The following is a 133,913-nucleotide window of genomic DNA, read 5'->3' on the forward strand; positions in this document are numbered from 1 at the left end:
CCAGCGTGTTCCCAGGGGGGAGAAGGAGGAGTTGGGTGTAGGAGGGAACATTTGGGGGCATCTTCCAAGGATGAGAAGGCATTTAGCACGGAGAAAGGCAAGAGGCAGGCCCTCTGTGCGGATGGCCCAGCATGTGCCGAGGCTGAGAGGGAGGGAGACACAGAGTCCTAGTACAAGTGCTGAGCCTCTTCCAGACCTCACAGAGAGCCAGGCAGCACTGGGACGGGCCCTGGGGCTCAAGCTGTGACTCCACCCCCCTCCCCCCATGGCCTATCCTGCCTTGGGATTCTGCCCAGCAGGGGACAGCCCATTGACTGGCCCCAAGATGCCTGAAGAGCTGGGGGAGCGGGGCCATGGTAGACTTGTGAGTGTGAGCATGTGAGTGTCTGTGTGATTTCAGAGCAGCCACTTCCCACTTACAACCCCATTTTGCTGGCACCACCTGCCACCCCCCACCGCCCGCACGCCCATCCCCCTGTGCTGGGGCTGAGGAGGTTAGCATGTGGCACAGAGTAGAGGACCAGCGGTGGCTGTAGTGTGACCAGGGACTTCAGGGAGGAGCACCAGGAAGCCAGGGCTCCTGGCAAGTCGATTGTCAGCACCCAGGATGTGACCTTGGGTCTTATCAGAAGGCTTGCAGTGTGGGGAGTGCACACATTCCTTATGAGGACACAGGATGACTGTCCCCACCAGGCTGGAGGTGGAACACCAAGGTCAGCTGATAAGGTGAGGAACAGATGTGATGATGACACCATGCTGAAGCAGCCCCCTGGTCCCACTCCACCCTCTCTTGGAACGGTTTAGCCCCGTGAACATGTAAAGTCACAGACACGACGTCTGGACAAGAGTCTGTAATCTGTGAATGGGTGACTCCCCCTGAGTGTGTGTAACATCCGTGTGTGTGACACCTGAGAACTTGGGCTCAGGCTGTTGGAGTCAGCTGGTGTGTACACTGCTGTAGGCCCCAGGCATCGACTTGATCAATTTTCCTTCCCCAATCTTGGCTGCGTGGGTAGTGTGGCCCCTCCCTGAACCTTTTGGATTGTGGATGTTGGTGAAAAGCACTTAAGGTGGCTAACGCATTTGATGCATATGACATCTTTTATCTTCCCATCTCACTCCCTCCGTCACTCTGACTCCAAGAGTTCTTTTTTTTTTTTTTGAGAAAGATTAGCCCTGAGCTAACATCTGCCACCAATCCTCCTCTTTTTGCTGAGGAAGGCTGGCCCTGTGCTAACATCCGTGCCCATCTTCCTCCACTTTATATGTGGGACGCCTACCACAGCATGGCTTGCCAAGCGGTGCCATGTCCACACCCGGGATCCGAACCGGAGAACCCTGGGCCGCCAAAGTGGAACGTGCACATTTAACCGCTGCGACACTGGGCCGGCCCCTCCAAGAGTTCTTCAGTGCCCCCCAGAACCTCCAGTCCATGGGTGCTGGCTCCTTTCCACTGCCTCTCACCTCTGGCCTTGCCCAACCTGAGCCCCTTGAGAACTTTCTCAAGGCCCCGCCCCCCATCCTCTCTGCTTTGGTCACATTCACGGGGAAGAAACCCCGACCCTCAGCCCACTCTGGATTTGTACCCTTGACTGTGGATGTGCCTGCAGAGTCAAATGACCTCGCTGATCTTGCTTTAAATTTATGATCCCAAACCTCAAGCAGGCCCTCCTTCCTGCTGGCCATCCTTCTATCTTCCCTGGTCCGCTCACTCGCCCACCAGTGCTCCTGTATGGCAATTTCACACCTTCTCCTCAAGCCTCCACCGCATTCTCCTCCACCCTCGCTCTCAGCTGGGGACCATGCTTCCTCTTTCCTATGAAAATCAGAGGGAATTTCACCGCTCACTTGAGCTACCCACCCCCGGCCCACCCACTTGGCCCTCTCGCCTCTCACCGCAGATGAACGGTCCAAGCCCCTCTCGGAGGCCAGCCTCCACCCTGTGCACTGAGCCCATCCTCCTCGCTGTTCAAGGATGTGGCCCCAGCAAGTGCCCCTGCTCCCCTTTTTCTTCAGTGGATCATTTCCATCCACCTAAATCACCATTTATGGTGTTTAACACTGTCTTTTAAAAAATCTCTCAATTCCACTTGTTCCTCCAGTAACTGTCCTGTTTTTCCGTCTCCTTTTATGATAAAAGTCCTTACAGGAGTCATCTAAGCTCGTCTCTAATTCCTCTCCTCCCATTCTCTCTTGAGGCCACTCCAGTTCAGGCTTAACCCACCAGTCCGCGAAGGTGCCCTGGAAAAGGTTAACTGTGCTCCACGCTGGGGAACCCAGTGGTCAGTTCCGTCCTCTCTTCTTACTTGGCCTGGTGGCAACGTTGCCCACAACCAGTCAACCTGTCCTCCGTAAGCACTTTGGTCTCATGGTTTCTGGGTCCTCCCACTCGCCCCGTTTCCTCCCACTGTTGTGGCTGCTCCTTTTCAGCCTCTTTTCCTGGGTCCTCTTCACCTCCTGACTTTTTAGCATCCGAGCGGCCAGGGCTCAGGCCTTGGACCACTTCTCGATCTACCCCCATTTCCTGGATGGTCTGGTCCAGGCTCCTGGCTGTAAATCCTGTGGGGGCCAGCCTCCAAGATGGCCCAAAGGATACTGCGGAAATTACAGGGTGTGGCTTCCAAGGTCAGGTCATTAAAGACATCGTGGCTTCTGCCTGGCCCTCCCTTGGGTCACTTGCCAGACGCCACATTGCGAGGCCACTCAAAAAAGTCTGGAGACAGTCCACATGGCGAGAAACCGAGGCATCCTGCCAGCCATGCGAGTGAGCCACCTTGGAACTGGGTCCTCCAGCCCCAGTCGAGCCTTCAGAAGATGTCGGCCTCGGCTGACATCCTGACTGCAAACTCCTGAGGGACCCCGAGCCAGGCCACCCAACCAAACCACTTTTAGATTCCTAACCCACGGAGATGGTGCGAGATAACAAATGGTAATGGTTTTACGATGCTCAGTTTTGAAGTCATTTGTTACACAGCAATAGAAAGCCCATTCCAATGAGCAAATGTAGATTGAAACCCCACAAAGTTATGTCTCCAATCGGAACCTGTCCCTGAACTCTAGACCTGCATTTCTAGCTGCCTACTTTGCAGCCACACGTGGCAATCCAGAGGCAGCTCGCACTGAACGCGCCCCAAACTTACTTAGCTCCTGATCTTTGTCCTCAAATTTCTTCCTCCTGCAGGCTCCATCCTTCTAGTCGCTGGCCAAAAATCTCGGAGTTATATTTTTATTCCTCTTTCTCTCACATGCTGCCTCGAGTCTATCAGGAAATCCTGTTGGCTGTGACTTCCAAAGAAATTTGGACTCCATCCTGATTCAAGACTCCGTTGTCTCTCCCTTGGGTGTTAGCCTCGTCCCTGCTCTCTCTGACCCCATCCTTGTCCCTCTAGTCCTTACTCAGCGCGGCAATCAGACAATCTTTGTAAAACACAAGTCAGACCATCGTGACTGTGCCCGCAGCCCCCATGGCTCCTTTTTGACTAGGAGTGACAGCCACTACGGTGGCCGCAGACCCCTTCAGTTCTCTGAGCTCCCCCCTCACCTCCTCCTAGCCCACTGCTCCAGCCCCTCTGGCCTCCAGCTGCCCCTGACTCGTTCCTGACTCGGGGTCTTTTTGTCACTGCTCTGGCTTCCTGGAACGCTGTTCCCTCAGCTCTCCGCAGGGTCCTCCCTCAGGTCCTCCATGTCTTTGCTCTAACGTCACTTCTCCACGAGATCCTCCCTGCCACTGTCTAAACTGGGTTCCTTCCCTCCCTCAGGCTTCCTCTTCCCTCTCCTGCCTCATTTTTCTGCTTTGCCTGTGTCACCATTGACTTATTCATTAGTTCTTGTCTCCCCTCCTAGAACGTAAGTTCTTCCAAGGCAGGGGTCTTTGTTTTATTCACTGCTGAATCTCCAGAGCCCAGAACAGTGCCTGGCACAGAGGAGGCGCTCAACAAATCTTTGTAGAATGAATGAAAAGCTGATGTGAACCAGCACGGCTCCACGACACTACGGACTCGTGCTCCAGCTGTCTGGTATTGGAGGAGTGGGCTCGAACGGACCTCCGGAGCGGATGCTTCTGAAGGATGATGCCACGGGATGCAGGGTGGTGCCGCCAGGCTGCAGGATTTGGCCACCGTCTCAGGCGGGAATAGCAGGAGTGGGGAGTCTGCTGGGAGCACAGGTACCCCAGATTGCTTCTGGGCCTCCGAAGCCAGGTCACAGGCGTGGGTAGAGCCACTGGAGGTCCACTGATCGCCGACTCCCACTGAATGCTAACAACTCGCCAAGGCCGCACTAAATCGCCAGTGCTCCCAAGAGCCTCTGAGGTGGGCACCGTGACAAACCCTTTGCAGAGGAAGAAGCACGTCCAGTTACTCGGTCAAGTTCACACAAGCTGGCACGTGGTGATGCTGAGATTAGGATGCAGACAGTGGGGCTGAAGCTCCTGCAGTCTTATCCACGAAGCCGTACCACCTCTCGGTCACTGGGAAGGAGGGAGACATTCCATTCTGCCCCTCACAAGAGAGATGGGACCATGGGGACACAGGAGGCTGATCTGCCAACCCAGCCCCTTGATGACAGAGAGGCATGGAAGATCTGGGCACAGCTTGTGAATGACACAGTAGCCTACTTTGACTAGCAGTTCTGGGGGAAGTGTGTGTGTGTGTGTGTGAATTAAAAGACCTGGTAGGCTGGCTCCGTGGCCGAGTGGTTAAGTTCACGTGCTCTGCTTCAGCGGCCCAGGGTTTCGCTGGTTCGGATCCTGGGTGCAGACATGGCACCTCTCATCAGGCCACGCTGAGGCGACATCCCACGTGCCACAGCTGGAAGGACCCACAACTAAAATATACAACTATGTACCGAGGGGCTTTGGAGAGAAAAAGGAAAAATAAAATCTTTTTAAAAAAAAAAAAGATCTAAAAGACCTGGTAATGCCCTGGGGTCCACGAAGCTTTGCTGTGCGACCTCCCCTTGAAAAGGGCCTTCCTGCCTGGGCTGCAGTGTTGCTGGGACACGGTGGCAAGGAGTGGCTGCAGGGACTGAGCTCAGGGCAGTGCGATGCTGGGGCCCTGGGCCACTGGGCCACAGCCAAGATGCATTCGGGACATCTGTCAACACCTATGTGGTTTAGAGATACCTGGGCAGGGGGCTCTGTACCAGATGCCATTTCCTGCTGCTGAGGTGCCGGAATGTAACCACACGTGCTTGCCTCCTCAGGCTGAGATGTGGAGGCTTTTAGAGGAGGCTTTTAAGAAAAAAAATGTGGAATATTTATGCAATGGAATATTACACAGCAATAAGAAAGAACAGACTATTGTAAAAGTAGTCATAACTCTTACATGTAGCAACTTGGATGAATCTCACAGGCATGAACATCAGCGAAAGAAGCCAGACACAAAAGACAACATACTGGATGCTTCCGTTTTTATGAAGATTCAACTTATATGAATTTCTATGAAATATATCAGTTACAGACTGTCGGAGGAGATCACTGAGAGGATGCGGTCGCTGGTTGACCTGCAAGCTGGCCCAGGCAATCAGAGGCTCCTCACCCGCTCCCCTCTCCTTGGAGTGTGTGTTCTGTCCACTGCTCCCACATTAGGAGCTGTCTCAAGAACATAACCTTGAGAAAGTACGGTGCTGCGAAACCATCTGGACTGAATATGTGCCTGAACCCAGTTAAGGCCTCTATCTAAACGTTAAGAGTCTGGCGGGCAGGTGTGAAGATCTGCTCATCTCATGGGCACCTTGTAAGTTCCTTTGCGTATTAAAACTGCCACCTACCAAATGGGACAATGCGGATGACTGTGTCTTGCTGACAGAAGTCCTGATGGTTAAACTGATTCAACCATTTAGCTGTTGGTCCAACTGTTTCCCCTCAACCTCTATATCAAATGATTCCCTTCAGGAAACGGCAAGAGGCTGTTTGTATGGCTGGGTCACTGGTCAGCTGGGCCACCGGTCAAGAACTGGTCAGCAAGTGGGTGGCGGGGATGCCTGGGAGCCCTGGAGCCATCCAGGCAAGATGGAGCCTTGGGAGACAAGGGCTGCTAAGTCAGAGCTCAGCTCAGCCTCAAGCTGTGACAAGATCGAGCCTTCACAAATCAAGCCTGTCATCAGTTATTGGCCAGGGCTTGATCCCCCGGGGGCCTGGTGTAAATCCAACCAGGTCTGAGGAGGTGCCATGGCTCTGAATTTCCATCCTCTTGGCTAGTGTCCTCCCCCGCCCCCCGCAGTGGGTATAAGGCAGAAAGATGTTCATGGGTCCTTGCCACGTCATAGTAGAGGGCTTCTGCCCAGTAATAATATCACTCTTAGGGTTACAGGGCTTTAAAAAATATCCCCCTGTAGGATCTTGACCAATTTTGTAGCTAATTTAGCAATCTTATTTCAGGATTCCTTGCTTTTTCCCCCTTGACTATATATATATATATATATATATATATATATGTGTGTGTGTGTGTGTGTGTGTTAGTTTCTTGTATCCTCCTTCAAACTGGCTTTGTCATCTTGCTGACTCTGTCATCTCCCTCATTAAGGAAGCGTGCTCCTTCTCTCGTTGCATGGGGATTATTTTTAAGTTTTTAATTTTTTTTTAAAGATTGGCACCTGAGCTAACATCTGTTGCCAATCATTTTTTTTCTTCTTCTCCCCAAAGCCCCCCAGTACATAGTTGTATATTCTAGTTGTGGGTCCTTCTGGGTGTGCTACGTGGGACGCCGCCTCAGCATGGCCTGATGAGTGGTGCCATATCTGCGCCCAGGATCCAAACTGGCAAAACCCAGGGCTGCCGAAGTGGAGCGTGCGAACTTAACTACTCAGCCACGGGGCTGGCCCCTATTTTTAAGGTTTTAAATATTCTACCTACACAGTCTCTCTCTCTGTCTCTCTCTTGTTACATCAGGAATCATGGGCCTCCTAGAAAGGCCCCCCGGGGCTGACAGATGCCGAGGGCAGCAAGGCTGATGGGCACAAGTCCTGAGGGCCTGTCGGTGGCCAGGACAGTGATCACGGCTGGGAGCTCAGGCAGCCAGGCCTGGAGAGGGTAATGGGTGCTCCAGCCCATGGGTGGGGTGGAGGAAGGAGCTGAGGCCCAGGGCAGGGATAGTCCCATTGGTGAAGGGGGTGAGGTCTCAAGGGAGACCCCAGGAGGCCCTGGCTACAGGATGAGGGTGGGGTAGGAGTGGGAATTCAAATTCCAGATGCATCCCCAGGCCTGAAGGGAGTTGAGTGTTGGGCCCGTGGGGAGTACCTCCTCCCCCATAACTTGACTAACAAAGGGGAAGAGACTTCTCCAAGGCCATGGGATGGGTAGTGGCTCTTCCTGCCTCTCCCAAGTCTCTTTCTGCCCTTTGGAGTTAGACCAGGTACATCCTGGGAGGGGGTGCGGCCCCCTTCCAGTCCTGCCCCGGCCCTTATCACAGGGACCTTGACCTTGAGGCTGACACCAAGCAGACCTGGAACCTCCTCTGGGGTGGGGGGAGCTCAGAGCCAGCGAACCAAGGGAGGTGGGGTGATGTCAGATGGTAGCCCAGCTCAACTTGGAGCTGCTGGCCTCCTGCTCCCGTCTGATCCCCAGGGCCCACAGACACACGGGGAGCTGTGGCTCAGCTGCGGAGAAGTTTACTGCAGGGACCTGGAGAGGAGCTGCTGGAGGGTCTTCCCGAGGTCGGGTCCCGTCTCCAAGCTTGGGCCCGGCCAGGGCTGACGTGGGTTTCTGTGATCATGGGGAACGTCAGGCTGTGGGATGAGCAGGTCTGTCTTCTGGGAGCTGGGCTGCTGCAGGCACCGGGAGCTGAGTGCGTGGCACTGGGCAGGAAGGCCCTCCCTCCCCCATGCACCACTGCATGGAGGCCCAGGCACCTGGAGCAGCGCTGCCCCCTGGATGGCCTGGGCATCCTCCTGGATGACCTTCTCGTCCTCCTGGATCGCCCTCACTTCCTCCTTCAAGCTCTCATACAATGAATTGGGCTGGAACAAAGGGTTGCAGGGCCCAGAGGCGGGCAGCGGATAGAGCCAGACTGCCCCAGTGAGGCCCCAGCAGAGAGCTGGGCTGGGAGGCAAGGAGGCAGGAAAAGGAAAGAGGTGCTGGGCGAGGGTCTCACCAGACTTTGCAACTTCTCCCCCAGGGCCAGGTTGTCTGCCTGCGTAGTGCTCAGCGAGGCCCAGAGCCTAGGGTTGACAGAGAGACCCCTCAGCCCCCAGGCTCTGGTCCTAAGCAGCCCCTCCTCCCAACACACATGCCTCCTGCTTGAGCTGCGACCTGGCACAGCCACCTGGGGCTCGGGTTTCACCAAGAGCCAGGGCTTGTTGTCCTGGCAAAGTGACAGGCGGGGAAGAAATTGTTCTCCCCAGGTGACTCACAGCAGGGGACACAGACAGGGACAAATTGTGCTTTTTCTCTTCTTTAGCAAGAGAAGGGCAGGCTGTTTCATCGCGCCGTGCAGGCTTGCCTAGAAATCCTCAAAGGCAGCATCAGGCTAGCCCCCCCACCCTGGTGGGCGGCCGTGGGGGCCATGACAGGATTCTGTGTGATTCGTGTGCGGAACTAGCCCTGCCCGGGCGCTCTGGGCCAGCTGTGTATGAATGAAAGCGCTGACCGCTCAGACCCATGGTCTGATGTCCCATTTCCCCTCAAACAGGACCTCGGCCTCCAGGTGGGGATCGCTCCTGGAGGGGGGCAGGCGGCCGCGGGATTGTGCAGACCGCAGCTCCAGAGGCGGACATGCAGAGAGCAGACCCCCACACCCCTGGGGCTGGTCCCACTCACACAGGGGGAGGACACTGATGCTTGGGAGGGAAGGGACTTGCTGGCCAGTGAGGAGGTCATCCACAGTAGAACAGGCAGAAGGCAAGGGAAGGAGGGAAGGAGGGAGGAAAGAGGGCAGGAAGAAAGGCAAGTGAAGGAGCAGTCACTGCTGTCAAGCCACAGGCCCGGACCTCCATGGGGAAAGCCCTGTCCCCCGACCTGCGCCCACCTGCCCTGGCCTGGCTCACCTCATGCAATCATTCTGCAGTTGGTTGATTTCCTTCGCGGTCCGCTGGGGGCCCCAGTCTTCCTTACCCAGGAACTGGCCCTCTTGGATCTCCAAGTCCCTGGGGTGGGTGCTCAGTGAGCGTTGGACCAGAGGGTCTAGAGGCTGGGGGAAGGGTCTGGGGGGCAGCCGGAGGCCCAGGCCCCTTCAGTTCTGTGTAGGCCTCCCCTCTGCCCATCGCAGGGCTGAGTCCAGGCCCAGATCCGAGTGTTGATGGGGAGGAGAAGGCCCCTCCACCCCCCTCCCCTTCACATACTCGCACAGCCTTACTCCTCAGGGTCTTTGGGCTTGCGGGGCTCTGCGGTGCTCAGGAGTGTGAACAGGAAGCTGACAGTGGGTTCTGGTTGCAGATCCAGCTTCTGTTCTGAAGAAGGTGGCTTTGGCAGAGAAGAGGCTGTGGTGACTGAAGTGGCATGAGGCTGGCAGCCCAGGAGCCTGGGTCCTCCCACACCCTCCAGCAAGCCGGTGGGCTGAAATGGCTGGGAGTTCAGATCTCCACCCAGGCAGGGGAAGAGGAATTTCTCCAGCCCTCCTGCCACCCCGTCCTCTGCCTTGGGAGGTCCTGGTGCTTCCTGTCACCTCTGGGTCCAGCTCCCTGGAGACCTGAGGCTCTTCCGGGTTCTGTTCCTCAAAAGGCTGCACCACTGGCCTCTCCTCGGATTTGGAGTGGGCTCTTTGTCTGCCACGAAGAGACTGAGGGAGACAGCAACCCGGCTGGTGAACCATGCCCACCGCCCCTGCTGGGCTCCCCTCCTCAGCCTCGCCTGGCTTTCCTTCTCCTGCCTAAGAGCCTCCACCACCAGCTCTGTCCAGCAAACCAGATCTCTCAGAGTTACGGTTGTCAGGTTTAGCAAATAAAATAAATAAATAATAAGTAAAAATAAATGAAACCAAAACATAAAATAATATTTTATAATATTTTATATTATAAAATATAAAAATATAATAATATAAAATTTAAATAAATAAATAAAAATTTAAAAGTGAATAAATAAAAAGCAAATAGGGGCCAGCCTGGTGGCACAGTGGTTAGGTTCGCACGTTCTGCTTCTCGGCAGCCCGGGGTTTGCCCGTTTGGATCCCGGGTGCGGACATGGCACTGCTTGGCACGCCATGCTGTGGTAGGCATCCTACATATAAAGTAGAGGAAGATGGGCACGGATGTTAGCTCAGGGCCAGGCTTCCTCAGCAAAAAAGAGGAGGACTGGTAGTAGTTAGCTCAGGGCTAATCTTCCTCAAAAAAAAAATTAAAAAAATAAATAAAAATGAAATAAAAAATGATTTAGCAAATTCATTTGAGATGAATTTGAGTTTTGTGATGAAAAGCAAATACTTTTTAAAGTATAAGTATGTGCCATGCAATGTTTGAGATATACTAAAGCATGATTCACTGTTTATCTGAAATTCAGATTTTACTGGATGTCCTGTATGTCATCTGGCAACCCCACCAAAGCTACAGGCTAACAATATTTTATAAACGGAACCCCTGCAAATGCAAGGGGTGCGGGGGGTGGGGAGAAGGGCTGGCACTATTTAAAGGAATCCTATAGAAGCTCGTAAGAGACTGGAAAATCCCTCCCCTTTTTGGTGTAGAAATCAGCTATCAGTTGGCCGTTGAGAAGTAAATAGTGTGGCATTCACACACTATGGATGCGTGTTTCTGATCCACTTAATCTTCCACCGTCCTTGAACAAGCCTCTGCTCAGATCAGCCAGGAGCCTCACTTCCCACCATCATCCCAAACTGTCCCCAGTGCCACACCCCTGCCCATGCTGTTCACTCCACTCCCTTCCCTCCCCACTCTGTAACCTGAACTCGGCCCACTCTTCTCTGCTGAGCAAAGGTGCCTCCCCCGGGACTCCCGGGGACAAGTCTGCAGTGGAGCCGGGGCTGGGCTGCACCTGGGGAGGCATCCATTTCCGCGAGGTGGTGGGAGATGTCCCCCCGGGCAGGCTTGAAACAGCAGCTTCTCCCCAAGTCACCGAAAGTCTTAAGTCAACAGATGGACTTGTCACCAATTTTCCACTCTCAGATTTTTTAGAATCTTGTGCATCTGCTGGCCAAATGGTGCATGACAATCCAATTAGAGGACAAATAGTGACCTCGGACGTGTCCTTCTTCGTACCGAGCTCCACAGGGGCCTCTGACAGGTCTGTGGATTGAGGCAGGGATTCTGTGTAATGTGCTCTCTGTGTTATATCAGACCTTTCCAGATGGCCTGAAATATCACGCTTCCTGTCCACATGACGTAAACAGAATCCCGGTGGCCTGCAGTGCCCTGCAGAGGCCTGTAGCCCTGGGGACTCGCCAAGCTCCAGGTGGTACCGATGCTCGGAAGCAGGCAGTTCTGCCATTGCATAACAAGATCTACAAAACTAGCCAGCAGCTCGCCCCTGGTAATGTCGCTTTGGAAACCAGGCCTAAAGAAACGACTGCGAAGGAAATAACGTTAATTCACACAGAGGTCCACAGTAGCTGATTACACCAAGAAGAAAAACTGGAAGCAGCCTGAAGAGCCCAAATATAAGAAAAGCTAAGTAATTTATGAACACGAGAGAATACAATCCACTCGGCCGTTGATGGTCCCCAGTAAACCTCGGGCGACCAACCGCTGTCTGTGGGACAGGCCTTGGGCCAGCTCCTGAGAACACAGATGATCCTGGCCTGGGTCTGCCCAGGAGAAGCTCCTGGGGATGGGAGGCCCCAGGTTCGCAGGTGACCACAGTGCGGGAAGATGTGCCATACAGAGGCCTGCACAGGAAGCCCCAGCTGAGAGCAGGGAGCATGTAGGCGGCTCAGGAGCTCGAGAGAGACTCTAGTGAGGAGGCGCTGCCTGATCTTCAATGACAAGTGGAGTGTCTTGGCCAGAGAAGGGCAATCCAGAAGAGGGAAGTTTGGGCAGGACAGTGCCAAAGGGCATGGTGTGTTCGGGGGTGGGGGCTCCCGCTGGGACGCAGGGTGAGCTGGGTAAGTGTGAATACTCCTGGCAGATGTGTACAGCACCTGGGAGAGTGCAAAACACTCACCCTTGAAAACAATCCAAGGGCAATTCTGTAAGAGGGGTGGGTTAGCCCCACTTTTCATAAGAGAAAAATGAGGCTCAAAGACTCGCCTAAGGCCTCTGAGAAGAGGCAGAGCTGGGGCTCAGACCCGGCGCTATCTGAGTCCCCACCAGAGGGCTGTCAGAGTTTGAAAAGTTCATGAAAGGAAGGCAGCCTGCTGGAGGCCCGGATGTTGGGAGGACCACCTGGGCCTGGGGCCAGACCCTCATCTGAAGAGGGGGCGGGTCACCGGGGCCCAGGACACAGGCTGAGGGGGCAGGGGGCCCATGGACTGTCCTGTGGAAGAGGGGGGGTCAAGTGCACTCCCAGGGGCACGGGGGCAGGTGTGAGCCCGGTGGCCGGCCCCACTGCTCGTGTGTGCAGGGGTGGGACCAGAATGCCTGCTGCGGGAGGTAGGAGGCTCGTGCCTGAGCGCAGGCTCCTGAGGCCCCACTGCTCCCAGCTCCACCTGCTCCTCTCCCCCTGGGCACTCAGAAGCTCTCCGCCCCCTGCTCCTCCAGGAGGGGTGTGGGCTGCTGTGGACGGGAGGGGCACGGCCTGACCCGGCTGGAGGGAAACCACATCTATTCACCCATGATGCCCCTGGATGCTGGAGAGACAGACACAAATATGATTCCGCCTCCACCCTCCAGGGAGCTCAGACTACTGTACCAACGTGTGTGCAGAACAGACAGACTAGAGCTTAAAGGTACTGTGATGGAGGTCTGTGTGGGGTTCAGGGAGTCAAAAAGGAAGGAGTGGTCCGTTCTACCTGACAATAACTATTGTTCATTGAGCACTTATTATGTAGTAACCACTCATATTAGTTCATCTGACGCTAACCAAAACACTCTGAGGTAGGTACTGTTATTGTCCTCATTTTATAGATAAGGAAATCAAGGCACAGAAAGGCTAATTAACTTGCCTGGGGTCACACAGCCAGAAACTGGCAGTGCCAGGATTCAAACCCCATTGGACCCTGCAATCTGTGCTCTTACCCATGATGCTACCACTGCGGATGGGACAGGCAGGTAGGAAAGGCTGAGCAGAGGTGACGAATGAGGCAGAGCTGATTGATGCAGGACTCACCAGGTGAGACAGGAGTGGGGCGGAGCGGGCAGGAAGAGAGCAGTCTGAGCAAAGGCTCGGAGGCGTGGATCTTGTCGCAGCTCAGGGTCTGCCGTGGTTGTGGCCCTGGAGTCCTCACGAGCCCTGCCAAGGAGTCGGGACCAGCAGGGTTCTGGGTTGCAAACAAGAGAAAGTAATGGGCTGGTTTGAGCAGAAAAGGAGTTTATTGGAAGGGTACTGGGGAGTCACAGAACTCAGTGTACAGACTCAAAGGGCAGGAGGTGTTGGGACACTGGCTGCCAGCACCACACGAGGGCTCTGGCGCAGGAGCGAACCATAGTGTTCCAGGATGGCAAAGCCCCGGGGCACTGGACACGTGGGGCTGCCCGCTTGCTGAATCCTCAGTTGTCCTTCCCTCTTTCCTGGCCCTCGCTCCAGGTGGGAATTTGATTGGCTGAGGTCAGGTCAGGGGCCCACCTCCCCGTTGCCAGGATCAGGGGGAGCAAGTGTCTGCCCTCTGCAGGCCCACGGAGGGAAGTGGGGTCCTGCAGCCAGCCCACTTGTTCAGGTTGGCATGCTGGGTAGCCACATCCGATAACCATCCATTAGACCACCACATGGACAACAGGCAGTTACCAAAGGTTTTGTTTTTAAAAATTTATTGTGGCAAGGGGCCAACCGGGTGGCGCAGCGGTTAAGTGCGCATGTTCCACTTCAGCGGCCCAGGGTCCGGTTTGGATCCCAGGTGCAGACCTACACACGGCTTGTCAAGCCGGGCTGTGGCAGGCATCCACATAAAATAGAGGAAGATGGGCACAATGTTAGCTCAGGGCCAATCTTCTTCAGCAAAAAGAGGAGGATTGGCAGCAAATGTTAGCTCAGGGCTAATCTTCCTCAAAAAAAAAATTGTGGCAAAATGCATAAACTTTACTGCTTGGACCATTTTAAGTGTACAGCTCAGTGGCATTAAGCGCATTCACACTGCTGTGCAACCATCTCCACCATCCATGTCCAGAACATTTTCATCTTCCCAAACTGAAAGTCTGCACCCGTTAAACACTAACTCCTCATTCCCCCTCCCCCCGCCTCTGGCAGCTACCCTTCTACTTTCTATGAATTTGACTATTCTAGGAACCTCACAGAAATGCAGTCATACAATATTTGTCCTTTTGTGTCTGGCTCATTTTATTTAGCATACTGTCTTCAAGGTTCATCCACGTCGTAGCGTGTGTCAGAATTTCACTCCTTTTGAAGGCTGAATGATATTCCATGTATGGATATCCCGCATTTTGTGTATCTATTCATCCATCGATGGGCATTTGTTTCCACCTTTTGGCTACTGCGAATATGCTGGTATGAACACGAGTGTACAAATATCTCTTTGAGACGCTCCTTTCAATTCTTTTGCGTATTATACCCAGAAGCGGAATTATATCAGAGTTTTAAGCAGGGGAGAAACAGCATCATATTTTTTCTCTTAGGAAACTCATTCTGGCTGCAATGTGAATAGTTTGGAGAGGGGAGAGATTAAAGGGAATGAGACCCACTACGAGGCCGGGACAATTGTCCGGTGGCTGTGGGGACGGAGGGATGTTGAGGAGGTTGGGGCTGATGGGATGGGTGAGGGAGAGAGCAGAGCCGCAGATGACCTGGTTCCTGGCTTTTGTGAGTGTGTCAGCTGGCAGCGATGCCAGTGGCATAGGGAGCACAGGAAGAGGCGAGCAGGTGGGTGAGCTGAGTTCGAGATGACTTCTGAATGGAGATAGTTCGAGAAGACACTTCTAGATTCTGGTCTGAAGCTCAGGAGAGAGATATGGGTTGGAGATAAAGACTGACCCATCTTGAGCAAGGAGGCGGCCCAGAGAACCTGAGGCCGTCCAGGGAGAGCGAGCAGATTGGAAAGAGGGACCAGGACTGAACCTGGGTGTCCTGACATTTCAGCAGAAGCCAAGAAAGGGGGATCAGCAGTGCTATGGCCCCAAGAGCGCTCCAGCCCAGGCTGCAGAGGCCCAAGTCTGTAACATCAGGCATTAGGGGGTCACTGGTTACTTCTGCCCGAGCAGAAAACGGAGTGATGAAGGCACTTGGAGTAAATGAACAGAAGCGGAGAGCACCGTCTGAACATTCTTTCAAGGAGCTGAACCTTGAAAGGAGTAATGGTAGTAGCTAAAAACAGATGCCGGGCTTTTCTCGGTTAGGGTTAGGATGGTTGGTTTTTTTTTTTTTTTAAAAGATTTTATTTTATTTTATTTTTTCCCCCCTTTTTCTCCCCAAAGCCCCCCGGTACATAGTTGTATATTCTTCGTTGTGAGTCCTTCTAGTTGTGGCGTGTGGGACGCCGCCTCAGCGTGGCTCAATGAGCAGTGCCATGTCCACGCCCAGGATTCGAACCAATGAAACACTGGGCCGCCTGCAGCGAAGCACGCGAACTTAACCACTGGGCCACGGGGCAGGCCCAGTGTGGTTGTTTTAATGATAAAATGAACATAAGCCTGTCTAGGACTTGTAGGAAAATGAGGCACAAGGTCTCAGAGATGAGAGAACTGGGTCAAAAGCCGAAGCGGAGAGCTTGGCCTTGAAAAGCGAGGCCCACCCTCCTCTGGGTAGGGAAGGACATAGAAATGGGGAGGTGTGGGGAGAACTTAAAGGCCTTGATTTGTTCTAAGGACTAGGATGCAAGGACAAGTACAAAGAGGGTGAAACGGGAGACAGGTCTGTGCCACTTGCATGGAGTTGCGCGGATGTCCCTGGGCGTCCTCAGGCCGAGTGGAATTCCCGGGAATCTGCATCTTGGCCCAGCTCCCCAGTGGGCTCTGCGCCCACGGCTGGACCCAGGACAGGGGAGGGGGGTTAGGTTCCCAGGCACCAGGTGAAGCTCTTAGCAGCCTCACCCCGGACCCGACTTCTTTCCTCCTGGGACAGGAGGGGATGGCGCTCCCGAGGCCTCCTTTCCAGGCAGCCCTACCTTGGAGGAGTGGGTGCCAGACAGAAGAAACAGACACAGGGCAGGGTGCGGTGACCTGCGACAGGGCTACTGGAGGCCAGACTGGCAGCCCCCTGCACAGGACAACACTGGTGACACAGCCCAAAGAAGGCCTGGCTTCCTGGGCCCATATCTCGCCTCTGCCTTTGACCCAAGAAAAGAAACACAGTCTACGAACAGGCAGAAATCCTTTAATCAGGTTTACTTTAAAAAAGAAACTCTGATTTTTCCTTAAACTCCACAGTCTTAGTTTTTCAGAAACAGAGAGAAGTTTGCAGCGATGACATCGACTCCACATCATCCGGCTACTCTCGGTCCTGCAGCAGTAGGACTCTTCCAGGAGTTCCGCCCCGCCAGCCGGTGAGGACATGAATCGTTCAGGCGCGGTCCAGCTCAAGGGCATCTGGCGTGCCGGGCAAGGGGGGCTTGCTTGCGGGCTCTGACAAAGCGCGAAACCTTGAACAGGTAGCCTGGGACTCCCAGGCTTTGTAAAGAGTTTCATCGGCGCCCACGAGACCTGCGCCGTTTCAAGTCCCCTAACCGGCAAGCGCTCATCTTCCCTGACGTTCTCCGCTACCCAGCAGCCCTCCACACCCATCTTAGCCTCTATTTCCACGCCTGTGAACATCAAAAGGTGCCTGGGCACGGCGGAGGGCGTGGCTGGGCAGTCTCTGAAAGCACACCTTTGCCAGCATTGAGAAAAGAGAAATGGGACGGAGGGAAGCAGGGTTCCCTGGAGACAATGAAACGAGCCCCCCAGTTCAACTCCTAGCACTTCCCTCAGGCAGTGTCCTCATGTGGGAGGACATCACAGAAGCTAAAAGTTAAAACTGCTCTCAACCCCTGTCCCTTCTGCCACGTGAGAAAAGCTTCCTAGAACTTCATCAGCGTAGGTGCAAAATGCTTGTGGGAATAGGACCGTTCAGCCCATCAACCTTGCTTCTACAGCTGAGCAGACTCTGTGTAAGAAAAAGGGGTGAGTGATCCGGACTGTGCAGGTGTCTGGTCCAGACGCCCTGAGTCTCGGGTTCTGTGTGTCTGGAGCCTGCGGCACCTGGCGGCCACACCCTGAAATGAGCCCTCTTTGTCCCCAGCGGCCAGGGTTCCAGCAGCCTGGCATCTAACTAACCATCTCAACAGCAGAACACAAAACTAGAAAGAACAGCTTCCGTGGAGTAAAGGCTTACGGTCTGAGACCCAGCCAAGGCTCCAGTCCCTCCTTCAAAACTTAAAGATTCTAAAGGCTGAGTGCCCAGCTTCTGCCTCACAGACAGAACCGTCCCTGGTCCATGAATTCTCTCCTGCACCATCTACAGAGCCTAAGAGGAAACCCAGGCCTCTTTATAGAGATGGGCTCGTGGCTGGAAACCAAGCCACCGACAGAAGGCAATGAGGAGAGAGCCCGAGGCCGGCCAGGGCCCTCGGCGCCCGTTTCTGTTGGGCTGGTGCAGAGCAGCCACATCTCCCAACGAGAGCAGAGGCAGAGGCACTCTCTCACGCAGTCCCCAGCCCCTTCACCTCCTCTGGCTGCGAGACTCTGGGAGGCGGGAGGAGAGCACAGTGAGCCTCAACTAGAGACAGGACACCAGCAGGACACCAGGCAGGACCTGTTTCCTGAAGCAGAGATGGCTGCTGCCGCTGCACAAGCCTAAGGGGACGGGCCCCCATGTGTAGCAACAGCACATGCGCAGGTTACAAGGCCAGGGGAGGGGACCCCAAGTGTCTTCTCCACAGGGAGAGGGGACTATGTACAAGAGGAGGAAGGGACAGTGTGGCCAGGTACACCCCTATTTCATCTCATTCAACCAGGAGATCAAACTGTTCAGCAGCTTCAAATTCAGCATTCATGGCCGCGGCCCACTCATCCAGCTCCGATTTCTGGGGGAAGAAAAATGGGGGCCAGGTGAGTGGGGAGGGGCCACGTTGGCTGGAGCATCTCTACCCACATCCTACAGGATGTGCTGCCTTTCCCCAAAACAGCCAGAGTGGAGCCCCGGCCTGGCACACATCTGACGGGACAGTGGAGGAAGGCTCCTGCCCCTCACTCACCAGGATCTCTGCTGGCTTCTTCTTCTTGCGTTTCTCTTTTACGACTGGTGGAGAGATTCCCGGGAGAGTGGTGTCTGGGGCCCAGGGCTGCGCAGGGACCCTGGGGACCTCGGTTAACTTCGAACACACCACGGGCGAGACTCCAGACAAGTCCCCCACCTTCAGCAGCCCCTCGAAGCCAAAGCAGGAGTGGCGGCCCGGGGTGGAGGTGGCGCCGAGGGTCTCCAGCCGGCTGTAGGACCGCCGGACCTTCTTGGACATTTCTAGGTCTCTGGTGTCCAGGTCTTCCCCGGAGTTGGACTCGACGTTCAGGGGCTGCAGCACAGGTGTGGTGGTGGGCGTGCTGGGGACACTACATGTCTTGAAGAGGTCCTCCTTCGTAGGCTCCTTACTGGGAAGGTGGTTTTCTTTCTCCAAGAAAAAAGCAATCTGCACCAGGACAGAAGAGAAGACGCCTCCCTGTTACTTAGCTGCATTACCTGCTTCCAGAAAGGCCCGAGGAGACTCAGGGTGGCAAGGAAGACCCACAGGGCAAACACTTAAAAGGAAAAGAGGAGACGGGTCAGGTGACAGCAACTCAGACCCTGAGACAGATGTGGGGAGGGGAGAAAAGAACAACCAGTCATGGCTTCCGAGGGGTCCGATTTTGTGACACGAGACTTGCCACCACCCGCTGGTGCTGTCAGCTCTGTGTCCAAATGTGACTGGAGTCTAGCCACCCCTAACTGACACCGGCCCCCACTACATGCCACCCAGACGAGTTCTACAACCTCCTAATGCTCTTCCTGCTGTCAGCCTTGCCCTGTGCGGTCCGTCTGCCACACAGCTGGCGATGATTTTCCTAAAATGTCCGTCCTGTCCTTAAGTACTTATTGGTCACCTGCCCGGCTCCAGGCCCTGGTCTAGACACTGAGAGAACAGCAGGGAATAAAACAGAAAATCCTTGTCCCCGTGGAGCTGCCACTCTAGCGGGAGCACAGATAATAGGGACAACCATGTGGGACGTTAGAGGTGGTAAGCACTTTGGATCTGGAGTCCTGGGGTGGGCTGGAATTTTAAGTAGGTGAAGGTCAATGTAGGGCTCGCTGAGGTGGCATGTGAGCTACAACTTAAAGGAGGTGAGGGAGTGAGTCATCTGGAGGAAAAGTGTTCCAGGCAGAGGGAACAGAATATGCAAAAGTCCTGAGGCAAGTGTGCCAGTCAGAGTCAAGGAACAAGGTCAGTGTAGCTGAAGCAAGAGGAAATGAGAGGAACTGAAGAGGGGGTTTGAGAGGTAATGGGGGGTTATAGGGTGTTTTGTAGGCTACTGTAAGGGGGGACCCATGGAGACACTGAAACCGAGAATAAAGGAGTTAAAATTTCCCTGGATTAGGGGAAAATCGTGCCTTGTATCCACAAGGCTGATGTGGGAAATAAAGTAACCAGCTTCTGAGCTTGTTTTGCAAACAGCAGGAGGACCACTGATAAGAGAGCAGCTTGCTGATGCCTGTACGCCCCCCCACCCCCACCCCGCCGCCTGACTAAACATAGTGCAGGTGCATCGGAAGCTAAAATGACAGCCTGTAAACTTCAGGCATCACAGACTAAAAATCTACCACATGCAACACATAGAACCCCCTGGAATTTGCACAAGAGGCCCATGAAGACACATGAAAGATGGCTGCGCCTGCGCAGAGGACTCTTAAAACTTCAGCCCCCAAGGCCATATGCTCCCCCGCCCCGACCTAAAAGCCCAAATAAAAACCCTTGCTTGTAGTTTCCAGAGAGTTCGGGATTACAGGATTAGCTGCCCATTCTCCTTGCTCAGCGCTTTGCAATAAAATTCCTACTCTCTTCCACTACCCCGCCCCCCGCATCAGAGGTTGGCTTGCTACAGGGCACGTGAGCGAACCCACTTCCGGTTCAGTAACAACCCTTGCGCTAGGAGACCCAGGGAGCCACAGCAAGGTTGGGAACAGGGAAGGGCTTACTCTGACGTGTGGATTAAGAGGTTTACATACTGGCTCCTCACAATCCCGCTCTCAGCGCCAATGCCGCTTGTTGAGGAGGCCATCCCTTGCCGCAGAATCTAGATCAGCCCCTCTTCACCTCTGCCAGTTCCTGTCACAGTGACCTCTTCCCTGCACAGCAACCATCACGATCTGATTTTGCTTGTTCACTGGCTGACTGTCACCCCAACTAGAAAGGGAGCTTCCTGAGAGCAGGGGTCTCCATCTGTCTGGTTGGCCTTCACTATGCTCGGCACCTTCAGCAGAGCCCTGCGTGCAGCAGGTGTGGACAACTCACCCAACTGATGTACAGTCACCCCCCTTATCTGTGGGAGACATTCATGACCCGCAGTGGGTGACCGAAACCACAGCCAGTACCAAACCCTAAATACACTATGTTTTCTCCTATACATACACACCTACGATAGTTTAATTCACAAATTGGCACAGTAACAGAATATCTGAACTGCTAGCATGACCACTCTTGTGCTTTGGGGCTATGATTACAATAAGGATTACTGGAACACAAGCACTGCGATACTGTGACAGTCAGCCTGACAACAGAGATGGCTACTAAGTGACTAAGGGGCAGGTAGCGTGTACAGCGGGGATCTGCCGGACAAAGGCATGATTCACACCCTGGGAGGAACGGTGAGTTTTCATCATGCTAACTCAGAATGGCGCCCAATTTAAAACTTACGGATTGTCTATTTCTGGAATTTTCCATTTAATGTTTTCAAAACACAGCCGACTGGGGATAACTGAAACCTCAAAAAGTGTAACTGTGGATAAGGGGAGACTACTATACACAAAAGTTGGCAGTGAGCTTTCCGGCAGCCAAGATAAGGCAGGAAACAGGACAAGTTCGACGACTCTTGTGGTCTGATAGAAGGAAGTGTATCGGTTATCAAGAGAGGCATTTCCTGGCTACAAGCTCTGGAGAACCTACCCCACAAGTCTTAGTAAAAGGGATGCAGAACAAAATGGAGTCACCCCTGACTTCTTCCTCATCCCCTAAAGCCAAGCAGTCATTCAAGTCCGTGCAGCTTTTTTGCTCACTATCTCATGAATCTATCATTCAACCAACAGGAATGAGTGGCCACCACGCAGGAGGCAGAAGTCTCTGCCCCCAAGTCAAGAAACATGCAAACAAATCCTCCCAGCTATGATAAGGCTCAAGGAGAACTACACTGAGAGAAGCGACAGTGATAGGACAGGGGTGGTCAGGGAAGGCTTCTGGGAGGAGGTGTCCTTCGAGCTGAGTCCTGTGTGATGGGATGGTCACGTGGTGAAGCAGGGAGAGGAGCATCACTTTGCCATTACCTTACTTCAGACCCCCACCATCTCACTTCAGGATTCCTGTCACGCCCTCCTGCCTGGTCTTTGGGTTCCCCGTAGGCTTTCTCCAACCTATTCTCCATCCAGCCCCAAGAGGGATCTTTCTAAAATACTCAAGCTTAACTCAGTCGCTACCATGCTTATTGTCCAAAGGCTGCCCACAGAGCCAAGGATGAAGCCCAAGCTCCGGAGCATCTGAAGACCTGTTCTGGCTTAGCATGTTCCCTCTTGACAAGATCTGCTGCAGACACGCCGAACCAGCTGCTGTTCCCCAAACCTGGTGGGTTTTTTGTGGACTCCAGGTCTCTGCAAACACAGCTTCCTTTGCTCCAAACACTCCTACTTGTCTTTAAAGACTAAACACTCAGTTTAAACTTTTCTTCTCCTGTGAAATGTTCCCTGAGCCACCAGGTCTGGGTTAGGGGCCTTTCGAGCATCTAGTTCTTTCCTTATCACAGTCCTCAGCACACCACGTTATCACTGGTTCATATGTCTCTCTCCCCACTTGACTGTACACCCCATGGGCTCCTAAAAAGCAGTCAGCATTTCTCATTCATTATATCTTCAGGCACAGAGTTTGTTAATGAAACATCTTGATTTCTGCTAAAACCGTAAAAACACTGAACACGTAACTTATCTTACAACAACCATAAATAAAAACCGAGGACAAGATGGAGTAGGAAGAAAAAAGAGTAGTTAGGACACAACTCAAGTTTTAAAGGAAAATGGTAGAGAATACCAGGACATCAAGAACTAAACGTATTAGGTCTACAAGGAGTAAGCCAGACTGGCATTGCATGCAGGCATCCAAAGGCAAACTGTCTCAAAAATACCGCAAAACAGCTCCCTGGGCAGATGTGAGTAGCCACTATGCCCCTCCCGAGCTCTATAATGTCCTGGATTCTACTCAGCTAAGCAGATGAAAATGAACTCACCCTAGGGCTCCTTCGAGGCGAGTTGACAGATGGGATCTGTGGAGACAATATTAATTGATCACACAGCCGGCCCCCATTTTGGCTCCCCTCCCGCAATCCCTCTCTCCACCCTCACCTGTGCGGCATGGGCCACGATCTTCTTCAAGACGATGGGCTTTCTGACGGGAGCTGCATGGGGTGCCTGGAGAAGAGGGGTGACCATGAGCTCTACATTAGGCCAGGGGTCCCGCGGCAGGAACCGAAGAACCCGGGGCTCACCTTTGGACAGATTGCAGGGAGGGTACTCGGGAGATCAGAGCCTGATTTCCGCTGGGACCTCCGCAGAGATTTAGGAGATGGGGCCGCGGGCCCTGGGAAGAGGAAAAGGAGGTATGGGAAGACTCTAGACCTTCGAGTCTAGAGTCTAGAGAACAGGGCCGTCCTCACGGGACTGCGTCCCTCAAACGGCCCGGCCCGTCTCTCCCGCGCGCCCTCCGCTCACCCGAGCTCTGGGCGGCCCCTCCGGACCGCGTTCGCCTCGCCGACATATCCTGCCCTGGTCTCGATCTCTGCCGCCGCCGCTGCCGCCGCCGGAGCTCGCGCCAACCGGAGGGCCGTGTGAGACACAAACGTTCGAATTACCCGCCCTGCCCAGGAGGAAGCGGAAGTGACGTAAGGCGGGAGGGCCACCCAGCTCGGCTCGTCCCCTCTTCGCCCGTCTCTACGTCTAGCGTCAGCAGGGGCGGGGCCGGCGGCGCTCTAACGTCATCAGCGCGCGCCGCACCCGGAAGAGACGTGGCAGCGGAGGGATAATCGGAGCGGCCCGAGGTGGAGAGAGCAGAGCGGTGGCTCGGACGAGTGCGGCGTCTGTCCTTCCGCGCCTCCGCCCGGCGCTCGCGCCCGTCGGGACCGGTACCGCGGCGGAACAGTAACACCGAGAGCGGGGTCTGTGGATGAGGTGGGGGCGGGGCTTGGAGGGGGTGGGGCTCAGGAGGGGCCCCTGGGGGCGGGGCCGGTGGTATCGGAGAGTTGCTGATGGAGTGGCCTGGCCGGGGGAGGGATCCGAGAGGAATAAGGGGTCTCCGGAGGCGGGGTTTATGCAGGGGGCGTGGCCCGGAGTGAAGAGCGGCGGTGGGCAGGAATTTGGGGTTGGGGCGAATGCGAGAGTGTCTACGGGAGTTCAGAGTAGAAACGAAGTGGGCTGGTGAGTGCGTCGTGGCGGCCACTAGAACCCGGCTCCCTACCAACTCAGGCCCCTTCCCCAGGGCCTACCATGGGGCTTTGCAAGTGCCCCAAGAGGAAGGTGACCAACCTGTTCTGCTTCGAACACCGGGTCAACGTCTGCGAGCACTGCCTGGTAGCCAATCACGCCAAGGTGGGGCCTTCAGGGGAGCGGCTGCGCGGGGCACTGGGTGGGCAGGCAGTCTTGGCTTCCTCCAAATCCGTGAAGGGCCGACAGTAGAGTGGAAGCTCCAGGAGGGCGAGGACTTGGTTGATGTCATTCGCTGCTCTATCCCCAGCCCGTGGGACAGTCTGGCACAGTCTGTGCTCAGTAAATGTTTGTTGATTTGAACAAACGAAAGGATGAGTCTCGTCTGTGATGAGAGAAAAAGAGGCAGTTGGACCTTGGGGAGATGGGCCGTGGAGCCCCTGCTCCAGGTGTGACCTCTCTCCCACTCCAGTGCATCGTCCAGTCCTACCTGCAGTGGCTCCAAGATAGCGACTACAACCCCAATTGCCGCCTGTGCAACATCCCCCTGGCCACGCGGGAGACGACCCGCCTCGTCTGTTACGGTGAGACCTGTGCACCTTGGGGGGATCAGGACAGGCCGAGCTTGGTGACTGGTTTCCAGGCCTCCCTAAGCATCAGGACAGTGAGACCCCCCCGCCCCCAAGCCTGGGAGGCTGGAGCCCCAGATTAGTCCTACTAGGTTACTCACCTGCTGTGTGAGCTCAGGCAGGTCATTCCCTTTCTAGGCCTCCGTGTCTTTCCCTAAAAATGAAAGCTCCTCGTTTCTTCCCTGCCAATCTTGAGGGTTGAGCGAGAGCCTGTCAACCTTGTGGATATAGTTGAGACTGAGCAGTAGCTGGCTGGCCCAGCGGTGAGCTGAAAGCATGGGGTGTTCAGACATTCAGGATCCATTACTGACTCCAAGATCAAACAGAGAGGAAGTGAGTTTCCCACAGTCAAGTTAGCTAAAAGAAGTCACCAGACACATGCGTCATGACCTTGACCTGCCTCTGGCGTAAGAGCCTTAGCCCCACTTTTTGAAGGAGCTAGCAAAAGAGTGGGCTCCACTTATGTGTTTCTCAGTGTGAGTGTGTGTGTGTGTCTGCATGAATTTCACGTGCACTGTGTCTTTACGTAAGTGTTCATTAGTACTTGCGGGTGAGTGAATGAGTAAATGTTGTGTGTGAGCATATGAACACAGGTGTGCTGTGGGGTTGCAGAAGAATGCATGGGTAAGAATTCTTAAGTGTTAGCAAATGTGTGTGTAAATGTTTATGTGTGAGAGTTAGTGTGCCCGTAAGTGTAGATGCCGGGGGTGGCACTTGCATTTGATTATGTGCATGAACACATGTACCTTTGTGCCAGTGGATGTGTACTTGCGTGTGTGTGCTTGTGTGTATGTCTAGGAACCTTTTCTGGAGCTGTCTTTGATTAGCTGTTAGTTCAAAGACCTTGGGCTGAGTGCAGGTCCAGAGAGGACTCACTGAAAGGGTGGGTGGCATCTCCTTCCCACCCACCCCCATCCTCTGGTGGGCTGGGGAGCTTGGTAGCATCTGCCTTGACTTATTCAGATAACGGTGGCCAGGAAGGCCAAAGTCAGGGAACACTGATGAAATGGACCTGGGGTGAGGATGAGAAGGAGGGGGCCCTGGGCGTACTTGTATGTGTGCATATATCCCTGCAGTGGGCTGGGGGCTGTCGCTGGGCCAGGGATCCTGTGTCTTCTTCCTCATGCTTCTCCTCCCCTGTTTCATGGGCCCCAAGATCTCTTCCACTGGGCCTGCCTCAATGAACGTGCTGCCCAGCTCCCCCGAAACACAGCACCTGCTGGCTACCAGTGCCCCAGCTGCAGTGGCCCCATCTTCCCCCCAGCCAACCTGGCTGGCCCTGTGGCCTCTACACTGAGAGAGAAGCTGGCCACGGTCAACTGGGCCCGAGCAGGACTGGGCCTTCCTCTGGTGAGAGCCCGTCTGCCCTGGCTCCCTCCTGGGCTGAGGGGTGGGTGGGGACAGCACTGGGCAGGCTGATAACATAGGTTCCTTCCTCCAGATTGATGAGGTGGTGAGCCCAGAGCCTGAGCCCCTGAACACCTCCGACTTCTCTGACTGGTCCAGCTTTAACGGTAAGTGGCAGTTTCCACTTGCGTTGGGGCCTTTGCCTCCCTGCTCTGCTGACATTCTCTTCCTGCCCACAGCCAGTGGTACCCCTGAACAAGAGGAGATAGCCAGCGCTTCTGCTGCCCCAGCCTTCTACAGCCAAGCCCCCCGGCCTCCCGCTTCCCCCAGCCGGCCCGAGCAACACACGGTGATCCACATGGGCAATGCCGAGCCCTTGACTCACGGTGAGCCAGGGAGTGGTCCAGGCCAGAAGAGGCTGGAAAGGGAGCCGGGTGGTTTGTGTGGAGCAACCTCAGGGGTCCAAAGACCACCCAGAGGGACCCTCCCTCACTCCAAGAACAGACATTACCTCCCCACAAACCCAAGATGCTCTGTCAGTCTGAAAAGGGCAAAGATCTGGCCTCCTCTCTCCCCACCCGACTACGGGTCAGTTTCTCTGAGCCTGTGGGTGTTGGTGGCTCTGCCCCTGCAGCCTCAGCGCCGAGGAAGGTGTATGACACGCGGGATGATGACCGGGCTCCAGGCTTCCACGGGGATTGCGATGATGACAAGTACCGGCGCCGGCCCGCCCTGGGCTGGCTGGCCCAGCTGCTCAGGTACACAGGATCAGGTGTGGCAAGATGCCAGGAATGGGGAGGAGAGGAAGTGAGAGCCAGAGGCCCCAGGCAGGACGATTGCATGACAAAAGGGGCTTGTGCTGGGTAATAAGGGTGTGTGGTGTTGGGGCTGTGCAGAGAGGCCTCGGCCTGGCAGGAGAAGTCTTGGGTCTACCCCTCCCTGGAGCTGTTTCCTCGCCTGCTACATAGGAGGTTTGAACACAGGCTCTTTGAGGCCCCTTCCTGCTCTGACACCACCTGACCTTTGTGACTCTCCCCATGCCTGACACGTCCCAGTTTCCAGAACAGTCATTGCTTCAGCTGGTTTGAGTGGCACAGTCACCCTTGTAGTGGGCATGTGCAGGGGTGGTCACCCCCACGGCACGCTTGAGGAGACGAGGCTGAGGGATGGCAGCACTGGGGCTAGGAGATGAGAGTCATTTCTAGGGCTCCTCTCCGGTCCCCAGCGGCCGCCAGGGACTGGAGCCTGATCCGGCTTTCCCCTCGTCCCCCAGGAGCCGGGCTGGGTCTCGTAAGCAGCCACTGACCCTGCTCCAGCGGGCGGGGCTGCTGCTGCTGCTGGGGCTGTTGGGCTTCCTGGCCCTCCTTGCCCTCATGTCTCGCCTGGGCCGGGCTGCGGCTGACAGCGATCCCAACCTGGACCCGCTCATGAACCCTCACATCCGTGTGGGTCCCTCCTGAGCCCTTGCTTGTGGCTGGGCCAGCCTGGGACCTAGGGGCCTGAGGAGGGGAGGTGGGGAGATCTGGGGACCCTTCTTCTCTGCTCCTCTCCCTCTGGCCTGAGACACTAAGATCCCAGGCCCAAAGTGAGTCCACTAAAGTGGCTGCAGGCTGGGCCTGGGATCCCCGTAGGTCAAGTATTTGTTTTGACCTGCTTCCATGGGGTCCCCAGCCTCCCACCCCCTCCCCCACAAAGGAGATGACAGGTGGAAATAAACGACAGACTTTATTAAAATACCCGAAGCAGCCTTTTCCTTCCCCCTTCTCAGCCCAGTCTCCAGTCCTCAGTGGTTCTCCTCCCGGTACTGGAGGGCCATAAACTCCAGGGACAGGCGGTTGAAGAACATGGCTCCATTGAGCACTGGGCAGAGGACAGAGCCCCGTTAGCCTTCCCTGTCCCCTCCGTGCCATGTCTCAGGGTTCCAAAGCTCCCCCTCGCCTTTCATACGCCCCTCCCCCACTTACTCAGGATGGTCAGGGAAAAGCACCGAAGAAACTTGACATCTATCATCTCAGCGTAGAGTGACCCCATGGCGGCCCAGCAGATGCTGATTACCTGGGAGAACTGTAGACCCCGTCCAGGGGCAAGTGGCCCCCTGACACAACAGTGGAGTTTCCGTCAGACCCTGCGCCTCCCTGACCAGCCCTTGAGCCCTGGCCCCGTCTCACCATCAGGACCACTGTGTAGCGGAAGCTCATGCGGTCGTAGTGGTGGGTGACGCAGAAGTGGTGCACGTCATTGGCAAAGACGCACAGGTGTATAAAGAAGAGCATCATGGCAGCCACGGTGAGCATCACGCCTGGTGGGAAAAAGAGCACAGCCATGCGGTCCCGCCACCGCATCCTGGCCGCAGCAGAGACTCGAGTGAGACGGTAGAGCTGAGCAAGCCGCCACTGCCCGGGAGCAGCGGCTGACCCTTCTGGTTCTAGAGGGCAGAGTCTGGAATAGCAGTGAGATTCTAGAACCAGGAGGACATTGGAGGGGACAAGATTCTAAAACGTAGGGTGGTTCCGGCCAATGTAGGAGTGTTTCATGGGTGGCTGGCGAGCTCTGAGTTGTGGGGGAGTAGTGGACTAAAGGTCCAGGCTCGTGGTCTGACCACTGAGTGCTCTCAACAGTTCCACAGACGAGGTAGTGTGGGCACGTTCTACAGCTGAAGGACTGGGGCTTAGAAAAGTGGAGGGGCTTGTCTTAGGTCCACAGCAAATCTTAGGCAGATGAGAGATTGGGACCCAGATGGATAGGTGGAGGGCATTCCCCGGTGAGGGGAGGCCTGGCTAGATCACAGCCTCCAAGTGTTTCCTCCAACCCCTAATGGGGAGGAACTAAGGAGAGGAAAGGGACAACAGATTCCCCATAGCTGTCCTGGGACCTTCCCCATGCCCTCCCCAGGTGTGGCCCGGAGAGCAACTGGCTTTTCCATCCTTTTCCCAGATGTTCATGTAGGACCTGATGCTGACCAGCTTGCCCCTCTGCCACCTTCTGGCTCTCGGAACATTTTCACACCCATCACCTCTGTCATTCCACGAGTCCCATCAGGAAGCTGGGGCTGGTGGCATAAATCCTATTTCACACACGAGTCTGAGGCACAGAGAGGGACCGTCAGCACGAGCTTTCACAGCCACTGGGTGAGGGAAGCAGTACTGAGACTAAGATCTGATTGTACCTGAGGCTGTGGAGTGGGCAGGGACAGTTAGAAGCCAAGAAGAAAACGTTTCCTCCATACATGTCAGAGGTGCCAACTCCAGGACTGTCAATAAAATAAGCCAGAAAAATGGCCTGAAACGGTGCAGAGGGACGTGCAGGCTGCCAGGAACTGAAGCAGCAGGAGGGAAGACTTGAGGTTGAACTTGGCCCCGTCCACTGCCTCCTGCCTCACTGTCTGCCCGGAAGTCAGGTCCCAGCTCAGGCCAGGGCCTGAAGTCTGCCTTCAAGCAGGAGGGTTAGAGCCTGACCCCGCCACCCAGGCTTGCTGCCCAGTGTCACTGAATCACAAACAGCCCCTCAGACCCCAATCACGACACATTAAAGGGGCGATGCCCCAGTGCCCAGCTGTGGTCCCACTGGTGAAACAATTGTTTGCACCTTCTCATTGAATACAAATGAACTTTTATACATTAGGGCTCCTAGCTCAATGCCATTTAAAAACTCCAAGTAGTGTATGAATAGGTTCTTGTAAAAGGTTTGCATAATTCACAGCATACAGAGGAAAATGTGACAGTCTCCCTCCTTCACCCGCTCCCCTACAGAGGTAACCCCTTCCACAGTTCGGGGAGTGGGCATCTTTTGAGTCCCTTCTTGATGTAACCTTCATACGCCTATGTGTACGTAGATATGCATAATTTTAAAAACATGAAAAAAATCACACCATATTTATTGTCAAAGTTTAATTTTCAAAAAGTTAAAAACATCTAGGGGCCAGCCCAGTGGCGCAGCGGTTAAGTGCACATGTTCCGCTTCGGAGGCCCGGGGTTCACCGGTTCGGATCCCAGGTGCGGACATGGCACCGCTTGGCAAGCCATGCTGTGGTAGGCGTCCCGCATATAAAGTAGAGGGGGATGGGCATGGATGTTAGCTCAGGGCCAGTCTTCCTCAGCAAAAAGAGGGGGATTGGCAGATGACATTAGCTGAGGGCTAATCTTCCTCAAAAAAAAAAATCTAAATATGGAATGAACACGTAACTAAGATGTATGAACTCACCAGTAAGGAGGTTCCCCCTCACTGAGGTGGCACTGCATCTTGAGGAGCTGGATATCGATCCTTTAAAAAGGAATGTTAGAATGTGACTATTAAGTTACATACAAAACTGGTTGATGTCCTACAGGGAAGTAAAAACTATAACTTTCGAGGTTATTTTTTCTACTGGATAGAAATGTTTTGCATCTCCCCTGGATGATATCTACTTGTAATTTCAGTCTGAACCCTTAACAGTAAATAACAAAATCAAACGAATGTACATTCTTATGGGTAATTAAATAGTCCTTGGATAGGCTTGTGACGCAGTGCCCCAGTATGACATTGGAAGGACATGCTCCACTCTTATGTCCAAATTTTGGAGAATTTTTCTTAACAGTATTCTGCAACTTTTTTTTAAGTTTATAGATTTTTGGAGTAGATCTAAATCTTTAAACTCTTTATTTTATTATTATTTTTTGCTGAGGAAGATTCTCCCTGAGCTAACATCTGTGCCAGTCTTCCTCTACTTTTTTTGTATGTGGGATGCCTCCACAACATGGCTGATGGAGTAGGCCTGTGCCGGGGATCTGAACCCATGAACCTGGGCTGCTGAAGCATAGCACATAGAACTTTAACCACTCGGCTTCAGGGCTGGCCCTCTTCTTGGTAAGATTACAGCTTCATAGGCTGAAATCTTCATGTGTGTTTTTTATTCAGCCTCTGAACATCTCATAGGTTCAGAGGACTGCAAACTTTTTCTGTAAAGGACCAGAAAGTAAATGTTTTAGGTTTTGCCAGCCATAGGGTCTCTGTTGCAACTACTCTATTCTGTTGTAGTGCAAAAGCAGGCATAGATAATATGTAAACAAATGGGCATGGCTGTGTTCCAATAAAGGTTTTTGTTTATGGACACAAATATGAATTTCATATAATTTTCATGTGTCATGAAATGTCATTTTTTCCCCAACCATTTAAAAATGGAAAAAAAAAAAAAAAACAGTTCACAGGCCATATGAAAACGGGCGCTGGGCTATGTTCGGCCCACAGGACCCCTGCCAAAGGATAATTAAACAAAATTGTTTCTCTTCCACCCCCGACCCCCCAGCCCATCATCAGTAATGTTTCAAGGAGCACATTGATAAAGTCTTTATCTCATTTTCATCCATTTAAACTCAGTGTCTCAGTTTGAACTCCAAGTCATTCCTTGTCTTCTTGAGCTCTTCACCTCATGAACGTCTGCACTTTTTGGTTCAAATCACAAACCTGAGAATTATCCTCAACATCTCCACCCAAGCCTTCACTCAGCGCATCGCAACATCAGCCACTTAAGATCTGCTGAGTCTGTCTTGTCAGCACGGTATAACAGGAGTTCTCAGCATAACTACTTGAGGACTGTTCTAATAGAAGCTAGGTGTAGGGCGAGCCCAGTCTGAAACGCGCCACAGCTAATTCTGAAGGCAATTCTGATGCAGGTCAGAGGATCAGGCCGTGAGCAGCCCGCGCTAAAGGCAATGTGCGACGTACATTAGTCCTCGCAGCCCCCCGGTGAAGCATGTACCCCAATTTTAGGAATGGGGGGAAACTGAGGCGCTGCCCAGGCAACGAGGCAATGGCAGGATGCCTGGAACACGCTTTCCGGCTCCACGGCCCGCGCTCAGTCCTCTGCATCTAGAGACATAATCCGCGGGCCCTTTGCCCGCAGCGGTGCAGGGGTGGGAGCCACGACCCGCCTTCCTTCTGGGAGTGCAGCGACCCGACCAGTGCCACAAAATCCTTGCACCTGAGATGCTGGGGGAACCCAGGGCTCTCCCAGAACCTCTTCGCTCGGGGAGGAAAGCTGCGGGAACTCTAGTGTCGAAGGACCCAGGGCTGCAGGGGGACGTTTCACCTGAAGGACTGCCTCGTTTCAACAACAACTTTATGGCTCCCGGAAGTGCCTCCTCCCGGTCCCCGTTCCAGCCTCACGCCCGTGGGCTGCAGTTGGAGCCATGGCGGCGGTAGCCGCTGGGCCCGGCCCGGGGTCTGGACCTGGGGACTCCCCGGAGGGGCCCGAGGCGGAGGCTCCGGAGCGTCGGCGGAAGGCGCACGGGATGCTGAAGCTTTACTACGGCCTCTCCGAGGGGGAGGCGGCGGGGCGCCCCGCGGGGCCCGACCCCCTGGACCCCACAGATCTCAACGGGGCGCACTTCGATCCGGAAGTGTATCTGGACAAGGTGTGTTTACGGGGGGTGGGGGCGGGGGGACCAGTACCCAGATATATTGCACTCCCACATCATCCCTCCGACTTTGTTGCAGGGGTGAGGGAAGCAGGGGTTCATAAAGACGACCCTCGGCCAGGACGACCCTAGGCCAGGCAGCCGGGGCAGGGCTGGCTCGAAGAGGGCGTGGGCAGATTTGTACTGGCCTAGGGTGGTGCTGAGACTGAGGCTCCAGGGTGATGTTCTGATAGGCCCGGGAGAGGGGGCGTGGCCCAGGCGCTGACAGGCGCAGGTCCCAGCCTTGGCTGAGTCTGAGGATTTCAAATGCCGACAAACCCCAAATAGGGTCGAACCCTGCGCTGTGTCGCTTATAGGCTCCATGTCTGGGATTCCTGACAGGGATGGGGTCGGGATTTCTTTGCACCGAAAGCCTACCCGTTAGGGGCAAGGCTGGGAGACATGAGTGCCCCCTGACCTGAACGCTACCCACCCAATTTCCTCCAGCTGCGTAGAGAGTGCCCCCTGGCCCAGCTGATGGACAGTGAGACGGACATGGTGCGGCAGATCCGGGCTCTAGACAGCGACATGCAGACCCTGGTTTATGAGAACTACAACAAGTTCATCTCAGCCACAGGTGACTCCCACCGGGACACAGCCCTCACAGTTCCATGTCCCCCCAGCTCCTCCTTCCGTGCTGGGGAGACCAGCAGGGGCTTTAGAGGGAGGAGACCCAGGTTCCTGCCCTGCCTGACAATAATCCACTCTCCCCTCTCTCTCAGGACTTTTGTGGTCAGACACCTAGAGAGGTAATAGCTGCTCAGAGAGTTGTTTTGAGGATCAAAGGGGAGAAAGGACAGAACGAAATTTTAAAATGAAGTGACTTTGTCTGAAGCACTTAGAATCCCGGACACTAAGGATGTGTGGGATGCTGAAGCTTTACGGCTTAGTAAGGGTTAGTTTCTCTCATTAGTGGTCCATTTCTTCTCTGGTCCAGGTCTTTCTTGAGGATGGACTTGTCTCTCTCTCTCTCTCTCTTTCATTCTCTCTTTTCAATTAAGCAAAGAGACAGAAAATTTATGACATTAAGATCACATAAAGGGTTTTTTTTCCTTCTGTCCCTTTAATTCTCTATTCAAGACAGTGCTAGATGACGTCCAGCTGTCATCCACTAGCTTCAGACTTGTGTTGGTGAAATGCACTACTCAGACTTTTGTAACGGTTTTGGACCCACGTGTTCTCAGTCCTGCAGGCAAATCCCAAGGGTCTACTTGCAGTCCATGGGGATGTTCTGAGAATGCACCATGGGGTGCATTCTGACGTCTCTTACTTTGCTGGTGTCACAATGGGGGTGGGTGTAGTAACACGTAGTTATTGTTCTTTTATCTGATTTGAAGCGGGTTCAGTGAGTAGGTGCCTTTCTCTTGCTAACACCAGCATGGAACAAGAAGTCATTTCTGTGCGGAGAAATTTCTCACAGGAATTTTGCAAATATTACATTTTCCATTCCTTAGAACATATACATAGAATGTTTTGACACAGCTCTTGCTTACTAGGATTGGTTTATTTTGTCTTTTTCCTAAAAAAGAGAGAGAAAATTATAAAGTGGTTCTTGGAGTCAGGGATTCTAAATGTATAAAGACTGTAAAGTCTTGGGGCCGGCCCGGTGGCGCAGCGGTTAAGTTGGCACGTTCCGCTTCAGCGGCCTGGGGTTCCCTGGTTCGGATCCCCATGTGGACATGGCACCATTTAGCAAGCCATGCTGTGGTAGGCATCCCACATATAAAGTAGAGGAAAATGGGCATGGATGTTAGCTCAGGGCCAGTCTTCCTCAGAAAAAGGAGGAGGATTGGCAGCAGATGTTAGCTCAGGGTTAATCTTCCTCAAAAATAAATAAATAAATAAAATAAATAAAATAAAAAAGAAATGCCTACTTTGGTTGATGAAAAAAAAAAGAGTGTAAGTCTTATGTTCATGGAATGCCTCTCCTTTTTTTGGTGGGGGAAGGAGGGCCAAGGGCTATTCTGCACATCGGTGGTATAGCAATGAACCAACTGGATCAAGCTCCTGCCTGGGGCCCAAATTCTAGCTGAGGAGACAGACAATAGCTGAATACACAAATAAAAGTGGTAGTAGGTGCTATAAGAAAAAATAGAATAACGGCCAGCCCTGATGGCCTAGGGGTTAAAGTTTGATGTGTTCCATTTCAGTGGCCCGGGTTTGGTTCCCTGGTGTGGAACCACACCACTTGTCTGTCAGTAGCCATGCTGTGGCGGTGGCTCACATAGAACTAGAAGGATTTAAAACTAAAATATACAGTTATGTCCTAGGGCTTTGGGGAGAAAAAAAAGAGGGGAAGATTGGCAACAGATGTTAGCTCAGAGCAAATCTTTCCCAGCAAAAAAAAAAAAAAAATAGAGTAAGAGGAAAAGAGTAATGTGTGTGAGAGGGTCTGCCTTTGCCAGGATAAATATGAGAAGGCCCCTCTGAGGTGACGACATTTGAGCATGGCCTTGATGAGAAAGACGCAGCCTTGGGGAGAGGCGGGGTGGGGGAACAGCGGGGGCAGAGGCTCTGAAGAGGGGGCATGTCTGGTGTATTCAAAGTGCAGGAGGGAGTTGGGGGGGTGGAAGAAGAGGGAGTTAGGCGATTATTTCTCCCCTTATTTCTTACTTTGTTTTTGTCTTTTCCCTCTGTAAAGATTAGGTTAGCTAACATTGTATATATTTTATTTTTTATCCTTTTTTTCAGTGACCCTGACCTTTGATTTCTTTGTTCTCCCATTTGAAAAATGTGTTCATTTCTGCTTTTAGCTTTATTAATTCCTTCTCTCTGTTTTCCTTTGATTTCTTTTGTAGTGCTTTTTCCAAATTGTTGACTTGAATGTCTGTTCTGATTTGTTAACATAGGAATTTGAGACCGATTTCCTCTGACCATTGCTGTAGCTATATCCTGTCAGTTCTGATCTGGTGTTTTCCTTGTTGACATCCATTACAGAGGCTGACATTTCAGTTTTGATTTCCTTTTTGACCCAATATTGATTAAGAATGAGGGTTTTTTCCTCCAAATAATGGGGTCTCTTTGTTTCCTAGTTTTGTTATTAATTTCCAGTTTCATTGCATTGTGACCAGAGAATGCTGTCTGTACCATTTCTTTTCTTTTGTAAACGTATTGAGATTTTCTTTATGACCTAATACATGGCAAGATTTTGGTCTACTCTATGGAATCTTGACAGCAATTCAATATAAATCAAGTAGGTCTGTCATGTTAATTATGTTATTTGGGTCTTCTGTAGCTCTGTTTGGTTTTCGTCCACTTACTCTGTCATGCAGTGAGAGATGAATGAAAGTCTCTTACGATAGATGTGTTTCTGCTTCCTCCTCCTTGCTTTCCTTTGTGAATACTGATGGTGAGTTCAGGAGTGGGATTAGGCAAGTTAGTTGGGAAATGTTGGCTGTGGTTGGACACAACTTGCCGACGGACTGAATGTGGGGTGGCAGAAAGATAAGAATCACAGATGACTCTTGGGAAATGGCCAGGAGCCAAGATGGCCAAGATTAGCAGAGGAACAGGTTTGGGGAAAGTCAGGATTTCTGTTTTGGACCTGTCACACTTGAGCTGCCTGTTGGTATCCACATCCAGGTGTTAAGTAGGTCGGTAGGCAGGGCCCTGTCAGGACTGGGGGCAGAAATGTCCTAGTCACCACAGCCATGAGACTGCATGAGCCCCGCCCAGGGCCACAAGAGGGAGAGCAGACGGCACGGGTCTGTCAGTTCACTGCGGATTTGGGGGCATTGCACTCTGCTTGTATTTCCTCTGTGAAGCGTGAACCAGGATCGCCAGTTGAGAGTTGGGAGCCCATAGTGGAGTTTTGAGGACTGAGGAGAAATGTTATTTTGGAAAATGGGAAAGCAGGCCCACTAAAGGGCTTGGAAGAGCAACTAGGCAGTGCGGAGTGCCGCTGAGGGACTTGCGGTCCTAAATGAAAGGGCGCCAGCTGGTGTGGCCTTGTGGCCCAGTTTCAGCTGCTCAGGTGTGTGGGGTAGGTGGCTAGTAGCACTTAACCTGTGGTAGGGTTTCCCTGACAACTAGTGGGGGGAATGGATGAGAGACACAGGTGGTTTGTAAATGGGTCATGGTCTGGTGGAGGACCACAGATTTAAGACGAGTGAGGCGGGAAGGCCGCCAGGAGGGGTGTTAGGAGTAGAGACGAAATGCTAGGGCCAGTGGGTCTGGAGTTCCTGAAGAGGCCAGAGGATGGTTAGAGTGGTCGACAGGGTGAGTGATGGGAGTCACAGCAGTCGGCGAGGCGTGAAGCTGACACTTTCGAGTAGGCAGCTCTTGCTGAGGGAAGGAGGGGGCGGCACCGAGGAGGCAGAGGCAAGAATGGATGGAATTGAGGTCTGCGAACGGAGTCAAGAATGTCGGAAGGCTCATCCCCGTGGACGTTGATGTCCACAAGGAGGTGACAGTGATAGGAACTGAGCGGCATGGCAAAGAGGACAGGAGGGATCACAACCAGAGACATGTAGTTTGGTGACATGGTCTTCCAAAAAGCTGGGGTCTTGAAGAGAGGAGCAGTGGAAACTATCGAGCGAGAACTGTTAAGGGGCCAGGCTGTGAGGCACCATGGGTGTGGAAGGAAGAACAGCTTCCTTAGGCAGCTTTCTGTCAGGACGAAAGGGAAGGATGGACCATGTTCCAGAAGGTGGGGTGAAAGGGTTCGGGAGGTTTGGGAAGGTGACAAAGGTGAACAAGTATTTATTGTCTCCCCAGTGTGCTGGGCAGGATACCCCTGGGAAGGAGCAGACAGGCCCGTGCTCAGTGCCCTGAGCTCTCCTTTGCATCTGGGCGTGTTCTGAGAGCAAAGACCGTGCCCCCCTGGCTGTCTGCACCCAGCCAGAACCAGGGGCACACAAAGAGTGTTCAGAAGACGTCTGCTGCCCTGACATAATGACGCCCCATTGACTGTGACCCAGCACTAATTCAGCCTGTCGCAGTCATCCTCCCTGCCACCCTCGAGGAGCGGGCTCCGGCGCATTTGGGAAGGGGCTGCGGGTGTGAGAGCGTTGGGACCAGGTCTCAAGCTGAGTGCTGCGCCTGCGTCCTCATCATCTCCTTGTCCCTCTCCCAGACACCATCCGGAAGATGAAGAACGACTTCCGGAAGATGGAGGACGAGATGGACCGGCTGGCCACCAATATGGCCGTGATCACGGACTTCAGTGCGCGCATCAGCGCCACCCTGCAGGACCGCCACGAGCGCATCACCAAGCTGGCAGGTGGGCCCCGCCGCAGAGCGGGTGCTAAAGTCAGCCACCCTCAGGGCTTTGGGGCTAACACCACCTCCCCTGTCCCCCAGGGGTCCACGCCCTGCTGCGGAAGCTGCAGTTCCTCTTCGAGCTGCCCTCGCGCCTCACCAAGTGCGTGGAGCTGGGCGCCTACGGGCAGGCGGTGCGCTACCAGGGCCGGGCGCGGGCCGTGCTGCAGCAGTACCAGCACCTGCCCTCGTTCCGCGCCATCCAGGACGACTGCCAGGTCATCACGGCTCGCTTGGCCCAGCAGCTGCGGCAGCGCTTCAGGTGCGGCTCGGGGGCCCGCATCCCACCCCCGCCGGGCTGCTGGGTCTGCCCAGCGCTTTCCCGTCTCCCCACCCCACCCCCTCGCCCCCGTGTTCTGTCTTCCTGCCCTTCACCGCCGTCTCGCTCGCCCCAGGGAGGGCGGCTCGGGCGCCCCGGAGCAGGCGGAGTGCGTGGAGCTGCTGCTGGCCCTGGGCGAGCCGGCGGAGGAGCTGTGCGAGGAGTTCCTGGCGCACGCCCGCGGGCGGCTGGAGGAGGAGCTGAGAAGCCTGGAGGCGGAGCTGGGGCCCTCCCCTCCGGCTCCCGACGTGTTAGAGTTCACCGACCGCGGCGGCAGCGGCTTCGTCGGCGGCCTCTGCCAGGTGGCGGCCGCCTACCAGGAGCTGTTTGCGGCGCAGGGCCCGGCCGGGGCCGAGAGGCTGGCAGCCTTTGCCCGAGAGCTGGGCGGCCGCTACTTTGCGCTGGTGGAGCGGCGGCTGGCGCAGGAGCAGGGTGGCGGTGACAACTCGCTGCTGGTGCGGGCGCTGGACCGCTTCCACCGGCGCCTGCGCGCGCCTGGGGCACTGCTGGCCGCTGCAGGTCTCGCTGAGGCTGCCACGGAGATCGTGGAGCGAGTGGCCCGCGAGCGCCTGGGCCACCACCTGCAGGGCCTGCGGGCCGCCTTCCTGGGCTGCCTGACTGATGTGCGCCAGGCGCTGGCAGCCCCTCGCCTGGCTGGGAAGGAAGGCCCCGGCCTGGCCGAGTTGCTGGCCAATGTAGCCAGCTCCATCCTGAGCCACATCAAGGCCTCGCTGGCCGCTGTGCACCTCTTCACCGCCAAGGAGGTGTCTTTCTCCAACAAACCCTACTTCCGGGTACGGCCTGACTCTGGGCATTCGTTTTTTTTCTTTTTCTGGTCGTTGTCAGCTCCCAGGGCATGCAGTCCTAGCCCCGGGCACTTTGGATGTGGGTTCAGGCTGTGTCACAAGGAAGGCTGGCTCAGCCTGGAGGGTGGGGAAGGCTCTGAGGGCATCTGCAGGCAGGGTCCCCATTGCTGGCTTTGCTTCCGCTCCCTCCTCGAAGCAGAGGAGCTGCTCTAGGGACTGGAATGTAGGATGAACTTGTCCTTTGGAGAGGGACCAGGGCATTTCGGGTCCCAGCAGAAGGTCATTGGCAGACCTTGCCTGAAAGAGGGGACCTGCTGTGTATCTCGGCCCCTCCTCCTAACAGGGCGAGTTCTGCAGCCAGGGTGTCCGCGAAGGCCTCATCGTGGGCTTCATCCGCTCCATGTGCCAGACGGCTCAGAGCTTCTGTGACAGCCCTGGGGAGAAGGGGGGTGCCACGCCACCTGCCCTGCTCCTGCTGCTGTCCCGCCTCTGCCTGGACTACGAGACGGCCACCATCTCCTACGTCCTCACCCTCACTGATGAGCAGTTTCTGGTGCAGGTGAACCGCCAGCTCGTAGCAGGGTAGGGGATGGTGATGCTGGGAACGCAGGAGGCTGGCCAGTGTCCACACGGGCAGAGCGGGGCCAGCTGCCTGTGCCCAACCCAACCTCCCACTTGCCCAGCCTGTGCCCAGCTCCTGGTTGGCAGTGGCCCCTGAGCTGCCCCCAGAACCCACTGCCTCTCTGACACGTGTGTCCCCTGCTCAGGACCAGTCTCCAGTGACACCCGTGAGCACACTGTGTGCGGAGGCCAGGGAGACGGCGCGACGACTGCTGACACACTACGTGAAGGTGCAAGGCCTGGTCATATCGCAGATGCTGCGGAAGAGTGTGGAGACCCGGGACTGGCTCAGTACCCTGGAGCCCCGGAACGTGCGTGCTGTCATGAAGCGGGTGGTGGAGGACACGACGGCTATTGATGTACAGGTGCTGCCCCAGGCTGGCCAGGGGGCCCCACGTGGGCTGGCGGGGCTGGGGGAACAACCCTCTGAGGACCTAGACGGCAGCGGCCAGGCAGTGCCTGCATCTACGGCCTTGTTCCTCCCCAGCCCTGGATTGTGGCGTTGTCGCCCCCGTTTCACCTGTAAGGAAGCTGAGGCCCAGAGTCACCCAGGAAACCAGGGCAGGGTGGGTGCTGAAGATCGGGCCTCACTACCAACTCTTACGGCCCCCTTTGCCCCACTTGACTGGTTCTATAAGTAGTGACTGGGTACCACCGAGGTATCAGGCCACAGCTACCCTGTGAGTCTGGTAACAAATGTGATTCTTGTAACAAATGAGTTTGTAACTTAGGGCATCCTTGGCCCTCGCCCAGGGCTCCCGGTGGGCTGGAGGATCCCCATGCTGTGGCCTCCTTGCAGTACCTGCTTCCACCACCAGGTGGGGCTCCTGTATGAAGAGGGTGTTCGCAAGGCCCAGAGCAGCGACTCGAGCAAGAGGACCTTCTCCGTGTACAGCAGCTCTCGGCAGCAGGGCCGCTATGCACCCAGCTATACGCCCAGGTCTGGCTGGTCAGGGTAGCTCCAGGAGGAGTGGACAGAGGAGGATGGGGGTGCAGGGCAGGCTCTGATGGCTGGTCTCCCCCAATCCAGTGCCCCAATGGACACCAACCTCTTGAGCAACATCCAGAAGCTGTTCTCTGAACGGATTGACGTGTTCAGCCCTGTGGAGTTCAACAAGGTCTGAAGCCCGCAGTGACCTTGCCTTCCAAGGGCCCTTGGGAAGGCTGGCTGAAGCAGCCCCACACTGCTCCAGGCAGCTCTAGGACTCTGTACCCCCAGTCTCTAGCACTGAGGGCTATGTCTGGGCGTGAGTGGTTGCCCAGAGCCCCACCATCACCAGCCATGGCCCTCTGCCCCGACCTTGGTGTCTGGGTGCTGATCTAGTATGCCTCGTTGGCTCTTGTCCTTGTCCCCACAGTAATCCTGGGTCCTCCCCCAGGGATTTCTATTGACCCCACCCCAGCACATCCTCAGGGACCTGTTGTTCTCCCTCTGACTTAGTAAGCCTGCCCCCTTCCCATGTCAGTGCTGGGCCCTCCCTATCTGCTCCCCTCCACATGATGCTGCTGACATCGTGTCTCTCCCTCCCTCTTACGTGGGTCCTGGGACTTCCCACCACATCACAGCTACTGGCATCTTATTGTCTCCCGGCCCCTGCCCGGACCGTGGGTGCCCTCCCTCAGGGATGCAGTCCCCCTGCCCACCGGCTGCTGTCGCAGAGCTGCATCCGTGTGTCCCTGCCTGCAGGTGTCGGTGCTGACCGGCATCATCAAGATCAGCCTGAAGACGCTGCTGGAGTGCGTGCGGCTGCGCACCTTTGGGCGCTTCGGGCTGCAGCAGGTGCAGGTGGACTGCCACTTCCTGCAGCTCTACCTGTGGCGCTTCGTGGCTGACGAGGAGCTCGTGCACCTGCTCCTGGACGAAGTGGTGGCCTCAGCTGCCCTGCGCTGCCCGGACCCAGTGCCCATGGAACCCAGTGTCGTCGAGGTCATCTGCGAGCGCGGCTAGGCCCGGCTGCTGCCGCGTATGGCTGCCGTGCACGGGCTGTCTTGCACGGGCTTGCCCGGTTGCCCCAACCCACTCATCCCCGGTCTCCTGCCCCGGCAGCCCTTCCCCTTGGGCCTCAAGTCCCGCCCAATAAAGACGTGTTGTCCCCTCCTCCCTGTCGCTTGCGGGGACGGGACTTGCGGGAGGCGGGGTTGTGAGGAAGCAGCTACGGACGCGCGGCCTCGGAGCCGCCCGCGTCGGCCTCGCCCCCGAGAGCCGATTGGCTGATCTGCTGGGCCCAGGATGGCCCGGGGGCGGGGCCGTTTAAAGATCCTGGGACGGGGGTGGTCGCTGTCCGAGCTCAGTGCCGAGACAGGTGCAGACGCGGCTCGGTCGGATCCTCCGCGTCACCGAGCCCATCTCCTGGGGGTTGGGGTGGGCTGTGTTTTCTTGACGGGCTTTTGTGAGCTCCCAACTCCCAGCGGAGCGAAGACCATGGCTTCTCCTCAGGGTTCCCTGGAATTCGGGGGACCTCTGGGTAATGGGGCAGAGGTGGGGGGAACCTGGGGCCAGAGCTCAGCGAGGGAGAACGGGGGAGTGAGCCACGAACGCGGATTGGGGCAGGATGTAAGGATGGAAGGCTTTGAGGGGTATCCGGAGGTCTGCGGGCGACTGCATGGAGAGGGAGCTTAGGAGGGGCCAGTTCTGGGAACGGCGGGGCAGGGGATTTGTCGGGACAGGACAGAGTACCGAGAGCGGGAGGGTCTTGGAGGGGACCTGGGGGCGAGGACCAAGGTGGAAGTCAGGGCAGGGGCTGAGAGCTGAGAACGGGATGTGGAAGAGGACGATGGGAACGAACGCGGAGGGGGCCCCGGAGACAGGGCGCCTACCGGGATTGGGGGAGAATTGGGGAGCGGACGCCCGACGCCGTCGCCACCCTTCCCCAGGCGCTGCGGCGCTGATGCTGGTGCTCCCTGCCACCATGTTCCACCTGCTGCTGGTGGCCCGCTCGGGCCCAGCGCGCCTCCTGGGCCCACCCCCCTACCTGCCCGGCCCCGAGGCGCTGTGGAGCCCGCGGGCGCTGCAGCTCGTGCTCGCCTGGCTCGGCCTGCAGGCGGCGCTCTACCTACTGCCGGCGCGCAAGGTGCGGACTCGGCTCGCGGCCGCGCGGGGGAGGCGGGCGGAGGGAGGCCTCGGCGAGATGAAGGCACTCTCAACCCTTATCGGAGCCCCTTTGTGCCCGCAGGTGGCCGAGGGGCAGGAGTTGAAGAACAAGAGTCGCCTGCGCTACCCTATTAACGGTGCCTGGGAGATGGGGGGGAGCTTCAGACCTAGTGGGATTAGCCCCGGACCCCAAGCTCTTTTCTGCCCAGGACAGATGTGGGGGGTCTCACTGTCCCTCTCTACGCCCCTGTCCCTCCACCCTCCCCTCCCGTGCCCCACAGCATTTGCTGCTACTCTGTGCACCAGAGCAGTGGCTGGGGTGGCCTTCTGACAGCCGAGGTGTCAGCCTTAGGGCTTAGGGCGGGGTCTGTGACCTCCCTGGGCTTTGGTCTGTGTGTGCGTTGGGGGGAGCAGGGGTGGAGGGGCGCAGCTCCCAGGACTCACTGGGTACTTTGGTTCAGGCTTCCAGGCCCTGGTGGTGACAACCCTGTTGGTGGGCCTGGGGGTGTCGGCTGGGCTGCCCCTGGACGCGCTCCCGGAAATGCTCCTGCCCTTGGCGTTTGCGGCCACCCTCACCGCCTTCGTCTTCAGCCTCCTTCTCTATCTGAAGGCTCTGGTAGCCCCTGCCTCCGCCCTGGCACCTGGGGGCAACTCAGGTGAGAGGGGTCCCAGTTGGGTGCGGAGGGAGGCAGATGGGGTGCTAGCTGGCACCTTCACCCTCCCTTATTCTCCAGGCAACCCCATTTACGACTTTTTCCTGGGACGGGAGCTCAACCCGCGCATCTCTTCCTTTGATTTCAAATATTTCTGCGAACTTCGGCCTGGCCTCATGGCCTGGGTATGCTGAGCATGGCTAAGTGGGCCTGGCGCCAGGAGGAGGGGTGGCATGGCTGAGCAGGGGTTGGGCAGGGCAGGGCCAATATGTGCGGTCATAAATCATTATTCGTTCATTCCACAAATACTTATTGAGTCCACCCTGTGCGCTGGGCACTGCTCTAGGTACTGGGAGACAAAAGAGAAAAAAGTTACAGGAAAGAAAAAGTCTCTGTCCTTATGGAGCCTACATTCTAGTGAGAAAGACAAAACATTAGTAAAATAGATATAACATGTCGGGGGAGGCTAAGCGCTATGGAGAAAAACAAGGCAGAGACGGAGTTAGAAGAGCAGGTACGACGTTAAGCAGAGCAGTCAAGCGTAAAGTCTGTTTTGAGCGGGAAGATGGTGATCCGATGATCCTTGCTGGTCAGAGCGGTGCAGAACCTAGAAGTGATCACTGGGTTTAGCAACCTGTCCATCAGTGGTGGACTTGAGGACCTGCCAACTGTGTTTTTGGTTGTAATCACCCGTGCTGGACTGTGGTCAAGATTTCCCAAAGGGTCTCTTGGGCATGATCGCTCACATCACCCTGGAACTACCTCATCCAGGGACAGGAGGAGTGCCAAATGCCCCCCTTGGGTCTGGATCTGGCCTCCGAGGTTATTTCCTCCCGTGTGAAGTGGGATAAAGAGCGAGCGCCCTCTAAGACTGTGAGGATCAGGAGTGGTCACCGGAATGACAGCCCGGTGCTCCCAGATGGGGGTGCTCAGGGTAGGCTAGCTGCCCGCTGACCCTCACAAGCTCTTACTGTGTGCCAGACCTGTGCTTAGTGCTTCACACACATTGTGTCATGAGCGCTTGGCTCCAGGAGACGGGTCCACGATTCTCTCCATTTTGCCCATGGGGTGGGGAAAGTAGGCTTTAGAGAGGGGAAGCAACTTGCCCCAGTGGCTAAGCTGAGATTCAAAACCAGGTCTGTTCTAACTCTCAAGGCTGAAGCGTCCGCCTGCCCCCTATGCTGCTTTCCCAAAGGGAGCACTACAGGACAAGCTCGAGAAAACAGGCTGGGAGTGCCTCTGGAGGGGTCCCCTGCAGCCTCTCTGCCCCTGGGCCCAGGGGCTGGATCCTTTCAACAAAGGGCTGGAGAGTTAGTGACTGACAGCTCAGAGAAGGGGAGAGGCTGGCCACTGTGCCACCTCTGTGGAGACAGACTGGGGACAGACTGCTCTGTCTCCCCCATCCCCCCAGGTCCTCATCAACCTGGCCCTGCTCCTGAAGGAAGCAGAACTTCGGGGAAGTCCGTCACTGGCCATGTGGCTGGTCAATGGCTTCCAGCTCCTCTACGTGGCTGATGCCCTCTGGCATGAGGTGAGGCTAGACTGGGCAAGGGAGACAGGGGCGAGTGTCTGAGGACCTCGAGGGGACTAAGCCAGTGGGTCCTGTCCCTGCAGGAGGCTGTCCTCACCACCATGGACATCACACACGACGGGTTTGGCTTCATGCTGGCCTTTGGGGACCTAGCCTGGGTACCCTTCACCTACAGCCTTCAGGCCCAGTTCCTGCTGTACCACCCGCAGCCGCTGGGGTTGCCGATGGCCTCAGTCATCTGCCTCATCAATGGTCAGTCAGGAAGGGGCGGCGGGCTGGGTCAGCACCCTCCTTCCCCCTTTCACTCGTTCACTGTTGACTCAGCACCATCAGGTGGGTACTAAGCCTCAGGTGCTTCTCTAAAGCAGGGGCTGCTGGGTCCTGGCTCTCCAGGCACAGAGTCTGGGCCAGGGGCGGACGGCCAGGGTTGGGCAGAAGGCTGTGACCCTCAACCCTGACCGTGGGCTCATGCTTCCCCCAGCTATTGGCTACTACGTCTTCCGTGGAGCCAACTCCCAGAAAAACACCTTCCGAAAGAATCCGTCTGACCCCAGAGTGGCTGGTGAGCTGGGTTTCTAGGGTGCTCTGAGTGAGGTGGGGCAGCTGGGCTTCCTGGGGGTCCCCCATCCCACTACCTGTCTCTCCCCAGACCTTGAAACCATACCTACAGCTACGGGGCGACAGCTGCTGGTGTCTGGGTGGTGGGGAATGGTCCGCCATCCCAACTACCTTGGAGACCTCATCATGGCTCTGGCCTGGTCCTTGCCCTGCGGTGAGTGGCTTGGGAGGGCACAGGGCGGGGGCCACACGTAAGGGACACAAGTGGAGTGCTGACACAGGATGCGCAGTCTGGGTGTAGAATGGAGAACAGGGATGCGCCCTAGTGGAGGAGGAGTCAGGGAGCTGGGGATGGATACAGCACGTGGCTGGGGCGGACCTCCACGCCCACCCAGCACTGCCAGCACCTTGCTGCAGACCCTGGACGTTTCACCACTGAGCCCTGATGCCCCTGTGAGCCTTTAGGCGTGGAAATCTTTGTGAACTGAGGGGCTGGCTGGGCGGTCATGGAGCCTCCCTCTCCCCACAGGGGTGTCCCACCTGCTGCCCTACTTCTACCTCCTCTATTTCACTGCGCTGCTGGTGCACCGTGAGGCCCGGGATGAGCAGCAGTGCCTGCAGAAGTACGGCCTGGCCTGGCGGGAATACTGCAAGCACGTGCCTTACCGAATCCTGCCCTATGTCTACTGAAGCAGCTCCACCCAGCCCAGGTCGGGCACGTGCCCGTCCATCCACCAGCACACCCAGCACCAGGAGCCTGGACGCACCTGGGACTCAAGGACCTGCACCCTACCCTGCCTTGAACTCCACCAGGCAGGGATGAACAGCCTCAGAGAGGGAGTTAGGAGCAAGGAGAAACCGGTGCCTAATAGTGGAGTGGAGGGGATGCTCTTCCTCCTCGGATAAACACCTGGAACCCTTGGTGCCACTTCTCTCCCTCTCTGGGGCCAGGATGTTTAAAAGGTGGCTGGGTCAGCCCTGATCAGGGAGAAGCTGAAAGGTGGCTGTGGCTGAGTCTAGGGGTGGGTGGGACAACAGCTGTCACTCAGAAAAGGGCACTGCCGACAGGGCAGACCAGTCACAGCTTTATTAATGACCAAGGGTCCCCTGTTCAGCCAGGGAGCTCCTCAATGAGAGTCCTCGGGGCAGGTGGCAGGGGGCCTCCCCAAAGCTGCTCCAGCTCCCCAGTGAGGGCAGCCACCTCCTCGGCGGCCACGGCATGGGCTCGATGGGCCCTGGCGCAGTCTAGAGCCAGGGGCGTCAGGGCCACCTCATTTTCGTTGGTCCAAGCCAGCAGGAACTGGCACTTCTTCCGGGCCCGGTAGAGGCGATCTCGCTCTTCCGTAGCCACGGCATGTTTCCGGGCCCGGCCAAGGGTCTGCGCGAGATGCCCTAATGCTGCCAGCGTGTAGCCTTTCTGGTTGGCCGGGCCCTCGCCCAGCAGGAGGCGGGCAACCTCGCGCATGGCACCCCGTGTGCCCAGGGGCCCAGGCGGATGCTCGCCTGCTTCCAGCACGTGCGCTGCGGCCTGCAGCGCTTCCTCGGCAGAGGCGAAGACTTGCTGGGCGCCCAGGGCCCCGGAGACGCCGAGCAGCGTGGCACAGAAGTCGGAGAGCAGCGCCTCGTCGCCGCCGTGATACAGGGCGAGAGTGTGCGCATAGGCGAAGAGCACGTTGGGCAGCTGGAAGCGCACGAGCGGCGAGGCCCGGCCGCGGCTCAGGCTGGCCAGCGCGGGGATCTGGGTGGGCACGGCGGGCGCGCCGGCCCCCGGGGCGTCTCCGAGAACCGGCTCGGCGGCTGCGGGCTCAGCGGCGGCGGCATCCTTCCCGGGTTCCGGCGGCGTCCGGGCGGGGTCGGGCTCCGACCCCGGGGCCTCGCCGCCGGGGGCATCGTCCAGCTCCTCTAGAAGCCGCGGCGTGGCCCCGCGCGCCCACCACCACGGCCGCCACGGGGGCAGCAGCCGCCCGGCCTCGCCCCGGCTCAGCAGCCGCTCGAAGGCCGCCTTCTCGGCCGGGGTCAGCCGTTCCCAGAGTCCTGAGAGGCCGCCGGGCGCCGGGCCAGGCCTGAGGCCTGCGTCCTCGGGCGCGTCCTCGGTCTCGCGTTGCTGACGCAGCCGGCGGAGGGCGCTGGCCAGGCGGCTGGGCGAGGCGCTGCGGCCGCGGAGCTCGCCCAGCACCTGGTCTCGGTAGAAGTCTTCGGCGCAGGCGCCGTGCGCCCGGTAGCAGCGCAGCGAGCAGTAGGGCACGTTACAGCGCGGGCAGGTGTAGCGCGCCGGCTGGGCCTCCCCGGCCGGGCAGAAGGCACACGGCCCGGCCGGCTCCATGGCAACTGGCGCCGCAGGCCTCCAGCGAATGCGCACGGGCTCCCGCCCGGCACTTCCGGCACTTCTCGGTTACTTCCGCCTCTCTGCGCCGCCGACGGAGCGCTTACGCAAACCGCCCCGAGGGCTCTCGGCCATTTCCGCCCGCACTCGGAGGCCAGGCCCCACCCCTCGCTCCAGTAGCGCTCGGGCAGGCGCAGGAGCCGCTCGTGACGTAGGAGCCCCGCCCTGCGCGGTGCGAGAGGCTGGGCAGGCGGGTCCAGCCGGCGCTCCGCCGGGCCAGCTCGCCCCCTAGTGGTTGCCCTTTGGGCACTACAGAGAGGTGCGGCAGAAAAGGATCTTTGCTAAGCACCTAGCCCGGGCCCCGCGCTGGGGAACACAGACTTTTGTAAAGGGGAGAGTGGAAGAAAAGGCCAGGACCAAGTACCTAGCCTAGACTGGGGGGGTGTGTCCGGGGCATTTCCTCTTTTCAGAAGACTGCAACATTTGACAAATATCTGAGCTGTTTGATTTCCTCCTTCAAACCTATGGTTAATCCCACTTCAAAGTGCAGACTCCGAACTAGGTGCCAAAAACATTGAGGAGCAAAAAGAGGTGGGTCCCTATCCTAATGGAGCTTACAGTTTGGGGTGGAGTAGGGGTGATGACCCACAAACCGTGCCAAGCGCTGTGAAGGCTGGAGCCATGGCAGCCCTGAAAGTGAGCTCTGGTTCTTTGAAAGTGACCTCACTCACATGCAGCCCCACCTACACTCCGCTCTGCCTTCAAAATACCTTGTATTTCTCTCAATATGGATCGTGTATTTCCCTCCCAAGATCTGGATGGATTTGACCACCCTCAAGTCAGCTCATTTTTTGCAGCCCCACTACCGCTGGTGTTCTAAGCCACTTGCCCGTCAACTGGATGAGACCACTTTAACTGGTTTCCTTTCTTGCCAGCCCTCCAGAAAAAGCAGCCAGACAAAACAGAAGATCACAAGTCAGGTGACATCAGGCCCTTGCTTAAAACCCTCCCCCGCACTTGGACTCAAACCCCAACTCCTCCCCATGTCTGACAGGACCCTGTAGGACCTGCCACACGCCTCTGCACAGTTTTCTGAGTTGGAACTCTGTCGTCATCTCACTGCTTGACTGGCTCCTCGTTTCAGGTCTCACACATCCCGTCTCCAGAGGCCTTCCCTAGGATGGTCTGTCTGTCCAACCCCCCTCCCTCTTTCATTACAGCACTTATTTTGAGGCTGTAACTAACACTTGTAATTAGTGTTCTCACTTTTCCCACAAGAATCTAAACTCCTTGAGGCCGGCCCCGTGGCGCAGCGGTTAAGTTTGCACGTTCCGCTTCTCGGCAGCCTGGGGTTTGCTGCTTCCGATCCCGGGTGGGGGACATGGCGCCACTTGGTAAGCCATGCTGCCCAGGCATCCCACATATAAAGTAGAGGAAGATGGGCACGAATGTTAGCTCAGGGCCAGTCTTCCAAAGAAAACTAAACTCCTAGAAAGGAGGGGGCCGTATGTTTCTAAAAAGATCCCTACAGAGGTGCTGACCTAAGCACTTTGCATCCTTCATTTAATTCTCACAGCAGGATTATGGCAGAAATTAAATAAGTAGTTAGTTCATGTCAGCCAGCCAGCCAGCCAGTAAATGGAGCAAGGAGCCCCAGTCCAGAGCCCAAGGTCTTTACCCCACGGCGTGCTGTATCCCAAGAACCGGCAGGTTCAAAGACCTTAGCAGAATGAACGAGTGGGTACTGCAGGTGCTGCTAGGAGGGAACCTTGAATCGGCCGCAGAACTCCACTTCCGGGAACACTGATTCAATCCAGTGACCAACCCCGGCTGTGATTAGGTTAACAGGGCCAGCCAGGTGCTCAGAGGTACCAAAAAGGTCACCAGTTCCAATGTAATCAGGCAACGCTCTCCAAAGCTGGGGCAGACCAGATCCCTGCCCTGGACCCCACTAAGCCTCAGCTGGTCCCAAGCTCAGGGAAAGCCCAGATTGGCGGTTTGCTGACACATTTGCTACTGGAACTCCTCCCTCCACTGCTGCCTTCATAAAACCTCCCACCACAATGCTTCCTGTTATGTTCTCTGTTCAAAAGAAGAGTAAGAACAAATAGAAGGATTTGGGGGAATTACCAAGTTATTTGGGATTGGAAGTTGCCTCAAATCTACCTCTGAAGGGCCAGCATCTGTGGTTACTGATTTTCCCGGGAAACCTTTTCTTGTAGTTTACCAACCTTCCGGCCCCTAAGGGCCTCTCTCTCTTCCTAACTTGACGCTGCCAAGAAACCAAAAGCAGGCCTCTCTAATGGACACACCACCAGCCCTAGAAACTGTATCTCTCTCTGCAAATGAAAACGAAACAATGAGATGACTGGGTTAAATGGCTTTATTAGCAAAAGCCAGGATTACAAAGGACTTAAGAGTTGGCATTAGGGCCCTTCTTCTTGCCAAAGGTGGGCACGACATTGACAAAGCGCCGGTTGTACTGCATCCGCCGCTTGGCCCGGCCTGTCTTCTTCTTCTTTTTCTCCTGCTTGGCCACCTGGGAAAACGGAGAGCTGGTCAGACCCTGGTTGACACCTTCCAAGCCTTCCCTCAGGCTCATCTCCAGGGAGGGGGAAGGCAGACACGGAAAGGGCCAAAGATCTTTCAAACAAAGTCCAAATGCCATCACTAACGCTCTCACTTACCTTGGGAGTCTGACCTCTGACTTTCCCAGCACGGGCCAGGGAGCCATGGACTTTACCTGTGGTGGGCAAGGAGAGAGCAAGCAGTTAGGGAGCAAGAAGAGGCCAAGCGGGAAGAAGAACAAAGTCGGAGAAATTTAGCTTCTAACCAAGAATGTCTAGTCTGGTACATTCTGACGTTTCACTTCAGGATTTTCCAGTCCCTGATTTTAAACAAGAACTCAACAGCACCTCGGGGGTCTGGTCTGACCCCCTGATTTTAGTGAGAAAAGTGAGAAACAGAGAAGGATCTAGTGAGTGACTGAAACAGAACCATACGCTGACTCAGTCTCCCGTGGACCTCTCCTGAGCTCATTTGGAGAGAGATAAACAGAAGCACCGCCCTGGATTGAGGACACTGAACGCCACACCCCACACCCAAATGTGCTTACAAACAGTTCAAACGACACTCCTCCCCAACTTACCTCCAAGCATGCGGCCGGCTACTTCCAGAGTGGTCAGAGCCTCCACCCCACACTGGCCCAGAGTAGCCTCATCCTCCAGGGGCGTGCCTGCCAAGAGCACGACTTGATCTTCTGCAGCGATGCCCTCCAACGAGGCCACATGAGCCTACGGGGAAAAATGAGGCTCGTGAGCGTTCCCGCGGGGGCCGAAACGGAAGAACACGGGAGGATGGAGCCCAGCCCGGGGAGCACCACGCGGCCTTACCTTGATCTGGGCGACCGTCTCCTGGCCGGTCACCTCGAGGGTGTGTAGCTCCTGGGCGCGGACAAAGAGCTGCATGTCGGCGACTGAGGAAAGAAAGACTCATGAAACACACACGCCGGCCGAGAGAAGGGCGGGGAACAGGTGGCGGGCTGGGCACGATCGCACCGGGACGTAGGTGGTCGCGGGGTCTCACGTGGGGAAGGCCGGGCCTGCGAGGCAGGTCGGGTGGGGACCGGAGCCCGGCCCACAGAGCAGCCCCTCTTCCTCTATCCTCCCCGCGCCCTCCGGCCTCGCGGGCAACCTGCTATTAAGCTCTCCGGATCCAGCCGTGGCCCAAATCTTACCTGAATCGCTGCCACCGCAGCCGCTACCGCGAAGATGGAGTCGAGAAAGAGGAAGGAGCGAGGGCGCGCACGTCCTCACCGCCTGCTGCGTGCTACGTCACTACTGAGCGACCGCGAGGGCCTTGGCTTTTTGTAGCACGGCCGCTCTAGCTCACCCTCCTTACGCTTCGCGCAGGCGTCATTTCTGTCCCGGCGGCGCGCGCAGGAAGGGGCGGGACCAGGCCGGTTGCGCGCGCAGAAGGCTAGTGTACGGGGCAGTTCAAGATGGCGGCGACCATGTTCCGGGCTGTTCTGCGGGGCTGGAGAACCGGCGTCCAGCCGGGCTGCGGGCTACGGCGGCTGGTGAGAGCGCTGAGCCTGGAGCTGGGGGCAGAGGGCTAGGTGTGAGGCTCCTTGTTATTCCTATAACCCTAAAGACGGCGTCCTACTTGGGGCCTTAGTTTCCCGTCTGATCGGGGCTTCTTTTCTGAGCTCAAATGCAAGATGGAGAGGGAAGGTGGCAGGGCCTGGAGCGCCCTCCGGAGTGTGGGAAGTGGAAACTGATTGGAGGAGAACCCGGGTTAGTCAGGAGTGGGAGGGGCTGGGGCCGGCCGTGGCCGAGTGGTTAAGTTCCTGCGCTCCGCTTCGGCGGCCCGGGTTCGCAGGTTCGGATCCTGCGCGAGGACCTACGCACCGCTCATCAGGCCATGCCGTGGCGGCATCCCACGTAGAACTAGAATGACTCACAACTAGGATGTACAACTATGTATTGGGGCTTTGGGGAGGGAAAAAAAAGATTGGCAACAGATGTTAGCTTAGGGCCAATCTTGCTCACCAAAATAAATAAATAAATGTGGGAGGGACTGCACATCGACTCTCACTGCCTAAGTTTTCGGAGGGGAAACCGTTTGTTTCACGGGGTAGGAGTCGGCCCTGGATCATTGGCGACACTTCTGGGAGCTTAGAGTTTATGATATACAGGCCACTTCACGCTACCTCCCTGTTCTCATTGTAACCCCAGGACCTATCAGGACTCAGGGCAATCTGTTGGGAGAAGTGTCCAAGACTGATCTTTAGGCTGGAGGATGGGAGGACAGACTCTGGAGTGTGACCTTGGATAGATTGTTTATTAATATTTTAATCTTTGTTGGATGTAAAAAGGGGGTATAAAGTAATTATAAAATAACATACCTAACTTGTTGCATTATAAGAATTAAGTGCAAATGATACCCATAAAGCACTTGGTAAAGTGCCTGATGGGGTCTGTATGAGGCCAGAACCTTCTAGGTAAGGGAAGGTCACATCAGATGAGAGTGGAAAATTAGCACGATTGCCAGAAGTTCCTAACCCAGAGCTAGAATATTTCAGTGGAATGTTCAGAGGAAACGTTAAAATGCTGGAAAATGCCATATTGGTCAGACTTCCTGGTTAGTCTGCTTTTCAGAAGTGTACACACACTTCTCATTTGAGTCCCGCAGAAATCCTAAGAGAGGCAGGCCCTTAGAAGTGCCTCGAATTCTTTTCCAGTCCCACCTGCACCCTGCACCCTGGGAAACCGAAGTCTGGCGCTTTCCCACCTCCGCCTTTTATTTATGCTGTTCTCCCCATCTGTGATGTTTCCTTTCTCTACTTCTTCAAGTTCTGTCTATCCTGTGGTGAGTGAGGTGATGGAGAGACGAGTGTTTTGTTTTTGCCTCAGAGCCAGACCCAGGGGCCTCCTGATTACCCCAGCTTCGTCGAGTCTGTGGATGAATACCAGTTTGTGGAGCGCCTGTTGCCCCCCGCCACCATCCCAAAGCCCCCAAAGCATGAACATTACCCCACTGCTAGTGGCTGGCAGCCCCCGAGAGGTGAGCTGGGTGATGGGGATGGCTGGAAGGCTGCAGGGAAGCAGCCCCTCCCTGGTGGTCTGCCCGCCCCAGCTGACGCCCTGGACTCCCCGGTGGGTTCAGGACTTGTGTTGCTGTCTCGCAGGGCTAGCATCCGTCTCATGTTCAAGGAAGGGCCCAGGAATGGAGCCCTGTTCTACTAGTACTGTCCATCCTCGCTATCGGGACGAGGTCTTCCCATGTGGGAAAAGTGAAGCATGGAGAGAAGACCCACGAGCTTGGACCTTCCCCCGCCCGGGCCACGTGCCATGGCTGAGGACACAGCTTGGGAGCTGGGCGGTCTGGGTCCGGATTTGGCACTGCTCTTCACTGTCAGTGTGATCTTGAGTTAGTCGCTTAGCCTCTTCCACCCTCAGTGTCAGCAAAACGGAGAGAATCTGCTCGGCACATCAAGCGGTTAGTGCAGAGCCCAGCGTGGGAGGGCTTCAGTGCTTGTGCATCCCCGTCTCTCTGCCAGAGACTGAGTCAGCCTCCCGGAGCCAGTGGAGAAGGACCAAGACTGGCCCCAGAGGGGCACCCAGAGATCCAGGGAGGCGTGGCCCTGACCTCATTTCTTCCTGAGCACCTTCTGGTGCCAGGCCCTGTGCTGGGCCTCAGGGTTCCAGGGTGAACAAGCTGGTCTGGCTCTAAGCTTAGGGAAAGAGCAGGCCTTCTGACTTGAAGTCGGAGGTGGCTCTGCCATCGGGCGCACTGTCCCTCTGCAGACAGTGAGGGGAAAGGCCTTGGCTGAGGTGCGATGAAGCCTAGACATTGGGCTTATCCCATCCCTCCCTGTTACAGACCCCCCACCCAGCCTGCCCTACTTTGTGCGGCGTTCTCGGATGCACAACATCCCTGTCTACACGGACATCACACATGGCAACCGTCAGATGACCGTGATCCGGAAGGTGGAGGGGGACATTTGGGTAAGTGGGTGGGTGGGTCAGGGTCTGATTCTGACCCTTTCAGGGCTGAAGGGATGGGAGTCCTCTGGAGAGGAAGGTCTCCTCACCAGGCCTGATGTGTCATCTCCCCCCAGGCCCTGCAGAAGGACGTGGAAGATTTTCTGAGGCCACTGCTGGGGAAGACCCCTGTCACCCAGGTCAACGAGGTGACAGGTACTCTGCGGATCAAGGGCTACTTTGACCGGCAGCTCAAAGCCTGGCTCCTGGAGAAGGGCTTCTGAGGCCCAGCTGAGCAGCCTGCAAGACAGCGTCGCCTCAGATTGGAGTCCAGGGGCTCTGTGGAGGCGGGGGTGGGTGTTGGAGCAGCTAGGACAGGGGGACGGAGACCAGGGCTAAGGGCTGAGGCAGGGCAGAGCGAGGGCTAAAGGGCTTCAGAGGAGGCCCTGCTTGCACCGTGCGGGGATGGGACCCTCTGCACAGGTGCCGGCACTGGGCGAGACCCACTAGGGGCAGCTGAGCTAGTGGGGGCATTGGTTGCTGTCCTCCCACCCCGACTGCTGCTTTCCCTTCATTAGAACTCCTCGTCAGCTATGCAAATTCTGGAGCTTGTCGACTGCTCCTCTGGGGGAAGCACAGCCCAGTCCACTTTCGGTGGGGGCGGGGGTAGCACACGCACTGGGGACATTACTTCCCTGGCCCTCAGACCCATCCTGCTGCCAACACTCCCGAGCCCTTGCCAGCCCTGACTTGGTGGTGGCTACGAAGAACACAGATGACTCAGAGGTGGGTCCCGGAGGCCTTCAGCTCCCAGTGGAGCCAGAAGGCCCGGTCACCTCTGCTCCATTCCAGACAGAGTTGGTCCTGACTGGGTCTCTGGCTCCGTGGAGCGAAGTGATTAGCTTTAGCTGGCCTGCCCACAAGGCGGTGCTCAGGAGCTCCCAGCAGCCCAGCACCGGGCCAGCCTCCCCAGCTTCCTGACTGCTATCAAGGCTGGACAGGTTTGCAGGCAGGAAGATGCTGGCTGGCCCTTTGCCCCTGCCATCTGTCCCACCTCCAGGCAATGAACCTTCACACTTGCCCTCTCCCTGGAGTCACAAGGGCCAAAGGCCTGAGTTCCCAACCCCACCCCAGCAAAGTGGCATGACAGGGTTCAGAGGCTGGCTCCCCTACTCGGTCTCTGACCTAAGGCGGGGTCCTTAACCTCGGGCCTCCGTTTATTCGTGTGTAAAATGGGTATATCTTCCTAATGGTTTAATAATCAACAACGTGCCCCCAAACAGTGCTGGCTTCTACAAATAAACCCGCACCCCTGCAGCTCCAGGCCATTCTCAAGTCGACAGCCTGAGCAAGAAAAAGGAGCCTGCACACTGATGGCACGACACCAGCTCCACCAATCGTTAATGCAAGTTTTTATTTGGCTGTATATACAATTTAAGCTATTAAAATTTGTACAATATTTACAAATTAAATAATCATCTCAAACTGTCTCCAGCAACTCTTGTAACACAAAACCAAGGGGGAAAAGACGGGGACAGGCAGGCCTCGGCTCCTGTGGTCCCTGCCTGGCCCAGAGCCTTTTCTAAACTAAAAGACCAGGAGCCTGGCACTCTTGCTCCTCCTTCCTGGGGTCAAGCATTCAAATTCAAAGACAAAATTTAAGCCAAAAGACAATAGCAAGGAAGTAATTCCAATTCTAAACTGAGAAAAAGTTGAGAAGTGGCCTTCCGTGGATTATGGGGCTTGCAGTGGTTCTGGAGCAGACACACAAGCCCTCAGCCTGGAGTGAAGCTGGGCAGTGGCTGCTGGGGGGGACCAGGGACAGTCTCCTCCTAGACACACAGCAGGGAGAGAGGGGCCTGGGGGGAGGGGCAGGGCCGGGTCCCTCAGCCCTGCCCACCTGCTCCTCCACCCCCAGGGGCTCCTTTCCCTGAGTTGTGTGGTTGCTGATAAGACATGTAAATGCCACAGGGCATAAGGGGCACAGCCACCACCACAAAGGGCTTCTGGGAAGTTTAGGGTGAGAAAAGGACGTGGGTACCAGTCTTGGAGGGGGCCAGGGAGCAAGTTCCTGGCCTGCCTCCAGGCCCTTGAGTCCACACTTGGGGATGGGAGGGAGCTAATACTGTTTGGCACTGCAGCGTGACTCCACACACACAAGTGTGGCTCAGAGGGGCTGCCCCTTCTCCCAGAGGCAGGGAGGGCGCAGAGGGCTTCGCAGAGGCTGCACCTTTCTGCCTTCACGGCCCTGCAGAACTCAGGGCTGGAGGGTAGGAGGGAAGGCTGGAAGTGACCCAAGATCTCCACGGCTGCCCGGGACAGTAAGGGCTGGAGTCATCTGGGGCCTCATGCCTTTTTCCACTTGGCCTAAGGGCTGCCACCTCCTCTGTCTCAGAGCTGAAGGTTACTACTCCCTGGTGCAGATACAGAGGGAGCTGGCACTTGGTGGCAGGACATGTTCCAGCAAGGGCTGCTCAGAAGTGGGGGCAGGGAACAGGACCAGGGCAGTGTCAGTGGGCAACAGGGGACTCCAACTTTTGCAGGCGACGGCGGCGGAGCTCTGCTGCATCAGGTTCCCCATCCTCAGGCAGCTCCTCGGAGCCCAGTGACTCAGGTGCTGGGGACAGAGAGGTCGGAAGTGGAACCCAGAGAAGCCCCAGCCACCCCACTGTGGGCTGACCACAACTACCTGGAGGCTTTTCGGGTTCAGAGGCTGGTGAGGAGGCTCCTGGGGACGGGGTTGTGGCCTCAGAGCTGGGGATGCTGGTGGAGGAGGCAGCAGTGACAACAGAAGGGGCAGTCTCCTCAGTGGGGTTGACGGAGGTGGCAGGCCGGGGGGGCCTAGGAAGACAAGGACCAAGCTTGGCATGACTGGGCCGGTTCGCCTGCCCCTGGGGAGCCTGGCAGGGGGAGCGCAGCACTGACACGCCTCCGCAGCCCCGGGGACACAAGCGAACATGTGCTGCAGGGATTGTCGTGATTCTGTCCCACAGACTGGCTGTAAGCCCCGTGCTGGCAGCTGTGCTGGCCGTGTTCCCTGCCACACTGCAGGGTCCGCCCTGGGGTGCCAGGCACCTTAACGGGGCATCCACCTGAGACATTCCACTGAATCAAACAGCACTCACGTCTCAGACTCCAGCTCCCCTCCCACTTGTGCTGCCACTGCTGGGCGCACTTTGCAATGTGACCTGTGACCAGGAATTAGAACCCTTCTCTTCAAACAAAGTAACTCAAGTATAGCAAGTGAGGGATGGGCCCAGGACTTGAACTCAGGCCGGGCTGGCTCCAAGCAACTTTTTCTTTGCCGTCTCAGATCGGGGGGCAGTGATGCCTGGCTATGTCACCACGTCAGGAGCATGCACATGATGAACTAAAGCGCTGAGAACTATGGGTAACGTGACTTTAGACAAACATAAAGGAACCAGATTCAAGATCAGCTCTCTAAGAAACATCACTCCTACTTAGCCCAGACAGGCCTTCTGCAGGAGGACAAAAAGGCACCAAGAACCCTGAGACCCTGGCTGTGCCTACAGATAGGTGGCCTGGATCAACAGGTGTCACAGAGAAAAAGGCCAAGAACCACTGCTGGGGCCTCTTCCCGGCAGCTCCCCGCCCCGCCCACTCCAGCGCCCTGTGCAGACGTACCCCAAGGACGCGAGCACGGTGAGGTACTGGTTGATCTGCAGCATGGCGGCGTCCAGCAGCGTGTGGATGTTGCGCAGACTCTGCAGCCGAGCCTCCAGGTGCTGGCGCTCATGGCCTTCCAGAGCCCGCAGCTCCTCTGGGGTCAGCCCAGCAAAGCCCGCAGGGGGCACGGGCATCGGGGGGAAGGCTGGAGAGAAAGGCTCAGCCTGGACTGCCTGGGCCTGCCACCCGCCGCCCTCCACAACAGCTCCGAGAGTGGCCCAGCTTACCAAAGGGTGGAGGCAGAGGCATGCCCATCCAGGGAGGGGGGAAGGGGAAGCCGGGGGCAGGGCCGGCCTCGGGGGCGGGGGCAGAGCCAGGTGCCGGCGCAGAGGCAGCTGTGGTTGTGGCTGCTCCACTGGGCCGAGAAAGTGCTGCTGAAGAGCAAGAACAGGAAGTCAGCGAGTGTTGGTGGGCCTCTGGCTTCCACTCCTCCCAGCCCCCTGGCTGTCACAGTATCCAAAAGGCTCACCTGCACTGGTGGATGGAGGGGCCACAGCCTCTCCTGAGCTGGGAGGAGGTGGGACGGGTGGAAAGGGGCCCATGGGGGGCCACAGCGGGAACATGCCTGGAGGAAAGGGAGGCAGGAGGCCCTGGGGGACTGCGGAGAGAGGACCGGGTGGTGAGAAGACGTCCGAACCGCAGGCGAGGGGCTGACTGCTGGGGGCTCTGGCCTCTGCCCCCACAGGCCTCCGAGCTCAGCCTTGATCACACCCCACCGCAGTCACCTACGTCTCTTCCTGTGACCCCTCCTCCACCCGGACTGGCTTCTGGAGGACACGGGCTGAATCCCCTCAGCATTTCCCCTACCCAGCCCAGAGCGAGTACCCAACAGTGTGCTGGATGGCCTAGTGAGGGGGCCACTCACAATTAGGGGGCTGGGGCAGGAGTGGTGGAGGGTGGGGGGCAGGTGGTGGCCCCTGATCCGCAGGTTCAGGGGGCGGTGGTGACTGCGTCGGCAGTGATGCCCGAAGGACGTCCATGCGGCACGTAGGGCAGGTCTGCTGCCGCTGGAACCAGGAGCGCAGGCAGCTACAGGTCAAGACCAGGCGATGGTCAGTAGGGCCCTGGAGGCCTGCCCCCCACGGCCGGCCCCCTGATGTGCAGGGCTCCCCAGGGCCCCTCTCACCTGGTGTGGAAAATGTGGTTGCAGGGCAGTCTCTTGGCACCAGTCACCATCTCTTCTCGGCAGATGATGCAAACATTGTCCATTGCCTGGAGTTCCTCTGGGGTGGCATCTGGATACCTGGTTAGGACAGGCCGGGGACACATCAAGACCACAGCTGGAGGCAGGGCCCTGGGGCGGAGCTTGGGAGAGTAGCTGGGATGGGCCCGCTTACAGTGTGTTCATGTTGCGGATGGCCCGGCGAGACATGATGGCGTCTGTCACAGCTTTCTTGAACTGCCTAAAAGGACAATTTCAGTGAAAGTTGGGAGAGGGAGGGGAGGGATCAGGGAGGAGTCAGGGGCATGGCATGACGGGGCTGGGCTCACCTCATAGCCAGGTACATAGGCCGGATGGCAAAGAGAGGGAAGGTGTGCACCTTGATCATGATGGTCATGAAAGCCATGTACAGCAAAACTTTGATGAAGCCTGGGGGTAAGGGGGGGTGCACAGAGCAGCAGGTCACAGGGCGTGGGAGGCAGGGATGGGGAACTGGTCTAGGTCAGGAGAGGCCCAGACTCCTCTCACCTGTAAAGAGCTCTGTGTAGAGCATGTACACGGCCTTATTGTCCCAGGGGTTCTCGCTCTGGAGGTCCACTGAGTGCAGCACGTACTTGATGAAGATGGTGAGCACCATAGTCATCAGGATGGCGTACTGGACGGAGAGGACAGGGGACATAAGCACGCAGCCCCCGCCCCCTTGTGCAGCTATGTTCTGCTACCAGCAGGCAGGGCGCAGAGACACAAACACAGGCTTGGACACAGCCCAGGTCCTCCTAGTTCCTCCACTCACTGGCTGCTGTGATTTGGGGCAACTTGCTAGACCTCTCTGAACCTCAGTTTGCTTGTCTGTAAAATGACAGAATTAACTCTCTCTTTAATAACAACATTGCTTTGCTGATTAAGACATGCAGGTCGAATGCTCAGCACAAGCCCTGGCATACAGTAAGCACTCGACAAACGTGAGCTGTTGTCACTGAACACCTTCCTCTGTGCCAGGGACACACCTCCCCAGTTGTCCATCAAACTAATTCCCTCTGTCCATCAAGCTGCTCGAGCACCGACTTTCAGAAGACTTCCCTGAACCCCAGGTCAGGGCTCCTGCCCCCCACACCCGTTTCTGGGCCTTCCCCACTCTCCTAGAGGACAGGGCGGGCGCTGGGACTGACTGATGGCCGCTCCTTGGTGGCCCGCACAGGACTGGCCACAGAGCAGGTGCTCAGTCAGGGTATGTGGCTTATTCAAGGCCCATGCAGTGCCCCCTCAGGCGTGTCCTCCCAACCTCCCAAGCCATTTTACCTCAAAGCCAAACACCAGCTGCACAGAAGCCCCACGGGTCAGGATGCTGTGATAGGCATGGCTGACGAAGAGGAAGTCCAGGATGCCCAAGAGGAACATAAGGGCTGTGGGGACCCCCGGATGGGGGGGTTGGCGGCATCAGCCCAGGGCCCGACAGCCACTTCCTGCTCTAAGACAGCTCCAACCCTCAAGCCCAGTATGGCCCCAGCGATCTAGTCAAGGGGGCACACTCCACCGAACCTGGTCCCCTGGGAACTCCTGTTCTGCCTTGGGGGGCACTGGGGCAGCCCAGGCTCCAGGTGAGGAGGCCAAGAGCTAAGGGCCAGGCAGTTAAGAAGCCCCGGAGTGGAACAGGACACAGATGATGCAAATTAACTTCCTAAATTATCTTTCCTGTACAGCTGTGGGCCAAGAGGGCAGCCCGTGCTCTAAGGTGCCGATCCATGGTTAGTGACTTCATGTTCTAGTCCTCCAAGGTGCCTCTTCTCCCTCCAGCGCCCCTCTCCCCTCCCCTGGGTCTCACTCACAGACAATGCGGCAGTGAAAGAGCCAGGAGATATTGGGGCTGCGTTCCATCTGAGGCAGAGCACAGAGGGGGTGTGTCAGCAAGGCTGGAGCTCAGCCCACGCCCCCCATCCCAGCCCTCCCTCGACGCCTGCCCACCGGCCATTCCTTGGCTTCTGTCTGCTCCAGAGCACCCTGTGACCCGACTCACAAAGTCCACACGGTCCTCAGCCAGCCAGTGAAAACACTTGAGGAAGAGAAGGAGAGTGAAGAGCGCAACAAAGCGGGGGCTGAAGTCATCCCGAAAGACGGTGAAGGCCAGACAAGTCTCGGTGACAGCATACCAGGAACGTTCCAGAAGGTGCTGGGGGTTGAACAGAGAATGATGTAGAACTCAGACATTCTGCTTGCCCAGCTTTCTGCTCCTCACTCTGGGGGCCATGAACATCTTACCTCCATCTCTGCAGCCCTCAGCTGTCCAAAGAACACCTTGCCCATCACCTTGCCCAAGAGGAAGACGAGGACAAAGGCCTGGATGTACAGGACCTAAAAGTGAGCAAAGGCCATGTTTGAGGTCACTTTCTGCTTTGCTCCGCCCGGGGCTCAGCACTCAGGAACCGCCCCACACCCCCATCCCCAGGTGTTCAATGCTAGGCAGCTGCTGGCGGCCCGGCCTCTCTTACTTACCTGACCCCTGGCCCCACCCCTGTCTCAAGCAGACTCCTCCTCCTCTCCCAGGGAGTTCCTCCCTCCCCCAGCCCTGAACTCACCGCCATGCTGGGGCTGGACTTGGTCAAGTACACCACCGTGGGGTAGAACTGGTGCTTGAGGTAGTAGGCATGAGCCACCACAGCCCCGGTCAGCGCCAGGCTGGCCGCCATCATCACGGCGGTGCGGAACATTGCCCTGGCCTGGAGACCTGCGTGGAGAAAGGAAAGGAGATAACCGGTGTGATGACCACACCGTGCGAACCCAGCACGGTGCCTGGAACACAGTGTCAGCAAAGAGGAGAAAAAGAAAAATCTCACTTCACCCTCACAGTCATCACATCGGGAATATCTCATGCTCCCCCGTGTTACAGAGAAAACAACTGAGACTCAAAGGGGTTAAGTGATCACACTGACGCAAGGCCTGGGGCCCGAGTCAGTCTTGTTTCAAACCTAGGGCTCTTGCCACGCTGCCTGCCAAGCCGCCGCCTCCAGGGAGGCATGAGGAAAGGCAGCAGTGCTAGAGGAGCGTGGATCTGCTACCGCTGGCGCTAAAGTGGAGGGGATGGAGTGGATGCAAACGCAGAAAGCTCCAGAAGCGGGAACGTGCAGACTGGACTGGGAGAAGCCAAGGCGCTGGGGGGCGCAGGCGGGCAGGCGACAGCGCCTGTGACAGCCCCGCCAGGGTGGGCGGCTGCGACGCGCATCCCGCGGGAGCGGGCAGGGTACGGCAGCCTGGAACCCTGGCGCCCCCAAAGCCCGGGGCAGTGTCAACTCGGGGCACTGAAGAAACGGCCGAGCGACAGGATGCAGCGGCGGGGCGCAGAGGGGGCCGGGGCGCACCCCGGCCGCGCACCTGTAAGCGCCCGGGGCTGCGAGCGTCGCAGGCGGGGCCCAGCCTCCGGGAGAGCGGCCTCGCCGGCGCCTGAGGTCTACGGCGAGTTGACAGGCCGAACGCGGGCGGCGGGGCTGAGGGGGCGCGCCGACCCCCGAGACCTCAAGGGGAAGGCTCAAGTCCCGGCCCCACCCACACCCCGGGCCAGACCCCGGCCCACTCACCAGGAGCCCAGCGCCGCGAGCCCGCTCAATCCCCGCGACTGCGGAGGCGGCCCCGGTTAACAACACTCCCCACCCCCTGCGAGCCGGAACTTCGGGGGTGAGACACCTCACTTCCGGCGGCGCGGGGCGGGGCGTGGGCCGTACCAAGCGCATCCTTCCCGAGCCCGCTCGGCGCACTCTCCGTGGCACCGGGAACAGTAGTTCCACCGCCGTATCTGGAGTTCGTGCCCACAGTTTGAGCAAGAGATGCGAAAGGTAGTCGGAGTGGAATAGGGCATCCGGGGGTGGAGAGAGGCCCCCTGTTTATTAATCACAGATGGTATCGTCCCCGCCACGGAGTGGACTCAACCCAGCCGAGGACTCTGGCTCTCAAGCTGCCTGGAAGGTGGAGCGTCGTACGGGCCGTACCACTTGGAGGGGGGAGTATGCAAGGGACAGATTTTACAGACTTTAGAGAAATCAAACGTTTTAGAGCATCGTTCCAGGGGGGTTCGCAACAGTATGACAAATAAGATGCTTTCCGGGAGAAGTGGATTCCGAAAAGAGAAATCTGTCTCTGCCATGATCACCCCCAAATTGTGTGGGAGTGAGTTGGGCCCCCGTGGCTGCTGCTGATTGGTCAAGATAGAGTTACGCGGACCAATAAGAAAAAGAAAGGAAATCTGATGGCCTATGGGAAGAGAACAGCAGGTGAGCGGTTGCTAGGGGCGGAAGGCGGCGTTGCCTAGGACTAGATCCAAGCCCAGCGGGAGGAGAGTGCGGAAGGTGCAGGTTGTGGGCGGGTTGCTGATGTCTGTCTTGAGGGCCTGTTTGCTGTGCCACGCAAGGGAGGGGCAGCCAGGTGTGCTGGGGACAGACCTCTAATTCGGGCTAATCTTGGGATGGGAGTATTTCGTGCAAAGATTGACTTCAGTGCCGCATGCCCGCACCCCTCCCCGTGCCTGCAAGTTTCTGTCCTTGTTCAGTCCTGGGCCGTAGCGACAACTCCCCTGGTCCTTGGCCTGCCCTGTATTTCAGTCTCTGTCTCGGTCGCAGCCAACTCAGTCTGGTCATTGACAGAATGGAGCTAATGCACCCACTTTGTGCCTTGCGTTTTCCTCCGTCATCTCATTTAACCATCAGTCGCTAAAGTTCGTGAGCTAGGTGGTGCTATCCTCACTCTATACGTGGGACAGTTGAGGTTGAGAGATGTAACAAGACCTGTCCTGGGATTGGCATCAGGTCTGTCTAACTCTAAGTTCCCGTACTGTTGGCTTCAGCCACCTTAACCACCACCTGTTGACCTGAATTGGTCTGACTAGTTTAGTTTGTAACCTGTAACTGATTTGGCTGCCCCATAAGGCCATCTGTGACTTTTTATTGACTGCATCCCACGGTCAGCTTTCAGTTCTTACCTCACTCAACCTCTCTCCGTTTCTTAAAAGTCTTCTCCCTGAGCTTCTGTGATCCTGCATACCTCTGCTTTTCTCTCTGGCTATATATCTGCCCCTTTCCTGTGCCCATCCTTTTATTTAAATGTTGGTGTCCCCGTTGGCCCCTTCTGTTTGCGTTCCCTGCATGATCCTCTTTGTTCCTGTGATTTCAATACCTCCACTCAGTTGCTGATGACGCCCGTGTCTGGTCTTTAACTGGGATCTCTCCTGCTTTTAAAACAATTCAGTGTCCCTAGTCCTCCACCCCAACCCCAGCTCCAGAAACCTGGGCATCACGCCTGCCATCTCCCTCTCCATCTGCCCCCACATCCAAAATGGCAGTTAAGTCATTTATTCAATTGTCTACAAATACGTATTCCATGCTGCTTGTTCTAGGAACTTAGGATGTCAGTGAACAAAGATCTCTGCCTTTGTGAAGTATCATCTTGGTAGATGTGATGGACGATAAACAATATACATTAAGAGAATTATCTAATATGTTGGAAGGTAATAAGTGCTAGAGGGAAAAAGTGGAACAGAGTCAAGGGATCAGGAGTGCGGTGGGTGCTTGAAGCAGACTGCAGTGTCAGCAAGACGGTGACATTTGAGCAAAGACTCAAGGGAGGTGAGGGCATGAGCCAAGTGGATGTCTGGGTAAAGACTTGCAGCTAGGTAAGGGTGGACTGGTCCTGGTTTCTTGGAGGAAGTGAGTGTGGCTGGAGTGCAAATAGCAAAAGAGAGAGCAGTAGGACAAGGGGCCAGGGCCAGATGGTGCTGGCCATTACAGGGACGTCGGCTTTTACTCTGACATGAGGAGCCGTGGGAGGGCGTTGAGCAGAGGTGTCACATGCTCTACTTAGGTCCCCTCCATCTCCTGTGTTGGAACAGAGCGTAGTGGGGTGGGGGACAAGGGTGGGAGCAGGCAGACCAGTTAGGAAGCTCTTGCGGTACATTAGGCAAGAGATGAAGTCCTATTGAGCGTCTCTAGAATTCCTTCTTTCTTTTCCATCTTCATCTCCTGGTTCTAGTCCAGACCGTCATCATCTCATGCCTAGGCAAATGCAACAGCCACCTAATTGGTCTCCTTTCCTATACTCTCCTCCCTATTTATTGTCCATACAGGGGCCAGAAAGATCCTCTGACACCTCAGCTTATATCTCGCCTCCCCTCCCCGTACTCTGCTCTTCAGGCATATGTCCTGTTTGTGGGGGCCCTGGATGTATCATACATCCCATGCCCCAGTAGGACCGACACTTTTTATATAGGCCTTTCCTCTGGCCACGAATGGCTTTCTCCTCAAATATCATCACAGACAACATTGCCTAACTTCTCAGGCTGGACGGGGGCCTCTTCCGTTTGTTCCCACAATGCTTTCTGCTTTCCCCATCGTGGCATTTAGCACCCTGTGCTGATATTGGCTATGCATTTATTTTATTTTATTTTATTTTATTTAAGACTTTATTTTTCCTTTTTCTCCCTAAAGCCCCCTGGTACACAGCTGTATATTTTAGTTGTGGGTCCCTCTAGTTGTGGCACTGGCTGTGGATTTAAATATCGCTTGCACAGGCCCTGAGCTTAAGGATGGGAGCCTGAGGAGTTTTTCCTCACTCTGAACAAAGTAAATTTCTGAGCAAAGAATATCACTGGTGTTAAAGGAAATCATTTTATTATGATAAAGGGGTCAGTCAATCAAGAAGACATATAATAATCCTACCCATTTATACACCTCATAACAGAGCTTCAAATTGCAAGAAGCCAAAACTGACTGAACTGCAAGGAGAAATAGGCAAATCCATAATAACAAAGATTTCAATAATCCTCTCTCATTGATTGATAGAACAAATAGGCAGGAAATCAGCAAGGATATAGTAGCCTTGAGCGACACCATGAACCACTGTCAACCACTTGACCCGATGGCCATTCATAGAACTCTTCACCCAACAACAGCTGAGTACATTTTTCTTAAATGCATACAGAACGTTTACCAAGACACACCTATTCTGGGACATTTCTCCACACTAGCAATGACCAATCCAAAAATAAAATCAAGAAAACAATTCCATTTAAAATGCACCAATAAATTTAAAAGAATTCAAGTCACGTAAAGTATTTCTATGACTATGATAGAATTAAGTTAGAAATCAATAAGAGAAAGATCCTTGGAAAATCCCAAAATATTTGGAAACAACACACTTCTAAATAACCAATGGATTAAAGAAGAAATCAAAAGGGAAATTATAAAGTAATTTTTAACTGAATAAAAATGAAAACAACATATAAGCATTAGTAGGATTCCACTAAAGAAGTATTTGGGGAAAATTTATAGCACTAAATGCTTATATTATATTCTATGTTAGAAAAGAAGGCAGGTCTCAAATCTATGACCTCAGTTTCCACCTTAAGAAACTAGAAAGAGAAGAGCAAATCAAACCCAAAATAAGCAAAATAAACAAAATAATAAAGTCCAAGAGGAAATCAATGAAATGAAAAACAGAAAAACAATAGAGAAAATCAATGAAACCAAAAGCTCCTTCTTTGAAAAGATCAATAAAATTGATAGATCCCTAACCAGACTCATCAGGAAAAAAAAGAAAAAGACACAAATTACTAATAATCAGGATTGAGAGAGGTGACATCACTTCTACAGATATTATTATGGAAGTATTAGATATTAGGGTAGTATTAGTAAAGTAGATATTAGAGAGTATTATGAAAAATTTTATACCAATAAATTAAACAATTCTTAAGAATAGGGGCAAGGCAAGGATGTCTGCTTTCCCTCCTTCCACTCAATGTTGTACTGGAGATCCTGGCCAGCGCAATAAGGCAAGAAAAAAAAAGGCATACAGAGTATAAAAGAAGAAATTAAACTGTCTTATTCACAGACAACATGATTATCTATGTAGATAATTCTAAGGAATCCACAAAAAAGGTACTAGAATAACTGAGTTTAGCAAGGTTGCAGGATAGAACATCAACATGCAAAAAGCAACTGCATTTCTAAATACTATCAGTAAACAATCAGAAATTGAAATTTTAAAAATACTACTTACGTAGCATCAAAAATATTAAATGCTTAACATGTTATTTAATATTTAACGAAAATATTAAATGCTTTTATTAAATTATAAAATTTATTTTAAAAATATGCAAGACCCGTACACTGAAAAGTACAAAACATTGCCAAGAGAAATTATATATCTAAATAACAGGAGAGATATACCATGTTCATGGATCAGAACACTTAATACTTCTATGATGTCAGTTTTCCCCAAACTGATCAATAGAGTCAATGCAGTGCTAGTCAAAATCCCTGTAGGCATTTTGTAGACATTGACAACTCATTCCAAAATTTATATGAAAATTCAAAAGACTAAGACAACCTTGAGAAGGTTGAACAGAATTGGAGGACTTATGCTACCTGATTCCAAGATTCACTATAAGGCTACAGTCATTAAGACTGTGACATTGGTGTAAAGGTGGACATATAGATCAGCGAAACAGAATATAATCCAGATATAGGATGACATTTTTTTTTTAAGATTTCTTTTTTTTCTTTTTTCTTTTTCTCCCCAAAGCCCCCCGGTACATAGTTGTATATTCTTCATTGTGGGTCCTTCTAGTTGTGGCATGTGGGATGCTGCCTCAGCGTGGTTTGATGAGCAGTGCCATGTCCGCACCCAGGATTCGAACCAACGAAACACTGGGCCGCCTGCAGTGGAGCGCGCGAACTTAACCACTCGGCCACGGGGCCAGCCCCTAGGATGACATATTTATATTGATTTTTGATAGAGGTACCAAGGCATTTCAATAGCAAAAGATAATCTTTTCAAAAGATGGTGCTGGAACGATTGGGTATCCGTATGTGCTAAAACAAAACAAAACCAGAAACTCATCCCCTACCTTGCATCCTATACAAAACTTAACTTGAAATGTATCATAGACCTAAATATATAAGCTAAAACTATAAAACTTCTAGAAGAAAACATAGGAAAAAATCTTAATGATGTTGAGTTAAGCAAAAACTTCTTAAATAGGACACAAATAGCATGAACTATCAAAGGAAATAAACTGGTAAATTGGACTTAATCCAAATTACACTTTTGCTGTTCAAAAGCCGCTATTAAGAAAATGAAGGAGCTGGCCCCGTGGCCGAGCGGTTAAGTTCGCGCGCTCCGCTGCAGGCGGCTCAGTGTTTCGTCAGTTCCAGTCCTGGGCGCGGACATGGCACTGCTCATCAAACCACGCTGAGGCAGCGTCCCACATGCCACACCTGCAAGGACCCACAACGAAGAATATACAACTATGTTCCGGGGGGCTTTGGGGAGAAAAAGGAAGAAAATATAATCTTTAAAAAAAAAAAAAAGTGAAAAGGGGGCTGGGCCCGTGGCGTAGTGGTTGAGTTTGGTGTGGGCTGCTTTGGCAGCTGGGGTTCATGGTTTCGGATCCCAGGCATGGACCTACACCACACATCAGCCATGCTGTGCAGGAAAGTCACTTATATAAAGTGGAGGACGATTGGCACAGATGTTAGCTCAGGGCTAATCTTCCTCAAGCAGAAAAAGAGGAAGATTGGCAAAAGATGTTAGCTCAGGGCTAATCTTCCTCAGGGAAAAAAGAAAAGCAAAGAAAAAGTTTGGGGGAAAATATGTGCAAAAACATATGTCTGGAAAAAGATTCATATCTAAAATACATAAAGAATTCTTACAATTCAATAACAAGAAGATATAAAAGCTAATACAGGGGCCAGCCCCGTGGCAGAGTGATTAAGTTCACGTGCTCTGCATCGGCTGTCCAGGGTTTTGCTGGTTCGGATCCTGGGCGCGGACATGGCACCGCTCATCAGGCCATGCTGAGGTGGCATCCTACAGGCCACAACTAGAAGGACCCACAACTAAAAATAAATGACTATGTACCAGGGGGCTTTGGGGAGAAAAAGGAAAAATAAAAAAAATCTTAAAAAAACAAAAGGCTAATACAGAAGTGGGCAAAAATTTACCAAAAAATGTCTGCCAATAATCACATGAAAAGATGCTCAACACCATTAATCATTAGCTAAATGCAAAGGAAAGCAATGAGATACTACTGCCAATAGAATGACTAAAAGACCAGGCTAAAAGGCTAAAGACTCAGCACATCAAGTAGCGGTGAGGATGTGGAGCAACTAGAACTCTCATACATTCCTGGTGGGGATGCAAAATGGTATGGCCGTGTTGGAAAACAGTTAGGTAGTTTTTTATAAAGTTAAACGTACATTTACCATATGACCCAGTGATTCCATTTTAGGTTATCCAAGAGAAATGAAAGTATATGTGTTTACACAGCTATGTATGGCGAGCATCTCAGGTGGTTGCATCTCAGGGGCAGGGGTGGGGGAGGGGTGGATTCCACAGCAGCACAAGCAAACGTTTTTGGGTGTTGGAAACATTATATGTCATGATAGTATACGCATTTGTCAAGCACACCAAACTATATACTTAAAATTGGTAAATCTTATTGTATGTTAATTATATCTCAAGGAAGTTGATGCACAAAATTGTTGTAAGTGAATATACGTTTTGACCTAGACCTTTGATTTTCAGGAGTCTATCCTGCTTAAGAGTGTGTACACAGGCCCGAGGATGATTCCTACAGCATTCTTTGACATAGTAAAACAATAAAACCGCATGTCCATTAGGAAGAGAATGGTTAGATCCATCTTGTCCAATAATATTCAACCCTTTAAAAAGGCAGATTTAAAAGGATATCAGACCCATTCATGATAGATATGACCCAAAGTAGGAATATATCGGAACTTCCTGAGCCTGATAAATGACATCTATGAAAAACACACAGCTAACGTCACACTTAATGGTGAAAACCGAATGCTTTCCCTCCAAGATCAGATACGAGAAAAGAATGTCCACTCTGCCACTTCCAGTCAACATTGTAGCGAAGTTCTAGCTGGCAATTAAGCAAGAGAAGAAATAAAAGGCATCGAATTGGAAAGGAAGAAATAAAACTATCTCCTTTTGAAAATGACAGGATCTTGTATATAGCAAATCCTAAGGAATTCATACCCTCCCCCAACAAAAAACTATTAGAGTTAATAAATGAGTTTAGCAAGGTTGCAGGATAGAAGATCAATATGCAAAAGTCAATCGTATTATTATACACTAGCAATGAACAATCGAAAAATTAAATCAAGAAAACGATTCCACTTACAATGCACAAAAAAATGCTTATGGGGGCTGGCCCCGTGGTGTAGCGGTTAGCTTCGACACACTCACTTTGGCAGCCCAGGTTTGCAGGTTCAGATCCCAGGTGTAGTCCTACGCCACTCATCAGCCATGCTGTGGTGGCGACCCACATGTAAAGTGGAGGAGGATTGGCGCAGATGTTACCTCAGGGCTAATCCTCCTCAGCAAAAGGAAAAAAAAAACGCTTATGAGTAAATTTAAAAGAAGTATAAGACTGGTACACTGAATATTACAAAACTCTTGAAAAGAATTAGAGACCCAAATAAATGGAAAGATATCTCATATATATGGATTTGAAGACTTAATCCTGTTAGATGACAATACTCGCCAAAATTGATCTAAAAATTCAGTAGTCCCTATCAAAATTCCAGTTGCCTTTATCGGAAAAATCGACCAGGTGATCCTAAAATTCATGTGGAAATGCATGAGGCCCAGAGTAGAGAAAACAGTCTTGAAAAGGAAGAACAAAGTTGGAGTACTCACACTTCCTGATTTTAAAACTTACTACAAAGCCACAATCATCAGGATTATGTAGTACTGACATAAGGATAGACAAATAAATCAATGGAGTAGAATTAAGAGTCCAGAAATAAACCCATACATTTATAGTGAATTGATTTTCAGCAAGGGTGCCACGGCCTGCCCGGTGGCACAGTGGTTAAGTTCGCATGTTCCACTTTGGTGGCCCTGGGTACACTGGTTCAGATCTGGACCTATGCCCTACTTGGCAAGCCATGCTGAGGCAGGCGTCCCACATATAAAGAAGAGGAAGATGGGCACGGATGTTAGCTCAGGGGCGGTCTTCCTCAGCAAAAAGAGGGGGATTGGTGGCTGATGTTAGCTCAGGGCTAATCTCCCTCAAAAAAATTAATTACTAAAACAATAAAATAAAAATAAAAAACAAGGGTGCCAAGACAATGCAATGGGGGAAAGAATAGTCTTGTCAACAAATGATGCTGAGGCCCCTACCTTACACCATACACAAAAATTAGCTCAAAATGGATCAAAGACCTATATGTAAGACCCAAAACTATAAAAGTCTTAGAAGAAAACTTAGGCATAAATCCTCATGACCTTGGCTTAGATAATGGTTTCTTGGATATGACACCAAAAGAACAACAGAAGAAAAACTAGATAAACTGGACTTCATCAAAATGTAAAACTTTGGGGCGGGCCTGGTGGCGCAGCCGTTAAGTGCGCACATTCTGCTTTGGTGGCCCAGGGTCCACCGGTTCAGATCCCAGGTGCAGACATGGCACTGCTCATCAAGCCATGCTGTGGCAGGCGTCTCACATATAAAATAGAGGAAGATGGGCACAGATGTTAGCTCAGGGCCAGTCTTCCTCAGCAAAAAGAGGAGGATTGGAAGATGTTAGCTCAGGGCTAATCTTCCTCAAAAAAAAAGTAAAACTTTTATGCTTCAAAAGACACCGTCAAGGGCCTGGCGCAGTGGCGCAGTGGTTAGATTCACACATTCACTTTGGCGGCCTGGGGTTTGCTGGTTCAGATTCAGGCACAGACCTACAGCACTGCTTGTCAAGCCATGCTGTGGCAGCGTCCTACATATAAAGTAGAGGAAGATGGGCACGGATGTTAGCTCAGGGCCAGTCTTCCTCAGCAAAAAGAGGAGGATGGGTGGCAGATGCTAGCTCAGGGCTAATCTTCCTCAAAAAAATAAAAAAGAAGAATGTGAAGCAAAATAACTCTTATGGAGGCAGGGTAAAGGAGAAAGGAGACTGATTTGAAAATACGTAGTAAATTTGAACATGTGTGTACCCTTCAACCTAGCAATTTCACTCCTAGAGAAACTCCCCAGATGTATAGAAGGAACATACACAGAATATTCATTGCAGCACTGTTCATAAGCAAGGAAAATTGTAAACACCTAAATATGCATCCTTAGAAGAGAATGCATAACTTGTGATTTAATCATGCAATGGAATACTGTATAGTGAAAACGAATGAAGAAATTCAACTCGGAGAAATCTCTAGAACATGACGTTGATCAAAATAATAAGTTGCAGAAGAATACACACAGTATGATACCATTTACTCTATTTTGTTTATGGATAGAGATATACTAGTAAAAGTATAAAGAAATACACCACATTTAGGATGGGTAGGTGGGGAGGATAAGAATTTTATTAGATGGGGGCCAGCCCCATGGCCAAGTAGTTAAGTTCACCCGCTCTGCTTCGGCGGCCCAGGGTTTTGCCAGTTCGGATCCTGGGCGTGGACATGGCACCACTCGTCAGGCCATGCTGAGGTGTCATCCTACAGGCCACAACTAGAAGGACCCACGACTGAAAATACACAACTATGTACCGGGGGGTTTTGGGGAGAAAAAGGAAAAATAAAATCTTTTAAAAAAAGAAAAGAATTTGATTAGATGGAGACGCAGGAGGAACTCACCTGCATTTATGGCGTTTCCCTTCCTAAGCTGTGGGGGGTACATAGATGTATCTAAATTTTTCTCTTTTTGTAATCTGAAATATTTTGGTAAATGTTTCAGGTAAATCTGTGTCCTGACTTACAAAGATTTCTAAGACATTTTCTTAAGTTAAAAAAGTAACTTCCAGAATAATGTTATAAGTATGATCTCAATTATGTAAAGAAAAATTAGCTGCATGTGTATATTTGTATACATATTATGTACCATGTATTATACGCACCTGTTAAAGAGGAGGACACTGTTGACAGCGGACATCTCTAGGGAAAAGAGAATGAGGGGAGGCGTGTTGTGAAGGGAGACAGCTGCGTTTCACCCTGTATGCTTCTGAGCAGCTTAAAACCATATGAAAGTGAATGTATTCATCTATTCCTTGTGTAATAATTTACAAAATGATTTTGAAGATTTCAACGAGTCAAAAAATGCAGATACCCCATGACCCAGCAATTTCAGTTCTAGGATCCATCCTGACAAAGAATTCACTGAAGCACGGTGTCTAATAGAGAAAGTTTAGAAACAACCCATATGCCCATCAATAGGTAAACAATTAAATTCTATATCCATACGGTGGAATGCTATAATAAGAACTCAAGTTTACTAAATGCTTAGCATGTGCTAGACTCTACAGTCGTGTTTTCATTTAATGCTTACGATGAGGTGGACACCATTATTTCCCTCATTTTACAGATAAGGAAACTGAGGCTCAGAGAGGTGAGCCATATGGCCAAAGTCCCTCAGAATGCAGACACAGGATTTGAACCCAGGTCCATCTGTTTCCGCAGTCACCCCGGTTGACCACCATGCCTCCTAAACTCAGGCATTAAAAAGGATGAGTTGAGGGGCCAGCCCGGTGGCAAAGTAGTTAAGTTCCTGCACTCTGCTTTGGTGGCCCAGGTTCGCGGTTCAGATCCCAGGTGCAGATCTAGCACCGCTCGTCAAGCCATGCTGTGGCAGCATCCCGCATAAAATAGAGGGAGACTGGCATAGATGTTAGCTCAGGGCCAATCTTCCTCACCAAAAAATAAATAAATAAATAAAGGCAGCAGCAATTCTGCTTGCTGGGAGCCACGTGGCAGGGTCAGCCCGAAGCTGCATGGAGGAGGGCGCCAGTGGCCTTCTGAAGGACAAGCAGCTTTCAGATCAGAGACGTGAGCTGCCTGCCCATGGGCACATCTGGCCCATGGGTGAGTTTTGTTTGACCTCCATGGTGTTTACAGTTTTTCTAAATTAGCTGCCAATGCCTAAAATGGATAAGATTTCTCATAAGTGAGGATTCCTGGCTTCTCCAGCAAACCTGGCCATCTGGCCCCCTGGGCCCCACTTCCCGAGGAGAGGCGTCTGGATGGGGACAGTGCTCTCCAGTTCCCCACAGCCCGGGCCACTCTTGCGCATTATCTGTCCCAGCTTTGTGGACACCGGCTTTGCTACCTGCTTGGGGAGGGCGTTGAAACGGAGACATTCTTCCCACTCCTTGACCAGCAATGCCCACTCCTCAACACAGCTGAATATCACCTCCAGGGGCACACACACCAGGGCTGTCTTCCATTGTTCATTCAACACACATTTACTCAGTTCTATTTCTTCTCTAGACTGAGCCCACGTTGGGCACACTGGAGACAAAGAGACAAGAATACCCAGCCCTCGCTTTCCAGAAGTTCACAGTCTGGAAGGGGAGACAGCTAGAAACAGCTACATCCAAGTGTGATGAATATGGTGGCAGAGTTGCAGGTAAGGTAGTGTGTGTGGTGAGAGCATGCCCCTGAAGGGGGTGTGTGTGTGTGTGGTTGGTGAGGACGGGGAACAGTGCCGCAGTGGAGACAATCCCAGAATGCCTGGGAAGTGGCTGTCCCTTGACAGTCATCTCTGCATTCTCACGTTCCCTCCGTGAAAGAGAACAGAGGAATCGTCTTTCCACTTTCTGGATGGAACACTCCCGGGTACTCCCAGGCCCTCTGCATTTCCAGAGTGACCACCCAGAACTGTACCCCATGTGGGACTGACAACCCATGAGAGCTCATCTGTGTGCAGACCCATGTGAGCTGGTCTTAGAGCAGTCTATGTGCAGGGGCCGTGCCAGGTGCTGGGGACATCGTGGAGAGCAATATACAACTTCATGGAGCTTTCGATCTCCTGGTGGAGAGATGTATTAACTAATGGCAGGCTCTCTGACCATCTGGTCCCATGGCTGGTACGTAGGATGTCCTCAGCAAACATCTGTGGAACGAATGAATGATTGAGGAAATACAACATGGTCCAAATTCCTATCCTGTCAGAATTAATGTTAACATTCTTTTAATTAACATTCTACACATTTTTATTGAGCATTAACAACGTGATAGACTTAGAGGTGAGATTTTTGGAGGATTCATGCCAAAACACCCAGTCCTTCTCTGCTCAAGGTCAAGTTCAGACCCAACTGAGAAATAGACACACAGGACAGACAGAGATCAAAACGTCACTTTGTTACCAATAAAGTAGTTGTGAAATGCCACTTTAGGTCTGTCTACAGCTTCCTGAGTTGGACAGGCTTACCCACTCTGCTCCTGCAAATTTCTCCTCCTTTGGGCCGCTTAATCTGTGACAGAAGGCAGAGCAGAACACACGTAGCCTGCAGGCAGGCCGGTCCTGAGAAGAAAGAGGAAAGGGCTGCACAGAGCATGCCCAGTTTCTTCTAACAACCTCACCAACTGGACAGTCTCTCTTCTTCCAAGGACTGAGTGAGAGCGAGTGGGACAAGGACAGGAGTGTTAGTTACTCCGGAAAAGGCCCCCATGTGGCAACAAGAGGAATGAGAAATAATCTTTAGAGCCCATCACTCAAACCAAAACAATCAATTAGCCAACCAGTCAGTCAACTGATCAGTCTCAGTGTTTAATGTAATTTAAGCAGCAAAAGACTGTGTTCTCCTTAATAGGCTAGTACATTATAGAGGGTCATAAGTTCTTTATCACTTTTCCCAGAGAGGTGGGGTTTATTTCTTCACCCCCTTGATTCTGGCCTTGGCCTGTGACTTACTTCGAACAAATAGAATACAGTAGAAATGATGCCATGCCAACTCTGGGCTTACCCTGTAAGAGAACTGGCAGCTTCCCCTTCCTTCTCTTGGAACCCAGCCACCATGCTGTGAGGAAGCCCAAGCAGTCCTGTGGGGAGGCCCCTGGAGAGGAGAATCGAGGCCCCAGCCAACAGCCAGAACCTACTCGCCAGTTGTGCAAGTGAGCCACCTTGGAAGTGAATCTTCCAGCCCCAGTCGAGCTGTTCCAGACGACGCCACATGGAGGAGAGAAGAGCTGCCCACGCAAGGCCTTGCCCAAATTGCAAAGTGGTGAGGAAATAAATGAGTGTTATTGTGGCAAGCCTCTAAGTTTTGGAGTGGTTTGTTTTACAGCAATAGATAACCAAAACAGTGGGCATCACATCTGTCTTGTCTCCCTGTTCCCAGGTCCAGGTCCAGGGCCTGGTACAAAATCAGAGCTCAGTGAGTATTGAAGGAGTGAATAAACAAATGAATGGATGGATGGATGGATAAGTGCATTGTCTTGGGCCTGACAGCCCTGGGGTGGTAGGTTCTGGCAGAATCAGGAACCCAGGGTGTAGCAGCTTTGTGGAGGATAAGGGGACAGTCTCCGCTGAGATTGTTATAAATCACTTCCTGGGCAGAGTCCCTGTCAGATCGACTTGAGGTGGCCTGTCACCGGCAGTGCACACACAGCTGCTCAAGGGAGACGATAACTGCAGTCGAGGGACCCAGAAGCTCCACGGTGCAGTGGTTTGAGAGCCACGCCGTATGTGCAGGAACCACACCGGCAGAAGGGATGCCTCAAGGGCCGCCATCTCACTCACCCCCAATTTCATTCAGTTCCAGATTTAAGTGTCACATGATTCGCAACTGCGGAGGAACACCCAGAACACGTGGTTTTTCCGTTCCGGCCCCCGCAGTCCAGGCAGGCAGCGGGAGGAGGCTGGGGCAGACGCTGAGTGAGCCAGTTGGCTACACCCGCTTCCACTCACTGCTCCGACAAAGGCCTTCCCAACGGGGCATTTGGCTTCCTGCGTCATCTGCTTCCAGCCTGTCTCCCCCACGCCCCATCATGTACATTGTGTTGTGGCCACGCTTAACTTGTCCCCACTCCAGAACTCTGCTTGTCTCTTCAGCCTAGCTTTCTTCTCTTTGGCTCCTCTTTTGTGTAAGATGCTTTCCCTCTCCTGTTTGCTGGAAAATACTTAGCACACACCTAAAGACACTTGCAAGCATCAGCCATGAACCTGAGTGAGTCTCTCCCACCTCTTGGTGCCCACATCATTTGACCTGATGCGAACACAGCCTCATCTGACCCTAAGCGGTAACTGCTCCTGCGTCTGTGACCTCCATCCCGGCAGGCCTCAGAATAATAAAAATAACTACTACATATGGGCTGTAAATTGTAAGAATAATCACACAGCCTGTGCATATTGAGCTCTGACTGTATGCCAGGCGTGGTTTTAATCCTTACAACAATCCTAAGAACCAGGTACTATTAACATGTCTGTTTCACAGATGAGGAAACGGAGGCACAGAAAGATAAAGTAACTTTCTCAAGGTTTGCACAGCTAACAGGGAAAGACAAAGTCAGGATTTAAACTGGGCAGCATGGCCCCACAGCCCCGCTCTCACCCTTTACTTTGCAACATGCCCATTTTCTCAACCCCCGAGACAACTTACCGTTTTATTGATGAGAAAGCAGAGGCTCAGAGAGGGTCAGGAACAGAGCCTGAGTCACCCTGCTGGAGAGTGGCCGAGCTGGTACTCCATCTGGTTCCCCAGCACTTTACAGGGCTTCTTGTGAGCCGCCAGGACTCACAAGAGCCCACCTTCTGGACTCAACTCCCCCAGAGCCTGTGTGCATTCCACCTCCAACCCAGCAGTGTCTGGGGATGAGTCATTCCCAGCAGGCTCTGGGAAAAGCCAGGGAACAGCTGCCTCTAAGCTAGACAGCCTGCGTGTCCTCAGAGCCCTCAGAGTGTGGACAGGAAGCCCAAGTCTCTGCCCACTGCAGGGGGCAGGCAGCCGGGTGTGAAGCCATGTCAGGACTCTTAACTCAGACCAGTGTGGGCATCTGTGAAAGGGACATGGATGCAGGGGTGGGCTGGGGACAGGTCCAGGGACAGCCCCTGTCCCCTAAGCCTGGTACAGACAAAGAAAGGTGTTGGGGCAATGGGGGGGGCTTGAGCAATCAGCTGGCACCCAGTCAATCAACACCATTGTACGGTACCTGTTATGTGCCAGGCATGGGGCTGGGGGGGCTGGGGACTCGGTGGCGAGCAAAAAGACCCCTTCCGTCCTCATGAGCCCTCTTGCCCCGTGCAAGAAATTCGGGGCATGCCGCTCTCCTCCCACCTCTCACGCTTGCTCCGGCCTCCTTCCCATTAGAACGGATGGAGAGACGGATCTCTCATCCAGCAGGAGGGAAGGCAGAGCAGGTGTCGCAGACGTGCATTCAGGGGGACACAGGAGCTGGGAAAGGGACAGAGTCTGAGAGGTTTGAGGAGCGAGAAGTTGAGATTATTCTCAGGAAGAGGGAATGGGGACTGACTCGAGAACTGCAGTGGGTGGCCGGGAAGCGTAGTGTCCTAGGAGCTCTGTGGCCCTGAGTTCAAGGTGAAAGAACCCCTGGTTATCTGACTTGCTTTCTCCTCTGGCGCAGGTACCAAGTGGGTGGAGGGATGGGTTCAGCCAGGGTTGGAGTCTCCCGGGTGTGGTGGTTTTACGCTATGTTCGCGCATGCGTGATCCGCCTCTTTTCAAGCGGTGGACCCTAGTTCCCCTCCCCTTGAGTATGAGCTGGACTCAGCGACCTGCATGTGCTGAGTAGAATCAAACAAAAGTGATGGTGTGAGACTTCAAAGACCTGGTCACAAAAGGTGCTTTGGCTCCCTGCTGGCTCTCTGTCTTGGATCGCTTGCTCTGGCGGAAGCCAGCTGCCGCGGCTTGAAGACACTCCAGCAGCTCCATGGACATGTCCATGTAGTGAGGAACTGGGCCCCTGTGGCCAACAGCCGTGTGAGTGAGCCTCGTGCGAAGGGGACCCTCCAGCCCCAGCCGAGCCTTCAGATGACTACAGCCCTGGCCAACATTGTGTCTGCCAAGAATGGAAGGGCAGGCTTCCACCTGGTTATTCGGGAACCCAGGCTCCTTCTATCTTCTGGCCCTGCCATCCACTAGGGGCCCTTGGGGTTCCCTGGAGACTTTCTGCATTTGGCTGGAAGTCAGGGATACAGAAAGTGAGACAGATGGTCAGAGAGGGAGGTTTTCAAAGGCCGTGCCTGGTAATGAATAATAAAAAGTAATGAAAAACGGGATGAGGAAGTTATATTTAAGATGAAACTGACAGATGATTAGAGGGTAGAGTGGGTGGAAGGGAGAAAGGAATAAGGATCTGTGGGAAGACCCTCTGGCCTGAAAGCCTGGGTGTATTTTAGGAAACAAAGCAATCCCCGGTGACTGGAGCTTGGGGAAGGAGGTTGCGAAAGGCCAAAAATCAGTCTGAAGAGGTGGGCGGGACCAGATCACACAGAGCCTTGTAAACAGCCTCTGAGTGACTTTGGTTTGTACTGGGGTCAATGGGAGGATGCTGCAGGGTTTAAGCAGGAGATAGCCGGGCAGATCTGTACTGGGACATACCGTCATGGCTGCAGTGGCGTGAGGGGCTGGAGGAGGGAGGGGAGCGCAGCTGGAGCAGGAACAGAGGTCAGGAAGCTGATGCAGCGGCTCAGGGAGAGATAAGGACAGCCTGCTCTGGGCTGGGCAGGGTGGATGGAGATGCTGAAGACGTGGAGTGCCAGGATGCAGTATTTGATTAAATGTAGGGGAGGGGGAAAAGGAGAAGCCCAGGGGCTGCCCGGTGGCGCAGAGGTTAAGTGTGCATGTTCTGCTTCGGCGGCCCGGGGTTCGCCAGTTCGGATCCCGGCTGCGGACATGACACCACTTGGCAAGCCATGCTGTGGCAGGCGTCCCACATATAAAGCAGAGGAAGATGGGCACGGATGTTAGCTCAGGGCCAGTCTTCCTCAGCCAAAAGAGGAGGATTGGCAGCAGATGTTAGCTCAGGGCTAATCTTCCTCAAAAAAAAAAAGGAGAAGCCAAGTGGCCCCAGGCCTTTGTGTGGAAGGTAGAGTTATTCTCTAAGATGGAGAATGCCAGAGATAGCAAGTTTCGAGGCAGCATGTTGAGTTCATTTTTTAAAATTATGAAATATTTGATATGTACAAAATAATTGATATCAAATATACATAAGCAATGGAGTGAAATATAAAATAACAGGTAAGTTGAGAAACAGAACATTAGCAACATCCCTGAATTTTCGTATTTCCTCCTTCCATCACATCTCCTGTCTCCACCCCAAGATACTACACCCCCAATTTTATTATTTTTAAAGTCATTACCTTGCTTTTATTTTTCTCATAAACTCAAGTGGTTATTTTATCATAAATATGCTCATAAAAATGTTCCAGTTAATTGTGGCAGGCCCCATGGCCAAGTAGTTAAGTTCTCACGCTCAGCTTTGGGGGCCCAGGGTTTCACCGGTTTGCATCCTGGGCGCGGACATGGCACCGCTCTTCAGGCCATGCTGAGGTGGCATCCCGCATGCCACAACTAGAAGGACCCACAACTAAAAATACACAACTGTGTGCGGGGGGCCTTTGGGGAGAAAAAGGAAAAATAAAATCTAGAAAAAAATAACTGTTCCAGTTAAGAATTGAAAGGATTTGCTTTTCAGTGCGAACCTGACTGCACTCCAGATAAAGCTCCCAATATCAGATTCCATCTTGACAATTGGCTCAACCTTTCTGCCCAGCCACTGCCTCTCCTGTTGCTCTGAGCCCCGTGTCCCCTTCTGGTGGGATATGCCCTGTGGGGTCTGTTTCACTGGGCGTGGCAAAATGCACTCTCCGAGTTCACTGAAAGGGTGCAGTTTTTCTCCTCTAATCTGTTAAAGGGGGGAATTACATTAATTAAATTTCTCCTCTCTAACCTTGCACTCTTAGAGTAACTTGGGCACAGTGTGTTATCTTTTCTGTATGTTACTAGACTCAGTTTACTGATAACTTGTTTAGGACTTTCACGTCTGTGTTTATGAGTCTGCAGTGTTTCTTTCTTAGGCAGTCCTTAGCAGCTTTTGGAATCAAGCATGCGACATTTATTACACGTATGGGAGAAAATCCCTCTTGTTTTATACTCTAGAAGGATGTGTACAAGACAGAATTTTTTTTTTAATGTCTTAAGTTCAAAGTGTCCTTTTTTTTTTTTTTTTTTAAAGATTGGCACCTGAGCTAACATCTGTTGCCAATCTTTTTTTTCCCTTCTTCTTCTCCCCAAAGCCCCCCAGTACACAGTTGTATGTTCTAGTTGTGGGTCCTTCTAGTTGTGGCATGTGGGATGCCACCTCAACGTGGCCTGATGAGCAGTGCCATGTCCTCGCCCAGGATCCGAACTGGCGAAACCCTGGGCCAGTGAAGCAGAGAGCGTGGACTTAACCACTCAGCCACGGGGCCGGCCCCAAGACAGAATTATTTGTTCTTTGAATGTTTGGCTAACCTTACTGGTGGAGCCATATAGACCTGGAGTTTTCTTTGTGGTAAGAGTTTGTCTAATGATTCAATTTCTTTAATATTATAGGACTAATCAGGATTTCTATTTTTTTTATAATTAGAAATTTGCTTATTTATTTATCTGTTTTGGTTTTGATTTTATGGGTGGTTTTTTTGAGGAAGAGTAGCCCTGAGCTAACATCTGCTGCCAATCCTCCTTGTTTTCCTGAGGAAGCCTGGCCCTGAGCTAACATCCGTGCCCATCTTCTTCTACTTTATACGTGGGATGCCTACCACAGCATGGTGTGCCAAGCGGTGCCATGTCCACACCCGGGATCCGAAGCGGTGAACCCCGGGCCACCAAAGCGGAATGTGCACACTTAACCGCTGTGCCACCAGGCCAGCCCCAGGATTTCTATTTCTATCTGTTTTATTTTGGTGAGTTATATTTTTCTGTAGGGACTTGTCTATTTTCATATAAACAAATACAAATATACATATTTTATATATAAAATATAAAACTTGACGTAAAGTTGTCCATAGTATCCTCATACTTTTATTATCTAACATCTTTAGTTATATCTCTCTTTTCATTCCTGTTATTGTGTATTTGTGCCTTCTCTTTTATTTTTATTTATTTATTTATTTTTGTGCCTTCTCTTTTAAAATTATTTTGAATCAATCTTGCCAGAGGTTTGTCAATTTTATTAGTATTCTCAAAGAACCACATTTTGCCTTTTCTGATTTTTTCTATGTTTTCTATTTTATTAATTTCTGCTCTTTATTATTTTATTCCTTCTACTTTGATTAGGTATATTTTCCTATTTTTTTAAATTTATTTAAAAAAATATTTTTTGAGGAAGGTTAGCCCTGAGTTAACATCTGCTGCCAATCCTCCTCTTTATGCCGAGGAAGCCTGGCCCTGAGCTAACATCCATGCCCATCTTCCTCTACTTTATCTGTGGACGCCTACCACAGCATGGCTTGCCAAGCGGTGCCATGTCTGCACCCTCGATCTGAACTGGCGAACCCCGGGTCGCCAAGAAGCAGAAAGCGTGCTCTTAACCGCTGTGCCACCCTGCCGGCCCCTTTCCTATTTTTTGTAAAGCTGTTTATTTTGAAATAATTTTAGGCTTACAAAAAATTGCAAAAACATGCAGTTTCTGCTTTAAAGATTTTGCTTTTCCTTTTTCTCCCCAAAGCTCCCTGGTACATAGTTGTATACTTTTAGTTGTGGGTCCTTCTAGTTGTGGCATGTGGGACGCCACCTCAGCATGGCCTGACGAGCGGTGCCATGTCTGCGCCCAGGATCCGAACCAGCGAAACCCTGGGCCACCAAAGAGGAGCACGTGAACTTAACCACTCGGCCACGGGCTGGCCCCAGCATGCAGTTTCTTTATACCCTTCACCAAACTTCTCATAGTGCTAACTTCTTACACAGCCATGGGACAGTTATTAAAACCAGGAAACTGACAGTGATATAATGCTGTTAGCTAACCTACAGGCCTTATTTTAATTATGCTAATGGTCCCATTAATGTCCTTTTCCTGGTCCAGGATCTAATCCAGGATTCCAAATTGCATATATTTGCTGTATTATTCGTTGTTATGTAAAATTACCCTAAAACTTAGCAGCTTAAAAGAACCAACATTCCTTATCTGTGGGTTTCTGTGGGTGAGGAATTTGGGAGCTGCTGACCTGGGTGGTTCTTGCTCAGGGTCTCTGATGACATTGCACTCATGAAGCCAGAGAAGACTGAGGTCGTCTGACATCTTATCTAGGACCGGGGGTCTGCTTTCAAGATGGTATGTTCACGTAACAGCAGGGGGCCTCAGATCCTCACCGAGTGGGTCTCTCCCTAGGGCTCCTTGAGTGGCTTCAGGACATGGCAGCTGGGAGACAGTCTTTTATGACCTAGCGTCAGAAATCACCCTGGGTCATTTCCACAGTGTCCTGTTGGTACGTACACAGGCCAGCACTCTTCCATGAAGGCCGGGGTTACTCGGAGGCCTCCATGGGGCTGGCTACCATGGTTGTCACTGTCTCCTTGGTCTCCAAGCTGGGACAATTTCTGATTTCTTTTTCTTCCATGAACTTGACACTTTGGAAGAGTACCGGCCAGTTATTTTGTAGAATATCCCTCAATTTGGATTTATCTGATGTTTTATAATAATTACTTTGAGGTTATTCATTTTGGGCAAGAATACTGCAGAAGCGCTGTGCTCTTCTCCGTGCATCCTATTAGATGGCGCCTGACTTTCGTACGTCTCATTACTGGTCATGTGAACTTTGGTCACGTGGCTGAGGTGGCGTCTGTCAGGTCTCTCCACTGTCAAGTTGCTCTTTTTCCGTTGGTGATCAGTAACCATCTCGTGGGGAGGGACTTTGAGTTTATGCAAATATCTTGTTCTCATCCTACCTTTACTTACTAATGTCAGCATCCATCAATGAATCATGATTCACAATTATTATTGTGGTGTTGGCCTAATGGTGATTTGCTATTCTCATCATTCCTTCCACATTTATTTATTGGAATCCTTTTGTGAGGAAGAGCTGTCACTTCTCCCCCATTTTTTAAAATTAATTAATTAATTAATCAATATCAGTATAGACTCATGGATATCTATTTTATTCCATGGGTAATAATCCATTACTATGTGTGATGGTCAATTTTATGTGTCAGCTTGACTGGATCAATGGGTACCCAGATATTTGGCTAAATACTATTTCTGAGTGTGTCCCTGAGGGTGTTTCCAGATGAAATTTCCATTTGAATTGGTGGACTCCGTGAAGCAATTTGCCCTCCCCGATGTCCAACCTACTGAAGGCCTCAATACAACAGAAAGGGGAAAGAAGGAAGAATGTGCCCTTTCCTGTCCGACCGCTTGAGCGAGATATTGATCTGGCCTGGGTGCTCCTGGGTCTCGGGCCTTTCAACTGAGACAGAATGACACCACCTTCCTGGGTCTCCAGCTTGCAGATGGCAGATTGTGGGCATGGGGATCCAGGCTGTCCCAGGGAGAGAAGCCCAAGGCGTTCTGGCCTACATGCCAATCTATACCACCCTCCAGGAAGTACAGGACGTCCTGCCCTGACTGTATCTAAAGTTATATGACCACACCTGCACTGATACCATTTTCACGACTTTTTTACATGATCTTTCCGTTGTCTTGTAAAGAAAGAACTCACATACCTGTGCCTTATAAATTTAGCCCTAACCCTTAACACATTGCAGCTCTTCACTGCCCATGGGTCCTGTCCGCATGCTATTCTTTGAATAAAAAAGCACTACGACCAGACCTTGAGAGTCCAAGAAATCTTTCTTTCGACTCCTTAGCTCGCCGAGCCTGCATCAATGGGATGCATAATTGCCTGACCTAATTCTTCTTAATGAATCTCTTCATATATATATCCTATTGGTTCTGTTTCTCTGGAGAACTCTAAAACACTGTCATTACTTATTTAATTGCTCAAATTGTCCCAGATCTGGCCCTTGGGGGCTCCTTCACTTTAACTCTGGTATCCTTCTGAAATGACGCCATCATTTCTTGAGCACTTCCTTACTTTCTGTCACTGCATGATGTTCCAGACTCGTCTGGTGTTATCTCTGCCCCAGCCCTGAAATGAACCATTTCTCCAAAGAGCCCTGCTTCCTTTTTATCGGAGAATGGAATTTTAAGAACCAAGATCTGGGTATTGGCTGTGCTCATTGCTACTGGGGTGTCACTGCCTCTAGGCCCTCTCAGTGTTGGAGGAGGAAATATATGTATGCAAACACATATCTATTTATTTCTAGATCTATCCATCTGTAGATATAGATTAAAAGCATGAGTTTATGCTAATGCCTTTGATTCCAATGCAACCCCACAGGGCTCCTTCTAGCCTTCCCCTTTTCCTTATTTGAAACTCCTGGGGCTGGCCCCATGGCTGAGTGGTTAAGTTCGCGTGCTCCGCTGCAGGCGGCCCAGTGTTACATTGGTTTGAATCCTGGGCGTGGACATGGCACTGTTCATCAAACCACGCTGAGGAAGTGTCCCACATGCCGCAACTAGAAGGACCCACAGTGAAGAACATACAGCTATGTGCCGGGGGGCTTTGGGGAGAAAAAGGAGAAAAAAAATAAAATCTTTAAAAAAAAAAAAAGAAACTCCTTTCTCTGATGGCCAGAAATCTGGATAATCTCATTATCCACGATATGTTACTTAGATGCTAATACAAGTATATACATTCGATAGTTTCAGAATTTCTGACCCATACTGCCTGAAAAACAAGTTTACTAATCAGAGTCCAATACTCACGCTGTTTAGTTCTCTCTGTCTTTTGCCTTACAGGATAGAGTCAAAACACTGTTTTCCAAAGTTACTTAGGGGAGGTTTTCACATCCCCACTCCCTTCAGTGTGGTGATGTTCTCATTTTTAATGCAGTTAGGTTCATTTCTTATAGTTTATTTTCCTTTTTGGGTCTCCCCCCATTCTGGTTGACTTTATTTATGTATTGTTTTGGAGCATAGGTAAGACATTAACATGAGCCTAAAAGTCAGAACTAAACAAAAAACTATACTCAGAGAACTGTCACTCTTCCCTCGCCCCGTCTAGGCCAGCCCCATTCCCAGATTCTTTCTACCCAAGTCCCACCTACTCCACATAGGCAACAAATGTCATTAGTTCTGGTTTATCCTTCCTGTATTTGTTTTTGCACAAATGAACAGATATATGTATATTTCTTATAGTCCCTTCCTTCTTACATAAAGGATAGTATATGATATACTCCTGGAAATGACTCCCTAGTGGTTCATAGAGATCTTCCTCATTCTTTTCTACAGCTGCATAGTATTCCATCGTCTGGAGGAACCAAATATATTCTCCTATCTCCTATGTGTGATATAGTTTGTAAAGGTTGTTTCAGTTACTTGCAATTATAAACAATGCTTTAATAAATAATCTTGTGCATATGTACTTTCATAGTGTTGGAGGTATATCTTCAGGGTGAATTCCTAGAAGTGGCATTGCTGAACCAAAAGATAAGTACATATGTAGCTTTGTTAGACATGGCCACATTTCCCTATGGAAGCCTAGTACCAGTTCCCATTTCCACTGGTAACATAGGAGAGGCTCTGTTTCCCCACAGCCTCGCCAGCAGAATGTGTTGTCACGTTGTTTCATTTTTGCCAATCTGATGGGTGAGAAACGGTATTTCAGTGTTGATTTAATTTGCATTTATTTAATTTGCATTTATTTCATATGTTAAAAGGAGATTTTTATGTCTTGTTTTATGTGAATCTTCTGTTCATATCTTTTTTTCCATTTTTAAAAATCAGGGTTTTGGTCCTTTGTCCCTCAATTTATAATAGCTCTTTCTGTAGTAAGGATATATGTTGAAAAATTTTCTCCTAGTTTGTCAGATGTCTCTGTTTGTTTGTTTATTTATTTAGAAGCCGTGGGGAGCTTTTACTTTCTATTTTACATGTAATGTTTCTGTTGTTGGAGTGTTTTATGGTGATCAAATATTACATGGGATAATTTCAACTGCAAGTAAAAGGCTCTTCTTCTAAAGCCTTTAAAATAAAGGATATTTACTATTTCATAGAACAAGAAGCTCAGGTAGGTGGAGAATTCCTCTGCTAAGTAAGTGATTTGATGATGTCATCAAAGATCTAGCATTTTCTGTGACATTGTCTAGTGTTTCTGCTTTTAGTTAGATACTGGCATTAAGACTAAGATATATATATATAATACTAAGATATATATTAAAACATATTATATTAATACATTATATATTAATATCAATTATATAATTAACATGTTAAATATATTATGTATTATATATGTACAAATACATATATTAAGATATATACAAATATGTACTATATATATAAAAGAAATATCTTAATTCCTATTTTCTTAAGTGTTTTTATAAAGAGAGGATACTGAATTTTTTGTTTTTTAAAGATTGGCACCTGAGCTAACAACTGTTGCCAATCTTCTTCTTTTTTCTGCTTTTTCCCCCCAAATCCCCCCAGTATATAGTTGTATATTTTTTTAGCTGTGAATCCTTCTAGTTGTGGCATATGGGACGCTGCCTCAGCATGGCCTGACGAGTGGTGCCGTGTCCACACCCAGGATCCGAACCAGCAAAACCCCAGGCCCCCGAAGCAGAATGCACGAACTTAACCACTAGGGCACGGGGCTGGCCCCCAAGGGGGTATTGAATTTTGTAGAATGTTTTTTTCAGCACCTATGAAGATAATCATACAATTTTTTTTTCCTTAAATCCATTCATATGGTCTGTGATATTAATGGATTTCTTAACATTGAACCAGTCCTGAATTTCTGGAGTAAATCCCACTTGGTCACGGTGTATCATTTTCTTACTGTGGTGTTGGATTATGTTTATTTAATTTAAAAATGTATTTAAAATTTTTGCATCAATATTCATGAGTGACATCAGTCTATAATTTTCTTTTATTATACTGTCTTCCACATTTATGTGTCAATGTTTTACTTGCTTCATACAAGAAATAAAGAATGTTCTGAAATGGTTCCTAGAGCACTGGGACTATCTTGTCTTTAAAGGTATGGGAGACTTCCCCTGTGAAACCATCTGGGCCCAGTGCTTTTTTGTGAGGCAGTTCTTTAATAACTTTCTCTATTTCTTCTATAGATATTGGTCTAATGGGGTAAATTTTGCTAATCTCTATTTCCCTAGGAAATTATTCATTTCTTCCAGGCTTTCAAATTTACTTGTATTTAAGTCTGCAAAATAATCTCATAATTTTTAAATTCTTTTTTGAAGATTATTTGTTTTTAATGTTGGAGAGGGTGTGGAGAAAAGGGAAGCCTCGTCCACGGCTGGTGGGAATGCAGACTGGCACAGCCACTGTGGAAAACAGTATGGAGATTCCTCAAAAAAACAAAAAATAGAAATACCATATGACCCAGCTATCCCACTACTGGGTATTTATACAAAGAACTTGGAATCAGCAATTCCAAGAGACCCATGCACCCCTATGTTCATTGCAGCACTATTCACAATAGCCAAGACATAGAAGCAATCCAAATGCCCATTGAGCAATGATTGGATACAGAAGATGTGGCATATATATACAATGGAATACTATTCAGCCATAAAAAAGACAAAATCATCCCATTTGTAACAACGTGGATGGACCTGGAGGATATTATATTAAATGAGATAAGCCGGATTGAGAAAGACAAACACCATATGACTTCACTCACATGTGGAAGATAAACAAACACATGGACAAAGAGAACAGTTCCGTGGTTACCAGGGGGAGGAGGCTGGGGGGTGGGCATGGGTGGTGAAGAGGGGCACCTGTGTGGTGACGGACAAGAAATAATGTACAACTGAAACTTCACAACGATGTAAAATATTATGAACTCAATTTAAAGATTTGTTTTTAGAAATTGTGGTAAACTATAAATAACATAAAATTTAGTATTTTAACCATTTGTAAATGTACAATTCAGTGCATTTTGGATTCACGTCGTGCAACCTTCACCATCTATCCACAGAACTTTTTTCCTCTTGCAAAACTGAAACTCTGTATCCATTAAACAATAACTTCCTATTTCTGGCAACGGCTGTTCTACTTTCTGTCTCGATGATTGTGACTACTTCTCATATTCTACTTTCTGTCTCGATGATTGTGACTACTTCTCATATGTTTAAAAAACATCTTTATTGAGGGGCCGGCCCTGTGGCCGAGTGGTTAAGTTCGTGCACTCCACTTTGGTGGCACAGGGTTTTTTCCAGTTCAGATCCTGGGTGTGGACGTGGCACCACTCGTCAGGCCACGCTGAGGCGGCGTCCCACATGCCACAGCTAGAAGCACCCACAACTAGAATACACAGCTATGTACTGGGGGACTTTGGGGAGAAGAAAGAAAAAAATGAAAAAAGTCTTCATTGAGATATAATTCATATACCATATAATTCACTCATGTAAAGCGTACAATTCTCTGGTTTTTAGTATATTCACGAAGTTGTGCAACCTTCACCACAATCTAATTTCTGAACATTTTCATCCCCCCAAAAACAAACCCTGTGTCCATTAGCAGTCACTCCCCACCCCCTGTGCCACCAGCCCCGTGCAACCACTAATCTACTTTCAGTCTCTATAGTTTTGCCTATTCTGGACATTTCACATAAATAAAGTCATACAATAGGTGGTTCTTTGTGACTGTCTTCTTTCATTTAGAAGAATATTTTCAAGGTTTGTTTAGCTCGGAGCGTGCATGAGTACTGCATTTCTTCACGGCTGAATAATATTCCATTGTATGACTATACCGTATTTTGTTTATCCATTCATCAGTGATGGGCATTTGGTTTGTTTCCACCTTCTGGCTATCGGGAATAATGCTGCTCTGAACATCATGGACAAGTTTCTGTGTGAACACGTTTTCAGTTCTCTTGGGTAGATACCTAGAAGCGATATTACCGAGTTATACAGTAACAATACAATTAACTTTTTGAGGAATTGCCAAACTCTTTCCCAAAGCAGCTGCACCACTTTGCATTCCCAGCAGCAATGCACGTGGGTCCCCATTTCTCCACACCCTCACCAACACCTGTTATTGTCTGTCTGTCTTGTTCTAACCATCCTAGTGGGTGTGAAGTGGTATCTCATTATGGTTTTCTTTTTTCCTTTTCTTTTTGCATTTTCTTAATGACTAATGACTTTGAACATCTCTTCCTGTGCTTTTGGCTGTTTGTATAGTTTCTTTGGAGAAATGTCTATTCAGAATTTATCCCCATTTGTAAAATAGGGCTGTTGACCTCAGAGTCCTTTAAATATTCCAGATACAAGTCCGTTATCAGATATATTCTGAGGTTGTCTTTTCACTTTCTTGATGGTATCCTTTGCAGCAAAAAGCTTTTAATTTTTTTTTTTTTTTTTTGAGGAAGATTAGCCCTGAGCTAACATCTGCTGCCAATACTCCTCTTTTTGCTGAGGAAGGTTGGCCCTGAGCTAACATCCATGCCCATCTTCCTCTACCACAGCATGGCTTGATGAGTGGTGCCATGTCCGCACCTGGGATCCGAAGCAGCGAAACCCGGGCCTGCGAAGCAGAACGTATGCACTTAACCGCTGCACCACCAGGCCGGCCCCACTTCTAATTTTTATGTAATCCAATTTACCTATTTTTTCTTTTGTGCTTTTGGTGTCAAATTTAAGAAACTATTGGCCAACTCAAGGTTGTAAAGATTTGCACTCATTTTTTCTCTAAGAATATTATCGTTTTAGCCCTTACCTATTAGATCTATGATCTATTTGGGGTTTATTTCGTGTATGGTGTGACGTAGGTGTCCAACTTCATTCTTTTGCATGTTAATAGCCAGCTGTCCTAACACTATTTGTTGAAAAGACAATTCCTTCCCTGTAGAAAGGTCTTGGCACCCTTGTAGAAAATAAATTGGCCAGAAATGTATGGGTTTATTTCTGGATCTCAATTCTCTTCTGTTGATCTGTTTGTCCATCCTAATGCCAGTCCCACACCGTCTTGATTATTGTCGTTTGGGAGGAAGTTTTGAAATTGAGACATATGATGAATCCTCCAACTTCTCTCTCTCTCTCTTTTTCAAGATTGTTTTAACTATTTTGAGTGTCTTGCATTTCCACGTGAATTTTAGGATCACCTTGTCAGTTTCTGAAACAAAGGCAGTTGAGATTTTGATAGGATTGTGTTGTATCTGAAAATCAATTTAGAGATTATTGCCATTTAACAATATTAAGTCTCTCAATCCATAAATATGAGATGTCTTGCTATTTATTTAGATTTTTAATTTCCTTCAACGCTGTTTCCTAGTTTTCAGGGTACACATTTTGCACTTCTTTTGTTAAATTTATTTATAAATATTTTAGGTTTTTGATGCCATTATAAGTGGAATTGTGTTCTTAATTTCATTTTTGCAATGTTTATTGCCAGTATATAGAAATATAATTGATTTTAAGTATTGCTCTTATATCCTGCAAATGACAAAATAACTCATTTTTTAGCTTTAATAGTTGTTGTTGTTGTTTTTTTAATGGATTCCTTAGGATTGTCTATATACAAGATCCTGTCATCTGCAAATAGAGTTTTACTTCTTTCTTTCCCATCTGGATATCTTTTATTTCCTTTTCTTGCCTAATTGCTCTGGTAGAACATTTAATACAATATTGAATAAAAGTGGTGAGAACAGACATTTTTGTTTTGTTCCTGATCTTAAGGGAAAGCATACAGATTTTCACCACTAAGTATACTATTAGCTGTGGGCTTTTCATAAACGTCCTGTATCTGGTTGAGAAAGTTCGCTTCTCTTCCTAGTTTGTTGGGTGTTTTTATCACAAAGAGTGTTGAATTTTGTCAGTTTTTTTTCTGTGTCCATTGAGACGATCCTGGGTTTTTTCCCTTTGTTTTTATTAATGTGGTGTATTAAATTGATTGGTTTTTAATGTCAAACTTGTGTTCCTAGGATAAACCCCTCTTGTATAATCCTTTTCACGTACTGCTGAATTCCGTTTGTGAGCGTTTTGCTGAGGATTTTGTTGCTCTGTTCCTAAAAGGGTAATCTTGGCCTTGTCGAACGAGTTGGATAGTATTCCCTCAGCTCTATTTTTGGAATGTTTGTGAAAGTTTGGTATTCATTCTTCTTCAACTGTTTGGTAGAAGTCGTATGGACCTCGGCTATTCTTTGTCGGATTTTTAAAAACAATTAATAGACTTTTTTGGATACAGTTTTATTTATTTTTAATTTTTTTTTTTGAGGAAGATTAGCCCTGAGCTAACTGCTGCCAATCCTCCTCTTTTTGCTGAGGAAGCCTGGCCCTGAGCTAACATCCGTGCCCATCTTCCTCTACTTTATTTGTGGGACGCCTGCGACAGCATAGCTTGCCAAGCGGTGCCATGTCCGCACCCGGGATCAGAACCAGCGAACCCCGGGCCGCCGAGAAGCGGAACGTGCAAACTTAACTGCTGCGCCACCGGGCCGGCCTCGGTACAGTTTTAGATTAACAGAATAATTGAGCAAATCGTACAAGAGTTCCACTCCCACACCTCTAGCCCTGCTCACGGTTTTCCTCTATTATCAACATCTTAGGTTGGTGGGCTACATTTGTTACAACTGATGGACCAATATTGACTCATTATCATTAACTATAGTCCGTAGTTCACATTAAGGTCACACAAAGGTGCCAGCACCTTCAACAAAGGTGTTGTGCAGCTCTCCAGGCTGTGACACCTGCACATGTTGCGCATCCACGTTACTATACAGAATCATTTCGCCACCTGAAAGTCCCCTGTGCTTCATGTCTTCGTCCTTCCCCTGCCTCTGCCTGAACCGCTGGCAACCACTGATGCTCTTATTATCTCTATAGTTTTGCCTTTTCTAAAACGTCATATAGTTGGAATCGTAGAGCGTGTAGGCTTTTCAGACTGGCTTCCTACTCTTAGAATATGCATTTAAGGTTCCTTCATGTCTTTTCATGGCTTGATAGCTGTATTAGTCAGAGTTCTCCAGAAAAACAGAACCAATAAGACGTGGATAGATAGATAGATAGATAGATAGATAGATAGATAGATAGATAGATATAATGAGATTTATTTTAAGGAGTTGGCACACGGTCTTATGGAGGCTGGCAAGTTCAAAATCTGCAGGGTGGGCTGGCAGCCTGGAGACCAGGGAAGAGCTGACTCTGCAGGTCGAGTGTGAAGGCCATCTGCTAGCAGAATTCTGCTTGCGGAAGCTTCAGTCTTTTGTTCTATTCAGACCTTCAACCCATTAGATGAGGCCCACCCACATTATGGAGAGCAATCTGCTTTACTCAAAGTCCACCAATTTATTTATTTATTTGGTGAGGGAGATTGCCGCTGAGCTAAGATCTGTGCCATCTTCCTCTACTTCATATGTGGGATGCTGTCACAGCATGGCCTGATGAGCGGTGTGTAGGTCCACGCCTGGGATCCGAAACCATGAACCCTGTCACCGCCAAAGTGGAGTGCGCAAACTTAACCACTATGCCACCAGGCTGGCCCCACAGGTCCACCAATTTAAATGTTAATCTCATCCAAAACTGCCCTCAAAGAAACATCCAGAACAATGTTTACCGCATATCTGGTCACGATGGCCCAGCCAAAATGACGCATAAAATTAACCATCATGATAGCTCATTTCTTTTTTTTTCCAAAGATTGGCACCTGAGCTAATATCTGTTGACAATATTCTTCTTTTTTTCTTCTTCTTCTTCTCCCCAAACCCCCCAGTACATAGTTGTACATTCTAGTTGTGGGTCCTTCTGGCTCTGCTATGTGGGACTCCACCTCAGCATGGCTTGATGAGCAGTGCTAGGTCCACGCCCAGAATCTGAACCAGTGAAACCCTGGGCCGCCGAAGCAGAGTGCGCAAAGTTAACCACTTGGCCATGGGGCCGGCCCCTTATTTCTTTTTATCACTGAGTAATATTCTGTTTTATGGATATACCACAGCTTTGTTTATCCATTCACCTATTGAAGGACGTCTTGGTTGTTTTTTTGGCAATTATGAATGAAGCTGATATAAATATTTGTGTGGTTTTTGTGTGGATGTAAGTTTTCAACTCTTTTGGTAAATACTAAGGAGCACAATTCTAGATTGTACAGTAAGAGTAAGTTTAGTTTTATAAGAAACTGCCAAACTGTCTTTCACAGTGGCCGTACCATTTTGCACTCCCTCCTGCAATGAGCGAGAGCTCCTTTGCTCCACATCCTTGTCATCATTTGGTGGTGTCCATGTTCTGGATTTTGGCCATTCTAACAGCTGTGTAGCAGTATCTCATTGTTTTAATGTGCATTTCTTTGATCACACATGATGTGGAGCATCTTTTCATATCCTCATTTGCCATCCGTAGATCTTCCTTCCTGGGATGTCTGTTAAGGTCTTTGGCCCATTTTTTAATTGTTTTTTGTTGTTGTTTTCTTATTGTTGAGTTTTAAGACTTCTTTATATATTCTGGATAACAGTCCTTTATCAGATGTGTTTTTTGCAAATATTTTCTCCCAGTCTGTGGCTTGTCCTCTCATTTTCTTGACATTGTCTTTTGCAGAGCAGAAGTTTTTCATTTTAATTAAGTGCAGATTATCAATTCTTTCTTTCATGGATCATGCCCTTGTTGTGGTATTTAAAAAGTGATGGCCTTACAGCTTAAACTAATACAATGTTTTATGTCAATTATATATCAATGAAAGTGGAAGAAAAAAGTCATAGGCAAACCCAAGGTCATCCAGATTTTCTCTAATGTTATCTTCTAGGAAGTTTACAGTTTTGTGTTTTACATTTAGGTCTATGATCCATTTTCAGTTAATTTTCTGTGAAGAGTATAAAGTCTGTGTCTTAGATTCTTTTTTTTTTTTTTTTTTTTTGGCATGTGGCTGTCCAGTTGTTCCATCACGATTTGTTGAAAAGACTGTCTTTTCTCCACTGTATTGCCTTTGTTCTTTTGTCAAGGATCAGTTGACTGTATTTATGGGGGTCTATTTCTGGGCTCCCTATTCTGTTTCATTGACCTATTTGTCTATTTTTTTTGCCAGTACTGTTCTGTCTTGATTACTGTAGCTTCTTAGTGAGTCTTGAAATCAGGCCGTGTCATCCTCCAACTTTGTTCTTGTCCTTCAACATTATATTGGCTATTCTGGATCTTTGGCATCTCCATATAAACTTTAGAATCAGCTTGTTGATATCTACAAAATAACTTGCTGGGATTTTGAATGGAATTGCCTTGAATCTATAGATGAAGTTGAGGAAGAACTGATATCTTGGCAATATCGAGTCTTCCTATCCATGGCATCTCTCTCCATTTATGTAGCTCCTTAATTTCTTTCATCAGAGTTTCATACTTTACCTCATGTAGATTTTGTATCTATTGTGTTAGATTTATCCCTAAGTATTCATTTTGGGGGATGCTAATGTAAACGGTTTTGTGTTTTTAATTTCAAATTCCACTTGTTCATTGCGGATATATGGAAAACCAATTGACTTTTGTATATTGACCTTGTACCTTACAACCTTGCTATAATCACTTATTAGTTCCAGGATTTTTTTGTCAATTCTTTCAGATTTTCTACATAGATGATCATATCATCCGTGAACAAAGACGGTTTTATTTCTTCCTTCCCAATCTGTATCCTTTTTATTTCCTTTTCTTGTTATTGCATTAGCAGGACTTCCAGTATGGTGGTGAAAGGCAGTGGTGAGAAGGGACATCCTAGCCTTGTTCCTGATTATAGTGGGAAAGCTTTGAATTTCTCCCCATTAGATATGATGTTAGCTAGTTTTTTTGTAGATATTCTTAATCAAGTTGAGGAAGTTTCCTTCTATTCCTAGTTTATGGAGAGTTTTTATCATGAATGGGTGTTGGATTTTGTCAAATGCTTTCTCTGCATCTGTGATATTTATTTATTTACTTATTATTAAGGTTTTATTTTTCCTTTTTCTCCCCAAAGCCCCCCCGGTACATAGTTGTGTATTTTTAGTTGTGGGTCCTTCTAGTTGTGGCACATGGGATGCCGCCTCAGCATGGCTTGATGAGTGGCACCATGTCCATGCCCAGGATTTGAACCAGCAAAACCCTGGGCCACTGAAGCAGAGTGCGTGAACTTAACCACTTGGCCATGGGGGCGGCCCCTGTGATATTTATTTTTAAGCCTTTCTCCCAGGAGTTGCCCAAGTCAGGGGAGCCTGCTGTTCAGCTAGTGTTTGGCCAGAGTTTGTGTTTAGCCCCTGTGTCATGAGGCTTCTGCCCTGTGTTGATGGGTCTGTGTGTGGCTTGGGGAAAGTTTTCAGATCTGCCCATGTCCTTCTCTGATTGCCCCTGAGTGGGTGCATCCTTGTACAAGAGCACAGCCTTGCCAACCCCCGGGGTGGACTGTGATCCACGGAAGGCTCTTTTGGGCTATCTCTTTCTCTGATTCTCTCTCTGAAACTTCTGGTTATCCTGCCATTTTATTTATTGCTATTAGTATCAAGGAGCAATGAATACCCTCTTAATTGCTCTCCCCCAAGATCTCCACTGCGCTCAATAATGCTCACAGACATTGTTCCAAATAAAGTTAGCTCCTTCAGGCAGAGCTATGGAGCTCTTCATCCTTAGGGCCTGCCTTCCCACCTGGGCAGAAGCTCCGCCCCACCCTATAGAAACTGGAGGTAGGGAAAGCAGCCAATCACCCATGAGTAACACCCCTGCTCTACAAGCTGGTGGGTAGCAGCCCCTGGTCTTCTTGACTTTTCCTTTCTGGCATAGAATCTCTGTCCTACGGAAGAGCTGGTGTGTGAGCCATGAGGATCCAGTATTTTAGCCTGTCATGCCTGGAGTAGGGCTTCTTCCCTACAAGTGTGGGTAGCGTGGGGGAAAGGTGACTAGTCTTTGCTGCACCTGCCTGGAACAGAGCTTCCAGGATGAGGGGATGAGAAACAGTGACAGCCTGCCCCTGCTCGTGTGAAACCTTAGCTCTCCACTGGAAAACAGGGATTGGTGTGGGGGAGGGGGCCCCCTGCTTTCTTGGCACACAGCCTGGAGTACAGAGCTTGGGGTGGAGCGTCTATCAGATGGAAGGGGGAACAGGAGGGAGGAGAAAGGAGTTGAGGCTCAAATGCCACAGACTCTCCCTGTTCTTACCAAGATTTCCTTGAGTGAATGCTTCTGCATGTGCTGAATATGCCTGTAGAATAATTTCCAGACTTTAAATAATTGGGTTTTGAAAAACAATTTTTGGGGGCCGGTTTGGTGGCCCAGCGGTTAAGTTCATATGTTCTGCTTCTTGCAGCCCGGGGTTCGCTGGTTAGGATCCTGGGTGCGGACATGGCACCGCTTGGCAAAAGGCCATGCTGTGGTAGGCGTCCCACATATCAAGTAGAGGAAGATGGGCACAGATGTTAGCTCAGGGCCAGTCTTCTTCAGCAAAAATAAGAGGATTGGCAGTAGATGTTAGCTCAGGGCTAATCTTCCTCAAAAAAAAAAGGGGGAGGGGGAAGGAATCAGAGACAGAATTATTAAGAAAAAAAAGAAATTTTTTTTTCCAGTTAAATGCTTATTTTGTTAGGGAGCGGGTCTACTGAGCTCCTCACTCTGCCATTCTGAAAATCAATCTTAAGATTAAGAAGAATTTCTTGTTCCAATGGTTATTTTCCTCTTGCCATTTCTCATTTGTTATATTTGTGCTTTCCTCCTTTTTTCTCGAACAAGTTAGCTAGTGGTTTGTGAATTTTTCCAAAAATCCAGGTCTAACTTCTCCTCTTTACTGCATTAATCTCTGCTTTTAGCTTTATTCCTTCTCTCTTTGTACTTTCTTCTGGTTCACCTTGTTCTTTTTCTAGTTTTCTTTGAGCTGGGACTTAAATTCAGTTATTTTTATTCTTTTATTTTTAATGATAAAAGTGTTTAGTGCTATGAATTGTCCTCTGATTGTTGCTTTAAATGTACCTCATAGAATCTGACATGTAGTATTTTCATTATTTTTTTTTTTCAGAAATTTTGTGTGCCAGTTTGGTTTTTGTCTTTGTTAATAATTTCTCATTTGATTACATTGTGCTCAGAGAATATCGTGTATAATATTTCTACTTTATTGAACTTACTGACCATTTCTTTGTGACCTAATATATGTTTACTTTTTTGTGGATATTTTGTTCCTTTGGATTGATAGTTGTTTCCTCTGGGGAAATTTAACTAAGTTGATGTGTTTTGGATTTTGTTTTCTGATTCTTTGTTTTTTAATAATCACTCCATATGGATCCATTAATCTTTTTCTTGTTCACTTTTGTGGTATTGGGATGTATTACAAGATTCTTGTTCAAGGGCACACTCTTATGTCAATATAGCAAAGTCCAGATAGTTTAGTGGATTTTTATTTGGGTTTTTTTTTTTTTGGTTGGAGGAAGGGGTCTGTGTCCTCCGATTTCCTTGTTTCTTTTTTGTCTTGCAAGATCCTAAATTTTTCCCTTTTGCTTTTTTCCCCCTTCATCACTCAACTGGCAGGACACCTCTGGCTCATGTTGGCCTTTTTCTCCCTCTCCCAGAATATACGCATTTTAAAGAGTGACCCTTCAAATCCCAGGTACTTCCAAGTTCCTTCGCTGTAGTCTAAGCTCTGAGCTCCCTGGGCATTTTTCCAGTATTTTCAGACTGCAGAAAGACTAGGTGTTTCAGATGGAAGTTCTAGATCAACCTTGGGCCCAGTTGCCAACTCCCCTCTTCCCTCTTTCACGGTCTTTGGAGCACAAAACCTCAAGCACTGTGGGGCGAGACGGGAGCGAAGGTCTGAGAAGCAATTTGGTGCGTTTTTTTAATTTACTGTTATTCTGAAGTTTGCACAGTCTCTACTTTCAAGTTATGCTGAGGCTGTGGTTTCAGCAGAGTTGTTTCCCATTCTTCTTGTTCTGATTTGCTTTGGGAGGAAACCTTGGGAGATGGGCAACTAGGTGGCCGCGATGGCCCTCGGTACCGGAAGTCCCTCTGCTCTTCCTTCAAGTTTTTAAGATGGAGCTTAGCTCATTAGCTTGCACCCTTTCTTATCTTTAACACATGAATTTGAGGTCATAAATTCCTCTCTAAAAATTATTAGCTGTGTTCCCAACTTTGACAAACAATATTTTCATTCTGATTGCAATCTAAAACAACACAAATCTATAATCAATTTTCTAATTTGCGTTATGGTTTTTTACCTTGGCCCAGAAATTTCATAAAATGTTTCTTAATTTCAAAATACATAGGATTTTTTTCTATTTATCTGTTCATAGGCAATGTTTAAGTTAATTGTGTTATGGTAAAAAACAAAACAGACTAAATGATTTTAATTTTGAAATTAGTTGTGTTGACTTATGGTGTAGAATTTGATGAATTTATTGGAAATTTTATTTTTTCTGAGGAAGATTAGCCCTGAGCTAACTACTGCCAAATCCTCCTCTTTTTGCTGAGGAGGACTGGCCCTAAGCTAACATCCGTACCCATCTTCCTCTACTTTATACGTGGGACGCCTGCCACAGCATGGCTTGACAAGCGGTGCCATGTCCGCACACAGGATCCAAACAGCGAACCTGGGGTCGCAGAGAAGCGGAACATGCGAACTTAACCGCTGCACCACCAGGCCGGCCCCATATTGGAAAATGTTTTGCTTGTGCTATTCTGCATTTGTTGGGTGGAGCGCCCTGTATTTGTCCACTAGGTCAAATTTGTTAACTATATTCTTTGTATCTTTTATGTTCTTATTAATTTTTTTGCCTGCACGTGCCATCAAATCTACAAATACAATTGTGATTTGTCTGTTTTTCCTTGTGGTTTGATCCATTTATATATATTTACATATTTACATATCTTTATTGCTTATTGACTTTATTTTTCAGAGTAAATAAATATAAAATTGCTGTATAGTTTAAAGATCACTATGTAAGCACCCTCTTTCTCTCTAGTGATGCTTGTAGCCTGAAATTTATTTTTTCTAGTACTAATATGGCTATTCTGTCTTTCTTTTAGTATTTGCCTGACATTTTTTCCTATCCTTGTACTTCCAAACTTTTTACATCCTTTTGTTTTACATGTATCTTTTATAAATAGCATGCAGTGCTAATACCATTTTATAAATAGTATATTAGTCCGCATAGTATAAATTATGCTGTGATAAATGTGATAAGCGGAATAATGACCTCCCAAAGATGCCCACATCCCAATTCCTAGGACCTGGGAACATATTATCTCACCACATGGCAAAAGGGACTTTGCAGCTGTGACTAAATTAAGCATCTTGAGATGGGGAGATTATCCTGGATCATGCCGGTGGGCCCGATGTAATCTCACAGGTCTGTGAACATGGAAGAGGGGTCAGAGTCAGTGATCGAAGACACTATGCTGCTGGCTTTGAAGGTGGAGGTAGGCGGCCGTGAGCCAAGGAATGCAGGTGCCTCCACATGGAATGAAACCTTGGTGGCACCTTGATTTTAGCAGAATGAGACCCATTTTGGATTTCTGACCTCTAGAACTGTAAGACAATAGATTTGCATTATTTTAAGCTGCTAAATTTGTGGTAATTTGTTATAGCAACAAATAGAGATCCAATACCACCATAAACAACTCCCAACTCTCAGGGGCTTTCAAAAACAAAAGTTTATTTCTTGTTCACATTAGATGCCCTTTACAGTTTGGCTCTGGGTCTGCTCCCTGTCTTCTTTGTTCCAGACCCCAGACTAGAGAGGCTGCCCCTACCTGGGACACACCAGGCCCAGGGCAGATGGAAGAGCAAGGGCAGAACCCCATCGGAGCTCACAAAGCTTCTGTTCAGATGTGGCATAAACCATTTCTGCTCAAATTCCATTGACTGAAGCAACCACATGGGTAAACGTAACATGGGGTAGGGAGTAGACCCGTCCCAGAAGGAAGGATGCCTTGTCCTAGTGGGAAGGGCCAGCATGTACAAAGGGCCTGGGGCAAGGGACAGGCAGTGTTGACAGAACTGAAAGAAGCTGGTCTAGTTCGAGGGTGGTGATGGAGGGGTGGGGCCAGGGATGTGGTTGGAGAGAACAAGGGCAGATGGTGCGGGGCCTGGTCAGCCACTTATCCATCCAACACATGAGCGACATTACATTACTGCTCACACAGTAGGCTCTGAGTCAGGGCTGGGGGTTTGGGGACAGACCAGGCTGACGAGGCCCCTGTTCTGAAGGCACTGACCTAGGGGGAAGAATGCAGGAGAAGTAAGTCAACAAGGAAGCAAGATGATTGCAGACAGGGATCAAATAAGTACCACAGTGAAGGAGTCTGTATTTTATCAAAAGGACTATTTTTAAAAGATCATGGCAGCTCTAGAGAGGGCCACGAGCCCAGGAAGTCGGGAGACAGTTTAGGGGCCATCGAGACAGATAATGCTGCCTTGGCCTGGGGAGGAGGCAGTGGCAAGAGAGGTGGGCATGCATTAGGGAGATATCTTTGAGCTAGAATCCACAAGATTTAGTGATGAATTGGATGCTGGGGGTGAGAAAGAAGGTAGAAATACTTCTGAGTACTCATCCAAGATAACCTGCCCAGCAAGGGGAAAGAGCGAGCAGCATAACAGAATCTCACCTAAAAGCAGACCTATGCAGGCTTCCATTTACATAAAGTTTAAAACCAGGCCCGGTGGCATAATGGTTAGGTTTGTGCGCTCCGCTTCAGTGGCCCCAGGTTAGCAGGTTCGGATCCCGCATGCGGACCTATGTACTGCTCATCAGGCCATGCTGTGGCAGCGTCCCACATACAAAATGGAGGAAGATTGCCACAGGTGTTACCTGAGGGCCAATCTTCCTCACCAAAAACAAAAAAAAAAACAAAAAAAAAACCAACCAGGCAACAGTAACCTATGATGATAGAGTCCAGCACAGTGATTAACTTTGGGTGGAGAAGGCATGAGGGCCTCTGGTAATGTGCTGTTTCTCGACCTGGCTGCTGGCTACACGAGTGTGTTCTGAAAATTCATCCAGCTACTCATTTCTTATCTGTGCACTTTTCTGTAATGGTTGCTGTGCTGCAATAAAAAGTTTACTTAAGGGGCCGGCCCGGTGGTGCAGCAGTTCGCACGTTCCGCTTCCGTGGCCTGGGGTTCGCCGGTTCGGATCCCGGGTGTGGACATGGCACCACTTGGCAAGCCATGCTGTGGCAGGCATCCCACATATAAAGTAGAGGAAGATGGGCAGAGATGTTAGCTCAGGGCCAGTCTTCCTCAGCAAAACGAGGAGGATTGGCAGCAGATGTTAGCTCAGGGCTAATCTTCCTCCAAAAAAAAAAAAATTTACTTAAAAACAATGACTCCCAGTTTTTCGTTGCTGTTATTTTCGAGCAACCCTTGGTCAGTAGATGGGGAAACTGAGGAAGGAACAGGTTCATGGGGCCGATAATGATGTGCCTGGAGAAAACAGGTGGAGATGTCCCAGAGGCAGCCGGAGGTCCAAGAGTGGACCTGGAGCATCAGGGCTCGGACAAACCTTGGGAGCCTCTGGAGGGATATAAAGCCAGTGAAATAGACAAGGCAACACAGTGAGCAAATCACAGAGCATGTGCAGAGGAAGGGGCCCGGAACAGGCCTGGAAGGTTGGCTGCCCTCAGCCTCCTGGATCCGTGTTCTATGGCAATCTTCTGGCCATGCCCACTCAGGGGTCATCGCCACCTTTTCCATCCTCCCATCTCCCGCCCACCCCCCGGCCCTAGCATGGCCTCATATACATGCAGCCAGGGCAGCTTGGAAGCCCCAAGCCTCTGGTTCCTTCTACAGTGGCCTGCCCTTGGCTGCCTCTCTCTGCCCTCTGGATTTTGTCCACTCTCTGGGGTTTCTTAAGGCCTACAGGGATGGGAGAATCCCTGCCTTTGAAATCCTTCCCATAATGCATGAAAAAAAATTTAATAATTGCACATCATCAAACTGCAAGGCTTGCTCTGTGAAAGACAACGTTAAGAGAGTGAAAAGATGAGCTATCGTTTGGGAGAAAATGTTTGCAAATGACATACCTGACAAAGGCTTGTATCTCGAATATATAAAGAACCCTCTAAACTCAACAGTAAGAAAACCAACAGTCCGCTTAACAAATAGGCAACAGACTTGGAACCGACACTTCATCGGAGAAGACGCATGGATGGAAAATGCACGTGTCCCAGTACCACCAGCTGGAGGCTTAAAACAACAGGAAGTTATCATCTCTCATGGTGGTGGAGGCCGGAAGTCCAAAGTCAAGGTGTCCGCAGGCCGTGCTCTCTCTGGCCATCCTTGGTGTCCTCGGCTTGCAGCTGCATCACTCCAATCTCTGCCTCGGTTGTCACAGGCTGTCTTCCCTCTGTGTCTAAGTCTTCACCTGCCTTCTCCTTTCTGTGATTCTGTCTCTGTCTCCTCTCTTCTTCTAAGGACACCAGTCTTACTGGATTAGGCCCCACCCTAATCAAGGATGATCTCATCTTAACTTGATTGCATCTGCAAAGACCCTATTTCCAAATAGCACCACATTCACGGGTCACGGCGGGGGGCGGGGGGGGAGTGACTTCAATATCTTTTTGGGGGAAAGAATTCAACCCACACAGAAAATAAGCAGGTGGAAAGATGCTCAATATCATTAGCTATTAGGGAAGGCAAATTAAAGCCACTATGACTATTACAATGACTAAAATAAATACCAACAATACCAAAACAGCCACTCTGAAGAACGGTTTGGCGGTCTCTTATAAAGTTCAACATACATTTACCATAGGACCCCTCCTAGGTATTTCCTCTAGAGAAATAAAAACTCATGTCCCTGTAAAAACCTGTACACAGATGTTCAGAGCAGCTTTACTTGTAACAGCCCATACTGGAAACAACCCATTCTGCACCATGGAATACTACTTGGTAACAAAAAGGAATGAACTGTCGATACATGCAACAACCTGGATGGATCTCAAGGGCATTATGTTGAATGAAAAAGCCAATCTCAGAAGGTCACATACTGTATGATTCCATTTATATAATATTCTTTTTTTTTTTTTTACTGAGGAAGATTCACCCTGAGCTAACATCTAAACCAATCTTCTGTGCTAACATTCCTCTGTTTTGTATGTGGGTTGCCACCACAGCATGGCTGCTGACGAGTGGTGTAGTTCCACACCTGGGAACCTAACCCAGGCCGCTGAAGTGGAGCGTGCTGAACGTAACCACTAGGCCACAGGGCTGGCCCGATATATAATATTCTTAATGTGACAAAATTACAGAGATGGAGAACAGATTAACGGTTGCCAGAGGCAGGGGTGGGGAGGCAGTTGTGACGACTCTAAAGGGATGATGTAAGTGAGGTCCTTTGGGGTGATGGAACAGTTCTGTATCCTGACTGAGGTGGTAGATACACCAATCTATGCATACGATAAAAGTTCTAGAACTAGACACACACAAAAATTTAAAAAGCAAGAGCTTGTAAAAACTGATGAAATCTGAATGAGGTCCATAGTTTTGCTGTGCCAGTGTCAATTTCCTGATTCTAACTGTACGATGATTATGTAAGATGTCGCCATTGGGGGAAGCTGGGTGAAGAGGACACAAAAACTTTCCATACTGTTTCAGCAACAGAAACTCAGTGATTCCAAGACTCACAGAGGCCAGGAGAGATCCAGAGACCTAAAGAGACCTGGACACTAAGGAGACCAAGAGATTCAGAGATGCACATAGAGACTCAGAGACTGAGAGAGATCCAGAGAGATAGAGAGAGCCAAGAAGACCTAGAGACCCACAAACCCGGAGAGGCCAAAAGATTTGGAGATATCAGAGATCTGGAGACCCAAAGAGATCCAGAGAGACCCACAGACACTAAGGAACACAGAGAGACTAAAAGACTCTGAGACACAGCGATACCAGGAGACCCAAAGATACCCAGAAACTCATAGTTTGACAGACTCAGAGAGACTGAGAGTTCAGAGAGACCCAGAAACCCAGAGAGACAGAGAGACACAGAAAAGGAGGGGCAACCCCCAGGAGTGAAAACACACTGGCAGCCAGGGTCAGAGCCTGAGGTTGGAAGAAAAGCAGAGATGGGTGCTGGATGTCCAACCAGTGAAGAGCAGTTGCGTCACAGGAAGGAGCCTGCATCTGGGGTCTGGGGACCTGGGCTCCAGACCTGGCTCTGTGCTCACCCGCCACCTGGCCCAGCCCACATTTCATTCATCTTTCACTCAAATATCAGGAGGTGGGGCCCTTGAGCCTCAGTTTCCCATCTGAAAAATGGCCAGGAGAACCACGAAACCTACGTCACAGGGCCAAATGCATACTGTGTTGGTCATACCACTTTGAGCCCACTTCTGTTGTCATCAGCGGTGGGACTTTGAGTATAAGTGATTCAGTTCTTTCTGGGCCTCCATTTCTCTTAAATACGTATTTAAAAAGTCTCCTGGACTACCTCACACTCATAAGGATGGCTACTATCAACAAAACAGAAAATAACAAGTGTTGGCAAGAATGTGGAGAAATCAGAACTCTTGTGCACAGTTTGTGGGGATGTAAAATGGTGCAACCGCTGTGGAAAACAGCTTGACATTTCCTCAAAAAATTAAAAATAGAATTACCCTATGATCTAGCAATTCCACTTCTGGGTATATACCCCAAAGAATTGAAAGCAGAGTCTCGAGATATTTGTAACCCACGTTCATAGCGTTATTCAAAATAGCCAAGATATGGAAACAACCTAAGTGTCCATCAATGGAGGAATGGATAAGCAAAATGTGATATATACATAGAATGTATGCTATATACATAGAATGTACATAGAATGTATAGCCTTAAAAAGGAGGGCAATCCTGACATATGCTACAGCATGGACGAAGCTTAGGGATATTATGCTAAGTGAAATAAGCCAGTCACAAAAAGACAAATACTGTACAATTCCACTTATATGAGGTACCTAGAAGAGTTGAATTTGTAGAGATAGAAAGGAGAAGGGTGGTTGCCAGGGGCTGGGGGAGGGGAGAGGGGAGTTAGTGTTTAATGGCTATAGAGGTGAAGTTTTGCAAGATGAAGAGTTCTGGAGATGGATGGTGGTGACGGCTGCACAACAATATGAATTAAGGTAGTAAATTTTATGTTATGTGTATTTTACCACAATAAAAAAATATTAAGGAAAAAAGTCACCTGTCAAATGTGGAAAGTCGTGCAGGTGCTGACTGTCCCATAGTATTTGTGGAGAGAGTAAATGAGCCAGTGAAGACCAAAAGACTGATGGTCTGCTGGGTCGGTGGGGGAAGCTTGGTGATCCTGGGCAAAGACACCCACCTTGGAGCCACTGGCCCGGCTCTCCCTAACCCAAAGGATCTTGGGAAGCGGATGTGGCCTCTGGGAATTCTCGCGCCAGGACAATCTCCTCTGTGGCTCTCAGGTTTGGGGATTCCTAGATCTGAAACAAACACGGACACATCCGGCGACCCTGCCCCAGCAAGGCATAACCAGGGAATTATAACTTACCCATCAGCCACCCGCCGCAGCCCAGGCCTCATTTCCAGGCTACGCATCCGTAAAGAGGCGGGCAGGGCGCCCTGCCACCTTTCAGGCCCTGGGGTCCAGCTGGCCTGCCTTCACCCTTCTTGTAGGTGAGAAAGCTCCGGAGAAGCTTTTACCTTGGGGAGCCGCAGCTGGGACGCGAGCGGTGGAGACTGGGCTTACTGAGAGCAGAAGTGGGCGGTGATGGCGAAAAGCTCCACCCCCTCCCCAGGAAGGGATCTGATTGGTGGAGGGCCATGGGGGCGGGGCAGCGCGGGAGCTATATAAAGGCTCTCAGTGCGGGCTTCCTGCATGCTGTGGGTAATCCATGAGCTCAGGTAAGGCTTCTCGGGGGAGGAGGCTGGGCTGCTTTATGAGGCCCCCCGGTTGGCCACGGGGTGGTGGACGGCAGCTTCTCCCGAGCCCCTTAGTTGGCGTCTCTCTCTCCGTGGCTTGAAATGTTTGAGGTGGCCCCACCTCACCTTTTTCTAAACCCAAGTATTTGTCTAGTATCATTCCTCTCTCTGGGCCTCAGTTTCCCCTCCGTGAAGAGGTTGGTGGTCCTTTCATGGCTCCCACTTTGGTGCAGGTTGAGGGGGTGGTTGTGAGTTGGGGGACAGAGGAGCAATTAAACTTCAGCTTTGGGGGTCAGACAGGCTCCACTTTCAAGTCGCGGTGAGACCTCCGTGCTTGAGTTTGCAAAATGGGTCTTAAGTTATACCCACCTACCGGGATAGAGAAGATATGCCCTTAAAGCATTTAGCGCAGCTCCAGGCCCTTAGGAAGCGCTCAGTGGTGTCAGTTGCTGCTATTCTTACTTTCTGGCCTTGCCTGTGGTGCCAGGAGGAGGGTGGGGGTGCTGCAGCCTCCAAAAACTCTCCCTCCTTTCTGGCCTCCCCACCCCACACGAATCCGAGTTTCCTTCTGTTCCCAGCCCCCACTTCTCCACGCCCATCCCTCCACCTTCAGGAAGTCCTCTATTAGGCCAGCCCTACAAATCCCCTTGACTTGTTGGGGGCAAGGGGGTAGGTGCTGAGTCTTGGGGCTCCTGCCTTTACAGGTCACCCTGCCCCACCCCACCCCTCCCACCCCTACCCCCTATGAGATGAGTGACACCCAAGACCCTGCCGCTGTCCCTGCCATTGCCACCCAGGTGAAGCTGGGGGGCTGGAGCCGTCAAGGCGTGGGCAGTGGGTCTCTCCGTTCCCGCCAGCACCAGGAGCTCCAGGCCTTCCTCAGCCTTCTGGGTGAGTCCACTAGGGGGCTGGCACGGGCGGGGCTGTGGGGACCAAGCATGAAACAGATGTGAAACATGCACTGTGCAAGCGTCTGAGTCTCCGTCTCTTCCCTTCTCAGGTGACCCCGGTTTGGCAGGAGGGGTGTGGGTCGTGTCAGAAAGCGCGTTCAGTGGCCGCTTGGCCTTTCGAACTTCGTCTTGGGGAGGGTGGGTGGTAACCCCAGTCCACCGTTTCTCCTCTTTACCCCAGAGCACAGTTTCCTCCAGGAATTCCTCTCCAAAGATCCCTGTTTCCAGATTTCGGATAAGGTGAGGGGGCACAGTGGCGGTAGAGGCCAGGAGTCACTTGGGGAAGGCTGAATTAGTGGGGTTGGAGGGCTGCTAATTCACTGGGTCCCCTGGTCTGGTGGAGGGAGCGCCTCCCTTTTAAACTCTCATCTTTCAGGCCCTCCCCACCATTTTACTCCCCCTCCCCACCCCCACCCCGAACTTCCTTGGGCGCACAGGGGCTGTGCAGCCCCTCCCCCAGTGTCTCACTCACCCCCCTGGTTCTGTCTTCACAGTACCTCCTGGCCATGGTGCTGGTCTACTTCCAGCGCGCCAACCTGAAGCTCAGCGAGTATACCCGCAGCAACCTGTTCTTGGCGCTGTGAGTGGCCCCGGTGGGTGGTGGAGACCCTTGCTCGGAGCTAGAGGATGGGGCAGGGCAGATGCTTAAGGCCCCTGCTCCCTGCCCCCGCCTCTGCGGCCAGGTACCTTGCAAATGACATGGAGGAGGACCTGGAGGACTCCAAATGTGTGATTTTCCCGTGGGCCCTGGGCAAAGATTGGCGGCGGCGTGTGTCAGGCTTCCTGCATCAGAGGGACAAGCTGTGGGCACGGATGGGCTTCCGGGCCGTCGTGAGCCGCCAGTGCTGTGAGGAGGTGAGGACCAGCATCCTGGAGTGGCAGAAGGAGGCTGGACCTCCCACCCCCGTTTACCATCCACTCTACTCATGCCAGGTCATGGCCAAGGAGCCGTCCCACTGGGCCTGGACTCGGGAGCGGCGACCCCACCACGGCAGGGCTCAGAGGAGCCGTCCAAAGGCCCGGGTTCCTCTCCCCCGAGGCCCTGGCCTCTCACCACCCCACTGTTCCCTCTGTGGCTTGCCCCCTCGCCGCAGCCACTGCTGCCACCACCCCCACCCCTTGCCCATCTTATCCAAGTGCCCTTCCCCGGACCCTGAGTGGCATCACCCTCCCTCCCAAGCCTGTCTCTCGGTGCCTGAAGACCCCTGGGGTGGGAGCTTGCTCATCGTCCTGCCCCCCGAGCTGCAACTGGAGCCAGGCACCTACACCCTCCAGAGTGAGTTGGGGACAGGAGCTGGGGGTGGGCTTGGGATCCCAGGAGGCAGGTGTGGGGCCCAACAGAATGGGAACGAGGGGCGTGGGCTTTTGGGTCCAGCTGGCCTGGGCACCGCCCCAGCTCTGCCACCTCCTAGCTGTGTGAGCTTGACAAGTTTCCTCTCTGCACCTCTCTCTCTCCTTCTCCCCCAGTTCTCCCAAAGCTTCCACAGTGCCCTGGGCGCTGGCACTGGCTCGCAGGGTGAAGAGCAGCCTGCTGGCTTGCCCACTGGCCCATGGCGCTACTGGCTGTGGCCCCCCTGGCCTCCTGTCCTACGGGCCTCAGGCTGGCAGTGCTGCCCATGTCCTCTGCCCCCTACTCCCAACCTGTAACTTGTCCCCACTCGGACCAGGGCCCCCTCTAATAAACTCCTGTCCACAGGACACCAGCTGTGCTTAGGCTCTAGCCTGGTTCCTTGACCCAGGGTGAGGGTGGGAAGGGAGTTCAGGGGAGAGGGGGGTCTGCCAGGTTTAGGTACCAGTGGTTGAGACCCGTGAGCACAGGCTCTAGCAGCTCCTCCCCTTCCCGTGGGTGGCAGTCATCCTGAGCCTCAGTTTCCCCTCTATAACATCACCTCTGGATGATGAGATCTACAGTGTAGACGGGATTGAGTGGGATGAGCTGTGTACAGCCCTTAGGAGAGGGCCTGGAGCCTTGTAGACAAAAAAGCTGAAATGGAAACACCTCTATAGTCATTCTAGAAATGCCTGCAGGGCCAGGCCTGTTCAGAAATAAGACACAGTCCTTGCCCTGGGCCGCAATCAAACATAATATAATTATTATACTACAGCCCCTCCCCCCCAAAAGTAAATTTGTTAATGAGAGAGCAGGGAAGGCTTTCCAGAGGGTGGCATTGGAACTGGGCCTGGATGATATCAGGTTTGTCCATGGGGGCGAGGGGGCGGTTGTGGGGAAGGACACTCCTGGAAAGACAGTCTAGACTAGAGTACTGACTAAGATTGTAGTCTCGGATGCCAGACAGCTTAAGTTCAAATTCCAGGTTCCTGTGCGACCTTGGCATGTAATTTCATCTCCTCCATTGCCTCATCTGTAAAATGGGCATTCTACTAAAATGGGTGTTGGGAGGTTTGAATGAGCTAATCCCTGGAAGGGTTTAGAACAGTGTCTCAGGAACAGAGCTCAGGGAGCTAGGGTGTTACCGGCAGAGGGAACTGCTTCCCAGAGGGCAGGGGGTGTGGAGAGAGGTGGAAGGAAGGTGGAGGAGGTTGGGCAAGTCCACAAGGGTCCGTTGGCAGAATCCCCTGTGTGCTCTATCCGTGGCTCCCGAGGAGCGAGGTGGTAAGAAAGCCTGGAGATCGCGGACCTTAGAAGCCAAGACAACGACTATGAAGTATTTTTAATTTGTTTTTCAAATAGCTAGTATGTTCACATGTACATTTTGAATTTTGAACCAAGAGTCATCTCCTGCCCCTGACTCCAGCCACCCAGTTCCCCTCCCTGGAAGCAATGACAGTAACAGTTTATGTCCTTCCAGAGAAAGAATCTAAATATCCATAACCAAATGTGGTGTAATAAAACAGATATAGATTTGGTCTTTGTCCCTGGTTCCTGGCACAGAGCTCCTAAAACCCTTGGAGTCTCCTGAGTGACAGGGGTGTCTTTTGTTATTTATAATGAGCCCCTTTCAACCACAGCTGAGTTTATGCTAATGAGGTGACTCAAGTAGGGCACCTACAGGGCTTCAGGGTGGGGGCTGGTCCCCACAAAGACCAATCTAGAGGGGGGGAACTTTCAGCTCCCCCACCACCTCCAGGGAGGGGAGGGGGTCCCGGCTGGAGATTTAGAGAGTTTCTGGGTTGGTGAACAGAGATGTGCTGGGAGGGTGGCTCCCTGGAGAGGGCAAGGATGCTCTGCGCTCCTCCCCCCATGCCTTGCCCTGTGCACCTCTTCTATTTGGCTGCTCCTAAATTGCATCCTGTATCCTAAACTGGAATAGTAAATAAAGCACTTTCCTGAGTTCTGTGAGTCTTCTAGCAAATTATAAACCTGAGGATGGGGTCGTGAGCACCCCCAAATTTGTAGTTGGCCAGACAGGAGTGTGGGTCTGCTGGGCATCCCATTTGTGCTGGGGGTATCTCATGGGACTGAGCCGTTAACCTGGGAGTCTGCACTAACTCTGGGAATTAGCATCAGAATTGAAGGGAATTGTAGGCACCTAGTTGATATTGAGAGTTGGAGAATTGGTGTGGAAAAAACACATGTATTTGGTATCTGGAAAAAAACACAGTGGGTGTGAGAAGTGGTGTTAGAACAAAGACCACACCAGATATGCATATATGTCCCACCCCCTTTTTTGAAAACTCAAATGCATCCTGTTGTGTATTTAATATATTTTGAAGATGGGTCCTTATCCATACATTCCTTTTGACAGCTGGATAGTATTCCTCTTTAAGGATGCACCGCAAGGTAACTTGTTCCTTATTGACGCCATTTGTTTCCCGAATTGTGCTATTCCACTCAGTGCCACAGAGTGTCACTAAGACCTTTAAGGAAATCCTTATGCAAACATGAAAAGATATCTGTAGAATGAATTCCTAGATGGATTGCTCAGCCAAAAGCCGAGTCAGAATTGTCATTTTGATGATCTTCACCAAATGTCCCTCTCTAGAGGCGATGCCCATGTTGCACGCCCCCACCTCTAGCAGTGCATGTAAACGTGGTTTTCCAGAACACTCACCAATCAGTGAGGTACCAGATTTTTTACCTTTGCCAAACTGATAAATGGAAAATAGTCTCTTGCTGAAGTTTTAATTTGCTTTTCTTTTGAGTGAGCTTAAGCATTATTCCATGTTTAAGAGCTGTTTGTCTTCTCTGAACTGTCCTTGTCTTTGCCTGTTTCTCCACTGTTTTTGGTTTCTGATTGACAAACAAGGGTTTGAAGGGAAAATAGCCCTTCAAGATGTAAATTGTATTTTCTTCAGTTTATCATTTTGACTTTGATGGACAGATTACAGATTTTTTTATTGAGGTCATAATAGTTTATAACATTGTGAAATTTCAGTTGTACATTATTATTTGTCAGTCACCATATAAATGTGCCCCTTTACTCCTTATGCCCACCTCCCAACCCCCTTCCCCTCTGATAACCACTAAACTGTTCTCTTTGCTGGAAAGATTTTTTAATGTAGTAAAATAAATTTTTTATGGCTTCTGGGTTTTGTGTCATAGTTAAAAAGACCTTTTCCACACTGAGATGACTAAAAAACTCCTTTAGCTCCTGGCTGTGTTTTTGCTTCCTTTTTCTTTTGTGTGTGTGTATATAAGAAAGAATGCCGTGAGCTAACATCTGCCGCCAATCCTCCTCTTTTTGCTGGGGAAGACTGGCCCTGAGCTAACATCTGTGCCCATCTTCCTCTACTTTATCTGTGGGACACTGCCACAGCATGGCTTGATGAGCAGTGAGTAGGTCCACGCCCCAGATTGGAACCTGTAAACCCCAGATCGCTGAAGCTGAGCATGGAAACTTAACCACTGTGCCACCAGGCTGGCCTCTGTTTTCATTTTTTACATTTAAATCTTCAATTTGTCTGGAATTTATCATATACAAAATTCCCTCCCGTTTTCCTAATGCTTTTTATTGAAAAACTCATCTTTTTTCAACAAATTTGAAACACTACTTTTATTATATCCTAAATTCCTGTCTGCATTTGGACCTATTTCTAGATTTTTCTATCTTCCAATGATCTATGTGTGTCAGTATCTCTTTCTAACTACTGCATTTAATTATTATAGATTTGTCTTTGCTACCTCTCCGCAGCATCTTCCATCCCCCAGGCGCCTGCTCCCTGTGACCCAGTCACTTGGCAGTTCCCCTCATTGGCTGTTCCCTCAGCCTCTGGACCTTTGCACATGTTGTTCCTCCTTCTAGAACACTCTCCGGCACCTCATTGCCTAGTTAACTCCTACTTCCTTAATCCCCAAAACTGAATCAGGAGAGCCCCCACCACCCCCACTGCCTGCAGGGGCCGGTCTGCCTTAGTCATGGGTCTCTGCTGTGCAAAGACCTGCCAGAAGGGTTTAAGTCAAGATTGGACACATAAATGCTGAATGGAGAAGAGCAAAGAGGCCAGGAGCTGGCCAGGTGAGGGAGCTCAGCAAGTCGTTTTCCTCATCTCTTAACTGGGGAGTGAGAATTGGCTCAGATGAGATCAGCGGCTCTTACCCTTCTTGGGGTCACGGGCCCTAAAATCCTAGGAGAGCTTTGCACTGTTTCCTCAACGAAATGCTCGTGAATACATCCTTTAAGGGCTGCAGCAGCTGCTGGCCTAGGCCCCGAGGTCAGTGAGAAGACCAGAGCAGGGCGCCCGCCGCAGTCCCCCTCGCCCCGACTTCTTGGCTCTCCAGCTCCTAAGCTCCTAGCAGTTCCAGAGGCAGGATCTCTGGGTCCTGGGGGGGCCTGCCGCCCCCTCCTGGGTAAGGCGGCACAGGGTGCTCCCAATGGGCTTGGGGAGAGGGCAGGGATGCCCACCTCTTGCAGTTTCCCGGTTCAAGAAACCCCAGGGCGCGAGAGAAAAGACGGGCTCCCACCGTCGCTCAGCTCCGTCCCATAAACCAGGGCCGAGAGGGGCAGGGACTCATCCAAGGTCGCGCAGCCCGCCTCGGCCTGGGGGCCGGTTCCCCGCGCCCCGCCCGGGCTCACGGAGCCGCTAAGGCGGGGTGGCGGCGCCCCGAGCCTGCGCCCCAGGGCGCGGGGGTGGGGACCGGCCGTGCCCAGGAGCCGGGCTGCGGCGCGGACCCGGCGGGTGGGGCTGCCGGGTGCCGAGCGACCGGCAGAGATCCGCTCACCGCCAGCCCGGCCCCTCCTCCGAGCAGCTGCCGCAGCCCGAGGTAATCTCGGCCCCGCGCTGGGGACACCGAGGGGTGGGGACAGCTGCGGGCCCGCGGAGGAGGGCCGGGGCTGGGCCGGGGGCTGGGGGGGGCGGGGGGGGGGGCGGCGCCGCTGCTGCCCGATCTCCCGGGAATGCCCTCCGGGGTTGCCGCCTGGGGTGGGGCCGCTCGGCCTTGCAACTCGAGCTGCTGCCCCTGGTTAAAAATACCCCTGCCCTCCCCCATCCCTCCCCCGCCGTGCCCTTCCGTCGGGCCCCAGCCCTCCCACCCCGACAGGCTCTGGCCCCTCCCCGGGGACAACTCTGCCTTTTGCTAATTTGTCCTCTCTGGGAGCTGGCCGCGGGCCTGCGGAGGGAGGGGCCGGGAGACACCGAGACTAAGAGATAGTCAGAGAAGGTGCCCGAGAGGTGAGGGAGAGACGAGAGGAACCGGGGTAGGACCCCAAGGAGGAGGAGAAGGAGGAGGGGGAGGACGACGAGGACGACGAGGAGGAGGACGAGGAAGAGGAGGGAGGGGGGAGGAGGGCGGAGGGGCCGCCCGAGGAGGGCGGGGAGGAGCGCTCTTCCTGGTTGGGCCCTGCCCTGAGCTGCCACCAGGGAAGCGAGCCGCAGGGACCGCAGCGACCCTCCCAGACACTCCTCCCCCAGGTAAGGAGCTGGGTGGCCAGGCCAGGATTCCCCGACCGCGGCCACTAGTCTGGGGCTGAGGGGCTGCCCCTTCCCCCTGTCTTTTGAGTGCCTGGGACAGGGCCAGGGGCCAGGGGCTCGGAAGCCGCAGAGCCCAGCGCCCGCTTGAGCCTGCGCTCAGCACTGTCTCAGGGGCTGGGCTGGGGGAAGGCTGGAGGGGAAGGATCTGAGGCCCAGCGACCCTGATCACCCGTCTCTGGAAGCCTGGGGAGGGGTCTGACTGCCTGGAGTTCTCAGCCCCCAAGCCAGGGAAAAGGGCCAGTGCGGAGGAGCTTGGCTAGATTGGGGGGGGGGGGGGGTTACAGGCAGCAGGCAAAAAAGGTCAGAGGCCTTCCCTGGGGTCTGTACCTTCCCGGTTCCCTGTGTTACCATCTCGGGGCTCCGCCCTGCCCCACCTGCAGGCTGGCTGACCACAGGACTGCAGGCACAGAACAATGGGAATCTGGGAAGGGAGAGATGGTGGCCAGCGCATCTGGGGGCTGGGGAACCCCTCTCCTGCATTCTGGGAGCCTGGGGGGGGGGGGTGGGTGTAGCAGAGAGTCCTGAGTTCTGTGAGGTGAGCAGTGAGGTAGAGAAAGCCCAGGTTTGGGGAGGAAGTGAGGGCAGGGACTGGCAGAAGCCCCAGTTCTAGTCCTGGGAAGGCCTGCGTTCTGAGCAGGCACGTCTGTCCCGCAGGATGGCTGAGGAGATCATCACCCCAATATACTGCACCGGGGTGTCTGCACAAGTGCAGAAGCACCGGGCCAAGGAGCTGGGCCTGGGCCGCCATGAAAACGCCATCAAGTACTTGGGCCAGAATTATGACCAGCTGCAGGCTCAGTGCCTGCAGAGTGGGGTCCTCTTTCGTGATGAGGCCTTCCCCCCAGTGCCCCAAAGCTTGGGCTTTAAGGAACTGGGCCCCAACTCCTCCAAAACCTATGGCATCAAGTGGAAGCGTCCCACGGTGAGAGGGGCCACCCTGGGTGGACTCAGTTTACCCCTGATCCTGGGTGAGGAGTGTGTGCAAGACTCCAGGTCCTAGTGGGGAGTGGGGTCCAGGGTGGCTGGGTTTCAGTTTCTGGGAAGGGCTGGCCCAGAGACAGGACTCCGGGTCTCTTGCAGGAGCTGTTCTCAAACCCCCAGTTCATCGTGGATGGAGCTACCCGCACAGACATCTGCCAGGGAGCCCTGGGTAGGCCCTGGGGGCTTCTGGATGTTTCTTCTGTGGTAGTTCCTCATGCCCATTCCTTCCTGCTCTGCCCCAACCCCTCCCTCCTGCAAGCCCAGACAGGCTCTGGCTATCAGTGCTGGGGCTGGTTTGCCCAGATTCCTGGTTTTTTTCTGTAAATTGAGGGGAACCTCGGGTTCTCCCCAGCATGGGCATTCATGTGCACCACTGGGAGCAGATTCGTAGAGCAGGCTTGACGTGCGTCCCTCCCATCCCAGGGGACTGTTGGCTGCTGGCTGCCATCGCCTGCCTCACCCTCAACGACACCCTCCTGCACCGAGTGGTTCCTCATGGCCAAAGCTTCCAGAATGGCTATGCCGGCATCTTCCATTTCCAGGTGAGGAGCCCCGCACCCACCTGGCACCAGGGGGTGGGGGACATGGGTAACAGGCACGGGAGGAGGTGAGGACTGAGGACGCACTGCAGTCTGAAGTGAGGGTGGCCCAGGGCCACACCCTGCGGGGGCCACCCTCCTGTAAAGTATCTGACCTCTTGGTGCCTTCTCTGATCTGTCATGTGTGAAACGGTTGGGCAGGTATTTCTCCACTGGCAGATTTCCTGGGTCATTGTGCAGGTGGACGAGAAAGCGCTTGGAAGCGTAGAAAGATCTCTGTGTTATATCCTGTGGGACAGATCCTTTTGCTCCCCAGGGTCTCAGTTTCCCCCACCTGAAAAAGAAGGAGTGTTCCACCGGGGAAAAGAGACCAGCCCATGTGGCCATCTCCACCCTTGGCAGCAGTCTCCCCACCCACCCGCCCCCAGCTCCTCCTGCACTTTGGCATCCTCCAGCCTCTGACAGACCCCTGCAGAAAAGACAGACTGGGGATCAAATCTATTTAAATAAGACTTTCCTGACCTTATTTGCGCACAGGGCCCATTTTTCAAGTCACACTAATGAATTCTCAATGAGCTGGTGCTGGGAGAGCCACACCCCAGCAACCCTGGATTACACCCTCTGGCCCCAGTGGCCCCAGCCCTGCCCCCGGGACTCCCGGGTGTCCTCTCCTTTCGCCTAGTCAGGGAGCCCTTTACCCCACTCCATCCTCAACCGCCTTGGGGCGTAGGAGACGGCCCACAAGACCACTGTGCGGCCAAAGGCCGAGTGCCCCACCTGCCCACGCTAGTCCGCAGGGACGGGGTCTCTCCGCCCTTTCCCCGCCCACTTCTGGCACTCCTCCAATCCGATCCTCCCCAGCCTCTGATTGGCCCTTTCAACACTCCCCTCGCAACCCGCGCTACTTGGGCCCACCTCCTCCCCTTGTTCTGGTCCCATAGTTCTGCACTCTCGGCGCCCCGGTATCACTTTTTCGCTTCTGGTCTCAGGCGCCTGACGACTCCCGCCCTGGGCAATCTGCCCATCACAGCATGTCTGAAGCAAACCCCATGATTGCAGGAGCCCCGCCCATCTTGTGGTTTTTGTTCCACATCTAATTTACATATGTATCCACCCCACCCCTTCCATACACGCACCCTGGCCTAGAATGGGGAGAGAACTGAGGGGCATGGCCTAAAGGGGGCTTTTTCCAGAAGAGCCAAGGCCCGAGGGCTTTCAACTTCTCCATACCTAGGGAGGCTTCTTCGTCTGTTTCAAAAATATCAATAGTGCTGTCCTATAAGCTTTGCCTTTGTGATCTTGTTTAGTTTAATGGTGAGGAAGGCACTGCTGTTCCCTTTTATGAAATTGAGGCTTGGAAAGGATGACTTGCTCAGGGTTCTGTATCTAGGATACATGATCTAGGATCAGGTATCTAGTAAGTGGCAGAGCTGAGACCTGAACTCAGGCCTGAAGGATCCCGAAGCCGGTACTCACTGTGATCCCCCTCTCCCCAGCTGTGGCAGTTTGGGGAGTGGGTGGACGTGGTCGTGGATGACCTGCTGCCCACCAAGGACGGGAAGCTGGTGTTCGTGCACTCTGCCCAAGGCAACGAGTTCTGGAGCGCCCTGCTCGAGAAGGCCTATGCCAAGTGAGTAGGGGCCCAGGTGACAGCTCCAGGCCACCCTGGGTGCGGGGTCCTGCTTGGTGCCAGAGTGCTGACCTGGGGCCATCCACAGGGTGAACGGCAGCTATGAGGCCCTCTCGGGGGGCAGCACCTCAGAGGGCTTTGAGGACTTTACAGGCGGGGTCACCGAGTGGTACGAGCTGCGCAAGGCGCCCAGCGACCTCTACCACATCATCCTCAAGGCGCTGGAACGAGGCTCCCTGCTGGGCTGCTCCATTGACGTGAGTGTGCCCAGCCCTCACTCTTTTGCCCTGACCTTTACACCCTGACCCATGACCCGAGTCTCCTCTTCCAGCAGTTCCCTCTCCCAACCCAGGCCAGCCTCATCTTCATCCCAGGCTTGGCTCCAGACCCCATCCTTCGCCTCACATCATCTCTGGATCTTCACCCAGCCTTATCCATCACTTCAGTCCCACCCTTCACCTCCATGCCTGGTGTCATTCCTGTCATCTAACACCATGCCCATCCGCTGTCCAGTTCACCAGCCTCAGACCTCAGCTCTTCCCTGGTCCCAGATCCTATGGGCCCCAGCCTTGCTCTGTACTCAGTCCATTCACTTTTTCTGCTCTTCTGTTCCCACCACTCATCCCTGATCCCCTCATCCTTGATCTCAGCCTCCACCCCCAACAGCACTGCATCCTCAGCTCTAACCTTGTCCCCACCCTCTTCCCCAGTCCTAGCTGACATCAGCCTGTCCTCACCCCTCTTCTCCACCTCCTGTGTCCTTCTACATGAGGCCCTCTGAGGGCCTGTGGCTCCCTGGGGGGCTATGCATGGCAGTGTGTGTGTGCCACATGCATGTTCACTCAGGGTGTGGCCAGCTCTGGCCAGAGCAGTGTCAGTGGGGTGTCCAGGCCCTCCTACCAGTGGTAGCATTAGTGGAGTACCCGGGGGGCCCCCTTTCTAGGGGCGGTGTCGATGTATGGGGGTGATAGACTAGATTGGATCAGGGTCCCTGCCTGCCACTCCCAATAGCTGTTGTGTACACATAGGAGAATGTTCAAGACCCGTGAGTACTCGGAGCTTGTCTCCTGACCGACGGTAGGGACGCTGACTGGGCCCCTGACCACAGTGCATGTGTCTTTCTGCAGATCTCCAGCGTTCTGGACATGGAGGCCGTCACCTTCAAGAAGCTGGTGAAGGGCCATGCCTACTCTGTGACTGGGGCCAAGCAGGTACAGCCCCATGGGGTGGGGGTGGGGGGTGGGGGCAGGCGGCGGCCCCTCCCTGCAGGGTGGTTCCTGCCTCCTTGCCTCTGCCTGTGCCCAGGGCTGTGGGAGGGGCTGGTTCTTCCTTGCCCTCCTGTAGCACCTTATCTGTATCCTGGGGACTCTTGTCCTCAGATGTTTATCTTATCTGGGCCTGATTTACTGCAGTTTGTGTGTGTAGTAAATTCCTGGAGGCCAGGCTGTATTTCCCGTGGTGTGGTGTTGGGTGCCAGCAGGGCTGGCGAGGGTGGGGTGGTGGGGAGGGGTGTTAAAGAGCATGCCAGAGCAGGCGCTGATGGGATCTCTGGGGAACAGGTTAACTACCAGGGCCAGATGGTGAGCCTGATCCGGATGCGGAACCCCTGGGGCGAGGTGGAGTGGACAGGAGCCTGGAGTGATGGGTGAGGGGACACTGGCTGGGGAGGCTTGACTGGCGTTTCTGCTTGGGGCTCTGCCAGCCCGGGGTGGGCTCAGGATTGAGCAGAGGGGCCCATCTTCATGTTACTGGGTCTGGCAACTGCCCTGACAAAGCACGGGCTGTGCAGGCCCTGCGCCCAGCCTGTGAGCATCCTCAGGGCATCAGACAGGCCCTGACAAGGCAACCCCTGGAACTGGGATGTTGGGGCTTAACCTTGAGGAGCCTTCCTGACCTAGGCTAGGGGAGGACAGGCCCCAGGGACAGAGGTCAGGCTGGTCAATGTCCACGAGCCCCTGGCAGTGCCCTTCTCTCCACAGCTCCTCGGAGTGGAACAACGTGGACCCTTACGAACGGGAGCAGCTCCGGGTCAAGATGGAGGACGGAGAGTTCTGGTGAGCAGCGGCCTTCTCGCCCTGGCCCCTCTCCAGGCCTTGCACCCCAGCTCCCAATCCCCACAAACCCAGCGCGTGCCGCAGCCCTCTGTGCCCTGGCTGGGGGCCCTGGCTCATCCCGGCACCTCGCCCCCTAGGATGTCATTCCGAGACTTCATGCGTGAGTTCACCCGCCTGGAGATCTGCAACCTGACGCCTGACGCGCTCCAGAGCCGGAAGTTCCGCAAATGGAACACCACGCTCTACGAGGGCACCTGGCGGCGGGGGAGCACCGCGGGGGGCTGCCGGAACTACCCAGGTGACTCGAGCGCGGGGACGCGCAGGGGTGCAGAGGCGGGGTCTGGGCTGTGCTGCCTCCTGGCTTGGGGGGCCTCAGGCAAGATGCTTCTTCTCACTGAGCCTCAGTTTCCTCACTCGGAAATAGAGATAGTTGTGCTGCCCTCTCGAATTGGCTTTAAGGCATAAAGTATTGAATGTCCTTGAAAGGAGGCCATTCGAAAGAGCCTCCTTGACACACCATCCTGGGGCCTGAGCCCAGGATGCTAACTAGGGGAGAAGGCTTTGTTGCCATCAACCACCTTCCTGTCACTCTTCATGCGGAGACCTTCCTCCTGGCCCACTGTCTTCCTCCGTGATCCTTCTGTCACCTTTCCCAGGGCTTCTGGATCCATGTGGATGACTCGGTCCACAGCCTGGCCTCTCAGTTCCTTGCCAGCCTCACCTGCAGCAAACTTTCCCTTCCCCTTCGTTCTGCTGCCACCCTGAGGACACACGGGAACCTGTTCCCAACATCCCACTCTGACCTCCGCCCTTGTCCTTCCTGTGCAGTCATCGGCCTGTTGAACTAACTGTTGAACCCACAACTGCACCATCCTTCACCTCCCTGTTGTCGTCTCTCCTTACCTGGTTTCGTCTTGTCCCTGCAAACACTCTCAGCTGGCACAGCCCCAATCCTAGTTGAACCCTCTCCATTGGCTCCGGATCCACGGAATGTGGCTGGAGAGAAAGCACACAACCGGGGCAGTGTTTCCTCTGTAAATGCACAGCCACAAACCTCAAGTGACCGCTCTGCGTGGCCCCCAGCAATTCCACTGCTAGTTACTAACGCCCGCACTCTCTTCTCAAACCTCCCTTTGCTGTCACTGTCATCTGCGGACCTGGCCTTGCCCTTCCTTGAAAGATAGACCTCATCAGGCAGGGCACCCCCTCATATGCCCACCTCCAAATCCCCCAGCCTGTCTGGACCTGTGCCCTTCTTTACTGCGTCCCCGCCCGTGACAGTGGCAGAAGTGTCCCTGCTCGTGGGGACCCCCACCTCTGCTCTGGATCCCATTCTCCCTCACCTCCCATTCTTCCTCACCTCCTGTGTCCCGATGGAGAATTGCCTCTCTTAAAGCGGCCCTCTCTTGACACCACTTCCCCACCCATTTCTCTGCCCCTCTTCAAAGCAAAATTTCTCAGGAATTGCCACACTCCCTGTTTCCTTTCTCACTTCCTGCTCAATGTTTAACCCCCTCCAGTCCAGCTTCCATCCTCACCACGCTGCTGGGAATATGTTAAGGTTTATTAAAGAAAACAAGGCCCCAAAAGCAGTTTGGGAAATAATTTAACAATAGTTGTGATTGAAAGATTGGCACCTGAGCTAACAACTGTTGCCAATCTTTTTTTTTTCCCCGTGCTTCCTCTCCCCAAATCCCCCCAGTGCGTGGTTGTATATATTTTAATTGTATATATTTTAGTTGTGGCATGTGGGACGCCGCCTCAGCATGGCCTGATGAGCGGTGCCATGTCTGCGCCTAGGATCTGAAACGGCGAAACCGTGGGCCGCCGAAGCAGAGTGCAGGAACTTAACCACTCGGCCATGGGGCCGGCCCCATATCTTCTTTATCCAATCATCAGTTAATGGGCACTCAGGTTGCTTCCACATCTTGGCTATTGTGAATAATGCTGCAATGAACATAGGGGTGCATGGGTCTCTTTGGATTGCTGATTTCAAGTTCTTTGGATAGATACCCAGTAGTGGGATGGCTGGGTCATATTGTATTTCTATTTTTAATTGTTTGAGAAATCTCCATACTGTTTTCCATAGTGGCTGCACTAGTTTGCATTCCCACCAGCAGTGTGTGAGGGTTCCTTTTTCTCCACATCCTTTCCAACATTTGTTATTTTTTGTCTTGGTGATTGTAGCCATTCTAAGGGGTGTAAAGTGATATCTTAGTGTAGTTTTGATTTGCATTTCCCTGATGATCAGTGATGATGAGCATCTTTTCATGTGCCTATTGGCCATCCGTATATCTTCTTTGGAGAAATATCTGTTCATATCCCCTGCCCCTTTTTTGATTGGGTTGTTTGATTTTTTGTTGTTGAGTTGTGCGAGTTCTTATATATTACGGAGATTAGCCCTTTGTCAGATATATGATTTGCAAATATTTTTTTCCCAATTGGTGGGTTGTGTTTTTGTTTCAATCCTGTTTTCCCTTGCCTTGTAGAAGCTCCTTAGTCTGATGAAGTCCCATTTGTTTATTCTTTCTATTGTGAAACTGCTCTTTTGAAGGGCACTTGTAGCTTTGGCTTTGCCAAATCCACCACCACTCTCTTCTCAAGTCTGGCATCCTCCAGCTGTTCTCAACCTGGCTCAGAGCCCTCTGTTTTGAAGAATTCTCCCTCATAGGGATCCAATTTCAGTTTTTCTCCAAATAGATAACCACTGTTCTCTGTACCATTTATTGAGAAATCTGTCCTTTCCTCGCTGCCCTGCAATGCCAGCTCTGTCATACAGTGTCCGTATATGTAGGGATCTGTTTCTGGGCTTGTCATTTTGTCCCTTCATTTATCCGTCTGCCAAGAGCACATTGATTTGATTGCTATAGATTTAGAAGAAGTCCTGCTGTTGGACTGGGAAAATTCCTTCCTCAGGAGTCTCTTTGCTATTCTTGCCTTTTGTTTTTCCATATGAATTTTAGAATCATCTTACCAGGTCCTATGAAAAACCATCTGAGATTTTAACTTGTAATTGCATTGAATCTATAGACCGATTTGGGGGAGAATTGACATCTTTACTATTTTGAGTCTTCTTATCCAAGAATGTGGCATATCTTTATGTCTTTTGGCCTTCTTCAATGTCTTTCAATAAAATTTTGTAATTTTCATCATAAAGAGCTTATGCATCCTTTTGAGATTTAGTCCTAGATACTCTGTCATCTTGTTGCTATTGTAAGTGGTATCGCTTTCAAAATTACGTCTCCTTAGTAATAGCTGCTGATACAGGAACATGCAGTTGACCTTTTCAAGTTATTTTGTATCCAGAAAACTTGTTAAACTGTAATTAATTTTACTGATTTTTCTGTAGATTATTTTTGGTTTTCTAATTGACAATATAGCATCTGCAAATATGATAAATGTGTTTCTTCTTTTCCAATTCTTCTAACTTCTGTTACATTTTCTTGTTTACTATGATGGCCAGGACTATAGAGTGTTGAATAGCAGTGTGAAAATTAACTTTTGATATCAAATATTTTTGATGATGAAAGAATTATTTGGGTTTTCTATTTCCTCTTTAGCCTATTTTGATGAGTTGTATTTTCCAGGAGTTTATCCTTTGCATCTGTTTTCAGAATCATTAGTGTAACATTATCCTTAATATATTCTGATACCCCATCTGTAAAGATGTCTTCTCTTTTATTCATAGTGTTGCTTATTTGCACTGCCTCTTTTGTCTTTGTTTTTTATTTTTTTGAAAAAGATTAGCCCTGAGCTAACATCTGCTGCCAATCCTCCTCTTTTTGCTGAGGAAGACTGGCCCTGAGCTAACATCCATGCCCATCTTCCTCTACTTTATGTGTGGGACACCTGCCACAGCATGGCTTGCCAAGCTGTGTTTAGGTCCATGCCCGGGATCCGAACCGGCGAACCTGGGGCCGCCAAAGTGGAGTGTGCAAACTTAACCACTACGCCACCGGGCCAGCCCCTTCTTTTGTCTTTATTAATCCTGTTTGAGGTTTGTCAATATTAATCTTTACAAAGAAGTGACTTTTGACTTTGTTGATCCTTTGTATAGTTTTTTTTCTATATCATTAATCTTTGCTTTTCTGTTCATTATCTCGTTCCTCTGCTTTCTTTGGATTTGTTTTTAGACTTTATTTTATGACCTTAAATTAGATGCTTATTTCATTAATTCGAGGTGGTTTTTTTTTTTCCACGTAAGCACCTAAAACAGTAAATTTCCCTCCAAGTGTATCTTAACTCCAGAACATTTTCACTACCCCAGAAGAAACCCTGTATCCATTAGCAGTCACTCCCTAGCTCCATGCCCTCAGCCACTGGCCACCACTAATCTAATTTTTGTCTCTATAGATTTGCCTGTTCTGGACATTTCATATAAAGGGAATCATAAAATATGTGGCCTTTCTGTCTGGCTTCTTTCCCTTAGCATAATGTTTTCAAAGTTCATCTGTGTTGTAGTGTATAAGTACTTCATTTCATTTTGATGGCTGAATAATATTCCATAGTATGGATATACCACATTTTGCGTATTCATTCATCAGTTGATGGGTTGTTTCCAGTTTGGGGCTATTCAGAGTAATACTGCTATGAACATTTGTGTCCATGTACTTCTGTGAGTGTATGTTCTCTTGGGTCTGTAAGAAGGAGTAGAATTGTTAGGTTGTATGGTAACTCCATGTTTAACTTTTTGAGGAACTGCCAACTGTTTTCCAAAGTAGCAGCCCCATTTTACATTCCCACTAGCAACATATGAGGGTTCCAATTCCTCCACATTCTTGTCAACACTTGTTATTGTCCATCTTTTTTGTTACAGCCATCCTAGTGGGTGTAAAGTGTACGTCATTGAAGTTTTGATTTGCATTTCCCTAATGACTAATGATGTTGAGTATCTTTTCATGCATTATCCACCATGTGTCTATCTTTTTTGGAGTGTTTCTTCAAATAGTTTGCTGGTTTTTAGATTGGGTTATTTGTCTTTTTATTGTTGAGTTGTAAGTGTTCTTTATATATTCTGGCTATGACCCATATGAGATAGATGATGTGCGTGTGTTTTCTCCCATTCTGTGGATGTTTGTGCTAACATCTGCACCAGTCTTCCTCTGTTTTGTATGTGGGTCACCCACCGCCATAGCATGGCTCCCCATGAGTGGTGTAGGTTCACTTTCAGGAACTGAACCTGGGCTGCCGAAATGGAGCACGCTGAACTTAACCACTAGGCCACAGGGCTGGCCCCTGTGGTTGTGTTTTTATTTTCTTGATAGTATCCTTTGAAGCACACAAGTTTTAAATTTTGATGATGCCCAATGTTCTATTTTTTCTTTTGTTGCATACGCTTTTGGTGTCATATCTAAGAATCCATTGCCAAATTGAAGGTCGTGAAGATTTAGCCCTATGTTTTCTTCTAAGAGTGTTATGGTTTTAGCTCTTACATTTAGGTCGTTGATCCATTTTGAGTTAATTTTTGTTCATGGTGTGAGACAGGCGCCAACTTTATTCGTTTGCGTGTGGATATCCAGTTATCCTAGCACCATCTGTTGAAAAGACTATTGTTTCCTCCACTGAATGGTCTTGGCACCCATGTCAAAAACCAATTGGCCATCAATGTATGGATTTATTTTTGGACTCTCGGTTCTATTCTTTTAGTTTATATGTCTATTCTTATGCCAGTACCATTGTTTTGATTATTGTAGCTTTGTACTAAGTTTTGAAATCAGGAAGTGTGAGTCCTCCAACTTTGTTCTTTTTCAAAATTGTTTTGGCTTCTGGACCCCTTACAATTCTATATGAATTTGAGAACCTGCTTTTCCACTTCTATGAAAAAGGATGTAAAGGAATTGTTTTCTTAATTTCCTTTTTGGTTTGTTCATTGCTGAGGGATAGAAACACAATTGTGTCTTGATCTTGTAACCTGCAACTGTGCTGAATTTGTTGTTAGCTTAGTAACTTTCTTGTTACTAAGAATCATTTTCTTTTTCCTTTGCAATTTGGATGTCTTTTCTTTCTTTTTCTTGACTAATTGCTCTAGCTAGAACTTCCCACAGTATTGAATAGCAGTGGTGTAAGCAGGTGTCTTGTTCCCGATCTTAGGGGAAAGTTTTCAGTTTTTCACCACTGAGTATGATATTAGCTGTGGGTTTTCCATAAATAACCTTTATTATATTGAGGAAGTTCCCTTTTATTCCTAATTTTCTGAATGTTTTTAGCATGAATGCATGTTGGATGTTGTCAGATGCCTCTTCTGTATCAACCAGATGATCATGTGGTTTTTTCCCTTTGTTCTATTAATGTGGTGTATTACATTGATTGATTTTTCTTATTTGAACTATCTTGCATTCCTAGGATAAATCCTATTTCATGGTGTATAATTTTTTAACATATTGGTGGATTTGGTTTGCTTGTATTTTGCTGAAGATTTTTACATCGATATTCACAAGTGATATTAGTCTATAATTTTCTTGTGATCCCTTTATCTTGCTTTGGTATCAAGGTAATGCTGGCCTCACAGAATGAGTTAGTTTATCAAAAAGAAATAATATAAATAAGAAATCACATAGGTAATTAAGACACTACCTATACTAAAAAAGAAAGATCAGAGCTCAATAACTTAATCTTCCACCTTAAGAAACTAGTAAAAGGGCAAATTAAACCCAAAGGAAGCAGAAGAAAGGAAGTAAAGGAGATAAATGAAATACAGAATAGAGAAACAATAGAGAAAAAAATCAACGAAACCAACACTTGGTTCTTTGAAAAGCTCGGCAAAACTAACAAACTTAGCCAAACTGAACAAGGGAAAAAGCAAATGCCTACGGTCGCGCTCCAGGCGCATGCGCGGGCCCCGGCGTTCTCGCGACATGTCGGGTGGGCGGGCGCTGAGCGGATTTCCGGGCGGGGGGCGTGGCGCGCGGGAGACAGCGCGCGGCGCTTGAGCGGGGAGCAGTGGGTCGCGTTACCGAGCGCGGGCGGCTGGCCGGGCCGGGCTGGACCTGGCCCCGCGGCCACCCGCCGCCATGGGTCAGTTCCTGGTGCTGCTGCGTTCCGTGTCGGCCGACCTGTCGAGCAGCGAGGTGACCGAGCTCAAGTTCCTGTGCCAGGGCCTCGTGGGCAAGAGGAGGCTGGAGCGGGTGCAGCGCGGCCTGGACCTCTTCTCGGCGCTGCTCGAGCAGGACGAGCTGGACCCCGAGCGCACGGCGCTGCTGCGCGAGCTGCTCGCCTCCCTGCGGGGCCGCGCCGCAGGAGGAAGGGGGTGGGGGTGGGGGTGGGGGTAGGGGTGGGGGTGGCCAGGACGGAGGGTGAGGCCTGCGGACGAGGGGTCTGGGAGGGCGGTAAAAAAGAAAGAAGATTAAGGAAAAAAAGAGAAAAGACAAAAGAAGACTCTACTAAAATCAGGAGTTAAAGAGAGAACATCACTACCACTAACAAAAGTAAATGGATTGTAAATAAGTACTGTGAACAATTGTATGCCAACAAATTAGATAACCTCCATGAAATGGACAAGTTCTTAGAAAGAAAGAACCAAAATAGAAAATCTGAATAGACGTGTAACAATGTAGAGATTGAATAAGTAATCAAAACTTCCCAGTTACTACCTCCTAGTAGTTGTTTTATTATTGATTTCTAACTTAATTTCTTTGTGGCCGGAATATAGGATCTGCATGAGATCATAGCTTTGAAATGAACAGAAGCTGGTGTGGCCCAGCATATAGGGTTACGTGGATGTTCACGTTTCCAGAAAGACTGGCTAATGGTTATGTCTATTGCATGCTATATACCAAGCACTCTTCCAGATATTTTAAATATAATTTGCTTAACTTTCACACTGTCTCTGCGAGATAAACGTTACTATCTTTATTTTACAGATAAGGAAAGTGAGTCACAGAGAAGCAGTTTGTCAAAGTCATTAATAAGTGGCAGAGCTGGGATTGGAACCCAGGAGGTGTGGACCTGAAGTCTGTTCCTTTGACCAGAACACTATTCTCTGAGTGTTAGAGGCTGTGTTCTATAATTGTTCGTTGTACCAAACTTATTGTGTTGCCTGCTTAATCTATCATTTACCTGAAGAGGGATGATAAAATTTCACACCATCCTGGTGCCTTTGCCAATTTCTTCCTTTATTTCTTTCTATTATTTTTCTTTACGTATTTTGAGCTATGAAATTTGGTGTGAGTTTAGAATTCTTAGCAGTTCCTAGTGAATTACACCTTTTTTCGTTACCTAGTGACCACCTTCATCTCTAATAATTCTTTTTACTTTCAAGTCTCTTTCAGTCGATGTTCCTATAGCTATTCGAGTTTTCTCTTGGTTAGGGTTTTTGTGCTGTGTCTTGTTACACTGGTGTCTAATCTTTCTACAGCTCAGTGTTTTAGTAGCTGTCTCTTGTTGACAGCCTGCAGCTGGCTTTTTTAATAATCCAGTTTGAGAAATTTTGTCCTGTGATCGGAAAGTTTAATCCGTGTACGCTCACTGTGGTTACTGATTTATTTGTATTTATTTCAGCAAACTTAGCATGCGTTTTCTGTTTGTCCCTCCTGCTATGCGTTCTCTTGGATTGAGTTTTTCTTTTCTCTACCAGTTTTTCCCTCTGTGAATTTGGAAAGCATAAGAGCTTGCTAAATAAATTCTGAAGTTAATTGATCAGTATCTTTACCCTCTTCCTGAACAATGCAAAGACTTTAGAACATTTAACTTGAATCACCCCTCTTTTAATTTAATGTGCTGTTTTCAACTAGTATTTTAATTCTAAACAGTTTTCTTTCTGCCATTAATTAAACGTCATCATCATTATTTGATATAGTCTGTATTTATTTGGATTGCCCATATAATAACAGTATTTTGCTCACCATTCTCAGACCTTTTATCTAAGATCATTTCCATCTGCCTGAAATACATCCTTTTGTATTTCTTTTAGTGAGAGTCTTTTGGTAATAAACTTTCTCAATATTTGCAAAAAATGCCTTTATAATATGCTCATTTTTGACAATTCTCTGGATGTAGAATTCTGTATTGACGTTGCTTTCAGCCCAGTGAAGATGCTGTTACTCTTTATTCTGCTTTCGTTGTTGCTCTGCAAGTCAGGAGTCTGTCTAGCATATCTTCGAAATGGTTTGTCTGTTATCTCTTTTAAGATAATTTTTCTTTGACATTCTGCAATTTGACCATGTCGAAGTGTAGATTTCTTTTTATTCTGCTTTGGATTTGTTGAGATTCCTGGCTGTGAAGATTGATGTCTTTCAATGGTTCTAGCAGATTCTTAGCCATGATCTTTTAGAATATCCCCTGCTTTGACTCTCTTTATTTTCTCCTTTTGGAATTCCAGTCAGTTGTAAGCTGGATCTCCTCACTCAGACCTCTGTATCTCTTGACATTGCTTACATTTTCCATCTCTTTGTCTCCTTGGATTGCATTCTGGGTAGTTTCTTCAGATCCATTCTCAATTCACTAGTTTTCTTCTTTGCTGTGTCAAATCTGTTGATTAATCCTTCCAACAAGTACTTAATTTCAATTGAAAAATTTATTTCTGGAAGTTTTTTTGTTTTTGGCGAGGAATGTTGGCCCTGACCTAACATCTGTTGCCAGTCTTCCTCTGTTTTATGTGGGATGCTGCCACAGCATGGCTTGATGAGCAGTGTTAGGTCCATGCCCAGGATCTGAACCTGCAAACCCTGGGCTGCCAAAGTGGAGTGCCCAAACGTAACCACTATGCCACTGCGCTGGCCCCTTAACAGAGTTTTAATGACTGTCTTTCAAATGTATTCATTCTTGCTCAGGTTTTCAAGCTTCTCATTTATTTCTTTAAATATAGTAAGCATAGTCTTTTGTATTCTGTGTCTGATAATTTCACTATCTGAAGTCTTGGTGGGTTGGTTTTTGTCCCTCATGGCTGCTGGTTCTCAGTCGTCCTGCCTTGTGTCATTGTGAGGTTTTCATCTCACTTGGCCTAGAAGTTCATCTCTGGGAGTTCCTTGAGTCCTTGGATGAAGTTAAGTTCTTCCAGAGTGTTTCTGCCAGTCGCCTGGGATACTACCAACCCAGAACTCTTTTAAAAATAAACTCTCTCCTTACGCTTTCCTAGACCTCACAGGCGGCATGAGTTAAAACTGCAAGCTCACGTGAAGGCTGGCTTGTGGTTCTAAATTCTCAGGGAGAATTTTTTTCCCTTCCTCCCTCCCAGTTTACTTTTCTCTCACCCATGTGCTGCTGGTGTTCCTTGCTTGGGTCCCACTTTTACTGAGGGAACCTCCTCTTGGACTTTATCTCCTGACCCTGGACTTAGGGTCTCCAGGAGGCAACAGAAGTCCTTTGACATTGTTTATCTTGCACGGCTCTTAGTTTCCTTTTTTTTTTTTTTTTTGCTGAGGAAGATTCGCCCTGTGCCAGTCTTCCTCTATTTTGTATGTGGGTGGCCACCAATGAGTGGTGTAGGTCCATGCCCAGGAACTGAACTTGGGCCGCCAAAGTGGAGCACGCCTAACTTAACCACTATGCCACCTGGGCTGGCCCCATCTAGTTTCTATTTTTTTAAACAGCTTTGTTAAGATATAATTCACATGCTAGATAATCCACCCATGTAAAGTGTCGGATCCACTGTGGCTTTTAGTGTTTTCATAAAGTTGTGAGTTCATCACATTAACTTTACCACATTTTCATTACCCCAAAGAGAAACCCTACACCCCGTAGCTGTCACTCCTGAGTCCGTCCTCCCCCTCATGCCCAGGCAACCACTAATCTTTCTGTCTCAATGAATCTGCCTGTTCCGGACATTTAATATGAAGGGAATCATACAATATGTGGTCCTTTGTGTCTGGCTTCTTTCACTTAGCATGATGTTTTCAAGGTTCACTTGGATTGGCACTCCGTTCCTTTTCATTGCTCAGTAATGTTCCATTATTCACTTAGGCCACATTTTGTTTATCCGTTCATCAGTTGGTGGAAAATTGGGTGGTTTCTCCCGTTTGGCTGTTATAAGTAGTGCTACTGTGAACATTCGCGTACAAGTTTTTGCGTGGATGCGTGTTTTCATTTATCTGGGTTGTAGACCTAAGAGTGGAATTGCTGGGTCATGGCGATTCCATGTTTAACCATTTGGGGAACTGCCAGACTATTTTTCAAAGTGGCTGCTCCATTTTACATTCCCACCAGCCGTGTTGAATTTCTAATTTCTCCACGTCCTTGCCAACACGTTATCTATCTTTTTGATTAATGTAAATTTGGGGGGAATCGGTGGGGGGGATGCTGTGGCTTATTAGTGCCTTTAAAAAGAAATTCTGATTATTCTATCCAGCACTTGGTGGTTTTTAGTCAGGGGGGTTGTTCCGGCGGCTGAATCACCAAACTGCTGGACATGCAGGTCCTTGTCACTCATGCAGTCTTGCCCCTGCTGGTCCAAGCCTGGCAAGAGGCCCTTCTGCTCTTTGATTCAGTCTGTGCTCCTTATCATCAACCCAGCTCCTGCAACCTCTGCAACCTCCCTGGTACCCTGTACTCACCGGAGCCCGGAGCCTCACTGGACACTGGCTGTCCCGCCATGTGTGTGGCTCTTGATTGTCCCTCTGCCTGGCTCCTGCTTCCCAGGGCTTTCCCTTCAGGTCTCCGCTCAGATGTCACCTCCTCAAAGATGCCTTCCCTGACAAGTCCAGCTTGCTTATTCTTCGTGATTGTTCTATTAATTAACCTGACTTGCTTGTACTTTGCCTCCCCTTTTGGAATGTGAGTCCATGAAGGCAGGGACCATGTATGTCCCCACTGCATATCTGTCACCTTGGTGGACACTTAGTAATATTTGTTGAATGAATGAATGGATGGAGGGACACATGGGGGAGGGGAAGGCTGCTGTGCTCTGACCCTCCTCTGATCTCCGCCTCCCCACCTCCCCACCTCCTGCAGCCACCTTCTGGGTGAACCCTCAGTTCAAGATCCAGCTGGAGGAGCCAGATGACCCGGATGACGACTACGGGGGCCGCGAGTCAGGCTGCAGCTTCGTGCTCGCCCTCATGCAGAAGAACCGCCGCCGCGAGCGCCGCTTCGGCCGCGATATGGAGACCATTGGCTTCGCGGTCTACGAGGTGAGGTGGTGGGCCCGGCGCATCCGCATAGAACCCTGCAGCGAAAGCCAGCCTGTCACCCCACTGCAGGCAAGCTCTGCCAGGGGGCGCCAGAGGACACCGCTGCTGCCCGCCAGCCCACCCATCCTGAGCGGACTGGGGCCACTCACACCCCTCAGACAGGAAGCCCTAGAAGGAGCCCCTGGGAGGCACCTCTGAGGCCCTCTGCCAGGCTTGGGGTGGGCCGGGGCCTAAAAGTCATCCTCTGAGGCGGGGGAGGGGAGGACGATCCTGGGATCCTCCCCCATCCTTGGAGGCCAGAGGGCTCCTCTTGGGAAGAGGGGTTTGGCTCAGCTGGCACCTGGGAGGCAGCTTCTGGGGGACAGATTTTGGCTTAACTTCAGAAAGAAGTGGGCAAGCGGCCTGCCCTGGAGCTTAGTGAGTTCCCTGGCTTAGAAGTGCAGAAGCCGAGGCAGGCTATGGAGGGCCCTCTTTCACGCAGTGTATTTAAGACAGACAGAAACTTCCAGACCTCCCTGGTAGGGGTAAAGGATGGCCGCGGCTTCGGCCTCGGGCCAGAGCCCCTGGCAGCAGGTTGGTGTGGACCCTAGCTGTAGGACATCGCAGCTGCCCACCTTGGCAGCTCTGATTCAGAGCTGAGGCCCAGGGCATTCCAGGGACAAAGAGGGCCCTGCCTGGGCCCCCCTCCTGGGGTCCTGGGGTTCCTGGCTGGTCTGAAGACAGGTCTGGGTCACTACTGGCCCCAGGCCCAGGGCCCTGCCTCTAAGAACTCAGGAGCCCTGCCCAGCATGCACCGCACCCCCAGCCATGGGCCAAGCACACTTTCTCTAACGTCCTTTGTCTCTCTTGCAGGTCCCTCGGGAGGTAGGTGTGGCACCCGGCTCACCTGGCTTCACATGCCCCTGAGCGCACATGGCCTGACTGGCCTGACGGCGTCCAGAGGGGAGCAGGACGGCACACGTAGAGAACCAAGAGGTCACCTTGTTTGATGGCTCCCTCAGTGCTCCCCCGGCCCCGGCCGCTGTTCAGCGGGCAGGACAAACCCTGCTCACCTGGGGTCAGAGCAGGTAGTAAGTGAGGGACCTGGATTTGAACCCTGGCCCTCGGAGCCCCGCCCACCACACATGCATGAGCTCTTCCTGTCTCACCGCTCACACCCAGTGAGTGCTGGCTGAGGCCCCTGGGGCACTGAGAGGGGGCAGGCGGCAGTCTAGCCAGGGGTTCTGCTCCTTTGAGCAAGTTGCTTAAGCTCTAAGCCTCAGTGTCAGTGTCTGTAAAGTGGGCACAAGAATTCCATTTCACAGGGCCGTCGTGAGCTGTAAATGAGGTGCCCGTGTCAAGCGCCCTGCAGTGTCTGACTTGGGGAAACTCCAAGTGATAATGATGAGCGTGCTGTTTCATGGTGCACAGTGTCTGCATTCACGTCCACTATCTCCTCACCTCCACCCTATGCAGCAGGCAGGGGTGTTACCCCATTTTACAGATGAGGAAACTGAGGCACAGTGACTTCTCAGGGTCATGCAGCCTGCGGATGACTGAGCCGCGGCCCTGCTCTCCAGCCCCTTAGCCAGAACTTGGAGCCTTGGGGTCTGGGTCGGGGTCTAGGGGTAGCTCCTAGGGGTGGGCTGAGTTGGCCACCGCAGCCCCTGCCCCCTCCTTCCCTCCCGCCAGCTGGTGGGCCAGCCGGCCGTGCACCTGAAGCGGGACTTCTTCCTGGCCAACTCGTCGCGGGCCCGATCGGAGCAGTTCATCAACCTGCGTGAGGTCAGCACCCGCTTCCGCCTGCCGCCCGGGGAGTACGTGGTGGTACCGTCCACCTTCGAGCCCAACAAGGAGGGCGACTTCGTGCTACGCTTCTTCTCGGAGAAGAAAGCCGGGACCCAGTGAGTCAAGGGCCCCCCCACCCTCCCCTGCAGGCCCCCCTGCTTCTCCCAACTGACCCCTCTTTCTCCCCACCCTCTCAGGGAGCTGGACGACCAGATCCAGGCCAATCTCCCTGATGAGGTACGTGCCCTGTCCCCACCAGGCGTCTTCCTCCTCTCCCTCACCCCAGGTGTGTGATAAGGACCTAGACATCCCGTCCCCTGGGCTCCAGCTGGCAGGGCAGAGCCCCTCCTGACAGGAGTCATGAGAGTGACACTAATCCCTCGTTTGCCCAGCACTTTACAGTTTGCAAAGGTCCATGTGGTGATGTGGCACGGGGTCCCTGGGCTTTCACTCTGTGCTGAGCTCTTCACCTGGGTCACCCCATGTCCTCCACAACAGCCCGGTCAGGGTGCCTTGGTCATCTCCCCTCAGCGGGACACTCAAGTTCACAGAGCTCAAGGGGCTTCCCCAAGGCTGTGCAACAGGAATCAAAAGCCGTCCCTCATCACTGAGCTGAACTGCCGCCTCCTCCTTTAGGCTGCAAGAGCCCTGGGCAGGGGGTACAGTGGGGACTAGAGTCCCATCTTACGGAGGAGAAAGAAGTGAAGTGACACGTAGCTGATGAGCGGTCCCAGCCCTGTCTTCAGCTGCTGCCCTGGCAGGGGCTGGGCTGGGGCACCCCTGACCTGCTCTCCCCCTTCTCCATCCAGCAAGTGCTGTCAGAACAGGAGATTGACGAGACCTTCAAGAACCTCTTCAGACAACTGGCAGGGACGGTAGGTGTGGGGGGCGCTCCGGGGCCCCGGGGGGAAGCCCTTCCCCAGGGCAGGTGCCAAGCTCTCTCTTCCCCCAGGACATGGAGATCAGCGTCAGGGAGCTGCAGAC

At 51.3% G+C, this 133,913-nt stretch overlaps 12 protein-coding genes across 23 annotated transcripts in view; 6 read left to right on the forward strand and 6 right to left on the reverse strand.

Moving 5' to 3' along the window:
- Nucleotides 1–5,400: 5,400 nt before the first annotated feature.
- On the reverse strand, nucleotides 5,401–11,357 carry LOC139040815 (uncharacterized). Its single transcript, XM_070488140.1, has 6 exons — nucleotides 10,922–11,357; nucleotides 9,600–9,713; nucleotides 9,291–9,397; nucleotides 8,983–9,081; nucleotides 8,091–8,157; nucleotides 5,401–7,956 (listed from the first exon to the last, which is right to left on the reverse strand). Exons 1-6 carry the CDS (start codon nucleotides 10,931–10,933, stop codon nucleotides 7,609–7,611), a joined length of 747 nt encoding a protein of 248 aa, XP_070344241.1. The 5' UTR covers nucleotides 10,934–11,357; the 3' UTR covers nucleotides 5,401–7,608.
- A 4,927-nt stretch (nucleotides 11,358–16,284) lies between these two features.
- On the reverse strand, nucleotides 16,285–23,073 carry LOC106833600 (sororin). The gene is made up of 6 exons (XM_014844880.3): nucleotides 22,904–23,073; nucleotides 22,681–22,772; nucleotides 22,538–22,603; nucleotides 22,423–22,458; nucleotides 18,162–18,590; nucleotides 16,285–17,990 (listed from the first exon to the last, which is right to left on the reverse strand). Exons 1-6 carry the CDS (start codon nucleotides 22,947–22,949, stop codon nucleotides 17,910–17,912), a joined length of 750 nt encoding a protein of 249 aa, XP_014700366.3. The 5' UTR covers nucleotides 22,950–23,073; the 3' UTR covers nucleotides 16,285–17,909.
- Nucleotides 23,074–23,140: 67 nt separating this feature from the next.
- Nucleotides 23,141–27,323, forward strand: ZFPL1 (zinc finger protein like 1). Of its 4 annotated transcripts, none has more exons than XM_014844881.3 (8): nucleotides 23,141–23,346; nucleotides 23,667–23,776; nucleotides 24,084–24,195; nucleotides 25,397–25,590; nucleotides 25,682–25,754; nucleotides 25,827–25,973; nucleotides 26,222–26,345; nucleotides 26,861–27,323. In XM_014844881.3, the coding sequence occupies exons 2-8, from the start codon at nucleotides 23,675–23,677 to the stop codon at nucleotides 27,045–27,047; spliced, it is 939 nt and encodes a 312-aa protein (XP_014700367.1). In that variant the 5' UTR covers nucleotides 23,141–23,346; nucleotides 23,667–23,674; the 3' UTR covers nucleotides 27,048–27,323. The 4 variants fall into 4 exon arrangements, with proteins under 4 accessions (XP_014700367.1, XP_044618229.1, XP_044618230.1 ...); XM_044762294.2 differs by having other exon boundaries at nucleotides 23,142–23,359; XM_044762295.2 differs by having other exon boundaries at nucleotides 23,170–23,359; nucleotides 23,654–23,776.
- On the reverse strand, nucleotides 27,295–30,684 carry TMEM262 (transmembrane protein 262). Its single transcript, XM_014844885.3, has 3 exons — nucleotides 27,756–30,684; nucleotides 27,552–27,651; nucleotides 27,295–27,447 (listed from the first exon to the last, which is right to left on the reverse strand). Exons 1-3 carry the CDS (start codon nucleotides 27,927–27,929, stop codon nucleotides 27,371–27,373), a joined length of 351 nt encoding a protein of 116 aa, XP_014700371.1. The 5' UTR covers nucleotides 27,930–30,684; the 3' UTR covers nucleotides 27,295–27,370.
- A 937-nt stretch (nucleotides 30,685–31,621) lies between these two features.
- Nucleotides 31,622–41,121, forward strand: VPS51 (VPS51 subunit of GARP complex). Its single transcript, XM_014844872.3, has 10 exons — nucleotides 31,622–31,976; nucleotides 32,466–32,595; nucleotides 37,093–37,239; nucleotides 37,320–37,539; nucleotides 37,673–38,390; nucleotides 38,746–38,961; nucleotides 39,170–39,388; nucleotides 39,842–39,963; nucleotides 40,054–40,141; nucleotides 40,711–41,121. Exons 1-10 carry the CDS (start codon nucleotides 31,752–31,754, stop codon nucleotides 40,969–40,971), a joined length of 2,346 nt encoding a protein of 781 aa, XP_014700358.1. The 5' UTR covers nucleotides 31,622–31,751; the 3' UTR covers nucleotides 40,972–41,121.
- A 144-nt stretch (nucleotides 41,122–41,265) lies between these two features.
- TM7SF2 (transmembrane 7 superfamily member 2) lies at nucleotides 41,266–45,777 on the forward strand. Its single transcript, XM_014844873.3, has 10 exons — nucleotides 41,266–41,488; nucleotides 41,898–42,094; nucleotides 42,197–42,251; nucleotides 42,576–42,770; nucleotides 42,849–42,952; nucleotides 44,179–44,298; nucleotides 44,382–44,550; nucleotides 44,780–44,860; nucleotides 44,948–45,070; nucleotides 45,386–45,777. Exons 1-10 carry the CDS (start codon nucleotides 41,446–41,448, stop codon nucleotides 45,544–45,546), a joined length of 1,248 nt encoding a protein of 415 aa, XP_014700359.3. The 5' UTR covers nucleotides 41,266–41,445; the 3' UTR covers nucleotides 45,547–45,777.
- A 142-nt stretch (nucleotides 45,778–45,919) lies between these two features.
- Nucleotides 45,920–48,000, reverse strand: ZNHIT2 (zinc finger HIT-type containing 2). The gene has a single exon (XM_044762291.2). It carries the CDS (start codon nucleotides 47,177–47,179, stop codon nucleotides 45,968–45,970), a length of 1,212 nt encoding a protein of 403 aa, XP_044618226.1. The 5' UTR covers nucleotides 47,180–48,000; the 3' UTR covers nucleotides 45,920–45,967.
- Nucleotides 48,001–49,544: 1,544 nt separating this feature from the next.
- FAU (FAU ubiquitin like and ribosomal protein S30 fusion) lies at nucleotides 49,545–51,045 on the reverse strand. The gene is made up of 5 exons (XM_014844871.3): nucleotides 50,916–51,045; nucleotides 50,572–50,654; nucleotides 50,328–50,472; nucleotides 49,867–49,922; nucleotides 49,545–49,718 (listed from the first exon to the last, which is right to left on the reverse strand). The coding sequence occupies exons 2-5, from the start codon at nucleotides 50,644–50,646 to the stop codon at nucleotides 49,593–49,595; spliced, it is 402 nt and encodes a 133-aa protein (XP_014700357.1). The 5' UTR covers nucleotides 50,647–50,654; nucleotides 50,916–51,045; the 3' UTR covers nucleotides 49,545–49,592.
- A 72-nt stretch (nucleotides 51,046–51,117) lies between these two features.
- MRPL49 (mitochondrial ribosomal protein L49) lies at nucleotides 51,118–55,149 on the forward strand. Its single transcript, XM_014844868.3, has 4 exons — nucleotides 51,118–51,257; nucleotides 52,594–52,744; nucleotides 53,564–53,688; nucleotides 53,802–55,149. The coding sequence occupies exons 1-4, from the start codon at nucleotides 51,180–51,182 to the stop codon at nucleotides 53,946–53,948; spliced, it is 501 nt and encodes a 166-aa protein (XP_014700354.1). The 5' UTR covers nucleotides 51,118–51,179; the 3' UTR covers nucleotides 53,949–55,149.
- SYVN1 (synoviolin 1) lies at nucleotides 55,054–62,428 on the reverse strand. Of its 4 annotated transcripts, none has more exons than XM_014844867.3 (16): nucleotides 62,083–62,428; nucleotides 61,087–61,235; nucleotides 60,770–60,862; nucleotides 60,528–60,680; nucleotides 60,340–60,388; nucleotides 59,813–59,916; nucleotides 59,042–59,168; nucleotides 58,843–58,942; nucleotides 58,689–58,754; nucleotides 58,478–58,594; nucleotides 58,217–58,380; nucleotides 57,821–57,949; nucleotides 57,579–57,722; nucleotides 57,310–57,496; nucleotides 56,354–56,505; nucleotides 55,054–56,281 (listed from the first exon to the last, which is right to left on the reverse strand). In XM_014844867.3, the coding sequence occupies exons 2-16, from the start codon at nucleotides 61,216–61,218 to the stop codon at nucleotides 56,175–56,177; spliced, it is 1,824 nt and encodes a 607-aa protein (XP_014700353.1). In that variant the 5' UTR covers nucleotides 61,219–61,235; nucleotides 62,083–62,428; the 3' UTR covers nucleotides 55,054–56,174. The 4 variants fall into 4 exon arrangements, with proteins under 4 accessions (XP_014700353.1, XP_014700352.1, XP_014700351.1 ...); XM_014844866.3 differs by having other exon boundaries at nucleotides 56,351–56,505; nucleotides 62,083–62,207; XM_014844865.3 differs by having other exon boundaries at nucleotides 57,579–57,725; nucleotides 62,083–62,207.
- Nucleotides 62,429–75,378: 12,950 nt separating this feature from the next.
- SPDYC (speedy/RINGO cell cycle regulator family member C) lies at nucleotides 75,379–108,796 on the forward strand. Of its 4 annotated transcripts, none has more exons than XM_070488141.1 (6): nucleotides 106,031–106,058; nucleotides 106,781–106,967; nucleotides 107,208–107,266; nucleotides 107,521–107,606; nucleotides 107,710–107,881; nucleotides 107,960–108,796. In XM_070488141.1, the coding sequence occupies exons 2-6, from the start codon at nucleotides 106,826–106,828 to the stop codon at nucleotides 108,671–108,673; spliced, it is 1,173 nt and encodes a 390-aa protein (XP_070344242.1). In that variant the 5' UTR covers nucleotides 106,031–106,058; nucleotides 106,781–106,825; the 3' UTR covers nucleotides 108,674–108,796. The 4 variants fall into 4 exon arrangements, with proteins under 4 accessions (XP_070344244.1, XP_070344242.1, XP_014700349.1 ...); XM_014844863.3 differs by lacking the exon at nucleotides 106,031–106,058 and having other exon boundaries at nucleotides 106,695–106,967; nucleotides 107,960–108,302; nucleotides 108,494–108,692; XM_070488143.1 differs by lacking the exons at nucleotides 106,031–106,058; nucleotides 106,781–106,967 and adding an exon at nucleotides 75,379–75,507.
- Nucleotides 108,797–113,056: 4,260 nt separating this feature from the next.
- The window catches only part of CAPN1 (calpain 1), a 24,838-nt gene continuing 3,981 nt past the window's right edge, over nucleotides 113,057–133,913 (forward strand). Inside the window, exons 1-16 of one of the 3 annotated variants that reach the window (XM_014844859.3) lie at nucleotides 113,057–113,189; nucleotides 114,551–114,818; nucleotides 114,977–115,046; nucleotides 115,301–115,419; nucleotides 116,913–117,046; nucleotides 117,135–117,303; nucleotides 118,174–118,257; nucleotides 118,606–118,691; nucleotides 119,026–119,100; nucleotides 119,238–119,398; nucleotides 130,984–131,162; nucleotides 132,015–132,026; nucleotides 132,834–133,045; nucleotides 133,127–133,166; nucleotides 133,739–133,804; nucleotides 133,882–133,913. The exon at nucleotides 133,882–133,913 is cut by the window's right edge and continues 26 nt beyond it. In XM_014844859.3, coding sequence (XP_014700345.1) covers nucleotides 114,552–114,818; nucleotides 114,977–115,046; nucleotides 115,301–115,419; nucleotides 116,913–117,046; nucleotides 117,135–117,303; nucleotides 118,174–118,257; nucleotides 118,606–118,691; nucleotides 119,026–119,100; nucleotides 119,238–119,398; nucleotides 130,984–131,162; nucleotides 132,015–132,026; nucleotides 132,834–133,045; nucleotides 133,127–133,166; nucleotides 133,739–133,804; nucleotides 133,882–133,913 — 1,706 coding nt within the window. In that variant the 5' untranslated portion in view covers nucleotides 113,057–113,189; nucleotide 114,551. Of the gene's footprint in view, nucleotides 113,190–113,459; nucleotides 113,837–114,550; nucleotides 114,819–114,976; nucleotides 115,047–115,300; nucleotides 115,420–116,912; nucleotides 117,047–117,134; nucleotides 117,304–118,173; nucleotides 118,258–118,605; nucleotides 118,692–119,025; nucleotides 119,101–119,237; nucleotides 119,399–130,983; nucleotides 131,163–132,014; nucleotides 132,027–132,833; nucleotides 133,046–133,126; nucleotides 133,167–133,738; nucleotides 133,805–133,881 lie in introns of those variants that run through there. The other 2 variants (XM_044762113.2, XM_044762112.2) reach the window with 2 other exon arrangements.

This window comes from Equus asinus, chromosome 17 (assembly GCF_041296235.1).
Source record: "Equus asinus isolate D_3611 breed Donkey chromosome 17, EquAss-T2T_v2, whole genome shotgun sequence".
Lineage (NCBI taxonomy): Eukaryota > Metazoa > Chordata > Mammalia > Perissodactyla > Equidae > Equus > Equus asinus.

What these genes read in the sequence shown, in the direction of transcription:
- LOC139040815 (XM_070488140.1), bottom strand. An exon ending in AAGCCCAAAGACCCTGAGGA is followed by an intron (nt 9,082 to 9,290) that starts GTAAGGCTGTGC and finishes CACCCACCCCAG; the next exon opens with GGACTTGGAGATCCAAGAGG. An exon ending in CTGCAGAATGATTGCATGAG is followed by an intron (nt 8,158 to 8,982) that starts GTGAGCCAGGCC and finishes TGTCAACCCTAG; the next exon opens with GCTCTGGGCCTCGCTGAGCA.
- LOC106833600 (XM_014844880.3), bottom strand. Translation starts at nt 22,949, where the DNA reads ATGTCGGCGAGGCGAACGCGGTCCGGAGGGGCCGCCCAGAGCTCGG. An exon ending in AGGGGCCGCCCAGAGCTCGG is followed by an intron (nt 22,773 to 22,903) that starts GTGAGCGGAGGG and finishes TCCTCTTCCCAG; the next exon opens with GGCCCGCGGCCCCATCTCCT. An exon ending in CGCCTCGAAGGAGCCCTAGG is followed by an intron (nt 18,591 to 22,422) that starts GTGAGTTCATTT and finishes GTCCTGGTGCAG; the next exon opens with ATTGCTTTTTTCTTGGAGAA.
- ZFPL1 (XM_014844881.3), top strand. Translation starts at nt 23,675, where the DNA reads ATGGGGCTTTGCAAGTGCCCCAAGAGGAAGGTGACCAACCTGTTCTGC. An exon ending in TGACTGGTCCAGCTTTAACG is followed by an intron (nt 25,755 to 25,826) that starts GTAAGTGGCAGT and finishes TCCTGCCCACAG; the next exon opens with CCAGTGGTACCCCTGAACAA. An exon ending in TGGCTGGCCCAGCTGCTCAG is followed by an intron (nt 26,346 to 26,860) that starts GTACACAGGATC and finishes CTCGTCCCCCAG; the next exon opens with GAGCCGGGCTGGGTCTCGTA.
- TMEM262 (XM_014844885.3), bottom strand. Translation starts at nt 27,929, where the DNA reads ATGCGGTGGCGGGACCGCATGGCTGTGCTCTTTTTCCCACCAGGCGTG. An exon ending in GCTACACAGTGGTCCTGATG is followed by an intron (nt 27,652 to 27,755) that starts GTGAGACGGGGC and finishes CGGGGTCTACAG; the next exon opens with TTCTCCCAGGTAATCAGCAT. An exon ending in CTTTTCCCTGACCATCCTGA is followed by an intron (nt 27,448 to 27,551) that starts GTAAGTGGGGGA and finishes TCCTCTGCCCAG; the next exon opens with TGCTCAATGGAGCCATGTTC.
- VPS51 (XM_014844872.3), top strand. Translation starts at nt 31,752, where the DNA reads ATGGCGGCGGTAGCCGCTGGGCCCGGCCCGGGGTCTGGACCTGGGGAC. An exon ending in ATGAGCAGTTTCTGGTGCAG is followed by an intron (nt 38,962 to 39,169) that starts GTGAACCGCCAG and finishes TCCCCTGCTCAG; the next exon opens with GACCAGTCTCCAGTGACACC. An exon ending in GCACCCAGCTATACGCCCAG is followed by an intron (nt 39,964 to 40,053) that starts GTCTGGCTGGTC and finishes CCCCCAATCCAG; the next exon opens with TGCCCCAATGGACACCAACC.
- TM7SF2 (XM_014844873.3), top strand. Translation starts at nt 41,446, where the DNA reads ATGGCTTCTCCTCAGGGTTCCCTGGAATTCGGGGGACCTCTGG. An exon ending in GGAATTCGGGGGACCTCTGG is followed by an intron (nt 41,489 to 41,897) that starts GTAATGGGGCAG and finishes ACCCTTCCCCAG; the next exon opens with GCGCTGCGGCGCTGATGCTG. An exon ending in GGCCTGGTCCTTGCCCTGCG is followed by an intron (nt 45,071 to 45,385) that starts GTGAGTGGCTTG and finishes CTCTCCCCACAG; the next exon opens with GGGTGTCCCACCTGCTGCCC.
- ZNHIT2 (XM_044762291.2), bottom strand. Translation starts at nt 47,179, where the DNA reads ATGGAGCCGGCCGGGCCGTGTGCCTTCTGCCCGGCCGGGGAGGCCCAG.
- FAU (XM_014844871.3), bottom strand. Translation starts at nt 50,646, where the DNA reads ATGCAGCTCTTTGTCCGCGCCCAGGAGCTACACACCCTCGAGGTGACC. An exon ending in AGACGGTCGCCCAGATCAAG is followed by an intron (nt 50,473 to 50,571) that starts GTAAGGCCGCGT and finishes TTTTCCCCGTAG; the next exon opens with GCTCATGTGGCCTCGTTGGA. An exon ending in TCAGAGGTCAGACTCCCAAG is followed by an intron (nt 49,719 to 49,866) that starts GTAAGTGAGAGC and finishes CCGTTTTCCCAG; the next exon opens with GTGGCCAAGCAGGAGAAAAA.
- MRPL49 (XM_014844868.3), top strand. Translation starts at nt 51,180, where the DNA reads ATGGCGGCGACCATGTTCCGGGCTGTTCTGCGGGGCTGGAGAACCGGC. An exon ending in GCTGCGGGCTACGGCGGCTG is followed by an intron (nt 51,258 to 52,593) that starts GTGAGAGCGCTG and finishes TTTTTGCCTCAG; the next exon opens with AGCCAGACCCAGGGGCCTCC. An exon ending in AGGTGGAGGGGGACATTTGG is followed by an intron (nt 53,689 to 53,801) that starts GTAAGTGGGTGG and finishes ATCTCCCCCCAG; the next exon opens with GCCCTGCAGAAGGACGTGGA.
- SYVN1 (XM_014844864.3), bottom strand. Translation starts at nt 61,218, where the DNA reads ATGTTCCGCACCGCCGTGATGATGGCGGCCAGCCTGGCGCTGACCGGG. An exon ending in AGCTGGTGTTTGGCTTTGAG is followed by an intron (nt 59,169 to 59,812) that starts GTAAAATGGCTT and finishes CTCTCCGTCCAG; the next exon opens with TACGCCATCCTGATGACTAT. An exon ending in GCCTCTGCCTCCACCCTTTG is followed by an intron (nt 57,497 to 57,578) that starts GTAAGCTGGGCC and finishes CTTTCTCTCCAG; the next exon opens with CCTTCCCCCCGATGCCCGTG.
- SPDYC (XM_070488141.1), top strand. Translation starts at nt 106,826, where the DNA reads ATGAGTGACACCCAAGACCCTGCCGCTGTCCCTGCCATTGCCACCCAG. An exon ending in GTTTCCAGATTTCGGATAAG is followed by an intron (nt 107,267 to 107,520) that starts GTGAGGGGGCAC and finishes CTGTCTTCACAG; the next exon opens with TACCTCCTGGCCATGGTGCT. An exon ending in AGCAACCTGTTCTTGGCGCT is followed by an intron (nt 107,607 to 107,709) that starts GTGAGTGGCCCC and finishes CTCTGCGGCCAG; the next exon opens with GTACCTTGCAAATGACATGG.